This window comes from Scophthalmus maximus, chromosome 5, assembly GCF_022379125.1.
Source record: "Scophthalmus maximus strain ysfricsl-2021 chromosome 5, ASM2237912v1, whole genome shotgun sequence".
Taxonomy (NCBI): domain Eukaryota; kingdom Metazoa; phylum Chordata; class Actinopteri; order Pleuronectiformes; family Scophthalmidae; genus Scophthalmus; species Scophthalmus maximus.
This window is the reverse complement of record NC_061519.1, coordinates 15,138,637-15,241,162: the sequence shown is the minus strand read 5'-3', so window position 1 is coordinate 15,241,162 and position 102,526 is coordinate 15,138,637. Positions and strand designations below refer to the sequence as shown.

The following is a 102,526-nucleotide window of genomic DNA, read 5'->3' as shown; positions in this document are numbered from 1 at the left end:
AGGGCGTGAACAGATGTTGAGGACTCCTCCAGGATTTAAAAAAAAAAATAGTCTTGATACTTTTAGAAAATAAGTGCCAAGAGGACACAGGACCAAAATGTTTTTTAGGATTGTACAGCGTACCTTCACTGCACAAAACTGTGGCGGTCCATGTTTGTGTCCTGTCCCTTGCACCTCTAAATGAACAAAACTTAAATGCAGAAATCAAAAGGTTCTCTGCGACAAAAATGTTGCCCTGTGACAGGTGTATGGTACAGTTGCCCAAATTAGCCTTTGGGGCCATGAACCCATGTACAAGCACTGATGAGGTCATTGTTGAGGGCATACGTAAGGGTAAGTTCACATTTGTATGGACCTAGAATGCAAACCTGTTCCTGTTTCTATTCTTTGATTATAGTATTGAACACTTCACACCCTCGTGCTCCCTCTGCGTGGCCACTAGGGCGCGCTACACACCAACCGAGGGTGACACCAATTCAGGAAGGTTGTCATTGAGAACACCTTCTAATCCACATGACATCATGTGGATTGTCGTTCAAACGTGCTTAATGGACTTTTGATATTAATATGCACCGTGTTTGACATCCACGTTCAGCTTCTTATTCCACGACACTTTTTTTTTGGATAAAGCTGCTTGAGGCAATTAAAGCGGGAGGTCGTGGTCGGGAGGCCTCAGGTGGACATTTGGCAGCATAAGACGACAGTTCGATATTTGACGCAATGAATGTATCAGTCAGTTTGACTTTTCTCTGACAGGATGACTGTGGTGAAAGTAGAAGCCAGCGCAGTTTGCAAAGAAGTCACGTCCACCCCTCCCTCTGCCCCCCCCTCTCCTTTCTCCCTCCCTCTATCTCCCTCTCTCCATCGCCCCTCTAAATCGGATTGGTTTCCTTCAAAGATAATTGGAGGAACAATGTAATGTGCTTAATGTCGCGGACAGGAGAGACGTTTCACCGGCGTCTGCTGCCACCATGAAAAGGACGGCGGTGGGTGGCAGTGGCTGCAGCAGCCGCGTCAGCGCACCCAAGGCTGTCGTTTCCAAATGCACAAGAAGCAACAGCAGCCACAACTGTCTGGACTCCGGCTCCTCCGGCTCCTCCGGCTCCTCCGGCTCCTCCGGCGCACGGAGCGGTGAGCAGCCCGGCGTGGCGAGCAACGTCGTGATGGACGAGACGGATGACGGAGAAGAGGAGTCCAAGTTTCAGCATCCGCGGTTGCGCCGAGCCGGCGGCGGTGGCGGAAGTGGAGGAGGAGGAGGAGGAGGAGGAGGAGGAGGCAGTATCAGGATGAAGAACTTTACGCCAGGAGGGGGAGCCGCGTCCTCGGCTTCCAGGAGGAACTCCAACAAGGAGCCCTGCCTTACGCACACAGAGGACGCTCCCGCCGCCCCACGGCCCTCCGCTGCCTCCAGAGCCACCGACACCCAGACACCCTGTCCGGGCGATGCTGCCCTACGCGGCGAGGCCAGCCAAGCATCTGGGGAGGAGGCGTCCGAATCAGCGGTCGCGCTAGAGGTTTTAAACGTGCCAGCGGGTGATGCTCGCAGCAGCGTCGCTCCAATTTCCAGCATGAAATGCAACAAAAACGGAGAATGCAGGAGGGACTCGGGTACCGGGAGCCTGCGCTCAATCATCTCCAAGCAGGAGAAGCAGACAGGGGGGTCGGGGAGGGCCGAGGACGGAGGGAGCGCCAAGCGCGGAGCCTGTAACTCGACCACCGGCAGCATGGACGGCTCGGTCACACCAGGCGGGTCCCTGGCCGGCGGGCACGCAGGGGAGAGCGGCGCCCCCGAGAAAAAGGACTCCAGGGTGTCCTTCTCCAACGCGCCAAGCCGGAAAGCCTCGTCCTCGCTGCACGGCCCGACCCAGACCCAGCAGCCCAGGAACTCTGTCACTTTCCAGAAGCCGGAGGATGGACCGCCGATTGTGCCCGCCGAGGACGCGGAACCCCAGGGCAGCCAGGCCAGCTTCATGCAGCGGCAGTTCAGCAGTATGCTGCAGCCGGGAGTTAACAAATTCTCCTTACGCATGTACGGGAGTCAAAAGGCGGTGGAGCGAGAGCAGGAGAGGGTCAAGTCAGCTGGGAACTGGATTATACACCCGTACAGCGATTTCAGGTAAGAGCGTGTCGCCGCCGTCGGCTGCACGTTGAAAGTCACGAGGGGCCCGTGTGGGTCCCCCGTGTCCCCTGCAACTTGTAGTGAGTAAACCGCTGCGAGTCCACGGGAACACATGCGCCGCTATTGTTCGAGGCTGGTGGTTTTTCACCCGGTCCCCTTTGATTCACTCTGCAGAGAAACATTGAATCAGTGCATCACAACTCGCTGCTATTAATCCCCGAAACAACCTGTTGTCAGGAGCATTGATTTTCGAAAGGTTGTCCTTTCGGTGTCGTAAACAGTACGCGGAGCAGCGTGCCCCGGGATGCTCAACGAGCCCGGCCTGCTAACACACTCTTTCACACAAAGAGCTATGTCGCCAACTCGAGCTCCTTTTAAAATGCCATGGTTTTTAAAATAACCACCTAATGTTCGCTGTATAGTATGAACTGAGCTCATGCCACTATGGAGCCACGCTGACAGGATGTAGGCTAGGTGTGTGTGTGTGTGTGTGTGTGTGTGTGTGTGTGTGTGTGTGTGGTGCACTCAGTAATGGAATGTCACCTTGAGCCAAGTGTGCGAGAACCTCCAGCATGCCCACTGGAGACGTGTCCGCCGGCTCGACTCTCCGGATCCTGCATTCTAACGACGGATGACCCAGTCGGACACCCAGCTGCGATTCTGTCATACGACACATTTGGTTCTCTTTATTGAGGGAAATCCACGAGCCGAGGAGGCTCCTCCCGACTCGTGGGCTCGGTGTGATGAGCATGTTAAAGGCTTTTCATTCGACACGTATCAGCCGCCGAGCTGCGAACGGGCCGGGGTTTCCCTCTCGGAGGCGCGGCGTGGTTTCAGCACCACACGGAGCGGACAGCTCCCCGGCAGCGTTCACATCTGGACCGTGTGTGTGTGTGTGTGTGTGTGTGTGTGTCACACAACGCCGACTCAGTAGACGACTGAAGGCTCAACTTGAGAGATGTCTTCGACTGCAGAGGTGAACAATGACAGCGGGCCGCGCTGCAGACTGCTCCTCGATAGCACGCAGACTCCCAATGAAAACATAGTCAAAGTTGCCTCAGACATCGTCGTCGTCGTCGTCGTCGTCATCATCATCATCATCATCATCTTCGGGGCGGTGTATTGTCGTTACCGTTGAGTGGAGGAGTCAGAGGTTGTTGCATAAGTCGCAGTGTAATGACTCAGCGCTGCACCTGTCCTGCAGAGATGCCTCTGACGGGCGCAGACCTCGCTACTTTTACTCCGTGTGCCCCACTCTCCCCAAACTGCCACATCACTGCGGCCACAGCCTCCTCCGCTTCCATGTGCACTGCAAGGTCAACGTGAGCCCCAAACGCTGCTGCAAGTTAACCCTGTGCTGTCATCTGCCCTCCTTAAATGACACACATAAAATTGTCTTACCACCTTAATTAATATTCCATGAGAATTACTGAACCTAATCCAAATTTAACAAACTTGCTCATGGGTCAGCATCAAAGAGACTCTGGCGAACATGCATGGTTGAATACAATGAATAAGGCTTCACATTTGGGGTTGGTGTTGACAATACCGAGATTTTTTTGTTTCTATTTTATTCCTTATTCCTGGAATTTTCTTTTTCTAAATAGGTGTAATTTGTTCAACAAAAAAAAAAGAAGTCAAATCACAATGAAAAAAACATAGCCTGTACATTTCTTTGTCAGCAAATACATTTTTTGGCAAAAAAAAGCAGAATTCATTTATGGCTCATGCAAACCCCATATATTATACAAAACATGAACATTTTATGGTCATTTCAGTATTTGGTTTGCTCCATCCTACGTCAGAGCAAACAGCGGGTGACCATACACACGTGTCTGCATACTGGGTTTTAATAAGGTCTGAAGAAAAGGGAAAAAAATGATACATTGTAAGTGAAGACGGTATCAACCATACAAAAGGGATGAGAGGGAAGGATGAAACCATCCTTTTAAACCACTCACATCAGTGGTGACAATCACTGCATTCATTTTGTTGCATATGACAATTTGAAATGCATAGTGAAACAGCTTATAAAAAATGTTTGTAGAATATGTCTTGGAAAAAGTGAGCTTTTTCTCATTACCCTCTGCATGTTCAGGCAGGCCATGGCAGCCCCTGCACTTCAGTTTACACTTTTTCCATCTTGAGTTAGGAAGTCTCTTGTGCCTATCGGCTTTCCACAGCAACTCCACTTTCTTATCTGACTCTATTTTTGTCTTTGTTCCTTCCCCTGTTTCCCCCCTCCTGTGTTCCACACACTCCCATGTATACACACTATCATGTACACTCCACACACACACTCGCACACACACACACACACACACACACACACAAACCCGCTAGGTTCTACTGGGATTTCACAATGCTGCTGTTCATGGTGGGCAACCTGATCATCATCCCCGTTGGCATCACTTTCTTCAAGGACGAGACCACTACGCCCTGGATCATCTTTAACGTGGTCTCTGACACTTTCTTCCTCATGGACCTGGTGCTCAACTTTCGCACTGGAATCATCATTGAGGACAACTCAGACATCATTTTGGACCCTAAAACCATTAAGAAGAAGTACCTAAAGACTTGGTTCATTGTGGACTTTGTATCCTCCATCCCAGTGGATTACATATTCCTCATAGTGGAGAAGGGAATCGACTCGGAGGTGTACAAGACCGCCCGGGCCCTGAGGATCGTCCGCTTCACCAAGATCCTAAGTCTTCTGAGGCTACTGAGGCTCTCCAGATTAATACGATATATTCACCAATGGGAGGAGGTAAGCGCACGCATGCATTTTTTCACGACAGTCCCTGAGTATATGTTATGTTAACTCTAATCACACAACCCTTAGCAATAGAGGAAGAAATACCCAATCTAGTCAATGATTTGACACCAATATGCTGATGTTGGCCGGTGACCAAACAATCTGCCTCTCTGCCTGACCTTCCACCTGGTGAGAAATGTATGATGTCAGCAGGATGTTTAAGCTTCAGCAAACTTTGTAAGTACTGCCAGACAACTCCTCTGTTTCCTTGTCTGACCTGCAGGTCCCACAGGCAGCATCAGGCAGTTTAATAAGCAGCCTGTTACAAGGCCAAACACAGTTAATCAATTAAGGCGCCAGAGGAAGAGCAGGTGGGGTAGAGGGTGATGATAATATGCAGCACTCGGTGGTCGCTTACTGTGATCACATGTAACTAACTGATCATTTTAAGCATTTAGAGAGGTTAGGTAAGCTGTCTTGGATGTGAAGATGGGTACTGTTGCCAAGTAGAGTCCCCGGACTGAACTCCAAGTCGCAGCCATGCCCACCCTGGCCACTCAGCTTTCATTTACTCTGTGAGGATGCACTTTGTCGGGAGCCTGCTCCTGTCTTTCCTCGGACTGCTTCCTCAAATGGAGGCGAGCAGCCTGGGAGACAGGCGGACCAAAGATGTCATGAGATAACTCGACTTTAAGTTTATGCCAGTATCGGCAGCATGGTGTGGCATTTTGCAGTGGTGAGCAGAGCAGTGGGGCTCGGGTTCTCACCTGACCTTTGGATAATTGGATTTCTGAAGATATGATGGGATATGCACACATACACACATAGTGGTGCATGATGGGAAATGATACTTGGCACGCATGGAGAATGAGAGCAGATATTCGGCGGAGAGCGAGACACTGACACAGGCAATGCCCATTTTTCAAATGCCCGTCTCTCTGATGTTATCATTTAATTTTGAAATTCCACAAATCCCAACTACTGTTGGTTCCTGTGACTGTAGCTGTCCGTGGTGCTGAGCGCATATTCATCCATCAACACAACTGTGAGTTTTTCTCATCCGTCCTCAGTGAAAACGATTTGAGAAATTGTCAGTAGCTGACCCCATAAAGGTTAAAGCGACATTTAGAAAGATCAGCACATGTGATTCATGTCCAGTCTCATTCTTCATCACTGAGTATCACTTCTCCTTCAACTGCACTGAGTAACAAACTGCCCATTTGTCATTCCTTCAAAGACTTTATCAGACAACGTCGGATGTTCTTACTATGAAAAATACTGCAACATCTACAGATTTCAACCGTGTAGACACAATTTAAGTATTTAAGCAGCCTAAACCTGAGCTGCAATAGGGAGGGGTTGGTTGAAGTCAGCGAGGTGATAGATGATTGGCCTCAGTGACTGTCCGGTGACTCAGAATGATTGATGGGTGAGGCAGCATGGACTATCAGTTGTTAAGGATCATGATGGTCCCTGTCCATCATCCTGTGTGTTTGAATGTGTGTATTTGTACAAATTGGCATGTCTGTGTTGTTCTTAGTCTCTCTTTGTGCCGCAGGCTTCCGTGAGAATTTTGTGTGTGACTGGACACTGTGTGCGTGTTTCAGCCTCTGATTGATGTCATGTGTCTCTATTTAACAAATGTCTTACCTGCTCCCGCTGTGTCTGATTTGGGACTGATGGGAGCCTGTCTTCCCCACTCATCCATCAAACTTGTTATAATCCAGAGGGGACTTTGGAGCTGAGTGGGTAGCCAGTGCTGCCACAGAAATATGAATTGAAGTATTTGACAAATTCCATAGACAAGTTACAAATACAGTGTGAAATAGCCTTAATCGTTCTCTCCTTAAATCCAGCATTTTCTCAGTCTCTCTCCTCTCTCAGTCCAGATTCAACTCCCCTTCCTGTCTCACTGTCTCGCTCCAGATCTTCCATATGACCTATGACCTGGCTAGTGCGGTGATGCGAATCTTTAACCTGATTGGTATGATGCTGCTACTGTGTCACTGGGACGGCTGCCTACAGTTCCTGGTTCCAATGCTGCAGGACTTCCCCTCAGACTGCTGGGTGTCTCTCAACAAGATGGAGGTATGTGTCAGGGAATCATGTCTGCGCATACAAAGTTGCACATATCACCCCGGATCTGGATTTGCATCTTTTATTCTGAGCCGAGTGGGAAACTGCTGATCGTGGTCACAGATTATTGATTGAACTGTCTGACTGTAATCAGAAAATATTGGCTGAATGTTAATCAATATGTTGTGGTCACGATAAACTCTTTCTTGTCCTTTACAGAAACAGAAACAGAATCCTCAAATCTTTGTATGAACGTTTGCGTTTAGATGAGCTTTATTTTAAAGACCAGAAAATGGGTTCATGTTCCTCGCAACACAACTTTTGCTGCAATAAAATTGAATGGTAATTTAATCTTCTGCAGTACTGGCACAGCATGGGTCATGCTCCCCTTGAAAGGGTAAGTAGTAATAAACATAGGTCCACATCAGTGAAACAGCACCAGGAGTCTACAGCCACATTAGTGGATCTGCAAGTTTATTCTTAGACACACTTTGAAGTAAACACCAAAATCAGCATGCCGACGGGCTCACAGTGACAAAGTCAATTATGTTCATATATTGCTCATAATGTTCAACCTCATAGTTTAGTGTGTGAGCATGTGAAATTAAACTGCTAATTTGCAATAAACACAAAGTTCAGCTGAGGTTGATGAGATGGTCATTAGTTTGGCAGGTATTTGGTCATGAACTAAAGCATTAGCCACTTTAAAATTTGGCCTGATGATGGTGTTAATGAAGAGTTAAGGGAAACACCGAAGTCAATAGGATTTATTGACTGAAAACCACAAAGGGCTGTAGAAGATTTATTGCCAAAACACAGTAGCTGTTGATATATTTTAGAGGAAAAAAATAACATCATGGTGGTGTTGGAAAGAGTTGGACAGACAATTCAATCACGGGAGCCATGCTGCTAGCGTGTCTAAAAACTATTAGCCCAAGTTAATGTCTGTTGCAATTATACTATTAGTGGTTCAGGAGGACAAGTCAGACAGAAAACAACCCGAGGACAGCAACAGAGAAGCAGTTGGAAAAAAGAGAAAGAAAGCAGAGAGATTTGAGCGCACCTCTACATCCCTCCATGCCTCCTCTCCAGCATAGTGGGGTGATGACAGGGAAGATAAAAGGGGGGGAAACAGAGGGATTGGGGGGGTGTATGACCAGGCAGCTGGGCTCTTTGTTGCCACGTCTCTCTCAGGGAGATAAAAGCTGGTTGTTTATAGGTCTGTCTGTCAGCCTTTTTACTGAGCAAGGGGAGACCACACTACTCCAGACACAGGGAACCGATCCAAACGGGCTTCGAACAGATTGGTTCTCGCTCCCCGACATCGCCAGTGACTACTCGTAAATTTCAGATCTGAAGTATTTCCAGTGTTACAGCAGTTTCTATTGCTGTACAAAAACAATCTAAGATTAAACAAGTTGATGTGACAATGAGAATGAATAGCCTCTCTTTCATGTTGCTGTTTTATGTGCCAGACGGGGACATGCTGCACTTCTCTGCTGGTGGTGCTGTTGAGTATTGGTCGACAACACTGACAAAATCATGTATTACAATATTGACACAAGATCTGAGCATCAATAATGTGGGGATATTTGGGGTCTGAAGAATGGTGCTGTCATACAATATCTAATTCAAATATTGGCAAAGTAATTTGGGAAAAAGAAAAGAAGGAGGAAAAAAACTACTATTATTTACTATGGTGGTAAAAGACATCATTAAAACGATTAACTATGTTCAGATAGTAATTTCACATTTATGCGGGATAACCATTGGATCATAAAAAGAGAACATTTGAACCACATATACCTCACTGTTGCAACCAGAATGTATTTGGACATTTGGAGACTTCATTCAGAGAAGGTGTGTCCGCTGTCCCCGAGGCGGACACTCGACCACGTCCAAACCAAGTCTTTGATGTTGTAGAAAAGACTCCATCCTGCTTTGCCTTTGACTGCGAGCGCTCACCCTCTGCTGCAGAAAACACATTTCAATCAACTCCCACAGTAACAAAGAAACGATCCATTACAGAATCCTTGTATCCACGTCTCCTTGTAGTTCAAAAATATACAAACAATATTGTAAAGCTGAAATATTTTGATGTGAATCGAACTGAAATGAAACTTGATAGCAACTGTTTTGATAATCGATGAATTCTTTCAGTCAATTTTTTCAAAAATAATCTTCACAAATTCCAGCTCTTCCACTCTGATAGTTTTCTCTGTTTGGACAAAACAAGCATTTTAAAGAAATACTGTAGTTTTGGAAATTCTGATTATCTTTATTTCCCACACTTTTTTGAAGTATTAATCGAGAGAAGAATTGGCAGATAAGTAAATAACGAAAATAATAGTTTGTTGTCTCTCAACATGGCCTTTCTTTTATCTTATGTATCCAAAAAATGTACATCAACAGTGCCGACCTTCCCCATAAATTACTGCAAGTACAGCAGCCTCAAGTTGAAGTATGCTTAAACATTTCCGCTGTTAAAAACTTGCAGGACGTGCGAGAGGACAACCGTGCGGTGTGTACAGAGTCTGAAGTCCAGGATGATGAAGTTTAGGGCTGTCAGGCCACCGACTCCTCCGCTGCTCTCCCCCTCTGTATAATCAAAGACAGTCAGTCTCCAGAGAGCCGTCACTCTCAGAGTAAAGGGCCGGCCTGGCAGGGTACAGGCTGCCTACAGCCACCTGAGACTGACCCCCTATTGAGTGGATGACAATGTGCAACATTAGCCATTGTGTAGCAGCCAGGCCATCCATCAAGCCTCTCACCCCACAGTGGCTCTGGTGGTGTGGGGCCAACAGGCAGGACCCACAGAGGGCGTTGATAACTCTGCGTAACTCTGGATGACATCCACCGACCAGTCATTAGAGTTAGTGGAACTTGTAAAGGATTTTTTTGGTGTGCATTGCGTACAAACTTCTATTCATTCATTTCATTTAGTTTATATTCAGCATTAGCTTTTTCGCAGATTTGTCAGACAGTAAGTACATTTCCATTGTTTGGTAGCAGAGCCTCGCCGTGTCAGCGGAACACAGAGGCAACTGGGTAATGATAGCGACAGCACCTCGACCAGTCAGGGAGTCGAGTATTGTTTCCACTCTGTAATTACAACTGTGTATGTAGTGTAATCTCTTTATATGGTGTTGAATATCTTTATTTAGTTACATTCCAAATAGTGTTGTAGGTCTGCTGCTGGAAGTTGCGGATTCGATTTGAAACTACTTACTAGGCCTGAAGCAGCATATAAATATGAAAAGTGAAAGCTGCCGTCCAACCTCGGTAAATGGATAAGACACTGGACGATGTTTGTTTCCTGGGCGAGGAGAGAAATGGATGTGATTATCTCATTCCCACAGGAACTCGGGTGTTTTTGTTCCAAAAAAATGTCATTGTGCGGGGTACAGGAAGTGCTACAGTTTCCTACTAAGGCAAGAAGCAATTAAACATTACACAAGCAGCTGTGACATTTTTTATTCAAGCTCACATGTAAAATGTTTTGAGGATCAAGCAACAGTTTTTGTATATGGTTATATTATCCCAAAATGTTAAACCTTTCAAATTAGCTGTTAAATGAATTAAGCCAAACCACGTCCAGACAGCCGTCACATGTTTGTTCAGGTTTATGGATTAAATACTCCATGCCACTTTTCTTTTGACCTTACAATAAAACTCCCATGGGACAGACGAGGCCTCGGTTTACACATTCAGCAAAAACCTTTTTAACTGTCCACACCACAGATTATTAAGAGACCGCACACACACACACACACAGACACTCAGTGAGGCTGAAGGAAGAAAGAGGCGGAGAGCAAGAGAGGAAGCAGGAGACAGAGGTGTCTGCAGAATAAACTCCGATAAGCCATTGTAATTTAAACTGGTGGGCCGGGCCAGAGGCCTTGTTACACGTGCGTCAATTATCTTTTGATATTTGTCTGGCTTATCGTCTGTCGGACACACAAAGAGATTGGTCATTCACTGGGTTGTAACTCCATTTTCCATTATCTGCTTATGCCCGTCTCTGTCATTTCACCCACAACTGCACCAACAGAGAGACTCGGTCCATCAGCCCTCGGTGCAGGGAGGTGTGATCTGATGAGTTGTAACAGGGCAGAAGTTCATCTCTTGTGCAGGTCATTTTTAGACATGCTAGTGCTGTGGGGAATGGTGATATTAGGTCAGTCCAGCACTGCGGTTCTGACCCAAATAGCTCAAATGTATTTGATGGATTACCATAAAATTTTGTCTGGAAAAGTTCCGTCTCCCGAGGATGAATCACAATGATTTTGATTATCCCAAGATTCATTCAATCAAGCCTCACCGGCAAGTTGACATCCGGGGTTAAGACTAAATTTGTCAACAGCTATTGGAGGCATTACCCGACAACTTGATGCTCCCTTCTGCTGTACTTCGTGCTTTGTGCAAATGTTAGCGCCAAACTAAGGTGGTAACATAAGTCAACACTGATGAAAATGCTGATTATTTCAAACATAAATTCTTTGTCTTATATCCATCTAGCCCACTCAACACTATATAATAAAATGTCACCAGTGACTTGACCTGATGACCTCTCTGCACACACCATCCACTGCCACACATGTGTTGACGCTTTCATACTCACAGCGTGATGCATGATGAGCAGGATTTCTGATATGTTGCAAGAGGAGAACAGTTTCTTTCCCCGGGCCATTAGAGGGCTAATCTATACCAATTCATAAACATGATATATTAACAAAATTATTCACGTCACGTGTTTTTGTCTGATTTTAATCTTGTTTTTCCAAATATTTCTCAAATATATTATTTTCCATAGTTTTCAGAGGTAGCACCTTTAATTTAGTTGTACTACTTTTCTTGTACAATGACAAAGGATTTTTATTTTTATTTCTGATGCTAATACCGCCCTCTTTTCATGTTTGAGAATATACATACATAGGCCTACGTTTGACGCAGCATATATAAGTAAATATTTCCAGACACTGGAAGATCAATTTTAAGCTGCTGCAGTATCAGTCAACTTCACACAGGCTATCTGCTGCTAATGGAAGCGGTGATTGCCAACAAAGCATTGTATGCTTCCCAAACTGAAACCCGTCATTGAGACTATGGAGTCGAATCTCTCTCTCCCTCTCCGTTGCCCTGTGCTATTTCAGAATCAAAGTGCTCATCATTCATCTATTATTCAATGTGTTTCACTCCACTGTTTTCTTTCTGTTTTCACATACACCATTTAGTCTCAGCCCACTTGGTGGAGCTATATTTATTTTTGGAGTCCACATGTTCTGTGTTTGTGATGGAGCAGGGCCTCTAACACTGCCCGGCTCTTCAATGTTGATAACACATCTGTACAGATACACATGCTATTATGTTGTGCCTTTGATTCTTCCCTTTTACAATCAACTGATGATTTTTGTCATTATTGATTCGTCTGTTATAATTCAAATTACAAATCATCAGAAAATGCCTGTCTGCGGAGGGGAGTTTTTTTTAGGCTCAAAGACACAGTGATGTTTCTGTAAGTTACAGTCCGAGGTGTATCCCTTCATAAATCTCCATACAGGCAGCGGTGTGCCCGTTGCCCAGCTGTCACCACCTGTACTACATCTCTATTCACACAGCTCTGAAAGGACATATTTAATAACTCCTCATAATCGATTCCACACCGCCTCTACTTTACTGATTAGGCCCTGAAGGATTCCCCCAATGTTGTTTCCACTTCCTTCCTTTTGCAACTCTCTGCCTCGAGTTCTCATTTGTGTTAGTGCTATTCTGTGACCCTGCTTCCCCCAAAGCCTTTCTTCTGGCCCCCTTGTCCCTGCCAACGGTCACCCTCAAAACACGTCTTTGATGTAACCTTGATGTCACCTAAACTGTTTGTTTATCTCACCCTTATTTTTCCCCATCTCTCCACAGAATGATACGTGGTCAGAGCTGTACTCCTTCGCTGTATTCAAGGCAATGAGCCACATGCTGTGCATCGGTTATGGTCGGCAGGCCCCGGAAAGTCTATCAGATATCTGGCTCACCATGCTGAGCATGATTGTAGGAGCTACATGCTATGCTGTTTTTATTGGCCATGCGACAGCTCTCATCCAGTCCCTGGACTCCTCCAGACGGCAGTATCAGGAAAAGGTGAGATCTTCTAATCAATTTTTTTCTTTGCTTTATCCTGTCAAAACCAATTAGCATCCAGTTTTCACGTGTTCTACTCAAAAGTACATTTTCAAGGCATCTTTTGCATCATTTTATGTACATTTTTTACCGGAAATTTGAGGACATATTTGGTATTTTCTGGAAACTTTGTGTCTTTGGGATCTGCGGTTTGATATGTTAGTTTTTTTTGCTGATATTTACCTTATTAAGTGAATCTGAGATCAGCCAGATATGATAAGCCCCATCAACACTATAATACACAGAGATTTCCATTATTTTCCAGTTACCTGCCGTTAGTTGTTAAGTGGAAGCTTTGACCGTAACATAATAATAATAATAAAAATAATACATTTCATTTAAACATGCATGGTTCGCAAATGTTAGCAAATCTTAACTTCATGTAGTCTTAGATTTTGTTTTTGAGAATTTGCATTGAAGATTTTAAGATTCTTATACACGTTACAAGCTAAATTAATGAAGAAGAGAAGCTCAGAAAACAAGAACTGTATAATAATAACAGTTATTTCTTCTTAATGAAGAGCTTTTAACAACTGGCACAAGGGTAGAAAGTTGTTGGTGTATGTATCTACTTACAGTTAAGCACTAATGTAAAACAATGATTCTACTCAGTTCCATAACTGCAGTTTTACAGATTTTAAATTTGGTGTTGGAATCAGTATCGAAGAAAACGCTGGATCATTTTCACTATTTGTGGCTTCACAGTGCAAGTTTTGTACTGACTGTCCCACTGCGGGGGAGGACAGGGGGGTTAAAGAGCTCCTTCAATGTTTTAAAATGTCCTAGCAGATCAAAACAATCGTACGGTTCATTAACAAACGTATATTTTTTACATGCATTATTAAGTATCTTCTGCTGCTGATGGGAATTTAGCGTAGCCTCGTGTCTTCATTTAAACTTCAATTTCTATAGAGTGAATAGGAATTTTTCAAAAGTGTAACATTTTGTTTATAACGAGCTGTCCTGTGGTGCAGCAGCACCAAGTCACACCAACACACTTTCTTTTTGCGCATCATCAGGCCCTGTGAAATCACTAGAACACGTGTTGTCATTGGGCTGTGCCTTTCTTTGACTATATGAGACGCCTCTTGAAGCGATGATGGAGATCAGAGCAATGCTGAGCCGTGCTGCAGCAGTGGTCTGTGGTGGGTACAGCGCAGCCTCCCTGTTTCCAAGCAGAGTCTTGCTGGCTGGGGAGCAGTGGGAGTGTTGCTGGCTTTCAGCAGCCAATCAGAGGCTGCGGGTGAGTTTGGCCAGGTAGAGCCACGTCGCCAGGGGCTGGGCGTATGCATGTGTTTGAGAGTGAGATAGAGAGAGAGAGAGAAAGAGAGAGTGTGTGTGTGTGTGTGTGTGTGTGTGTGTGTGTGTGTGTGTGTGTGTGTGTGTGTGTGTGTGTGTGTGCCTGTGTGTGATATGATGTCCCCTTCGGCAGCAGTGGAATTGATGAGGCAGCAGACCTGTGTGTCCTGCCAATGTCATCCTGAAGGTGACGTAAGCAACAATGGCTGCCGCTGTCTTTCTCTCTCTCTCTCTCTCTCTCTCTCTCTCTCTCTCTTTGATCACTCACTCACTGGCTCTCATTCTACCTGCACTCTGCATCATCTCGTGTGCATTTTTAACTGTCCCTCTTTACGTTGTCTCATCCCCTCTTTTCTTTGTTCTTCCCCTTCACATCTTAAATATCTCCCCCCTGGTTATCTCCCCCTGTGTCTCCTTCCCCCCTGCTCTCAGTGTATCTTTCCCTCCTATTCCCCTCTCTCCATCCCCTCCGATGGGGGTGTCCTTGAGAGGTACCTTGCTACTGCTAGCGAGCTGCTACAGGGAGCAAAGCGAGGGGGAGGGGAAACCTGTGGGAGACAGAAGGGCCCGGCTCACTGCGAGATGTTTGAACACTGTCTTTTTCACACCGTGCAGAGTGTTTTTGTCTGGCTAGTGTTGTGTGAAACTTTTCATAGGGTTTTACCAGCCATGCTGATGGAGGTTTGGGTGTAAGTCATATCCACTAAATGGTTTAGAAGATGGCGATTCAGCAAGATGAGTGCTGACTGACGATTTCTTCTTTACTCGGTGTCCTGGAATGCAAGTTAAAAGGCTCGAGGGAAATCCACTGTCTTTTATCTGTGAACAATGTTTTTTTGCTAACAAAATAAAATGAACCATAATGTTAACATAAAGATAGAAATACAAAATCATGCAAAAAGCAAATAAATAAATAATAATAAGAGAGCAGCTCATAGGTCACAGGTAGAAGTAATCTGTTCTGGTATGTAGAATACAAATGAGATATTCCAAAGGAACCAGCTGAAACACAATGTCACTCAGTCCAAAAAATGAAATTCCCTCCTCATCTTTTTTCCCCCTCAGTTTTGAAAATCCTGTTAAATTTGCTCTATGTCTGAGCTCTGCCGTAAGTCCCACATATTTAGGAGCTTTGATAAGTTCAATTTGTATAATCCTCAAACAACCTGTATTTTCATTCAGATTATGGATAAATTAAGGAATTAAGTAACCGTTACTCTTGCACAACTGAATTTTGCTCATAATGCTGTGTCTATGCATTTAGACCTTTTCTAAGAGCGTCATTTTTTTCTGCTGAGGGCAGGAAAGTGCATATCCCCAGAACCAGTATTCTGACCAGTTGTCAGTTTCCTTTTTTTTTCTCCCTGCTGCTCTGTCAGGATTAGTGTTTGAGCTGAGGATGGTATATATTTAAAATAATAATAATGAAAATAAAAACACAAACGGAGCAGAAAAGTGCCAGTCATGCTAGTGGGGCTGATGCTAATGCTGCTGGGTGAATTTACCACACCTCCACAAAGGACTGCGAGTGGCACTTTTTCCCCCATTATATTTGAAGGTGTTAGTAAAACAAGTCTGCCGGCAGTCTGTGTTACGACCCCAGTGAGGCCCGAGCTGGCATTGGGTGGAGGATCTGTGACGTCAGACTCTGAGTCCATGCAGGTCGGATTTTGGGAGAATTAGGCTTGGTGGCTTTGGTGCAGAGACCGGTGAGTTATTTATAAGCGATGGTGCAAAGTGACACATACAGTAGCAGAGAAAGGAGCAGCGTCACTTGTGTCCCATTTTGCCACTTTCAATGTACCAATGCAAATAATACATTCAGTCATGTTTTGCTGGTGATCACAAAGTTTGACAGTGGGCAGTTTGAAATCCGAAGTTCAGAATTCATGTTTGTTGATATCGGCCAACCTGCACGTCTGGCCAAGAAACACGTCTTCACGCCCATGGCCCACCCACACGGGTGTGCTCCCTTTTTCTCGCCTGATGAGACTTGATCTCGTTCTGCCTTCATGCAGCAGAATGAGAAGAGCAGGATTTCATTTAGATGCAGTGACGGTGGCTTTGCAGACATTTCCCCAGCAGTCCGGTGACAACTGAGTGGTTAGACGTGTCTTGGCTGTCAGACATGGGGCGGGGGGGGGGGGGGGTTGACGTGAACATTTCTGGCTCAGCATTTGGTAATTATGGCCTAACAGCATGACGTGAATGTGAAATGTACAGTAGTGCTGTGCTTGACTGACATCCGTGTGACTGACGTCCCTGTTTACAACACCTGTCTACTTTGCAGCACTTGTTAAGCAGGGGTATAGGTGGCCAGTGCGCCGCTGTACGTAGTTTCACAAACACGCTAGTCTGCGTCACGACAGCCGTTTGTCTATCATTCGGCAGCTGCTTCGAAACATGTGACACCACCTGCTGTGAAGTGTGAATCAAACTTGTTGGGAACATTTCACATGCTATTTAGAGGCCTTTCTTTCTCACAGCAGACATTTTGAATTATCACAGCAGGAAAAGCACATGGGTCACTGATAATATTCAGCTGTATTAAACTTTTTTTATTTTATTTTTCTTGGTGTGACATGTCGAAAATGTCTTCAGTGTAACAGAGCCATTTATTTTGTCCATTTGGTTATTTCCTCTTTTTGACAATGTGAATTAGATAAATATTCACATCAGTTGCAAGTATGAGTTGTAGTTGAAAGCTATTACTTATTTAAGAAAACCTCTTCTAGCATCAGATATACCACATACTTACTGTAAACTGAAAAAAGGAATATTACTTCACTTGGTAACTTCATCTACTGAATTAGGTTTGTCCGACTTAAAGTTAACAAGTTAAGAAGTGAAAATGTTAACACAATTTATAACTTTAATTTGAATGAAAATATATTAGTGTGAGGTAACTCGTAAGCATTTCTTTCAGTGTATTATCAGTCTTTGGTTTTAGTTCCTGTGTTGCTGTGCTGTGCTCATTTAAAGCTGTGAATCTTTCTGATAAACTTAACAATTCTGTGATTCTCCGTGCGTTGCAAATATCTCCAACATTTAAGGTTAAATAAACAATTTGAAAACCCAGTGGACCATCTGAAAAAATGCTTTTTTCATGAAACTGAAAATTGTCGGTTTTCAATTTTGGGAAAACGAAAGATCGCAACTCTTTGTGTTTGATTTCCGGCCTTCCCTTCAGATCACGAGTTGTTCCTCTAAGACAGTATAACTCAATACACCTTCTGCATCCATAATCGGCTGTTAATGGCCTTGCAGGGAGTTTTGCACTGAATCAGCTCCTCTTAATCTCAGTCAGCGAGACGGAGAGCAGACGGCAGTCTGAGCTCTCTGCCATGATGTGGCACTGCACAGGATGCAGCACTGTTTTCTACCTTCTCCCCCTCCTCCTCCTCTCTGTCTTCGTGCTGCTGACACCATCAACAACGGTGATCTGTCTTCTCTTAGCCAGACCGCTTGACACTGATCGCTCCAATTATCCAGGAGCAGGCTGACTTTGCAAAGACAGTGGCCAAAGAGATTCCTGTACACCAGTGCCTACAATAAAAACAGTGTCCCTTTGGCTGTGGCAAATGATATTCACTCGTGTTGAAAGTATGTCTAACGTACAAACCCTTATCAGCCAGTCTCCTTGGTTGTCGTTCCCTTTGACTGAATTATAGTTTTTGATTGTTTCCTTAGAAGCCTCATTTCATTGAATGTCTTTGTACTGTGTGAGACCCCACAGTGTGTTGTTCCTCCCTCTGTACACATCCTCCAATTGAAGACAGCGATGACAAGCTCTGACTTGCCGCTATCTGATTTTCTTCTCTTTGGTGAATGTGCTTCATAATGTAATGAGGTGATTTAGCCAGGAATGAAGTGAATGAATTATACATCTTCATGGCCGTTTGGGATGAATCCGAATTAGAATTTCCAATGGAGAGAAGATGCGGGATGAATGAGCAGGAGAAGAGAGGAGAGGAGAGGGGAGGAGAGGAAAGGAGAGGAGAGGAAAAGAGAGGAGAGAAGAGGAGAGGAGGGACGAGGAAAGAAAAGGAAGGATGAAAAAGTGGGACAGAATAAAAATATGGGGAAGGAAAGAAGAGAGTAAAGGCTAAGTATAGGAATGGGAAGAAAAGAAGAAAGGGTAAAGGAAATTAAAAAGAAGGTGACAAAGGAATTAAGAGACTGAAGAATGAAATTATTGGAAAGCAAATGAAGAGAAAGCAAAAGTAAAGATGGGTACAGGAGAGACAGAGGGAGAAGGGGTTCATAAGAAGCTGCTAGCTGTGTTGGGTCATAGGCCTAAAAGTGAAGAAAAAAAAAATCAAATTTGAAAAACCAAAAACACCATGAATTTGTCTCTGAATGACAAGAATGCTAAAGTTCCCCAAACCAGTAGTTTAGGTGACAAAATGACACAGAACACACTCATCAAAGTGACGCAGAGAGTGGCCGTCATTTTCACTCTCATTTGGGTGTTTGTCAGTTTGCTCTGAAGCACCGGCCGCACGCATGCGCCCTCTCCTCCCTGACACCGGAGAGTCTCCGGGTCGGCCAGGTGATAATCGATGCAGCCGACTGGGAAGTGGTCTCTCTAAGTCGAGTCATTCAATGCCACCAAGTTCAGTCAGGCCTCTGCCGCCTCATTCATTCAGACTTAGCCGAGCCACGATCGGGGTTGCGATGAGTTTCTTGTCTGACCACAGCTGCTCAGTCACTGCATCTCTGCGGGGAGTATGAGGTTTTCCCCACACCTCGGCCTTGCTCACAATCAGCACTCCTATAAGAGAGGCACAGCAGCTGCAGCGTTCAGACACGTCGGGTAAAGAGTTGTGACACAGGGTCATTTCTCCAGGCCACTCTCCATCTGCAGATGTCAGGGAGCAGAGTTACTCATGCAGGTGAGACTTTGTGTTGCATCAACCGATCACAAGCGTTGTCCCCCCAGCCCAGGAGCCTTTTCCTCACATATAGATGCTGACTAATTCAAAGGTTGCATGTTGGGTCTGCTTATGTTTATGCTATACAGCATACATTTTAAAGTATTTATTGGTTGTTTCTTTTGTGGGATTTTTTAAACTTAAAAAAAAAAATTGCACTGTTTTCAGTCAGTCAATCACCTCTAATTGTATTGTACCGCTTTTCTCTTGTGCAATGGCAATATGGGCTTTCTTCTACCTTCTTCCAGAAGGATTCAGAGTGGAAGTCATTCGATGTGGATCTACTCACCTATAAATTAAAAATAAAGAGTCAGCTTTAACCTGAAGCAGAGATGCAACAATGTAACTACATGTTTTGTCAAAATAGTTTGTGACTGCAGCGTAAACACCATCAATAAAACTGTACCGGTGAAGTTAAGTCAGGGAATAAGAAAAGTGAAGATTTCATTGACTTATGCTGCAAGGATTTTAGACAAGGATGCTCTTTAGGTGCAAATACATTCAGTTCTGTACAACTCTTTGTCTCTTCTGGAAACAAATAGGCAGTTTGTCTGTTTCTGATAATAAACGATTTCTGATGCCCTAATTTGTCCGATGCGTCTGAGGATCCAGAGCTTGTAATGTGAAGGTGGACCTTCGAGATGTGTCACAGTTTTTAAACCTTTTCTCTACCTACCGAGGCCGCTGGCAGTTTTCCTGGCTTCCATTCACCGCACAACAGAGTTGTAGGTGAGTGAGTGGGACAACTGGGATGTGTGGGACGGATTCCTCAGTCCATGGAGTTTGTGAGCAGCCAACATGCGAGCTGAGCTGTCGCACCACCACTCAAAATTGTGTCTTGGACTGCTTCATACAGGTGCAGGGATGAGCTGTGGTCTTATCGAGCTTTCCCATTTGACGGCAAAGTAAAAGCGGAAATCTCCCTACTCTCAACTGTTTGGTGTCCGTGCTGTTCACCGCCACGTCTGTCGGCTCCCCTTCTCTGCAGCCGGGCCACACGCGCTCCTCAGTTTGTCAGCGGTCACTGTGGAGGGACTGTGATTAGCATATCTCAACAATAGAAGCTGATTGTTTGTGTTGTCGCCGCGTCGGATCCTTCACTTTTTATGGATCCAGCATTGATTAACTTCTCGGTGGCGCTGATCAAAGAGCGGGCGTGTTCATCTCAGTTGACAGCTGAAGGGCGTGAGCTCACACTGCTCTGTGTGGCTGTTTGCTTTGCCTTTGTTTACCTGCACGCTGGTGGAAATACGAGAGAAATGAGTGTTGCATCAGATCAAATAGGATATACGACGTGTCATTGATGAGTTTTGTCCCTGTTTGAGGCTGTAGTTTGTGGTGTCGTTGGATTGTATTGTGTTGAATAAAATATAAGACTCTCAAATAATTGCCTCCAAAAAGTTTTTCTTTAAACTGAACAACCTTCATGAAGGGGGCGTGTCTTGGACCGGCAGCTGACTTTAAAGGCATTAGTGTATTAAGAAAAAACTTCTCCATACTGTGCCATTCTTACTGTATATATACAGTAGACAGTGATGTGTTGTTGGACCCACATGATCTCATCCCACGTGCTCTGAAACCTGTGTAACAAATTATTCATGTCTGTATGTCTGTGTTTTCATTTGTAAAGGATATGGCTGTCAGTATTCTAAATATTTCTGTTTGTGTCAGCAAACACACAAAAGGGCAAAGACAACCACGCATTAGCCCGTCTGTGTGTCTGTCTGTGTGTCTGTCTGTGTGTCTGTCTGCAGCTCTCCCATTTGTTCCTTGATGTAGAAAGTGTCCATAAACAGGTGGTGGCACTGAGGTTCTTAGCGAACATCACTCAAATTTGAGTCACCTGCTTTTAGTGGGGACTATTTTCAACTGCGGACAATTACATGTTTTGTGTCTCTAGTAAGTTTTTTTTTTGACTGAAAATAGGACAGTTTTTATGGGATTGACCCAAAATAAGCCACATGTTCCTTTATTACGACGAACCCAATGGAGGGACATGTCGCCCATTACAATGATGTGGTTTAATTAAGTGTTATTAATCATTTTTGGACAAAGATGCACAGGGGTATGGGTTACATCAAGTCTGCGCTCTAAAAATGATTATTTTCTGTGTGCAAAAATATAAAATATCACCACCCCCTATGGTTGGTTAGTTTAATATAATGCAACAGTTAGCATTACTGTGGGTTTGTTAAAATTTGAATGTAAAAAAAAAATAATCAATGTATGCACTGCATTAACACAACAATTATCTCTTTCCATCTTACTCCCTCGCAGTACAAACAAGTGGAGCAGTATATGTCCTTCCACAAGCTGCCTGCCGACTTCCGACAGAAGATCCATGACTATTATGAGCACAGATACCAGGGCAAGATGTTTGATGAGGAGAGCATCCTGGGAGAACTCAGTGAGCCTCTCAGAGAGGTAAACACGCAACAAGACGCACTGCTTCAACATATAATCATCAAATTGTAATTTTGTCATGGTGAGAAACTATTTATTTATTTGCTCTGTTGGACATTGATATATCTTTCTGTTCTCGCATGTGCCAAACAACGTGCCCTTTCTTAGGAAATTGTCAACTTCAACTGTCGTAAGCTGGTGGCGTCCATGCCGCTGTTTGCCAATGCGGAGCCTAACTTCGTGACAGCCATGTTGACCAAGCTGCGTTTTGAGGTGTTCCAGCCTCATGATTACATAATAAGAGAGGGCACAATAGGAAAGAAAATGTACTTCATCCAGCATGGAGTCTGCAGCGTTATCACCAAAGGCACCCTTGCAATGAAACTCTCTGACGGCTCTTATTTTGGAGGTAGGAAATGGTTTGTAGCTTCAAGTGTGTGTGTTTTTTTCTGTGTTTTCAAAAACTTTTTTCAGCTGCTGCACTTTCTCTTCCCTCGTTTCAGAGATCTGTTTATTGACGAGGGGTCGTCGAACAGCCAGCGTGCGGGCGGAGACATACTGTCGTCTCTACTCTCTGTCTGTTGACCACTTTAATGAGGTGCTGGAAGAATACCCCATGATGAGACGAGCCTTTGAGACTGTTGCCATCGACCGTCTAGACCGCATAGGTAAAAAAAACAAAAAAAAACATAAATATGATTCTTGGCAGATAACGTAGAAAATTCTCCAGGCTGCATTTATGCTGTCAAACATGTGACCAGCAAAATACTGTAAAAGCATGTTTCATCTGAATAGGAGCATTGAAAGCAAGTATGATTCTCTGCATATTACTCAAAAATGTTTTTGTTAAAAAAGGCACAGGAATAACTGAAATGAATCCCATGCACAGAACACAAAATGATATTGAAATGTTTCCAAAATATTAAGCTGTGCTGTTCCCTCAGAGTGGCACAGGACACTGTAACACTAGATGAGAGTACAGGGTGACACGTCCATTCCTCTGGGTTTGTTCTGCTGGAGGATGTACCTGGCCTGAAGGACATCACATGCTATATCTACTCACTGTTCTCCCTATTCCAAAAACCCCCTTCTTTTCACTTAGTTGTTCTGCTTTTTGTCCTCACTGTCCTGTCCTTTCTCATTTCTGCTCGCAAGTTCTTTATTAATCAACTCTTGTTTCTGCAGGTAAAAAGAACTCCACCCTGATGCACAAGGTTCAGCATGATCTCAACTCTGGCGTCTTCAACAACCGGGAGAATGAGATGATACAGGAGATTGTGAAGTACGACCGTGAGATGGTGAAGCTGGTGGACCTGCAGCGGCCGCGAGCCATGTCCATGACCCCTTCCATTGGTGGTATCTTTGCTCCCCCTGGACAGCCACAGACGGGCTCTGCTATTGCCACCCTCCAGCAGGCTGTGGCCATGAGCTTCTGTCCTCAGATGGCAAGTCCGTTGGTGGGTCCAGGCACCCTTCAGTCTCCCCGTATGGTGCGAAGGTTTCAGGTGATGCAGAATATGTCCAGCCCAGTGTCCATGTCGCCACTTCAGTCTCAACCACCTCAGACGTTCGGAGGGGCGTTTGGATCTGCAATCTCCAGCCCTCCTGTCCAAAGTCCACTCGCAGCTTCAGGACGGACTTTCCAGTACATGGCGAGCGCAGGACCCTCTGGGTCCCAGTTGTCCCTAGTACAGCACCATGCACCCAGCCCCACACAGACCCAGCACAGGCCTGCCTCACACAAAAGCACCCACTCCCTTCATACAGGCAGCTTGAGCCAGGATAGCCGGGCCCTGTCTGCCTCCCAGCTTTCACTCCCCCAGGAGGGAACAACACAAGCTGTCTCTGCAGCCCCCAGCCCGTCGCCCTCTACCCGCACCTCCAACACCTCCATCGGCCCCCCTCAGCCCCCTCATCCTGGCCTGCCCGGGTCCTCAGGGGTGGGGAGACCGGCAGGAGCTCAATCGAGGGTTGCTTTTGCCTCCACACCGCCTCCTGGTGGACCTGCTGGGATGGGGGCAGTAGCAGCAGCTCCTGGATCAGGACCTCCAGACTCTGGAGTTCCCAAGAAAGATTCAATCGTCAGCCTACCAGAGCTAGACTCTGCCAGATCCCGGCTGTCTTCCAACTTGTGACCCTGGTAGAGTTCAGGAAAGAGGCCTTTTTTGTAGGAGAATCTGTTTGTTTTAGGTCAGTCCAGCTGATCTGTCAGCCGGCTAAATGACCAATCAGCTACCGCGCCTGCCACCAGTCATTTGACCTGGATGCACTGTGTGGCGGTGTCAGCAGAAGGAAAATTGTCAAAGTCTCGAGGCACTTTGGCTATGAGGAGTCTATACGATTAAACATGTATAACTTAAGGTTGAACTGGTCTAGTCTACTGTGCCAGCACCTATAGTCTTAGTATCACCCCTTACACTCTGCTTCCAAACACCTACTGTATATTGCTGTCTTTACTGTAAAGATATGAAGAAACATATGATTAATGTAACTATTGCATACTGTGTAGAATTCATGCAATGCAATCTAGCAGGAGCTGGACTTAAAAATGAAAATCAGGGACTTGAAGTCAAACGACAATGACATTTTAAGCGTTCAAGTGTTTTGAGTGTAATTTTTCTGTACAAGCTGTCGTAGCAAAAGAACGCATTGCTCTTCATATTGTTTCAAATAGTAGTGAAAATAGTGTTTTAGACCGCTGGTCGATCTTACATCGATGTGTAAATAGTTGATGAAAAAAGTACGGACGGATATTATATTCATTGTATCTACCCAAACCAAAGTTGAGCTCGAACACAAAGTCTGGTTGTGTCTGTATCAACTAAAAAAGAAACATAGAAGAAAATGCCATTTATTTAACTGCCTTGATTCAACGTTAGAAGCCATATATTTGGTTTGTGTGTATGTATATATGTGGGTGTAAGTGTGTGTGCGTGAGTTTGTCGGTACGTTTTGGTTCTATTTTCGGAGAATGGACTCACATACTCTCTACACTGCTTCGTCAAGCGTGATTGGTTTGACGTGCCGACAGTGGCACTGGTCCCGTTCTCATGAAACATCCGGGAAGTGGCTGGCTGCTTGGTCGGCATTCTGATTGTAACCCTGAATGCTAAGGTGGTTAAATAATCTGAGCTTTATTGAAAGGAAACATTTGTGAACAACCCATACTGTATACTTGCTTGTTTTTTGTTTAGGTTTATCGATTAACACATGCAATATAATTCTGCAATACTCTACCCCGCCTATATATAAATATATAAATTAATATAAATAACTATACATATTCTGTACAGGAAAGTGAACTTCTTTCTTCTTCCTTTTGTTTTTCTTTTTAATGTGAACTCTAAAAGAATCCAGCAGCTGTTGTGGCTTCACTCGAGCTATTGTAATCCAGTGACCATGTTGTTATCTTAACCAAAAACGTTTGAAGGAATGAGAGGACACGCAGTATCATTTTTGTTTAAACAGACAGGACAAAAGATTGGTTTAAAGCCACAGGAAGAATCCACACTTTGAGTTCAGCAAGTCAGAGCCTCAAAAATGTCACTTTAAAGCCCATTTGAAGATATTCAGTTGTGAGATGAAGAGGGGGATTTGAGCTTGGCAATATGGGGCTAGAATGCCTCACTTGTAAAAAGTCATTGCCCCATATCCAATCTCTTTGTGCCCCACGTCATCCAAAATATCTCAACATTTAGATCCACAGCAATCCTACAGTTAGAATTTTGGAATTGGGTTGAGGCTTTAGTTATATTAATTCTAAATATTCTGATCCTGTTGAAGCTAAAAGCCTTCTCTTGCTGAATGTATGCCATACGAGAAGGAAGACAGCTAATCAGATATAAACTGCCATGTAAATAAAGGGACCGAGATTTAAAGAAGCCTTTTACGATGCAAGTGGGTTGCAGGCATTGCTGTATGTGTTGCTGAGTGTGATCTCTTTAAGTTCGATGATGCTTCTCTGGGTTGAACGTTGCTGTATTTACCCTGTATGCTACCCCCATTTCGCCCATCCCCACATCCAACCTGAGAGGATACATCTTTCTTTCTTTTCAGTTCATTATGTAAGTGAGAGTGCACGGAAGCGAGTCGAAACCACTTTGAACTCCTCGGTCTATAGCGAACACTGAGGACATCCATTTAAGCACCTTGTGTTGCACTACGACCTTGTAATCAAATTGAAAATCAATGCTCTGTTCGCTCAAAACAGTTGCAGTACTTTTCCGGGAGCCATTATCCGGTTAAACTTCAAAGGATGAGAAGTGAATCCAACTGTGATAGAAAAGAGGCAGCGGATTCAATGTGTTAAACAAACACCACATCCAACTTTTTTCAGCTCTGAGCATCGATCCAGAGCCAAAATGTAAAATCGATGCAATGGACATTTCACTCAGGTTTGCTACCTTTCCGGAGAGATGTATTGATCGCTGCAGCGCTTCTTATTGATTTATGTAGACTCGTCTACCCCTCCCATAATCAACTTGTTGATTTAACCATGCTGAGAGATTCCCCTTGAATTTTGATTGGCTGAAAAAACAAGTAGGAGCCAGTGGAGTCATAACCCTTTGATTATAATTAGCACGACTCGCTGCCATTTTGTCTTGATCACTTTTCCTGAGAGCTGTTAAAATCTTGGAACATGGTGTTGTTTTGATTGTTTTCATCCAAGGGCTTCATTATATCGCTTGTAATCCCTTGCTCATTGTTACTGTAGAGCAGCCACCGTTTCACTTTCTGTTTGATCAATAGCGTGCACTAAACCTTGTTCTTTGTCATACATTGGTCACATTGCTGGGACCCGCTTCATCAGCAAAACAGTAGCTTTGTATTGCGTTTTTCCTATGGGAAAGGTACATGCCAAAATGCCAATATGATTGTGAATGAAGTCCATTTGAGTCAATAGCTGTTGTGTGCTTCAATACTGTTCCAGTGCAATCCATTGGTCCTCCTCCCTATTCCTTTGTGCTAAAACCAGAGTTTGCCCTATTAAGCTGCTATCAGGACTGTGCTGATATTATTTGAATGCGTCCACAGTCAGTGAGAGCAAGATGGAAGGTGAGTTAAAGAGCTAATGTTTCAGGCAATATCAGGCACTGTTTCACTGCATCCATCCAACAAGATACTGTAGTGTGCAATTCACCCCCACTCAAAGGGACGGCATCCTCGACACTTTGATCAGCACTGCTCTGTTTGAACCCTCAGCTATGAGGCTGATACAGCCCCGGCCAAGCACATACTTCTGTCAGTTATCTGTTCCGTGTCCGTGTCACAAGTGTGTTCCAGTCAGTTGGCTTCCCGCCACCGTCGACATGCTGTGTGCGATGTGGTGCTGTATTCGCCCGATGACAGGGGGTTCAAAGTGCGATTGTTTGATGGTTCTTCTTCTGGACCTCGCTGTGAAGTGGGATTGAAATCCTTCGTACATGTTTGACACTGACTGACAATTATTGAGAGCATCTGAGTTTCAAACCTCTCATTCTTGCTGTACCAGATATAAAGGGTACTGAATGCCTTTGTGTTGACATGTTAGCAAATCAGGGTATTATTTTTGTTTGTAAAAGTGTCTTTGATTTATCAGTATATTCTGTTTGATTATTGTTTTTACAATGTGCCCCATGCACATGGACTGTATAGACCTTGTGCCTAGTATATCTAGTTTCCACATAGTCTATTTTTGTGGTATGTATGTGCCTGTAAAAATGCAAATATGTGTTTTTATTTTCAACTTGCAATATATGTAAACAAAAACAACAACAAAAAAACAATAGAAGAAGACTAGTATTGCTGAATTAAAATGACAATGTCAGTATATATAATTTTCCCTGATTTGGGAAACACAAAATTGCACATTTTTGTTGGTTTGAGCCTTCCAACACCATGCGCGCTGTACTCTGTACTTTTCATGTTCTGTACATATGGTATACACAGAGATGTGGGGCACATTGTTGTGTTTTTACCACAACCTGCTGTATAAGAAACATTTTCTACAGTGAGTGGGTGAGCTCTGACAGGCTTCTGGTGGATATCGGCAGTCTAGACGTTAGCTTAGATGACCTGCTTGCTGCACAGAGCCAAAAATCACAAAGAAAATGACGACTTAAACTGTGGAGGTGCCTGCACAATAACGATACAGGAACAAAACTGGGTTGTGCACATGGAAAATCTTTCTCAAACTACATTATTGCACAGTTCTTTAAACTCTGATGCTGGTTGCATACTGATCTGGTGTTTGCCATAAAAAGAAAAGAAAAAAATCTCTTCAAGGCTGAATGTGGCTCACGAGCCACTGCAGCTTGACTCCTGGTTGAGTTACCTTGACGGATTATAGCAGAGTGCATGCTTGTATTTTTCTCATCTAAGCAAAATTCTGTGTACGATTCTTAGTGGGACCTTCAAATCTAGACATTGTCGTGTACCAGCTACTGTACAATGATTTTATTTAGTCTTACAGTTAAACCTTTGTGTCGTAGCTACTGTAGCCTGCTTAACTTACCTAAGCCTTCTCTCTGCTTCAGGACTCTGTGTACTGTGTGCTTGAGTTTGTGTGTGCGTGTGTGTTCCTGTGCCTTTCCTTCAACAATAATGTTGGTCCCACTTGAGAATATGATGCCATTTAGGGGTTTGAAATCCATGTGAAGCTAAGAGAGATGCCAGCACGAGCTGGAAAGTGGCACAACTAAAATATAAAAAAATAATAATAATTGTAAAAAAAACACTCTAATGCTCCTAGAAATTACTCTGGCACATCCCTAGACTTAGTAGCATTCCACAGCCTGCACAAGCAGCTCAGTGTGGGCATCCAGATACACTTTACCAGCACCATGTAGACAACAGCACAGATATCTGACACAGCATGTGTTCTCTCTCTCTCTCTCTCTCTCTCTCTCTCTCTCTCTCTCTGGAGGCCAGTCTGCAACCACTTCAGGCTGTGCTTGGCTTCTGCTCTTAACAAAAAGGTTCAAGTATGTCAGACCTCCAGCTCTGTCTAAGTTGATGTCTACAATCCAGGGACAAATCCGCTCCGAGCCCGAGCTGCAGCTCTTCCAAAAATCGATCTCAAAAAATCAGGTGGATCCTTGGGATGCCCGTGATATTCGTCACCGTACGGTCCTTTCGGAATGAGATGCACAGCTGGCGGCGAGGGCGCGGGGCTGATTTGAACCTGTGTCCAAAAGGCTGTCTTGTCCACCACCTCTGCTGGCCGAGAACACAGAGCCACACCCTGGTCTCTCTCAATAAGCTGGTCTGTCAGTCAGTGGCAATGTTGTTTAAGCGTTCGTAAACAGACGATACATTGTTGTGCAATAAAAAGATGAGCGCATTGGCATACTTATCATAATTATCTCTGTGTGGACTTTTTATTCACCGCTATGTCTTCGTTGGTCGGTATGCTGTGATAAATACCGTGTATGAGTGTGTGTGTGTGTCTCAACCTTTAACATACCTCCTGGTGTTATATTGGTAGCTACAAACACTTGTGCACAAACACACACCTCAGCCTTGTAAATGAGCAACCCCTCCACCCTCGTCCAACACCAGATCTCTCTCCATCCCTCCATCCATCCCCCTCTCTCTCTCTCTCTCTCTCTCTATCTCTCCCTCCCTCCTTCTCTCTCTCTCTCTCTCTCTCTCTGCAGACAGGGGCTCTGCTGCATCCCTGATGAGCTGTCTGAGCTCAATCTAAGCTTTCCGCTTGTGTGTGTGCGTGTGCGCGCGTGTGTGTGAACGCACACAGCAAAGCAGCAGTGCTTTTGTATTTGTCCGATGTGGAGAGAGAGTAAACGAACCAGTGGCAGGAGTGTGTGCACGCCTGCACGCGCCCGTGTGTGTGTGACAGGGTGGCTGGGTGTGTGCGTCAGAGACGAGGGCAGTCCAAGGACACACTCCCCTGGCAGCCTGGGAGCAGCACCCACCCGCTCACTCTCTTTCTATTTCCTTTCCTTTCCAAACACACACACACACACACACACACACACTTTCTGCAGTCTGGATCCTCGGTGATTATGCATGGCACACTGAGATAGAAAGATTAAAATGACATGCAAGGTGAGCTTTCGACAAAGAGCTTTACACAACTCATGTTTGCTCCTCAGATCTACATGCAGCTATTACAAATGTGGGTGAGGCCATCTGCACTGCGTGTACATCGTTTTACCTTGACTTGCCATAATGTCCTCTCTCTCTCTCTCTACCGCCCTATTGACACACACAACCCCCCCCCCCCCCTCTCTCTCTCTCTCTCTCTCTCTCTCTCTCTTTCTCTCCATTTCATTGTAATTCAAGAGGAAGCAATGTACTGATAGTGGCTGCAGGCGGACACTACACCAAGTTGTGAAGCTATATGTAGTCTGAGTATATAGTTTCCTCCTGTAGATTGTCCTCTACCTCTTTTCCTCTGCAGTGCTGGTCCTCTACTGTGTCCCTGGCTGTCCTACTTCAATTAATCATATCAGCATGTCCCGCACTACCCCCCGGGCTGTTTACCTCCAGAGGGCAATTTGCTTATTTAGCTGCTTACTGGTATCCCCATCCCCATATCTATCCATCTCCTGCAGTTTTCTTCGCAGAGCTTGGCACAACACACACACACAAACACACACACACACATAGGCACAAAGGCTTGCGTCTTCCTGCCCAAATGTTTGCTCTCTCCTGAAACTGCTTCAGCCATGTCTCTCTGCTCTGGTGAACATCCAAAGAACACAGCCCAGATCTGAATGCCAGGATTAGCATTTGGTCCAAACTCTCCAGTCCATGAATGAGTCAGTGAGTAAGACAGAGAGAGAGAGAGAGAGAGAGAAATACGGTAAATCATCTCACAGCCACAGGCAGCCTCAGTAACATTACAGTTTTCTGGACTGTGGACCGGGGGGGAAGGGAGAAGTGCGTCAATCTGAAGTGATCAAGACAAAACACACTGTAAGACTCGGAATGGAAGGGTCACGCAGTCTCCTACAAGTAGGCCAACTTGAAAGATAAATAATGAATATAATCTGATTAGTTGGTCTACTTTACTGTGGTCTGTGAAGCGGGATTGCTTGTCTTTTGACAAAAAGATGTTTTCCTCCACACAGGTCAAGGCCGTCTTCATCCAAGGACACGTGGCAAACGAATCAAGTGACCCTGACAGACCTGTACATACTCGCCATTCAGTGGCATGCTTACTGCACGCATGCTTCCAAAGACAGAAAATGGCAGAGATATTTTTCATTACTACTGTTCCTGTCCAGCGATCCAATAATTTATGCGTCGCATGTTTGCCAGTACACATCCTCTGCTATAATTGGGGTTTTAAACTATCTTTTAACCAACATACATATGAATCAAACTCTAAGATGATAGTTTTGTCTCGTGAATTTGATTTCTTATGCATAAAATAAAAACGTCATTTATGATTTCTCTTTACAGAAAAGAAAAATGAAGGAAAGAAAAGCCACAGACGAGATGAACAGGTTGGTTGCTGGGTTCTCTGTGAGCAGCTGGCCTGAGCAGCAGACTGTGCATCTGCTCTGCTAAACACTTCCCATTACAGACGACCCAGAAATGTCCATGAAGCCCCTGGCCAAAGGAACAGGAGAAAAATGGAGGCTATGAAGAAGAAGAAAAAGGGGGCGGGGGGGTGATGCCGAGAGCAAAGCAGCGATATACTAGAAATATGGAGCAACAGGAAATATGATTCATGGAGAAATAAGGAACAAAAATCTCCGGGCAGTTACTGTTAACTTTTTTTCCCTCTCCCCCAGTCGCTTTGTTTTATTAGCAAAACATTTAATCTCCTTGGGTTTTTCAGCTGTGATTGTTTTGTGACAGGAAACGAAGGCTCACACTCATATCATCCACTTCCACCGATAATATTTGCGCGGGCCCCCAGCTGAAGTGATGAAAGCCGGGACAATGCTTTGGCTTTGAATCATCTCATCTGTTCTGCTCCATCAAGGTCTGTACTCAGTGACACTGTGGCTATTCGTCAGAGCAGACACAACTCACATTCACACACTGTCACACACGTGCTCACACACACACACACACACAGGCACACATGCTTTATGAAAAATATTCATGTTCCATGTTAACATTAACTAATAAGACAGCACAAACTAAAAATACAACCCAACCTCTGTGTATTAGTAGAACTATCATTACAGACAGTTAAACTGTTAAATTTAACAGTGTTCCGGATTTTCTTGACCGCTTACAGTGGGACATTGGGTCACGGGCCACACTGGTTAATGTGGGTTTTGTTGCATGAACACGTGTGTGACACGATACACAATGGTTTCACACTGATCACACTATTTCTCCAGGTGGCGTGTCGAGAAACAAAGGCAGCAAGTAAACACGAATGTGAACAATTCCCGGTTTCAAAATGCTCCAAGGACAGCTGTGACAGTGAAGTAATGTCTATTTAATCCCCAAATCACAAAGGACACGTGGGCTTTACAGTATACGAGAAGATCTGATGTTGTACTTTAAATGTCAATACCAGTGTTTTTCAGCCTTGTTCTTATTCTCATAATTGTAGTTATAGGTCGTACTTGTCCTTGCCACTTCTTGTTAAGCAGGGTAATGTCAAGGCTGGATTACCAATTACCAAGAAACAAAGCATACAATATGCATGCCAAATATGCATGATTCATTTGTGCGTTTCTACAACCGAACGTATGTGGATATCAGTCTCCTGGATTCACTAATGTGACTAACTACATTGAGATCTAATTCTGTCCAATTACTGGCTACTGACAAACCTATCTGCCTGAATAATTAAAGTCAAATTGAAGTTTATCTTTTGAGCCATCGGAGACCCGCCCAGATGATTACGGGCATTTCATAAATCTCTGCAGTGCAGGTGAAGCACGTGGTGCAGTTCTTTGAGGAGAAGAGTTTCCTCGGAAACCACGGATTCTTCATTTTATTGATTTTGCTATGTGTATGAGTTTTTCTCTGCATATGAACTGCGATATTTTGTAACATGGATCTTATATTGCTTAAAATGTTACCTATACTACTCTTAACATAACACAGACAGTAACTAATTTAATTCATCTAGCTTGTATGGGTAAATCAACTACAGTGCTAAAACTGCTTTGTGCAAATCACAAGGAGATCTTTTTTGTTAGTCCTGTGTCTGAGCCTCTACAGATTCCGCCGAAAGCCATTAACTAACTGCTCAGGTGATGGGAGGGTGAGGAGGCAGAGAGGAGGTGACAGGAAACCGAGGAAAACTATAAACAAGATAAACTGTTTGTTGCTGTGACCCTTTAACAGAGACATTTAATTCTGACGCCGAGCATTAGCCGAGGGGGCCTGTGTGTTTGGCTGTTCTGTCACTGTGTTTGGCTATGTGACCGTACTCACCAATGTGCTGCGGTGGGGTCCTGCATTTTCTAGTGGAATTCAGCGCCCTGTGCAGAAACATAATCTCTAGTAGTGGTTTTAAGTGGCCTAAGACAAGATTGATGACTTTGAGCTGAGGCATCTCGAGCAGGCCATCGTTTTAGGGTGAGGGGGAGAACGGCAGTGATGGTTTAATTGTCAGGAGGATAGAGAATCCCCACGGCATCCATCACCTTCACGCAGAGCACCCCTGGGTCCTCACAGTGCCCTTGTCTCTTTCTCTCACCGGTGAACTGCTAAGACAAATAAAAGCAATCAAAATGTACCAGAGGTTCTAGTCTGGGTGCCATATCGCTGAGTTGTTTCTTTCTCACCACAACATGACATATTTATCATAATTCGTATCAGGGAAGCATTGCTATTTTTTAACAGTTTATATACAGTACCCACGTGATTTTAAATGTGGGACTAATCTCTAATCTCCCGATATGCATACATGATGATTTGATATCTGTTAAGTCAGCAATACTAAAAATAAGCATAGGAGGAGGAGGTGGAGGCTGTGGTGGAGGCAGGAAACAGGATAGAGATGAGTGAACCAGCAGTGTGACAGTGAGCGCTATCAGATCACAGAGGATGTGCTGTGAGGATGCATGAATATGACCGGACATTAGCTGGAGAATGAGCCAGTGGTGTTTATATGAAGCAGCTAATGCCCAACAGATAGAAGGAGTATGACATCACAGTCCTGTCATTGGACATTTTGCTTGGTTACACGTGTACTCGGACAACTGCTGTTCAATCGACCAATGAATCCTGTTTGAACTTCTGCCGTTCATAAATACTACTTTGCTTCCAGGTTCCCGCCGTATTCTATGGATGACCCATATCTTTCTTTTATCACTTATTGACATGATGACAGTTGTTCCTAGATTCACTTTTTAGTTGATCGTTGCATCTTATAGCTTGTGTTGTGTCTGACAAAGGTGTATGACTGAAACGCTGCCTTTTCAATAAACTACTCACAGTGTGGATGAGTTCACCTTGTTTTGCATGACTCCTGTCTCCTGTTCACTCAGTATGCATTAAACACTGTAAAGTGTTATGAGGTGGCTTTAATTGGAAAAAAAAGGAAACCAAAGATGAGTCAAAATAACTGTTTCGTTTTGTGTTTTAATGATGTGAGCGCTAATTGTTATTTTACTGTATTTGGCTTCAATAAAATGGACAGGATTTCTTTAAGAATAAATTGCATGTAATCCAATATAATATACTGTGCCTACAAGAGAATGACATTTGATTGATTTAAAATAATTCACTATCGACTCATGGATGCAAAATTCACTTGATTGATATGATTTTAATGGCACTTTATGCTATCAGTGAAAATATTTCTGCTATAAGAATACGACTGACCCTGCACATAACATTAGTCATGGTGTGAAATTCATTCTTTCACAACAGCGACTGTAAACTAATAGATGCATTTGAGAAACAATGTGAAGAACAGTAACACTAACAACCGTGTACTGAGTAACATCATTAGAACGCAGTTTTAACTCGTTACCTGAGAGCATTCTGGGAAAATCCGCTCAGAAACTCTGAAAAACAAGTATATATTATTAAATGAAATAAGTATGGAAACACAAGGTACAGAAATCTCAGAGTAAACAAGTGCAATTAAAATGAATAGAAATAATTTACAGTGAATAGTCCCTCATCCACATGTGAAATCTAACACGTTCAGTGATCACGTGAGGAGATCACATTTGTGTTCAAAAATGTTTTTGTGTGTATGCTCACTCCAGGTTTCCGTCCATGTAAACTGAATTTGTAATTCTATAATTGTTAATGATATTCATGTTCATCTGAAAGACTGTGACCTGCATCATTGAGGGGGTGAGCGGAATAAATTGCAACTAAAAAGAAACAACAAACCTCACTAATTATCTACAGTGTCAGGGAGAAAGAAAAACATCTTCTAACAACTAAGGGGACATGAGCAGAAAAAGGCCACACAGTTTTTTGTTTGTTTGTTTTTTCAACTTTTGGTGACGCCGCTGATTAAACAAAATGGCTAAAACTTCACTGCAGCAAGTATTTCAGTGTGAAAATATACAGTGAGCACATAAAATGACTCAGCCAGTGGCAGCGCCTGTCAAACTGTCAATCATTTTCAATCAATTTACTGCAAACAAATGACAGGATGTTACAACGGCTGCTGAGAGAGCTACCAAAGATATTTCAAAGAGAAGAAGCATGAGCAGATGGGGAATGGGGCAAAACGGTTCAGTTTAAGTCACATTGTTTTGTTGTAGTTGCCTCTTAAAGTTCATGTCCAGAAAAATTTTCCATTAATGGCAGCCTTGATGACCACGTTCAGTTTACAGAATCTGAATCTACTTTATTCATCACAGTGTGCAACCCATGTCATCTTCTGCATCATATCTGACCCTCATTTGACAAGTTAAACCAATATAGATAACAGTGATGAGTAAGCAGTGGGAGTGAGGCTCGCGCACAGTTGAGTTTTGAGGAAAAAGTCAAACCAGTCACGTTGACACTCTGTTCAGTCTGACGTGGCCAATGTGAAGATCCCACTGACTTTGGACTGATGGTGAGAGACATCAAGAAGCTGTGTGGGGGTGAGCCCGACTTACTGGTGCTTGACAGGATGTATTCAGTTGCTCCAGAAATCTGAATCCCCGTCTACCTCTCTGATTCAAACAGCTCTGATGTTGGGCTCATAGATGCTGTTGGAAAAACAACAGAGCCCGTCAGAGTTTTGTAGGTCGGATTAAGAATTGAGGACGTAAAAAAACAAAAACAAAAAAGAAGAACAAAAGAATGTGCAGGATAATATACAGCAGTTGTAACAGGTGTTAGACCTGCGAGTGGCATGGCTTTCAATGTCGGTCCGCTGGTTGATCCAACACTTTGGTTGGGCCTTGCCTTGCACTCCCGTTTCCCGGAGCAGCCTTGACATTGAAGGAGGTTGAGTTGCTTTTGTCAATTTGGCTGCTACACCATTTGCCATTTCCACCCTTGGAGAAAGATACCAGGAGAACACCATTCTCTTGCTTGTTTCAGTTATGCAATGGGTGATGATGCAGTTCCCTTTTGCCGCAAAATGGAGCCGTCAACTTTCTGCATCCCTGTGGCCAAGAGAATAACATGGTGAAAGCGAGGCTTATAGGAGACCAAAATTGTCACTGCTGACTTTTATATTTTATATATTTTTTATTTGTGTCATGCATTTTATATCCATGACACGTGTTCTTGCATCAGGCTACAAAGTGTCCAGTGTCCCCTAGTTCTTAGCAGACTCATCCTAATCTAATAGAGATGATATGGAAGCTCATTTCCTTTCCATTCCTCCTTCTGTCTTCTGTCAGACCACCAGCGATTCAACCACCTCATGGCTGTGAAACACACACGCAGACACACACACACAAACGCACACACACACACGTTTAGTGCATCACCCGGTGCATGCTCATGCTCCCCATTGTCTCTGCTGGAATTAATTCTCCACCCCACCATGCTGGAGAGACAGTGTTATCTAGGATGGCAGAATACCCAGGGCCTCTCCCTTCTCCTCCTCTCCTCAGATATCCCAGTCTATTTCTGTCCCTGCGTCTCTCTGCTTTCAGCAAAGTGCCTCTGACGTCTTTCTCTGCACTAAACAGATGAGGGCTGTCAGTGATGGGTATTCAGCTGAAGGTCCCATCGCAAACCAACAGAATTTAAATAATGCCTTCTCTCTTTTTTTTGTTATTCTTTCCCCAGATTATGTTTCCCACCTCAATCTCCTTTCTAGAGCAGACACGACAATGGACAATGCATGTGTGATGATGAGTGCTCAAATTTGCTTTTTCTCTGATTGAGAGTCATTACAGTGATGAGATGCTATTTTTATGGGCAAAAGTAATTAAGTAATGAGACATGAATGATCACTGGGAGTGAGCAGGGAAGAGAGGGGTGATGGAGTGTCAAAAGGACATAGGGGATAAGGAGCAAAAGGAGCAGAAATGAGAAGAAGGGATTATTTACAAAAATTCATCTCTGAAATTGCTGAGTCACTGGAAGGGTAAAGCTTCAGACCTGTTCTCTTTCCCCGACTCTTTCTTCCTTGTCCACAAGCTCCACGCCAAGACATGCAGCTTGTCCCCACCCCTGCCACCGTCACCAAACACACACACCTACACACAAGCACAGAATGACGAGTGCAGGAAACAGGACGGGTCACACTACCATGTGGTTTCGTTATCGGTTGTGCTTTTGCATGAGGACTCATTAAAAGAAAACACATCACAGACAAAAGGATAGAAGATAAAAAAACAAAAAAACAAAAGGAACTGATGTGAGGCTTTGCGGGCGGATGATGTGTTTCTGTGAAAAATATATCACCACAAATGTTATTCACTTTGCTGCAGGTTCCAATGATTATTCCCTCTGAAGAAGCAGGTTGAAGATTTAATGCCATTTTAATAGTCACAGCCTCTGGTCACAGATGGCATTTTGTGGATTGGACAACATTTCCATTGCATGCATCTTCATTTTGTTTCTGCGGTATGTGCATCATTCTGGGGACATTTGCCCTGATCGACATATCTTTCCAAGTCACATACTGGAAAGCCGTGGCCCTCCCAAGCAGAAATGAGTGTGTAGAAATCGGTGATTGGCAAAGCTTGATAATCCCGTCTATTACACTGCTCAGTGGGCAGAGAGCATGGACTTGAATGGTCAGGATGGATTATATTCATAGTAGTACTTACTGTATCAGCGGTGATCATAAAACAACAGCAGCAAGTTGGGAAGAAAATATACCAGAAGGGGGTCTAAAGTACCATGGCCTGCCAACAAACTAAAATATATATTTGCATGAGAACCAGTGATTAAAGTAGCTTCACCTGCACCAGTTACAACATTAAAACGGTGCTTACGAAATAATTAACCCGTAATGATAATCAATAAATGAATATACATGTAGTTGAGACAGGCGTTACTTTTAAATCTTTTCCTAGATTTTACTTTTTAAAATGCAGGACTTTAACTTGATTACATTTCATTTCATTTATTTTCATTTCATTTCTGTTAAAAAATATCAGTTCACTGCTGCAGCTCTCATTTGCTCTTTGTAGATGTTGTGATTATTTTGTAATCAAACACAATATATATTTTGCATTACATTAGAAATATTTGGTGATGATATGAATGAACTCAAATTTTGAGGAGAGGAGAGGAGAGGAGTCTGATGTGATACAGTATGACTCAGGGCTATGAAGTCAGAGTGGGTTTATGGAGAAATTAAAGGATTAAAGAACAAGGAAGAGAAAGCGTGGGCAGACAGATTGAGTCCACTAAGAGTCGAGTGGTCTGCTGGAAAGAACACAGAGAGTAACATAGTACCGACCAAAATAAACCGTAATCAACATTGGATGTAAGAGCACCTCTGGAGGATATTCAATGTAGTACAGCACTGTTCATTTCTCAGTGGGGCGATGTAAAGCTCCAATGGATTCTCAGCATATGAGGAACATGTCTGTGTCCACTGAGGTGGCTGCCCCGTGGTGAATGAGGCTGTCCCGTAAACAGACAGTGTCAAATGACATCTTCCCCACAGCGAATCCTGTTGAAGTGTCCTTGAGCAAGAGGCTGAACCCCCCATATACTTCAGTCACTGGGGGAGGGAACAAAGGGCAAATGGACCTTTGAAAAAGCAATGTTTTGTGTTGGGTTTTTTTTTTGCAATGTGACCCGCATTTATATTAAAATATTTCCAAACTTTACAACATGTAAGTAATCAAAATGAAAAACATATTAAATTGAGAAAAGTGTTCACTGTGGAGCACCGTGTCATTAAAACCAGCGATTGTATAGGCAACCCCAGAGGATACTTATGTGGTTACAATCAATATTTGATATTAACACTGGGTCACATGAATACTGGTAAGTGAAAAGGGTACGGAATTATCACCCTTCTCTCCCCCGACCGTTCAGGTTGGTTCCCTCGTGCTGCTCTCTCATCACCATTGTTTTTAGACTCAGCAGGCAGCTGTTTACAGCAAAAACCCAACTGTACATCGCATGTCCAGCAGGAAACAATTGGCAGACACATGTGATTAACTAACAAACATAGTGGCAGATATTTCCCTCAGGAGGTCACAAAGGAGTGATAAATAAATGATAAATGAGTGATAATGCCGCTCCATAACTGCATGGGTGTGTAAATTGGCTACTGTCTGCTCACAGGCGCTCCATGTCAACTCCAAAGATAACAAATGTGAGTTTTGCTTTCACAACTTGTGTTTGCTGCAGCCAAAGAATCAGTTATGGGATGTTTGCGGCTGATTGCACAGGACACGTTCCCATCAACCTGACTCAGCTTTATCACTTGTAAACCGAGTGGTGTGTGAGAGCACTTGAAAACAATTTAACAAGCGAGACAAAGTGTGTACATGGTGGACTGCAAGCGATATATGAATGGCCGACACGTAAGCCTCACCGACAAAGTGTCAGTATGGAACAAATGCAAACCTGAACAAGTCCACTGAGAAATAGAAAATACACACAGGTGCAGTCACAGATCTACTAATTTTACACAGAAACAACTCTGATATGAAGCATAGTTCTGTCTCCAGAAGGTCTGGTCTGGTTGATTGAGGTCAAGAGATCCAATGTCACCAACAAGAGAAGAGTGCAAGAACACACACACACACAGACACACACGCGACTGATGTTAATTAGCGTTGTGCATAAATGAAGGCAAATGTATTCCACCTCAGTCTTGGGGTCAATTAGCTGCGACAGCAAAAGCTGCACAATGAGACTCAATTAATGAGAAGATTTACTTATTATCACACCAACTGGATATAATTACATTGACACATTTAGTGTTATGGTTAAGGGCTGCATGGAAGATGCCTCGATCACCGTTAGCTACCGTTGTTAATAGTGAAGTCATTTTCGGAGGCACATTATTCCGACTTTGTGGCATTCGTCTGTTATTTGAGATAGACAGACGGATATATATATATATATATATATATATATATATATATTTATTTATACATAAATAGATAGATAGATAGATCAAAAAAAGAAAAAAAAAGCCAAAATGTTGTCAAGGACCTTACCACTGTCAGTCAGACCAGAAAAGTCACCAGTATGTTCCATGCGGAGGATGGAAACAAGACCCACTTCTATCCACAGTACGTGCACGGCCCAGTAAACCTAGTCAGCTCACAAGTTCATATGTTGACTGAGGATAAGTCCTGACTCCCCCAGGGGAGTTCCCAAACTGTCAACCTGACGACACAGCACTTCATCATCACTTACACCAAGACATTCAATTATACAGAGCGTCCAGGGGTGATTCATTCTCTCACTTGAATGGGTGAATTTTGGACTTTAGGGATTTAAATTCATTAGACTGATTATATAAAAATGGGTTACTGGAAGCCAAAGACAAAGGTGTGAACCTCACTCCTCACTGTGAAAACATCTACAAGAAAACCCATTTTCACACTTCTATTAGGAGGACGTTTCACTTGTGATCGACTGACTATATCAAACATGTAAAAGAGTCTCGGCAGTGAAGAGGTATTAGCTTTCATCTAAACATGAAAGAAAACACAGGATTAGCCTGCAGCCGGCCAATCACTCATGTTGTTCTGCATCTGGTGGCCTTATACAACGTCTGGAAACTCTTTCTGTTACCGAACAACATTATATTGTGTTATAAACCATTTGCTTAATGTTAATATACTGTTTAAAGATGCTGTTGCCTTAATAATAATACTCAAGAAATTGTGACTTCATGTTTGGTCTTGACTTGGCAAACAGGGTTTTGTCAAATGCGTTCATATTTGCCATTTCATTCCCAGAACCATAATCAAAGTTACTGAAAACACACAAACACACACACACACACACTCTGATTTTAGCCATGACACACCATCCCTTTAAAGATTCCATAGTTCAGGTTGCATAGTAGTGTGTTGCTGATAACAGGGATATTTGATCAATGTACAAACGCACACACACACACATACACATGCCAGCCTTGGTTTGACTTTCAAACTCTGCTATGCAATCTCCCTGAAATAGTTGACAAATAACATCTACAGCATTTCTCAGCAGGGTGCAGATCGTTCTTCTGCAGGAGTGTGTGAGCGATCTTTGAGTGTGTGTGCTCTATCCAGTAAAGCAAACTGAAGCGACTGATATCTGGAAGAGCAGGTTGGAAGGAGACCTCTATTTTTAGAGACGGTACTCTCATGGTGTCCCAGGGGAGAGGGCCGCTGTGGGCTCCCCATCCTCAGATGGCAGCACTGGAGAAACCTGCAGGAGAAGAAGCAGCAAAGGTTGTCAGTCAGAAAGACAAGTAAAAATAAGGATTCCTATTCCAGGGCCTTGCAACTGACAAACAGTTACTTAATAAAGATTGTTTTGGGAACGTGCTGAGTTGCACCCTCACTCAACAATTTTATTTATCCTGAAAACTGAGGGACCTCCACTAATTCACTGAGAGCCTGCTGTAAAGATTATTGGGAAAAAACATAAAAACAAAAAGAAGCAGGCCCGTTCCTCCGACATCCAGGCCTTTCCTGTTGCTGTGACAACAACAAGGACAAGAGGAGACAACCTTGGACGCCGGACAGCTTTGTATCGATACAATACTGGCTTTTTCACGAAGGCTGTCAGTCTTACAGCGCACCAACACTGACTCACTCCTTACAACAATTCAATCTGTGGTGAGCAGATCTGAAATCAGTGTGGTCAGACTGTTTTAATCCAGAATGTTAATTGCATTTTCAAACAGAGTGAACTGAGGCTGTTACCACTCAAACCGCCATAGCTGCTAATGAAAGGGAGACATTATGTATCTTGGGGTAAACCTACGGTCTCTAACTAATGGATTGAGATGAGACTGTTTCTGAAAGACAGTGGAATTTGGACCCGCAGTGACCCTGATTGAAGATATATTCAAGGAGCATAAGTGATGTCAACTAAAATTTAAAAAAACATAAATATAACACAAAATGTTTGCAGGGAACACCACCCAAATTTTGGGGTAGGCATGTGTCCATATTGATCATTGCTGTAGCGATACAATACTAATACAAATAAATTATTTGGGTTTATCACATTTTATTCCATCTTATGTGTTCAGTTTCTGCAAATTTTATACCCTAATTTAAAAAGTATAAAAGTTCTGTTTTAGTCCAAAGTTTTCAGGTTGAATTTCAATATGTGTAAAGGGACTAAATCATTCTATGAAATACTCACTGAATATCTATTTCAATTTGAACCGAAACTGCTAGAAAAAAAAAATGAAGGACATGACCTCAGTGACCTCAGTGGTAGATGTGGGCACAATCCTGATGATTATGATGATGAGTATTGAAAACATCCCCACTGGTTGTTTCTCCTGCTTTTTGACAGGTTTGCCATCTAAATTATGTTGTTAGATTTTATGTTGTTTTTCAAAAAAATGATTTTTCTAAAAAAATGTGTATCATAAATGACAAATGGATATTTCTGTGTGTGGCAGTGCCGGCATTTTACACTAAATGAGAGTCAAACACAAATAAGTCATTGGACAATAGGTTTGTGTCAAACAAAGGAACGTTAAAGAAACATTGACAATAGGAATATGGCCATAATCTTTATTTTATGTGTACAATGATTGCCATCAACAGAAGGTGAAGGTTTATGTGTCCTTTCTAATCTCCACATCATAGGTGAGTCATAAACGTACAGGTGATTCGGCACAAGATAAAACAAAGAGAGCTTTCACCCTGAAAAGCTGTCAGACAGGCCCCCAAGGGTACTGCATCATTCACTCTGCACACTGGTCAGTCCATCATCCGAAGTCTCTTAAAAGAGCCGGTGGCAGAGAGTTTGTGTTTAGTCTGACATCTTGTGGTATAAAAGAGCATTTCAGCTACAAAACAGACTGGTGTCGCCTCTATGTTTAATGAAAGTACACAGTTGATATAAAATACACATGATAGCACTTTTTGTAAAATGTATCGTCTATTTTAGGGTTGCACATATCTAATCGTCATATAAAACGATAACACAATGAGTTCTCATGCAAAATTATTTTGGGAATGAAAGGATCAGTTTTGTATCTCATGCAACGCGCAGATTACAGAAGATATTTGAACTCAACATAATAGAGTATAGGGCCAAACTATCTAGCAAGCATTTGAAATAAATCAATAAATACATACGTTTAAAAAGAATATCTTTTATTATATTTCACTCTAATCTACAACCATTCAGAAAGTCTGGTCATACCTATTGCTAAAACACAAGTGAAACGGATTGTGTGTTTTAGGCAGGTAAAAAAACAAACAAGCAAACAACAACAACAACAACAACCATAATACAAATGATGAACACAAATATAACAATACATACATTGGGCATATAATATTAAATTCCAAATGTATTTTGTTTCAAAACAATGTGATTTGAATACAAATGCCAGCCTCAGAAACTCTTTGTTCATTCATAACTTGTAGTCGCCCCTCACTGGGCGGGGCGGCGTGGAGGGGAAAATGTGGACATTTGCAGCAGTCGACGACTGGAAGGAAAACGCGCAATTAATCTACAGAGAATGATGGGAAACGTAGTTTCGAGACTTCCGCTGCTCCACTATATTGAATAAACCTCACATGGGATATAATGTGAATAATATCAACGTGGAACCGGTGCAAAAATACAGAAAACCCCAAAACCATGTTAAGTATCATGTAAGTTATGAGCGACTGAAGTTACCTGAAAGAAGGCGAATGAAGTCGACTACAGATCCCAGAGTGCTTTGCGGGCCGCGCGCAGCCTTCTGGGAGTTGCAGTGCACACAGCAGAGTCGTTTCCGTGTACCTTGCCTACGTTCTGTTGGAATCTGCTCCTGCAAAGACGAACACATGTGAAATTATTGATCAGGTAACAGCTCGTCGCGACGCCTCCCGCCGATCGAACCCGTCGACCACACTCGACATATACGTTCGTTTTCTAATGGTCGGTCCTCGTGTTTTTTCCCCGTAGAATCCAGTAGCTACAACCAAGATGCCAAATCAGCGCTTCCATGGCGATGCGTTTCCTTTTGTTCGGCCAGCGTATGTCTTGAAATGCACAGGACACATTCGTAGAAACTGTCTTGTCGTGTGTGTCGAACAGTGACCGGGGGCGAAAGGGCTCGTTAGCATCGGCCACTACCTGTTTCCGATTGTGGCCGCACCGTGGACATTTCCGTCGGCGTGTCCACACGTCGACAGCTCCACAGACAGCCCGTGTGAAGTAACGTGTTCATGATCCGTGTAGTTCGCTGTGTAAACACATCGGACCTGGACTGTGTACCAGCGCCGAGCTACCCGAGCTAGCATTAGCATGGGCTCGTCGCAGTTGCATTGTTTACATCCGGTACTGCGGCTTGATTTGCATGTCGTCGGTCGACTGAGCCGAGGACAGAGGACCTGCCGGCGGACGCGAGTCCGTCCGTTGGCTTCCAGATGACAAATGACCTTGTTTGTATCTGTCGGGTCGGCTGGCCTCGCCACGCTCACTAACCCTCCTGTGTTGTGTCCCACAGGGTTGTGTGAATTTATGGAAACATGTCAAAGAAGCGGGGCAGGTAGGTCCAGACGACACTCAGCTCTCATGTTGTGTCACTGCCTTTGACGACATCTCTTTATTATGCAGCCGGAGGGACACACCAGGAAGTGCTCACACACGCCTCAGTTCAAATCAACCTCTGTATACAACTTCAATCCCTGTGTTCCTCCCACATTCAGTTCCAGCCTAGTGGCTTCAAACTGTCTGACGTCTTTTATATTCTATATGTGCCTCAGATTATACTATATGGTTTTTCTTTTTGTATGCATTATTATAATGTTGTGATTTTGGTAGAAACGAGTTCTCGCTGTCAGGGCCAACTGTATGAGTTTGGCATCATAGATGTTTGGTTGATTACCAGTTCATTTCATATCTGAAAAACATCGGTCAAATCAAATACCCCCAAATTCTCATTGATTTAATAGCTAAAAAATGAGCACCATGCTTCAATCCGCAACTAATATGTCAATCCACTGTCGCTGCCTCCCTCCACGTTCACAGGAAGCGCAGCAGTGGAGAGCTCAGCGAGAGCTCGGCGTCGACCCTGAGCCCGGACCCCGACAACCTGCTCGGCCGCAGAATCCAGCACACCTGGAGGGAGAAGGGCAACGTGACCAAGTGGAAGGGCACCGTGCTGGAGCGCCTGACCGTCAACAGCTCCCTCTACATGATCAAATATGACGGCTTCGACTGCGTCTACGGCATCGAGCTGTTCAAAGACAACCGGGTGTCCAACCTGCAGGTGTTGTCAGAGAAAGTCGGTGAGTTTGATGACGCGTGTAACTCCAGTCATGGACGTATTTTGGCATTGCTTCAATGTGCGTGTTGGAAACATTAATGCACTGAGGGTTGGGGATTTTTTTATCTCGCTTGTTTTGGCCACAACTCTGGTCGCTCATGATCATTTCTGCATTGTGTTTCTCAGAACTTAAGTTTGAACGTGGCCTCTTTCTTGGGAATTTTCTGTTAAAACTTGAGTTGGTATTTTTCTGTGCGTCAGTTCTGTGTGGTGAGTAGTTCCCAGTTCTTCTGTCTACTGCAGACACACAGCTATTGTTTCTGCCTCAAATGGAAAAAAACTTGAGTGAACTGAGTGTTGAATCACATTCTATTCAATTGATTAAATACAGATTGCAACAGAACAGAAAGTAATGTAAAAATCTGATGGCTTATTACTTCAAATATTAACTTGACAGTGTGAACACTTTAAGCCCAATTAATGTTATATTAAGTTATTTGATAATGGTCTATTAATTCCTTACTGTCATGGGGCTGATGTAAAGATAATATTAGTCACATCTTTTGGTCCTTTGTCAGCATTATAATCATACGTTAATGTCCTAGTTTATGGTTTCATCAGAGATATATATTTATAAAGTTTCCCTGTTAAAAAGCTCATCAGTGTCTTGTCCTTCCTTCAGTGAATAATAAGATCAAGGTGCCTCCCGGGGCCGAGGAGCTGGTGGGCCGAGCCGTGGAGCATCTGTTCGAGAAGGAGGACGGTGAGAAAAATGAGTGGCGAGGCATGGTGCTGTCCAAAGCCCCCATTATGACCCACTGGTATTACATCACCTATGAGAAGGACCCAGTACTGTACATGTACCAGCTGTGGGACGACTACAAGGACGGAGATCTACGCGTCCTACCGGAATCAGGTACAGTAACAAGAGCTTCGTCGTTGATGTGCACGGAACTGCTGATGTTTAATTTTTTCAGATTCTCCGAGAAAGGTGGGTGGAGTGGAACAGGACAAATTTACATAGTTATGGTGCATTACGAAACACTTCCTTTATTTTTGGAACATTTAGTGCAGAGTCTCTTCTTGAGTCAAGGGTAAGATATTCCATTGTTATCATGAACAGACAATACAATCCAGGAGGAATTTGGCATAGACAGGGCCAGACATAAACAAACTGGGTCAAGCCTTTTTTTGTAGGGGGGCCCTGGTTCTATTTCAAGCTGCAGATAATTTACTTTCTTAACCTTGCAGTTTTTTTCTACAAATGCTTAAACTCTGTCCGTCTCATTTTAACTTACCTGCCTTTTGTTTGATTTCCCATCACCCAGAGAACAAACACCTGCTGCCAGCAGACAGGAAGCCTGGTGAGGAGCCAGAGAGCCTTGTGGGTAAACAGGTGGAGTATGTCACAGATAACGGCGTGAAGAGGACAGGATTGGTCATCTACCAGGTCCCAGCAAAGCCCACGGTATATTACATCAAATATGACGATGACGTTCACATCCATGTCTACGATCTGGTGAAGACCACCTAGTACTGACTGTCCGGGCTCAACTTCAGCTGATGGCTCATCTTTGTCTGACCAGTCGTTACCTGTTAAAGTGTTAGAGATCCCGTTCTCCTGCGGTGGGAGGCAATGTGCCGAAGATCTTTTAATTTTTTTTCTTCACTCTTACATTAAGAAACATCTTGGTTTTTTGATTCTCGGTTTAAGTTGACTAAACGGCCCTCAGTGCAAATATAACAGGTCTGAGACCAGTTGGCCCAACAGTTGACATGGAGTTAAAACGTTAGATTTGGTTTAATCACAGTCATTTAGTGCAACTTTCAAAACTCCAAATTCATGCTTTTTTTAAACAACCAGCTTTCTTACCTGGTGTTATATTCATACTTGATTTCAGTTTTTTTATGCCTGTGCTATTTATTTCATCTTCAATACCTGGCAACGTTTGGGCAAAACACGTCCGGTGTGCTTCTTGTGTGTCACTAGGGAGGCCTCAGTTTTCGCGGACTATAGAAGTAATAGTCATTTGACCAGTGTGCTAATTTTACCACCACCAGATTTCAGCTGAAGTCTATAGGAACTGAAGAGACGCTCACATCATAGGACATAAAATGTATCATGTATCATATTTCTGTTCAGTTTTTTACATTACGATAATATATGAAAAATACCAATGTTGATGTCAAGTTGTTTCCGCGGTGTTTGTGCTACACACTATTTATGTAGTTCAAATTGGCCACCAATATTGTTTAGTAGTTTGGACTGAAGCCTTTATGATTTGCCAAAAATTAATTATGATGTGATATGATATATTCAGGCCTCAAAATATTGTTCCCTGTGACCCTAAATATGTTTTGTTCTGTAAATATAATCATGAGACATTTTTATGAACGTTAAAAAAACAAACAAAGCTGCTTGAAAGTGATTTTCTCGCCTAGCCATTTGTTAAATGCTGTCGCAGTGGAAATGTTGTTCTTTCAGATCAGTGTGCTCAGTCATGGTTGCAAGAAGTACAGTACATTAATTTAATCAATCAATAAACACATTTTATTAGATTAGGTACATGAGCAGCTGCCTATGAATTGTTTATATGAAGCACTTAAAGAGATGGTGAAATTAATAAAAGTTGGTTTTTAATCTGTGAATTAAAGATAATGACGCATGTTTCTGCCCCTGTGATTGGGCGCTCTGGGGTGAACTCATAGGGTTTTGCATATTTGATGGCATGCTACATTTTATGATATATCCCACGTTCTGATATCATGACGTATTTTAAATGTCTTAAGCTGTATATTGCTGATACAGTGGCACAATTTAACTAAGAATGTGAAATTTTCCAGAATTTAACTGCGGGTCTCATGTTTTTTACCCATGTAACTGAATGTAAACTTAGCTGAGCGACGTTTCTCCTTGACCCTTGTGAATACAGTGAATATGACAGTGAACAGACTCGCATTCAGACTCTACACGCACTTTGTCAGAAATGTTTCTTTAATTCGTTCCATATAATTGTCAAAAAGGTTTCACACATATTAGAGCAAATATATGATGTAGATGCTGCTTCCGTTATACACAAAGCAGGATTTGAAAATGTGAGAGAGGAAGCTCACTAACATAAATCAGTCACCTCAGAAAGTTGAACATGTGACCATGCATGTGTAAAAACACGGTCGCACCTGAGTGAGGATCAGGGTCCATCATCTGGGAACGTTTGAATCCTTGTACAAATCTTCAAGGAAGATATTTCAGTCTGGACCAGACTTTCAGCTTAATGTTTGGAAAGTAAACCAGTGCGTCACTGGGCATTTAAAAGTCAAGTAACTCCAAGGGTAATGTTTCCCTCTAGTTCTGCTGCTTCACCTTTTTTATGCCAGTTTTACTCAAATTCCTGATTAACTTGTGTAGTTAAAGATCAGAATCATCTAAATGTCTGTTGATCCTACAGCAGCAGATACTCTGAGTAAGCTCAACATTATCAAGATTTATTCTGTATTATTTGTGCCTCATGAAGAGGGTCATCAAAATGCTGCAGCTACACTGACCGTGGTGCAGCCGTCATTTGTCCTACAGTCACTGGCGTTACTTAAAGGGAACATCACATAATTACTCGTGACTGCTCGTCATTTCATCACTACGAGTCATTTTGTGGTTTATTTCATGTTCTAAATTACCGGGCACAAACAAAATGGTGTTAGAGTTGACCCCGCTCAGATATTTGTCTCATGATTTCATGCCAATCACAATCTGCAATGAGGTGCAGCTTCTCTCTGACAACAAGGTTGATCTGTGTCTGTTTCATCAAATGTCAGCCCTTGCTTTGATGACGGGCAGACACCTTCTCTCCTGATGTCCTGCTCCTCTTTGCCACACATGTCACCACATGCTGTCTGCCTCTCCCGCCCCCAGAGTCCCTCCCGAGGTGCCAGGGTGCTGGTGGTGATGGACATCGGGGAACAGTTGGCATACGATCACGCCAGGCTGGGCGCCCAGTTAGTAATAACGACGAGGAGCGAGGACATGCGTTACACGAGGCCTGTGGTCTCGAGGATGTGTGTGATGACATTTTTTGACACCTGATGTGCATTTCCTTCACTATCTTCTTACCATTTTCTTTCTTTGTGAAACCAGCTGCGTGGACTCTTGGCAACAGACAGAATGTATATAAATTCAGGTCATTTTGACTGTGAATCTCGTCACAAGGTCAGTATGTTTCAATTCAGCCAAACCAGGACAAATACTTTAGTCTGGGAACATAGGCTAAAAAGAAACAATAAATATAATAGAGTGAGTCTGTAGCATTAAACATTTGAGGTGAAAGTGCTACAATAATAACAGCTTATACATAAAAAAAACTTTGTTTAGTTGGACGACAGAAGATCACCATGTGGGCCTGGTTATGGCTGTGATGTGTGATTCTGTCCCCGTCCAGCGGGTGGCAGTCAGAAGTGCCAGGGGCGAACAGGTCTTTCTCCTCGCCCCCTGAAAGAGATCAATCTCTAACCCCTGTCTTAACAGAACAACATGTACAGTACAAATAAGCGTGATTATGCCAGCGTTAGAGCCAGACAGCACCACGAAGTGATCATATTCACTGCTGACCACCACATTCATTGTGCCACTTTCACACAAGAGAGAAGGAGATTTATTTGTAATTTGTATGTATGTAATTCTGTATGAGGCTGAAACAGGCAGCAGAAAATCAGCCACCAACAGGCTGAGAAGCTGTTTTATGAGAATGCAAGAGGGTGAGGTCTTAATTCAATATACTATGTATATGTCCCATGATGTATATAAGATATTGTTATCTGAGAATTTTTGCACCTGTTTTTTTTTCCCCCCAGTGTCTAATATCATTAAAGGACCTTCTCCAACAAACCTTGAAACTTTGTCTGCGTTCTTATTGGCCAATAAACAAATGCACTTGACTCTTTTGTGTTGCCTAGCAACACAAGTCAATCCCTGTTTTTTTATTTTATATATATATATATATATAAATACACACATATATATATATATATATATATATATATATATATATATATATATATATATATATATATATATATATATATATATATATATGAAAAACCAACATGCTGCCAATCTGGAGACTTACAGGTTGCAGTGTGAATGAGACCATCGATGCATTTTTAATTAAAACATTGCAAGCCTGACTGAAAAGGGGCTGTGCCATAGACTGCATATATAAAGGGCTGTGCACATTGTCTGTGATCATTATCAACAGGAGATGGCATGACATGATTGATTTTTTTTGCCTTTAGTGTCCAGTAGAGATAAAGATGATCCATCATCCTGATGTAACTTGCATGTTGGTTTCGTGTCAGCTTTAGATTTCAAAGACGGTAAAACAATCCTGACTTTACATTGGTCTAATTGGAATTTTATATTTTTAAAAAAGATACTTTGTTTCATTTGACATTGGCTTGATTTATTTTCTCTAAGCTCCCTGTTTGAGGTGCATAACAAGAATGGGACTCATGTCAGGTATCCTGGTAACTACAGAGAGAAAAAAAAGACAGAATGTGTAATTTTATTTTTTATATCGTCCATGACCTCAAACCTTTTGAGTCGATTTGTCTTTGCTGTGTATGTTGATTTTTGTGTACAGCTAGTGGAATTTGATGTAATCTGCTGCACCGATGTGGCATGATTTTATTTGTATTGTATGTCTGTGTCTGCGTCTATATCATTTTCTTCTTTGTCAATTAATCACCTATATGAACATGGCGGCAGCCGTTAAACCAGCAGCAGAGCAGACAACAGGATCAGACTTGTGTCTTCACTGATGTGTGAACACACCTCTGGGTTTCTGCAGTGACAGTAGATATCTTCTGTTTGCTCACGTCTGTTTACTCGTATTAATCAAAGCAAAATAAATGCGTCCGCCTCATGAGGAGACAAACTACTGGTCCTTATGGGACCCTGACACTGGGTCTAAGTTCACACCAAATGTTTCAAGGCAACATGCAGCTCAGCAACGTCCACATGTGAAAAGTCAGGTCAGACTCCCTGCACATGGGAGGTTGACACTCGGCCTTCATAGTTGGTTTTATGATGCTGTCATTATATTGTGTGCATTATAACACTTTGTTATGTTGACCTCTCCTGCTTACGCACACCAGAGCTGGGGAAATGGCTCCCCCTTTTTTATTCAGATTATTCAGAAATACTTTATTGATCCATGTCACACACTGAAAAAAAACCACAGCAGTGCCATCCACAGTCCATTAACAGTGATTGGGTCAGGGATTTGGACCTCTCTCACCGATGGATGACACGCATGTAGTCCTCAAAGGACTGAAAGTGTTGTACTGTAAAGCATTACGTTTTCTGGCTGCAGGTCATCTCATCGAGGAAGGCTGATATGTTTGAGAAGAATAGACAATGGTGAGGAGAGTGCCTTTTTTTCTCTCTCTGTTACCTTCTCTGCGTCCAGTGTGTGTTGTATGTGAACATTTCAGTTCTGACCGTCATGCGGATGTTGGCATTGATGTGAGAAGATGCAGATATTACACATGAGACGTTTACATTAAGAGGTTTTATTCCGAGGAAACAAAAGGCTTGAAAAACGGTGAGTTCCTATGCAGATTAATGAATGAACAATACACATTTAGAAATGAAAACAGTAACAATAGGTTATTTGAGTCTGTGCCGAACAAAGTGTGCTCCTGTGTGTCATTATTACAGCATCTCCCCAAGGTTTAGGGGCAGTTTTCATTGTGCGTGATTCACTTCAAAGAGTATGCCTGCTTAAATGATGCTTTTGATTGCAATTCTGAGAGTCATTAGCATTTCTAAACATTATGGCGTCACAGTGTCTCACCGGGGCTGCGTCTGAACGTTGTAATATCATTTTAAAGGGCAGGTTTCATATTGGGGGCCACTGACTAAACAGGAAAACAGTGTGAAAGTGAACAGATTCTGAACCTAAGATGCCTGCAGGTTAAAGCTGACGAGGACTGAAGAGCACTGCTTGTGCTGAGAGGCAGACTGGGACTTGTTGTTCTTTGATCAGCATCACAACAAAATCACTAGTCTTCCACTCAGCACCACCAACACTTCCCCTCTGCATCCCCTCCTTCTGGGTCCAGGTCCACTGCTTCAGTCTGTAATAACAGAAAAACAAAAAGGGACAAGCTTTTTAACACCACTGAACCTTGAAGTGCCAGTCTTCCCTCCACACTGGTGTCAGAAATGATGTGTTGATTCTGCAGTGTCACCTGTATGGACTTTGGAAGGAGGGAGCATTTCAGTATATATACATGTGTGACAGGTGTTGTAGAGCATCCGACCACGCTGATAGGTTGTGAACTTCAAATGTCGGAGATGGAGACACTTCCCGTCTCTGTGTTTCCCTCAACCCATTTCTCTCTGAAGCCTGGTGACATTCCTCCCTCCCTTTGTTGTTGTAATGCTAACCTTTCAGCTCCTCTCAAAAGAGGGGACAGGAGGAGGAGGAGGAGGAGGAGGAGATGAACAGAGAGAGAACGAGGATCAGCACCTAGAAAAACCCTGTTCACCAAATGCAATTAACAGAACCTCTGAAAACTGTGCACAGTTGAGGAAAAGCCAAGAGAACCGAAAGGCGAACGCAGAACAACGTCTCCGGGATTTGTGTTTTTTCTTTCCAATAAGTCACAAGTGGATTGAGAGAGCGAGAGAGAGAGAGAGAGAGAGAGAGAGGAGACAGACAGATTGTCCTGCATCTCTAGTATTTTCCTCTGAGCTGGTAGCTATGCAACAAGACTGGGAGTCAGTGGAAGAGGGGGATGGGAAGCTGGGGACAGTTTACTGAGAGGAAGGAAGAGAGGAAGGAAGCAAGGAGGGAAGGGGGGGGGGGGGTCATTGAGTGCAAACTGGAGAAAAGAGGAGTGCTGAGCAGGAGCAACAAGAGGAGACCCCTGAAACAGATGGCCAATAATGTTCAATAAAGTCATTTCAGTATTCCGCCGATTAAAAATCATGACTTCGTTTGCTTTTGCTCATGTGGACTGACATTCAGGCCTGTGCCACGTATCGACCGTCGGTTTAGTTTCCAAACAGCAGCCTCATTGAGCGGCTCGCGTTAATACTCAGCAGACATGTCGGCGTGATTAAAACAGAAATAAAACCCAGGAATGAGCTCGCGATGATTCCGTCCAGATGCCAGGGAGACGGGACTGGATGGTCCTCGACGTGGGAGCTGTCCAGTGTGTCGGTGCTGAATGACGCCCCGCTCCCCGCTCCCCGCTCCCCGCTCCCCGCTCCCCGTCCGTCTCCTCCTCCTCCTCCTCCTCCTCCTCCTCAGCATCTCGCCTCGATTTCGGCCCGCGAGAAAAAGAAGGAGAAGGAAAAAAGAAGAAAAACCACGGGCCACCTGTTGCTGCACCGAAGTTCCCTCCGAGGAGGACGTGGCGCCGACAACAGCCCTGACATGCGACACACGCCGTCTGTGGACACGCGGCTCCGGGTCTACAGCGAGCCCGGTTTCATTCTTCTTTTTTTCAAATCACGGCAACAACAACAACAAACAAAAAAAGAAGAAAAAAAAATGGCATGATAAACATCCCCCCTCCCACCACCACCTTCAGGCGAGGCAGGAAGAGGAGGCAGAGCCCGTCGTCTCATCTCCCTTTGACCAGCTCCTTCTTTTCTGGTTTAACGGTCGATGGCTTTTTGCATCATATCATATCTTTTTTTCTTTCTTTTTTTTGCAGAAGAAGAAAAAAAAAGGAAAAAAAGGCAGCATGAATGCACTGAAATCACATTTATCTCCTGCAACACACACACGGGCTGCAGGAATCCTCGGGGGCCAGAGGCGCCGGGGCCGGACTCACCGCTCATCGACGGGAACAACAGGTGATGCCCACGTCGCCGCTTCCCCCCGCGGGCCTCCGGGGGAGTTCGGCCACAGCCGGAGCCGGTGCGCGCTCCCATGCGCGCTGCGCGTAATGGTTGCGGCCGTGTTACCGGGTAGGCTGGAGGGGGACGGAGCAGTGTGGTTATATACGAGGAGGAGGCGGGTCGCTGCTGAGTGACGACTGCGAGGAGGAGGCCAATTGACGTGCTCCCCCCCCCCCCCCCTTCTTTTTCTACCCTAGACCTTGTTGAGGGTGCGGCCATAAGCTGCAGCTAAATTACATTATATGAAGGTTGAGGATGCATATGAATAAAACGTATGGCGGCCGAGGACGCGCGTCGGTGGAAAATACTTTGGTTTCTGCTGAACGGGTTCTGGCTGCAGGCTCGAATTCAGCTCTGAGGCGCGTAATCTTGATCTGGACAACCACAAAAAAAGAAAAAAAAATAGAAACAATGCTCAATTGAAGTCATGCGTCCCGAGAGCTCGGATGTGATTGAATTAAAGCTGAACCGTGACTTCAAGACTAGGCCTCCAATTAACTGGCACAGTGGAAACAACAGGAGTCAAATGTAACAAACCTCAGGTCTGTGGAAACTGCTCAGCCACAACTGTAAAACAAATGAAAGCAGTTGCTTTGAAAATACAACTGGCAATTTAGCCTCCTGTCAAATATATATTCACACGCTTTACATTGATACATATTCATTTGAAAAATGTTCCAAGATCCCCTCAAAAACGTCAGATGCAGTAAATACACTCACACAACAATTTAAACGTAATGCATTTAAAAAAGATGCATGGTGTGAATATTTAAAACAAACAGTCCCTTATGAAGCGTTGTCCTCAAAGCTGAAGTCATGTGTGAGTTGCATTTTTTTTATTCAATCTATCCTGGGAGTCCTGGCCAAGATAGCAGCTTACAAATGATGAATGCATGAAACAAACTATTCACATTAGACACACAGCAAACTACAAAGGGGACTTATTCAATGTTCAAAATAGGACAAATAACCCTTATTGCTATTCTTGAACTCTTCCGTGCTGATCAGAGAGTCCAGTTAAAAGGATCTCTGCAGCTCCCACCAAGAAGAAGACGTTGCAGAAACCTCAAAAGCGCTTACACCAAAGACATGTCGTCCAGATGCACAGAACAAACCAGAACTCCTCCAGGTAAGTTTGTGTCTATTGAGAGGAAGTTTCCGATGACTCGACAGAAGTCTCCTCTGCAGTTAAGGAGATAATAACCAGAACTCGTGTCTGTATCATTTTCTCACTCCGCCACATTAGACTGACTCGCTAGAACAACAATAATATCTAATGATGCTGTTACCTCCTTGACAGTCTGGCAGTGGTTGCAGAGTCCCAGAGAGTTATCAAAAATGTGCACTGATTTGAAGTTTGAAAATTTCGAGTTTTGGTTTGAAATCACTGTTGGACAGTTCTAGATTTATATTGAACCACAGTAACCGCATTATCACAGTCAATAGAGGTGACAAGGACGCTTCGGAAGCATTTCCCCCCTCTATACCATGAACCAAATAAAATGTGAAGATTTGACTTTTTATTATTCGTAGTAGTGATTGTTTTGCCTGAAAATCACTAATCACACAGTAGCAATGTTTAGTATTAAAAAATCACTGTCAAGAATTAGACAAAAAGGTGGTTTCTACCTTATGAAAGTATACGGCTACATTATATACATATGTATATATATAAATGTATACTCACTTAGAATATGACAAAAAAAAACTCACCATGCTGCCAATTATTACAAAACCAGAAATGTGTAGAAAAACATGAAAAATCTTTGATGTTAGTCTCATGTTGTCAAGTCTACATCCAGGGCTCCACATAACAACTAGTAACTAGAACACAAAGCCCACAGTGATGTTGGTTTTCAGTGTACAGGGAGATTCAGAGCAAAGGAAGCAACTGTTAATATTTGCAGAGCCGTGTAGAGTACTTTCACGTACTGATGCTGGAACCATGTTTTTTATTAATATATTAACCAATAGCAGTAATTACAGCAGGGGTTAATTAAAGGACCATCTCAATGTCATTTCCGTTCCCATAAAAAAAAAAGACAGAGGACGACTCCAGGACAAGGACATTTTGCCACAGCTTTCAGCGTCGTGTGTGACATTTCACCAAAAAATCTTCCAAGGCTCCGTGAAAATCCGCCACCACTAAAATGTTATGTTGTTCTGTGATCAGTTTTCCCCACTGAGTGAGCTATTTAAATCAGAGCATCTTCCCTGACACCTGCTAGACGACAGCTCCTTACAGTTTACAGGCTGTGGAAAAAACACCCCACTCATTTATGATTGCCACGGTGCTGCAGGGGTGAGTGACTATAGTGTCTGTTTGTCCATAAGGCACACGAGTGACCCTGTCTGTGCTCTGTTCCCTCCCAGGGAAATTACCCAATAGGAGCCTGGGTGGCTGCAACTATTACTTATCACAAAGGCCTTGTTCCTTTGATATCCCCGTAGGCTGGTTATCAATGCAACTCAAGAGTCTGGCTTAGCGAGAAACCTGGGGGAAGATCCACGCTCTCTGTGTTGTGAGGCTTTAGTTGTATAACGAACATCTCACTCTGTGCCTCTTGATAGAAACATCAGGAGGTGGGATTATGCATATTAGTGATCCCCCTCTGTTCTCCCCTCTCTTCTTTCAGGGCTTAATGTTAACATCTGCCCACCGAGAGCCACATATGAGCTGGAAGACTGTGCTGAATGTGTCTTCCATTCAAATGATTTATCTGATCACTATAATGGACCATGCATGTTATTTAGAAGGCGTTATAATGGAGTCTGAAGGGGAGAAAGGCTCGGGCTCTCTATGGTGATTGTAGAAGCTGAGTCATGTACGGTACCCGATCTTCATTAAAAAAAAAAAAAAGATTCATGATAAAGACCTCTAGTTTTTGAAGTCATGAAATTAACATTGGTATTCTTCATTTTTTCTTCTTTCCCTTGTGTGTTCCAGTTACAACTCCTCCAGCTGTTGTTTACACTGACAAAAATCCATTTGCTGTTTAAATGTGTAAGAGTGGGTTTGGAGAGGCCACGGGGCAGCAGCAGACGTGTGGGAGCTCTGGGAGGTTGGTGGACATTTGTTATTCTTCATGCTCTGGGTCAAAACCATGCATGCGTGGGATGGACTGGGAATATGATAAATATTTACAGACGGGATTGTTTTGTGGCTGTTGAATTTCTCTCGTTCTAACAAATATGATCTTTAACTAAAACCAGATGCCTTGTGGGGATGTTTGCCATCTGTTGGGATGTTTAACTTTCCTCATCGCCTGTTACATTGGCTACCAACATTGCTGGTGGGATAATCCTCCAGTGAGTTTTTAATCTGATTCTCACCTTTGAGGTAACATGCAAATGTTGATTACATAGGTGTTGTAGCAGGAGTGGGTTAGTTGAAACTGCTCGCAGGAGGGCTCCCCCTGGTGTTCACTTTGCATTTGTACAGCACAAGAAACCACATCGGCTGATTTCTCTTCTGAAAAGAAGAGAAAAATTTAAAGAAAAGCCCACATGATTCTGCACAATATGTGAACTATGCGAGTTATGTGACATACAATAGCTTTCAGGTCTCTTACAACACCAAAACATGACAAAATTATGGAAGAAAAAAGCTAAGATCTAATAGATCAATAGAAAAAGATAAGTTTTTAATTCATACATGACTTTTAACAAACCTTTTAAAAAATATATATAATTAGAAAAGACATTTTTGGGACTTTAGGGAATTATTTGGCCTGTTGGGATTTAAAAGCAAAATAAATAAATCAAAGTATACTGTATGTTTGTGAGCCATTGCTAAAGATTTACCTGAATGAACTGGACACGGGGTTGAGTACCGCGGACAGGGAAGTAAAGTATCGAGAGACAAACAACCAGATTTCAGTCTTTTTGTGGTTCATATCAGTGGACTGTTTTATAGGCATTTACTCTCTAGTAATGGGTCAATAAAACAGTGACGACATAACATACAAGATATGGTAATTTAATTGTTGATGATCTCTCAGTACAGAAATTTTTTTTTTTTTTCCTTTTTAACATTCTTTCTGTAATTCAAGTTGGCAGCATCGTCTTGATTTTGAAGTGGCATTAAAGTACATTTCCAGAGTTTAACAGTGAAACTGCCCATCGCCTTCCCTCAGATAACATTAGTAAACAAACATCCTCCTCTGTACAAGAACCTTTCACAGCACAAATAAATAGCATTCATTTAAATGTGGCACACTAGCTAACTCAAACATTCATACAGCGGGGGGAAAAAAAAATCCAAACTGGGAGAAAAGGCTATAGATGCTGATTTTTTGGGGGGGATTAAAAAAAAAATTAAATAATAAAAAAAAAAAGCAATAGCACAGCTTCTCAACACGGAAATGGTCTGAAGTAGCAAACTACAAGTGCCCCGAGCCTGAATGCAGCACAGAACAGCGATACGCTGTCTGGTTTCATTTGAAATGTCTTTTTACCGTGCACTTACAAACTACAATCAGAAACCAAAATGTTTTTGTCATAATTTTTCCTTGCCCCCTGATTTCCATTTAAGACAGCAGAGAAATAAGATAAGTGGAAAACCTCCACGCAAGTCACTTTAAAATCTCCTAATTTTCATCTGGATTATTTCTGTAAGCACCTGTGCTAAAGTACAGTGTTACCAAATAGTTGCTTTCTTGAGAAACGATGAAACTATACGGCTTCATATCATTAGAGTAAAATTAACTTAACGTCATTGATAAAAAAGGAGATCAGGCCCATTCGTCACACCATTATCATTTCTTGGGATGGCACAGTGTTAAGTAATCCGTTATCAGTGTACATGAGATATTATTGCCTGTCAGTAAAATACAAAAAGACAAGCGCAGATGTTTGTGTAAACCTGAACAAAGACTGACATTATCCACAGATCAGACCGAAAACTACTGTAGCTACTGAAACAAACACACTAGTAAGAATATGTGTTAAAATATGTTAAAAACAAAACAAAAACCAAACAAAACCTCAATAAAATAAATAGACAATCAAAAAGGACAAACTCAATATTTGGCAGGTATGCACGGCGTCAGTCTGTAAACAAAACATAACATTTCACACGGGGGAACAACGCCCAAAATTCTCCTCGTCCTCAGATCTCTGGTCCGTAGGAGGCGGCGGCGGTGGCTCCGCCATTATTCAGGAGGGGGTGGAATACTATGTGTATTGAATGCATGTCCTCTGCCCTAGACCTGCTGCTCACCTCTCCTGCTTCTCCAAAGTCCAGCGACACAACTTTGCTCAAAAAACTAAGGGCAATCGAGGGGAGGTCCTCTGTAGAATACTGAGGTGAAGACTCAAAGAAGGGGCCAACTTACAGCTCCAAACATGCAAAGTTAAATTCCCTTCCCGGCTTTATTCCCTCGTGGTACAGATGTCTTGCTTACTACCGGATCCTTGTAAAGAGGTTCAGCACCGATACAGATTCCTAAAAGACAGATAATAAAACTTTAATACACTTTGTAACAAATAACAAGCAGAGGAAAGTACAAAAAAAACAAAAGAACAAGACTTTAATATGAGAGAGAACAAAGAGAAAATACCTTAGTGGATCTCATCTTGCTGAAGACGTTCCAGAACCGAAGTGTTTCATCTCCAGCCCCCGTCACAATGGCCTCTCCGTCAGGTGACATGGCCTGCACACAACTCGGTATTATACATTTATATTTGTTTTAATACCATTCTTGTGTGGGTGGCTTTGCTGACACTTGCTCAGAGAAAAGGATGTTCCCATGGATGCTTGATAATTAAAAAAATTCTGACTTTTCATTGTCAAGAGTATATTCGATTTAAATTAACCTTCACATTTAAATAGATGAAAAATCTAAATACTCTCTCATTTTAGAGAGCACATGGTTATTTTTCTTATTTCCCATTTCTGTGTTATCCATCTTTTCCAGGTATATGACTTCAGTCTTAGTTTGTTGTTGTAACCCTGGGACAACGTCCTGCCGACAGAATAATATATAAACACAGAGTATTCAGTATACTGACCAGGTAGAGTACTCTGTAGGAATGTCCTGTAAGTTTGGCCACTTGAGTTAGAGAGGGATACTTCCACACCAAGATCTGGTTCTGGGAATAACCGTGTGTACTGACCTGCAAAAAAAATCATAAAATTATTTACTATATGAGATTCAGTCAAACATTATCAGTTTGGGACGTGCTTATTTTCTCTCAAATACGCTCAACAACAATCCCATCTTTCCTCAATTAGCAATGTGTATCAACTTCACGGCAGCACTGTCCTAATCAAAGATTTCAGGTGACTCACCAGTTCGTTCGTGTGCTTGGACCAGGCCAGGTTGCAGACTTGAGAGCCGGTGTCGGTGCACTGCAGCGGCTGGCCTGTTAGAGTGTTCCAGAAGCGGATGCAGCGGTCGGCGGTACCGCCTCCAGAGGCCAGCAGGCCGTGCTGGTGGGGAGACCAGGCGATGGCCTTCACCGCAGCCAAGTGCTCGGTGTACTGCTGCACCGGGAGGACGCTCGAGTGGTTCCACACGAGCAGCTGCAGACGAGCAGAATGAGCATAAAGAGTTAGCGGTCATTTAAAGCGGATCCTGGTTCAGATGTGCAGCTGAGAGAAGTACAGGTGAGATTCTCTGTCTGTGCACCTTGTTATCATTTCCCCCCGAGGCAAGCAGCTGGTGGTCAGTGCTCCACTTGAGCCCGCAGACTTCCTGTCTGTGTCCTTGGAGACGGCGCTCAGACTGAAGAGGCGGGGCTCTAATGTCCCGCTGCAGGATCACCCGATCGCGACTCCCCGATGACAGCTGGTCTGCATTCCACGCTAGCGCACCTGGCAGCGGAGAATGAAACACGGATCCAAGGGAAGATGATTCATTGACCATGAATGAGAGCTGTTGCTAAACAACGGCGTGAAAAACGTACGAAGGTAGTGATATTTCCACTCCTGCAACCATCTCCGCCCCCGTCTCTCCAGCCTCTCTCAACTCACCCACTCTGGCTGTGTGTCCCTCAAGTACAGACAGCTTCTTTCCCGCTGCAGCATCCCAGATCTGTACGTAGCCTTTATGAGTCCCCACTGCCACCAGGTTACCCTGAAGATAAACAGCACACTTTGAATATTGCACTGACATGTGAAGAGTCTCTGGTGACTTCAAACACAAAGAAGAGGAGTTTTTTAAAGGTTCAGACAGAGCACACAGAACAAAAATCCATTTGCATCTCAACATCAAGTGTGAGCCTTGTTCAGCCTTGAAAGTGGCTCATGGTTTTCCTGTACAGATTGAACTTCATACGCTGTTGGATTTATTTTGGATTAATTTAACATCGATGATAAAAGCTAACTGAAAAACTCACCCTCTCTGACCAGCCCACTGATGTTACTGAATCTCCTTCAACAGAAAGATCACATAGACGTGTTACCTACAGAAACGAAGAATAGAGGAAACAGAATTAACATGGACATCCAAGAGGCAGTTGGATAACATTCTAATACTCTTTTAGTTAATATGTAGGACACAGAGCCAGTAAAACCCTTTATTTACAGATACAGTGTGATTATAAACTTTATTTGGGAGAAAAATGTATACTCTTTGATTGCTGTAACAACAGTGAAGTCCTTCTTCAGCCTGCTTTGTCTCTTTGCTTTGCTCAGTGCCAACAGATTGACACACACACACACACACACACACACACACACACACACACACACACACACACACACACACACACACACACACACACACACACACACACACACACACACACACACACACACACACACACACACACACACACACACACACACACACACACACACACACACACACACACACACACACACACACACACACACACACACACACCTGGCTGGTGCAGGCGCTCCACAGGTACACACAGGTACCCAGTCCAACACTGAGCACATTCAGAGAGGACCAGTCCACTAGGTTGAGGTAGAAATCATCCTGTAGCTCTGGAGCATCCAGAACCTTGAAAGGAATTTTGGATATTTTGCGCGTAGGTTTCCTTGGTGACCGTAGAAGTTTCTGGCTGCAATGCACAACAGAAAATAGTGAGGAATGTTATGCTCTATTTCCCCTTAACTAATTACAACACTAACATTTGATGAGTAGCAGGGTAAATGTATTACCTGTTGCTACTGACGGGTGATAGAGAATAGGGCGAAACTGTGTTCCCATCCTCTTCTGGCATAGCTCTTTTTGCACTGACAGAGTACTACAAAACATAAACAGAGAATTACTGATGCAGGAAAAGCATTTCCCAACTAGTATAGTATACAAAGTTAAAACTATGTTTACTGTTCCTACACTAAAAAGGCTCCTCTTGGCAGGAGTGGATGGCTGCAGACGGCGATCTTCTGACTGAGGGTCCTGGACTTTCTCGATACCTGCTCCCAGCAGCTCGTTCTTCAGCAGAGCCGAGTAAGCCAGCCCATCCGCTGAAGGTGGAGGAAGTAACAAAGAAATCAAACCAGGCTGTTGAAATTATGAAGTTCAAACAATCTAATCCCTTTTGCAATTTCTTAGATAATCTCAAATCTCTAAAGATCAGGGAGAGTTTTTCCACTAAGCTTCATTTAGTTCTTATGTCCAAACACATATACCTGTCACAATGAGCTGAAAACTCCCACTAAATGTCCAGAGACAACAAAGAATAATAACGGTTCTTGGGACTCGGGAGGCACAGGGTAATTCATTATCACATGATCATTTCTGTATGTGAAGGAGTCATAATACAGGTGATTCCAAAAATACACAACATACCAGAAAGGCAACAACTCTACCATTTCACCATCACCACAGTGGCTGTGACACTTAACCTAAACATGCTGTGAATTAAATTACACTTATATTAAGAGCGTTTTCAACAAAGCAACTAACAGCCATGCATTTGCAAAAGCTGAACTGCCACAAAGATGAAGTTTAAAGTTCAAATGTCAGCAGTGACAGAAGGATGCACTGGCCTCTCAATAGCCAAGCAGAATATTTCATAATATTGGTGCCAGTGCGCTGATTACATTATGTGTCATATGATTTACCTTTGTTGCTGTCTGTCGTGCCATCTTTGGTTTTCCTATTTTGATTATGTGACTTTTCAATCTCCTGTCAAAAAAATGAGAACAAATTAATAATAATTTTAACCAAATTGAATCTATATAAGCAACTACAGACAAAATGAAGAAAAATGCTGGTACATAATGTTTCCTTGCAATAATCAGCACTACCATCCTGAGACCACTGTTCTTTTGGTAGGAAAAACAGCGAGTGGCCTGGGTGTTTCGCGGCAGACTCACATTGATGCGGTGAAAGTTGACACTCCAGTTGGCTCCGGCCCGGGAGGGAATGAAGCGATCGCCATGCTTGCTGGGGGAGGACAGGGGGGAGCTGGTGGGTGTCAGAGCTCGCACGGCTCCTGCAGCTTTCTACACAAGGGAGGAGAGAAGACAGCATTTTCTGACTGGAGGCCAAACACAAACAAGCCCAGTTCAGTGATTTGAAAACTTAATGACAAAACAGGAAGATAATTTAGGGGGCAGATGGTGCATTTGACGGAGGTGTTAACGACAGGAGGCAACATTCACATAACCCAGTCATTTGGCTGGTAAGGTCTTGTTTTCCCTCAACACTAGTAGTGACACCGTCAAATGAAAGAGACAGGCCTGTTAAAGTATTTATTCTGCCAACACATGGAGGGTTACACACTCTCCACCCATCCTAAGTCCTTTGCTACTTAACAATCCTCTTTGGGAGGGGCAATCATCAAGCTATAAGTCAAGACTGTATGCCTTGTCCCTGCAATTTATGTTATTTTTTTAAAGAACTATTGGTCCATAGGATATATGGTTTGTTAGTGTACACAGACGGGGACGTGATGGACTTACTATGGGGCTTGCATTCTCATTTTGGATGTTGATCTGCCTGAGCAGCCTGCACTCATAGTCCTGATCCATGATGCCTGAAAAACATGTTAGGTGTTCCAATCATACATACACAATCATAAAAGTATACGATGAATTGAGTTTCTGCCACGTCGATGGCTGATATTTGCTTCAAAGAAATCATGTGGCTATTTCCAAAAAAGATATTAAAATGATGATGGAGTAACATAACTTCTTTACTTCTTCTACATATCGGCAATGAACATTAACACTTCCCCATGACAAATTTTAAGCAAATTAAAATAATCCTTATTAGGAAAATAAAGAGTCAAAATGTCATAAAAAGTGAGTTTTTACTCATATAAAAGCAAAGAGCTGTGGCACTCAATATTTATTTTGAGTGACAAGATTCTTCATTCAGGTGCTGTAAACTTCTTGATTACTGTAAACATTTAGCAACAACTATTTACATGAATACATGTTGTACATTAACCTTAGGGTGTCTTGGATGTGCAGTACAAATGTCAACCCAATCCAGCGAAAAATAAGCAACTGGTAAGGCTTAGAATACACACAATCACAATCACAATTTGATGAAAAAGGCAAAACTTCTAAAAAGCATAACTAAAACAGTGTTGGGAGTAGAGCTATGGCGTTTTGAAAGGTCCCATGAATTTAATAGAAGTCTATACATGTATTATTTCAAGAAGATCCATGACGTGAGCTGGCAGGCCCTCGTTGAGTTGTCATAGAATGAGCCTTGCTTAAACAATGATTGGATCTGAACGGGTTTTGTTGTTAGTTTTCTTTAGTTTAAACCCATTGATTAATACGCAAATTGTTTCATCATTACAACACAGAATGATTTTGACATTTAAAAAAATAAATCGGGTATCTACTGCTTACTGAACTGACCGCTGACTGAGAGATGAGTGACAAGCCATATCATTTCATCATAGGACAAATGAGTATCACAGTAATCAGACGACGACCTAGAGATTGTCAGTCGTTCAGTTCACATCAAAGTGGACAATAAAAAAACAAACAAAAAAAACTTTACAGTCGCCTTCAGAAATGATGGAAATGGTCATGGGATGAATCCGATACACTATGTTTTGAGGTGGTGAATTAGACGGCGACTCTGTCTTTTACAAGTCTGTGGTGTAAAAAACACTACAAATAATGAAAATATACGATATTCACGGCTATGCTAATGCTAACGCTAGCTCAGCTGACTAACCCATCGCAAAATACGCTAGCTGTCCGGCTAGCACATTAGCGACATTGTTTGTCGCTAACGTATTAGCATCTACACTTGTATTAACACCATCTGTGCCGCGACAACCTCTTCCAGTCACGTACCGTGGATTTATCTTTCCTCGCCGCGTCGGTTCCAGTGGAAATGGTTTTGTTTAACGCCGTTTCTTTCTTTAAAAACAGAGCATATGAGGCATAAATGTTTTCTTTTGCCGACGGGATCGCTAAGCACCACGGGAAGGACGTGACGTCACGATTTTTGAATCGCACATTTTGCGTTGCTAAGGAAACGTGTCTCCTTTTCTCTCTCACACACACACACACTCTCTCTCTCTCTCTCTCTCTCTCTCTCTCACACACACACTCACTCACTCACACACACACACACACACACACACGCCATAGACTGTATATAAACAGGCGCGCGCACACACGAATAGTACACTCCCTTCAACCTTTGAAACAAGACTAACGAGTTTACTGAACTTAAAGCGAGCGTGTACGTGAGTGTATATAGAATAGAACTTTATTCATCCCTCGCCGATGAAAGTCACTCGTCACAGCAGCACAGTATCACAAAGGGAAGCAAAAATACAAGTAGATACTATAGGAAAAAAAACATTTTCAAAAGGCTAAGTACATATTTACAGAGTGCAACGTAATGTGCAGTGGGTTGAAATAATAAATATATATATACATATATTGCACGGGATGCCACAAATTTACATAGACGTGGTGGATGTAAAAAATATACTATACAGAAGATGGTAATGAAACATTACTGTCATTACATTATTGAGTGCTGAAGGAGCTCCCACAGCTCATAGAGGGGATGAGAGGGATTGTCCATGATGGACATCAGCTTGGCCAACATCCTCCTCTCACCCACCTCCTCAATCGTGTACAGGGGACAGTCCAGGACTGATACTGTATATCAACATCATAACTAATATGAACAGATGTGGTCCTGTTAAGACAAGAAAACCGTCAAAAAGGAACAGCTGTTCATATTTAATCATTTTAAGCACCAACTTTGATTAATTTTTCTTGTTCTATGCACAGATTAAGACTGACATGTTTCTTTCCAACAGTTAGACACAGTGTAGAGATCCATGGGTCTTCACATCACTGATGGTGTCTGTGACGTTCAACCTATGTGATGGACACAAGTTGCAGACATTTAAAAACCTACAATTGTCATCGGTTGGATATTATTATCAAACTGTCCATGACTAAATACAACATCTTAAAGTAAAATTTTGGTGTTTGGTTAACAGATTTCACACTGTAGGTATTTGGAAATAGCTTTCAAATTACTTTATTAGTTAAAAAAAAGAGATAAAGAAACAAATACAGTCTAATGAAGTAAAAAGAGAATAAACACATTCCATGTGCAAAAGGTTTTAAAACTGGAGACACATTCAATGACATATCCTGATTGTGGTCAGACTCCTGACTGCTGACGTACATATTTCACCAATTTGCATGATACAGCAATGGCCTATGGTGAAATGTGGTTGAGAGCTAAATTAGAACTCACTCAGCTAGTGTAATATTTTAAAAATCATGTCAAGAGCCTCATTTCCCAAGATGGTCCAACAGCTTATCGAAAGGAATCAAAGTGCCACAGAAAAGTTACAGTAGGTTCAAGTACATTATTGAAATTCTAATAAAAAAATAAAACCCTCAAAACCCAGTAAAGAAATATGTGCAAAAGTATAGTTTTTAAAACGAAATATTCTACATGCGCTGGTTAATAAATACATACTGGGAAAACTAAAACATATTCTTTCCCCACAAGAATAACATAATAAAATGTGTGGCTCAACTGGGCAGATCCAATGGCTCATGCAGTTCAAATAAAGACAGTAAATACTGCCAAAGATTTTCTTAATTGGCCACTTCAACAGTGTGCACTTAATTGATTAACATCAGTTTCCATTAAATGTCTTTGATTCTCAGCCATGGTCATATTACTAATAGTCCTTGAAAGAAATTCCAAGCCCCATCTCTATGAAACAAGAACAATCAGAGGCCCTCAAAGTGACATTGTCTGAATGTTTAGCTTGTCCAGTGGAAAACACAGTATAAAAGACACTTTTTACAGACAACTGATTAACTAAGGCGGAGGTCTGAAAATGAAATGGCATTTTAATCCTTTAAAGCAAAAATAACAGTGTTGATTCTTCCAAAGCCCCTCATTACCTGTAATGACTGACAATGACAGAAGAGAAGTAGTCCGTTATCACTTTGGATGGCTTCAGATACCCTGCTGTAACATCTACATAAGTCTTGAGCATCCCTATATATATTCAAGGCAGTGGAAATCTAAAAGTCTTGTGTGTGAACGGGGAGGCCATGGCTTTCAAACAAATGATGAGTGAATTTTGGAATGGCAGGACGGTGATCTACAGGGAAGAGGTAGCACTGGGCGCAAGTTGCAGCCCATTGCTGACCTGGAAGCGTGTCTCATCAGAGATACCATACTGCTCCAAGGGGTCCTGCAGAGAGAGCAGTTGATTAGTAAAGACTGTAAGAAAACAAAAGTTTAGTGTGTGCAGAACAAATTCACTTTTGTTGAAACAGAATGTCACCAGAGATACAATTGTTAGTTCACTGAAATAAACACACAGGCACGGACAAAAAACATGCACAGTACATGAAACATACAGTAGTTTACAATTTACCCAAGGGGGTGTCTAGTCATGAATCAAAGTTCGGGTTTGATTCTGGGATGTTTTGGGATCTTAGGCACTTCTGCCTCCATCAAAATACAGGATACGGTTTGATGCACAAACCTAAATGTACATGCACATTCCCCCCAAAAAGAGTAAAATATTTGTACACATACAAGGACAAACAAACCGGAGGTGTTTTTTTCATTCTCATATATATTTATTTTCACAAATTTTTTTGTTTAATAAATTATTGAAATTTGGAGCCCTGCCCCTTGGGAGTCGCTTGATTGCCTTCGCATTTTGGAATTATTTCATTGACGGCACCAACGTCTTTTTAACAGACTTTTAATTTACAGTTTTGATTGATGTCTGTGGATCATTCTGATTCACCAGATTTCTGAAAAGATTTAGAGTAACTCATTTCCCTATTAATGCTTCGAGGTTGATTTACGTTCTGTGTATATCTCTACATACTGTAAACTGTACATCGGCGTTGTGCCCCAAGTCTCTGCAGGAGAACCTTACTCGACAAAATTTAAAATGCTGAATCTTTCTCAATTGCCTGCTAATGCATCCTATGCTGAAACTGAAATGTTACTGTGCAAGCATGGTGCAAGCATGGCACAAACGCTGCCAGTGAAATTCAGTGTGTGTGCAGAAAATAGAAGCTCCATCTGCGTGACACTTATTGCTGCTGTGAAGGGTCTTACCTTGCCAGTGAGCCGGTGGATTTCAGTTCGATAAAATATCAGATTCTTCCTCATGAACTCGTAGCTTCAGAAGTCGGGAAGTTTATTTGTTTGGTGGGGGGAAAAAAGTGTAAACTCAGTAAAAATGCAAATTAGCCTGTAACATTATTTGTGATCGGTACATCTCTATGGACATAATCAATATGATTTAATCATAAAAATTAAACAATTTACAACATTAGGTCTCTGGAAACAGCATTAGTAAAAGCTTTAAATTGCAGAAGATTTAAACATGCCAGTGTTTTTAAAGGTGGAAGAGAAAAGTCAGTCCTACCTGGCTTTGATAATGGAGTCCATCCACTCGCCACACTGTTCTTCCGAGTCACACTCAAACAAATACTTCCTCTCCGCTTCATCCAGGAATGCTGAAATCAGATAAAAGTAGAGTTGAATGGAAATCCATGATGTAAATGCATACAAATATAAAGCCAGAAATTCTGGACTTTGAGTCATTTCTCTATTGCAGCTCGGGGATAAATTGACAATGCAGTTTGAATAGAATCAGCCCGGATCATAGGCTCACTCGTGTCCTCTGTGAGTGCGTGAGAGAAAGTGTGTGTTAACTGAGGTGAAGTGAAACTGAAAGTAGACTGTTCGCTCACTGATGGAGAAGCTCTGGCTGTCCTCCCTCTCCACCCGGCACTGCTCCAGCAGCAGAGCCCCAATCGGCTGATAAATAAACAACGCCCCTGTTTAGGTACAACACTGAGATGTTTCAAAAAATGATGAAGGCGTTGTTCAAATATGACTCCAGCTCACCTCCTCCTCATCGGTCCGGAAGTAAAAGAGGAAGTTGACGACGAGCTTCACCAGCCTCTTCTTCACAACTGGTTTGAAAACAAAAGGGAACTTGAGGTGAAACTTCACAACAGTTAGAGTAAAACTCACGTCTAATGCTACAATTAGCTGCTAATCTTCGTTAGTGACGTAATCCATGAATCCATGCGATAAAGTGTTACCGTCTCCTTTCTTGGGTCCTCTCATCCCGAGCTCAGCTGCCATCTCTGACGGCTGGCGGCTCAGAGAAACCAGCTCCTTCTCGTTGAAACGCATCACGGCCACTGACGCAGAGACACACACCGTCTGTAGTGGGACGGGCACAGACGGACACACTGGGACTACAGACGGGACATGTCCCCGACCGAGACGGCGACGACGGAGCTGGCCAACGGCGGCACGAAGCGACGGTCGCGCTGGTCAAACCGTGTGGTTGGTTATCCGGTGACCTCGAAATGTGACGGAGTACGTTGGGTCATATCTGAGCGCGGTGGTGACGGAGCTGTCCTTCATGCTACACGTACCGGACACACACTCCTCTCGCTTTCTACTCCACCGACACGCCTCACTGCCTAGGTAGCACGGCGGCCGGTGAGGGCCAAACTAAGCGAACGGCGAGTCTATTGTAATGCTTTTCTTAATACACTTTATTTATATCAACATATTACAAACACAAGTACAAGGACAAGGTGACTGAAAACACTGTATGAAATTCAAGAGAACGATGAGATTCACAAAAAAACTGTGGAGTAAACCCAATTGTTCTGCATAGTCATTATAACTATGTATTTAATATATTAGGTAACACAAAAGGTCAGTTTGGGCTACACCAGAGAAAGTATTTGTTTATTTGGGCACATGGGGATTACCGTTCAGCAGTGTAACAAAGGAAGGCAGTGAAATAAAACAATGTTATGTATGTGAAATATAGCTAATACGGTTCAATAAAAGCCTCAGGTGGGCTCAGGTATGAAACCGAAATCTATTTGACATATTAAATAGAACCTTATTGAGATTTTAAGTATATTTGTATATCATAATAACGTTTGGGCATGTGCCCCAATCCAGCAGGTGGCGGTAATGCACCCAAAACTCCGCAGATGTAGAGGTAGTCAGTTGGGCATGCGCAGTAGAGGAAGTCAGTTGGGCATGCGCAGTAGAGGAAGGCAGTTGGGCATGCGCAGTAGAGGAAGTCAGTTGGGCATGCGCATTAGAGGAAGTCAGTTGGGCATGCGCAGTAGAGGACTACGTTGGCGTGATTCTAACGTTGTGGATTTGGTGAGTGTTTTTGACAAAGCGATCTGTTTTTAATATCTCCTCGTGTATACTTCTTGTTTTGTCGCGTAATCAATCAGCTAATTATCCCATACACGAAGCTTTCTACGGTTTACTCGTATTTCGATTTGTCACATTTGTTAAAAAACATGAATTCCCTGTCTGGTAGCACCATTAGCTTAGCGTTAGCATTATCATAATGCATCAGCTAACAACATGCAGCTGAGTTTGTAGAACTTGGTTCAATAGAATGCTTTATGTTGCGGCATTATGTAGCGAAATTATCCCAGAAATACTTCAGAATCATTTTAAAATTAAGTGTACTTTGCTGGAGTCTTTTGCTTTACTTTCTAGGAGTTAGACCGGCCCCTTGGTAGCTAGGTTAGCATGAAGAACTTGTACTGTGGTTTTCTTCATTTCCTTAACCGCATATTTGCACACAGTATATATACTTTAATTCAAATCACAGTTTGTTTTATTTACAGCAAAGTGAACGATCCGTACAGCTAATGCTGTAACTCTAATCAAGAATTATATTATTGTACATGCATGGCATCAGTGTCTGTTTTATGTTTCTCCAGTTAATCAGGAAAGATCTACTTGAAGTACCTGTCCAGTTGTGACTGGAGACTCGGGTGTGTCGGTGTGTTTGATTCCATCCCCTTGCAAAGATGGACTTCCAGCATCGAGCTGGAGGGAAGACGGGGAGTGGTGGCGTGGCGTCTTCCTCCGAGAGTAACCGTGACAGACGGGAGCGGTTACGTCAGCTGGCCCTGGAGACCATTGACATCAACAAAGATCCCTATTTTATGAAGAATCATTTAGGGTCGTACGAGTGCAAGCTTTGCCTGACACTTCACAACAATGAGGTGAGGAGACACAGACATATAATGAAACTCCCCCAATTATCTTTCTTTAGCATTTTGAAAATTACAAACCACTCTCCTCTGCATTACAGGGAAGCTATTTGGCCCACACACAAGGAAAGAAGCATCAGACCAACTTGTAAGTCCACATCTTGTTTTTACCCTAACATGTCCCACATAGAAATGCTTTGTCTCTTGGGTTTTGGTTCTGTTTACGTGGTGTTTTCAGGTGTTTGACACAGCTGTGTGGTGAGGTAAGAGTAATTGCTCTGTCAAAACTGGAGCTGCTTTCAGACAAGTCCAAGTCCATAAAAATGTTGCTCTAGCCAACCCCCTCATATATTTTCCTGAAGATATGCGACTGAGCCCATGTGATACTACACCAGGAAAATCCCCATGAGATTTACAGCCAGTGAGTGGGTGCTATACCTGTTGCCACCCCTCGCCTGGAAGCTTTGGAAATGTCCTTCCTTTGTGAATGACTTCGACAATCTCTTGCTGTAACTTTTCATATGTGAATGGCAAAATCTGGAAAATATCTGGTCCCAATTTTCTGGACATTTTCCAGAGTTCATGTCTGACAACACCGCAAGTGTGCCATACATCACTACAACACTTCAGTTAATGTTAAGTGTTTGCATGCTTATGTTGTATTTACTTTGATATCTCACTTGCCTACGACTTCGAAACCAAACAAACCTAAGGTTTCCACTGAGTTGAACAACAGCAAAGAAAACATTTGTTTGTTGTTTCAGAGCGCGGAGAGCAGCCAAAGAGGCAAAAGACGCCCCTGCCCAACCTGCTCCAGCCAAGGTCAAAGTTGAGGTCAAGAAGTTTGTCAAAATTGGTCGACCAGGTTACAAAGGTAAACTGGCTGCTTTGGTATTTATCAGTGCCGTCATTATTTAGTGTATCTGAATGGTGATTTCACTGCATATACATTGTATTTTAATAGAATCTCTGCATTCCTCTCTTCTTTATAGTCACCAAACAGAGAGACCCTGAGACTGGACAGCAGTCTTTACTTTTCCAGGTTTGTGTTCAGTGGGAATCTCCATGCAAAATCTGTTGATTTGAAAGGGTGTTTGTCGTTTTGAGAACATTCTTAAAGTGCCACTTTACTTTGGCTTTTGCATGTAGCCCGCAGGAGAAAAACTTATTATTGCTGCTTTCTTTTCTCTGTCTGTCAGATTGACTACCCAGAGATTGCTGAAGGAATCGGACCCAGGCACCGTTTCATGTCTGCTTATGAACAGCGCATTGAGCCCCCAGATCGTCGCTGGCAGTACCTGCTGCTTGCTGCTGAGCCATACGAGACTATTGCCTTCAAGGTGAGGGGGGAGATGCACATGTGTTCCTCTGCTTTTATAATATTTTATTCTTTCTGCCGTAACATCAACATTCTTTTCTCTTTTAGGTCCCCAGTAGAGAAATTGATAAAGCAGAAAACCGCTTCTGGACCCACTGGAACAGAGAAACTAAACAGGTACTAATAATCTGATTCTTTACCACAAAGCCAACCTAGGTATTTTATTTAAAATGGGAAATATGTGATTTTACACAACTTTTAATGTTATTTGTTTTGTCCTCCCAGTTCTTCCTGCAGTTTCACTTCAAAATGGAGAAAGCTATACCCCAGTCCACTGGTCCAGCACCCCCTGTAGGTGTGAAACGCCCCCCTCCTCTCATGAGTGGACATCGCCCAATGAATGATTCTATGCCCCCACCCCCGCCAGGAGGGATGCCCCCTCTCCCACCTGGGGCACCAGGTGCCCCCCAGATGCCCATGCCTCCCATGCCAATGAGACCGCCGCCCCCTGACAGCCTTTCAATGTCTAATAATTGATCTTCTACCAGTGGATCATGGATGCTTTCTTTCATGGTCCGCAGGCAAACCTCCCTGCCTGTCTCGTGTCCACCACACTCTAGATACTGCAGGTACATTCAATTTGATTATTTCTTCAGTTTATGCTCAAAGTCCACATTTAGTAGGTTTTATACATTTGTTTGGTATATGTAAATGTGGTGGGCCGTCTGTTATTGCAACAGTATAATAATGACATTATACTGTTTTGTATAAATGCTTGGATTCCGATATCTTTTAAGAGTCTGTTTTTGTAATTAAATGCTATGGAGAAAAACATTATCATTTCTTTTAAGACTTGCTTTTTCATCAAACACAAAGATTTATTCATATATCAGTGATTGTATGTGTGGGTGATGGCAGAAGAAAACACAAAAAGAGCAACATCCCAGAGCTCTCCTGCCGGCCCCCTGGTACAATACCTGGAGGATGTCTGAGTGAGCCCATGTGAGAATACAGCAGCCCATGTGAGAATACAGCAGGAGAATCTCCGGAGAATTCACAGCGAGTGAGCCTCCTGCTACTCTACCCAAACGCCACAGAATGTTCTACCGATTGTACGGGTCTGACTTGGGTAATTCCCTGCTGCCTTCATCATATGTGAACGGCAAAATTCCGGAGAATGTCGGGTGGCCGGTCTGCTGAGATTGTCTGGATTTCATGTCTGAAAACAGCTGTAGAGAGTTCTGGCTTCATACTTTCAACAGCTTAGTTACGGGAACCCTTGATAGGCGTAAGACTTAAGAAGTCCTAATTTATCCTACTGCTAAAAAGAGGGTTATCAAATGATAATATGAACATTTCAAATGAAGCAGCATTTCCAATTCCACAAAAAGGCAAATTTCCCCACTGGATTTTCAAAGCTCCATCACAGAATCGTCAATCAAGCAAAGCAACAAAATTATGTAACAGTTTATTTGTGTTCAGCAGTATTACTAGAAGCACAGATTACTTTTGAGTCTTAATTGTGCGCATTTGAAAGATTCACATTAATAAGCCTAGCATCAATGTTGCTTCCTCTTATAGATGATCAAATCAATGTAGGTGAATTAGAAAAGGAATTGGTGTCTGATGGAAAAATAACAATCAACTCATTACTTGTGAGTCTTTTTCTTCTCTTTCTTTCCCTCTGACTTCTCATTCTTCTCGGGTGCTGTCTCCCTATAACTTTGATCTTCATCTTCTTCACCTGCTGCCTCTTCATGTTGCTTGTTTTTATCTCGTTCTTTCTTATCTTTGGTTTCTTCATCCCTGGCTTTCTTGGCCCTCCTCTCCTTTAATTTGCCATGTCTCTGCCTCATGAGTTTTTTGTCTGGCAGTGGCTTGTTTCGGAGACCTCTCGATGTCCGTGCCATCGCACCTGTCTTTGACCTCCCCATTTTGACTTCCCCATCGTCGTCCTCTTCCTCCTCATCCTCATCCTCTTCATCATCCAGGTCTGGCAGCCACCAAAACATGACTTCCCACATAGATGTCTCAGGCTGGAAGGGGGAGAGCGTGAAGTGGTGGTAACAATATAAACTGTAAATGTTTGGTTTTTTTACCTCAAGATTGAATAACAACGCAATAGTAATTTACTTCTGATGGTTGCCCTCTGTGACGTAATGTGCCTGACCGTGTCACTGCCAGTCCGACTACTTCTTCCTCCTCACCATGCAAAGTCCCCTGACCACGCAAGGTTTCTGTGTTTTTAAAGAAACAATCATTTACAGCCGGTATGCCATTTTTGTGTGACATGTTTTACTTTTGCCTGTTTTGTTCTTAGCAGTTTACTTACCTTGAAGCCTCTGAAAGCCTGAGGTGAGCACGAGGATGGTAATGGCTACAAACAGACATCGGTTCAGAGTGACGTTCTCCCAAGGTGTTTCAATCTGGTTCAGGTTTTGGATGGACATGGTTTCATGCAAGGATGCTGAAGGAAGAAAGAAGGATGGTGTCAAAAATATATGAAAAGGTACGTATGCTGAAGCTGTAGCTAGCAGTCGGTTGGCTATTGGCATAAAGACCAGATGCATGGGGAAACAGTTTGTCTGGCTTTGTCCAAAGTAACAAAATCCTCACTAATTAAGTTCAGACAAAACCCGAAGTGCAATAGCAACAATTTGCAATTGTACAGAGGGTTATGTGCCAGACTACTCGTTGGAACGAATTGATTGTGACACCTTTTGTATGGATTAAGTCCAAAGGTGGCAACTCAAACTGTCTGTCTCCTTCCACACAAACTTCTAAGTGCGCTTGGCAAGAAAATAAATCCACACATTTCCCCAAAATGTTGAAGATGAGGGTCGCAGAGAAGAATGGGGGTGGCTCACCTTTTCTGGGGAAGCTGGTTTCTCTCTGTAAAGCTTTGGGTTCTGCTCTTGGTTGATGAAAAACTGGAGCCATTTCCTGTTGGAGAACAACATGTAGCTTTGAACAAAAGAGACAGGGATGTGAACACTGGAATAATTGTTCATGTTGGTTCTTGTCCAACTAACCTCTCTGATTTTTCTCGTAGCATACATTTCTGAAACAGACAGACGGAGATTTACCGATCTTAAACATCAAACAATCATGTCCTCAATCTGGAATTTATCTGTCCACATATATTTAATGGCTAGTCAGAAATTTGTGTTGGCTAAACATTATGACATGTTCTATTTTATTAACCAATGTCCACTGAGCAAAAGTATATTCAGATAGTGTACCACTAGCTCTGTGAGGCTGTTTATTTAGGGATCCTTATTGCTTTCTAAATGCCAACGTTTGCATGCTAATCCCAGGCTATATTGTTTAGCAGGTAATGTTTACCATGTTTAGTATGTAAGCATGCCAACATTTGATAATTAGCACCAATTAATATTGCATTGGATAAATTTAAAACTCCACCTGATGAGAAGTGAGGGGATCACCAGAGTCCTAAGGACACAACTTCTGAGGACCATGAACATTTTTCATTTCTGTCTGGATCTGGCTTATTGTACCTTTTACGAGCTGTATATCAAAAGAAGGAGTGTGTGTCTGTTTAGATGGACTAAACCATCCACTCAACACGGCCGAGGTGCATTATCACCGTGTTCCCTTTGACCAGGAGTCATGTTACAGAGTCTGACTGTGCTCATGCTCCCAAGTATTTATAGAGTTGGACAACATACGTGTGTTCAATGGATGATGGCTTTTATGTGCAGGCTGTGTGTGTGTGTGTGTGTGTCGCCACCTGGTCTGCGGATCTGTCGAACAGGCTTCTGTGGAGGAGGATCTGCTCTTGATGGCCCTAACTCCTCCTCAAATGTCTCATAGCTTTCTTCCATCCGTTCCCTGAGAGAAAGCGAGAGAGAGAGAGGAAAATAGAAGGTCAAAACTAAGTTTGTTTTAATGACTTTAAAACTAAGTTTGTTTTAAAGTTATTTAGCAACATGTACATATAACAGACGGCTGTAGTCAAAGGTCAGTTCAGCTTCAAGTTTTTTTTTAGAAATGCTTTGCGTGCCTTCCAAGATGATTTAGTGGGTCACAGTGTGACAGCCATTGTTCTCATCAGTGCTCTTTACTCTTTACTAGAGAAAAAATCTGTCTCATCAGTGTTTTATTTTGGCCGCCCAAAACAATACAAGTTAAAGGTCAACTCCAGTTTATGATAAAGCTGGGGCAGCATCTTGACCTTCACATTTACAGATGAAAACAGTGAGGCCCTTATGTCCTACATGACATTTTCTAAACGGACATCGAGGTAATGTACTAGCAGCTATAAATAGATGAAGCAATGCCACCGGAGAGACAGGTGGATACACACTGCATATAAATATGCAAAAAAAGAAGGAGAAAAAAAGCCTGACGCTGCTAGTACACTTCTGACTTTAGGCTCTGCCTTGATGAAACATTTTACTTCGACCCTGATTGAAATAAGGACCTACCTGCCTCCACATTTAGGCTCCCCGGGGCAGCGTCTGGGAACTTTTGTCACCGGGTCCGTTGTTCCTCTTTTGAGATGGCAGCACAGTCAACTGTCTGACAGCCAAGCACAGGTGCTGGAGGATGAAAAAACAAAAAGCACTGTCAGTCAGACGTGGCGACTGAGGCAGGGCTGACATTACCATGCACCATACAGCTGTCACATCCCCGGAGATGGCTGCGAGGGGATCAGAAGACCACAGGTTGTACCAAATTTGTGGTAATCTGTTAGCCGCGTTGGGAAAAAAACTGATTCAAATTTGATCTTATTTGTTATCAAAGGAGTTACAACGAATCAATCCTTCAGATTTCAAGCAGCTAGACACCCCTATAGCCTAAATAAAGACTGCAAATCGTTTTATTATTCTGCATAAAAACCCAAGGGACCAAAAAATGCCACAAATGTAAAATTGTCATTTTAGACGCTTTGGATAGTCTCCTTCTGTTTCATAGTTCACCAGCAGAGAGCGCCACTGTATTTGTGAGATGGAGTGTAAAGCTTTGCTTCATAGAAGGACATCTGAAGTGTGACAGACTTGACATCACGCAGATTAACAGAGGCGTTGACACATTTTCTTTTCATGAGCTGAACGTCAGCTGCACCTTCTATATCAAGCAGTTTAGATACACATGGACAATTTGTCAATTATTTAATTTCAACAGATTGTATTTGTGTCAATGTTTTATGGCGTATTTCCTCAGCATTTATTGTTCATTGGAAGAGGCAAGAAGGCATCGCAATGCTGCACGTGTGTGTTTAATGTGTGTCTTTGAGGCAAGCTCACCATTAACAAGAAGCTGCGCAAATAAAAAAAAATAGTAAAGATGATTGGGTTATGTCAGGGTGAGATGGTTGCAGGGCACCATTATGCGGGAGGCGAGAGGACGTGTTGTTAAACAGACTGGTGCAATGTTGGAATGTTGATGACTCATACCTTTGCTGTGACCACCCAATTCTCGCTGAATCACACAACACTGTACCCATCAGTAACTGCTCTGAATGGGACATAAGCTCTGTAACCTTTGTTGTGGGTAGGCTGACCATAAGGCAGGGTGTCAAATAGGTACTGCCACCTGCACGATGTGATGCATATTATATTCCTATGACATCGTGTACAAAATCTGACACAGACAACCATGTCAGTGGTGGTGCTTTCACCATGTCATAAAACTCTAAATGTCTTTATTTAGGGGAAAATGTTGTAGAAAAGCATTTTTTTATAAAGTCTTGTTTGCAAAAGACAATATTTATTCTCATGCCATTCGCTGGTTTAAGATATCATTTGTGTTATTGAAATTGGCAATGACTGTAGAGCATTTGATTTTGATACATTAATTCTTCCAAATTACCATAGTCTACCACTATCTGAGTCTGCAACTCATGCTGAGGTTAAAATGAAACACTGCCAATTTCGGTCCAAAGTCTTAGAGAATGTTTCAAGGTCGTTTCGACACAAGCCCCCTGTGGACACACTGTGTCCAATAAAGTGAGCAAACATTGCTGGCGGATATCTACTGTCCAAATTCAGACACTGGAGAGAACCGAGCTTGGCTTTGTGTCCCCTTCGTCCTTTGGTAATGGGGGCGGTGCTCGGAGGACATCCTGACTGCTCAGCACCAAGTGGGAGCTGCTCTATGACCTTCCTCACCAAAGAATAAAGTGAAGCATGAAACAACATTAACTTTAGTCTGTTTGGATCCTAAAAGCTTCAGTGACTCATGGGGACTATTTTGGGTTCGGTTTGCTGTCATTGTGAAAGAAAAGCTGCTGTTTCTTTAAAAAAAAGCTAAGATTTAAAGATGATGCTTCCGGAGCAGGAGACTTCCTGAGTCAGACTTAAGCCTCAAATATCACTGACAATATGACAGTTTTGCATTTTTTCACAAAATAACTGGTTGTGTGTGCAGAGGTAAGACAGCATGGGGGATTTGAAAGTTTCTTTCGAGCTCTCCTTTTTCACTCATCACACAGTTTCTTATGTCACAACATGTGCAATACCATGAAAGCTCTTAGGGTTGAAAGTGTGCCGTCTGTTTATCTCCCTTTTGTTTACGTCATCGCCCCTCCCCATGAAAGAAGTTTGATCATGAGCAGTGGAAAGAGCCAGAACTGAGTTTGGTCTGTGGATGAATAGATGCTGGTGGAGGCAAATGAAGCCACCAGGCTGCTTCATCTTTCATGAAAAACTATTTATTTTAAAGAAATCTTTTTTTTTTTCTTTAAATGTTACAGTCACACTGTTCCTTTCAGCTTTCAGTGCTTAGCTTTATCCTTAAACCCTCTATGACGTTGATTGAAATTATTTGGATACAGAGGACAGACATATATGCCTGAATATTCAAATGAGGAATATGGAATAGATTGTAGTAATGGTAATGGTGTAAATAATAGTTTCTTTACACCACAGTGTTTCTGCATAATTGGTTGGTAAAAATGTTTTTGCATAGAATATGTTATCGCTTGTTTGTGAGTGTAATGATGATACATCATACACACAAGGACAAGTGTTCTGTGCTCTTTATGTAATTGACCCAGCAGCACAACTCGCCTTAGAGACTTTACACTTTATGTGAAGTGAAGAAGATAGTGAACCCATATATATCTTTAATGTCTCCTACATAACAGACTTTAATCTGATTTACTCTAATTTTAATCTATTTTGGAATTTTACTGCTTCATTAACTTTGTCTCTATGTTTCATTAAGAAATTAAAAGTAGGATCATTAAGATTATTATGCACAAAACAAGTAGCCCTGCCAGTCTGAGCGTAAATCAGTGGAACTGCACCAACGGCCGTCATTTGCCAGACAGCCTCAGAGGATCTGCCTGCGAGTTAAACATCCTCCCTCTCAGATGTGCTGACAGTGTAAAACCTGTGCTTGAAGAGGAATGACACTGGACCCACAAGGATTCAGTCATATGCCTCGGTGCTGATTGCCTTTCACTTTGAATCTTAAACCAAAGCCTTCATGTTCTTTTCGGGGCCACTGTGGGCCACTCGTGTGTTTCTCTGCCGCTCTCTATCTATTCAGGCAGCTCACTCAGCCTTTGATCTCTCAGAGCCCACAACATGTAACTGATCGGATGGCGAGCGCAAGTCCTGCTGGGCTCACGAGGGAGAGCACCCCGCTGTAATCCGGACTGTGCCCTCAGGCTGATAATGTCCCGGCAATTTAATTATCTGTCCCTCACCTTCCCAGTTGCAGGAGGAGCAAATAGGGGTGTAACGTCCAGAGAGATATGTCTCTGAAAGGAGCTGGAATGAGATGCCGACCCAGAGGAATGCTGGGACACGCCGGTGGATGACTCTGGCAGGGGGTATGGGAAGATCCGCGAAGAAAGAAAGTGAAAGATGTTCATCAGGGCTGTGTTTCCTCCCATTGATCTTTTCCCCCCAAAATATCTAGAAGCCATGTTTCATCATTATGGGATGAGTCCACACAGGAGATCTAGGGAAGATGAGAGAACTGAGAAGCAAAGATGAGAGAATAGAGTAATTGGTTGGAGATATTGGATTTCTTAAAAGGCAATGAAAATCCAATTGTGCGTGTTCGATTGTGAATATTAAGTTCAACTTCATCATCCCCCTGCTACAGAGTCCATTTTAAGGTTACTTTGATTCTGAGATGTTAAGCTACTGATATGTTCTGGTTTAGTATGCTACACCTCATCTTTCCTTATCTCTGGTTTAACCTTTCATTCCAATTCTCACCTTTTAAAATAAGTTCAACATTTATTTTTGTATGTTGTTTTTATTTTAGTGACAGGCTCCTTGTCCAGGAATAAATCACCTCACTTTCACAGTCACACCAGAGTGACTTGGCCTTAATGTGTACAGGTTTGCCCCCCCCCCCACGCTCTGCCCCCCGTCTCCCATTGTATCTGCAGGCCACTTTATGGACAGAGTAATTTGCCCTGAGATTGTACTGCAGTCTCCCGGGTGCTATGTGTATTAATTACCATCTATTCATCTGAGGCTGTTCAGCCTTTCAGCGTGCTCCAGATCAGCAGTTACAGGCCAATGCTTCACAGTTTCTGTCATGGCCCTAATGCTCCTGCAGAATGGTGTGCGCCTGTGGGAGGCGAGCAATGTGAAACCTCATTCGCCGAGGATAAACTGAGATTTATTACTGCTGCCAAGCACTGACCACTTTGTCAGCATCTTGAAGGGACACCGCACACCGATTTTGAGCTTTGACAACATGATGAGTGCACTGCAAGATGCTTTTTGTCTTCATTGGGGTCTTCACCCTTGCTCCACCCCCGTAGTTGAACATGTTTGTTCACGCTACAGGCCAATAATCAATAACTCGTTCCAGTGTTTTAAACTCATTATAAATTTGTGAAACTGCAAATGAATTTCAGAGAAAGCTTTTGTGCGTACACTGTGGGAATGAGAGGGGAAGATGGATGTGTGAAGGGAGGGGTGAAGACACGAAACACATACAGTGTTACTGTTGCTATTAAGTTATTTTCATAATTCATTGAAATTAAATCTCACATTTCAAATATGTATGAACAGTGGCAAAATGAATTTCAAGGTCCTTTTAGTAGCTGTTGTAGAGTTTTCGATCGTAGTAAATATTCTTTATCAGTACATGCAGTTTTCCCCGTTGTCGTGGATTTGTATTCTTTAAATGGCCGCACATCCCTGAAAACGGCACCAGAGTGTGTGATCAGCAGTGTCATAATGTCTAGATGATGAGTAAGACAGCAGCTAGATATATAATGTAGACATTTAGACAAGATTTCAAGAAGGTGTGGTGTACATTTGTGAATAAACATGAAGGCCTGGAGATTTTATACTTATAATCATTAAAAATTTCAGGTTGCAAAAAAGAGCTTCAGTCAAAGACACATCCACAAAAGGTGTTTATTTTCATTTTATTTATTGTATCTTTATTGTATTTATTTATTGTATCTATTTCTAGTGGGGGTCTTTTTATTGTTTGTGTCTTTCATGCTGAAACACTTTATGACAGCTAGATAGCTGCTATATAAACAAAAATAGATACTTGAAGAGAGAAACAAGATTTTGTAGGAAACAGACGGCTGAAGAGACAATAGCCACTTCTGTTGCCATTTTCTACTCTGATGATTTACTCATCATTTGTGATCTCAACGGTTACATGTTTTTCCACATGCTTCTTTTGCCTGATTTTGAATGGAGCATCGCTGCCATGTTTCTTTTCTTTCCCTGAGATTTTATCATCTGCGCCCCCTGAAGCCTCGCTCCGTACGCTGTATGTGTGCGAGCAGCCTTTCAGCCGGTCTCTGGCTGTCAACTGATTGTAGATAATTACAGCTATTTGACTGCAGCTTTCAAAGCCAGTCCTTTCTGGAGGCACTTACAGAGGAAGAACATGCCAAGCGGGGGCCCTTCACTGCCTCTGCAGATAGCAGACACAACGGCACAGTGAGTATGATGGAATATAAATCATATATTTGTCTGATGCTGGTGCTATCAGATATTCATGCATAAAACTGTCCTTTATCGATAAATCTTGATGTAAACTGCAGAATTTGCGTTGATTTATCATCTTAAGCACCAAATTATCTCCCTCAACACCTGGTGCTGCAATTCAGTACTGCAGCAAATTATTAAGTCATGGCATCTTTTTCAACATCCAGACATTTTTGTCAAAAATTACATAAAATGTTCTTTAAAGTCTTTAAATGGCAAGTAAATATAGTTGCACTTGACATGATTGACACACATTGACTTGTTGCACTAAACTTTCACATTAACAAGGATGTTGCCAATAGTTGTAGGTAAAGAATTTCATACAGATATTAATAACATTAGTGAACTGTGCTACAATTGTTTGCTTTAAACTAGTCAAAATAAGAAATATATTAAATGCTGGCTTCCTATTTAATAGTTTTTTACACATTTGTATAGCTTTTAGTTGCATATTCATTTACAAAAGTGTTTTTTTCCAGTGGGATCCACTTGATCTCATATTGATGAGGAAGACTATCAGAAAATGGCGGTCACTCCGTCCAGTGTGGTCTCAACCTCCCAAAAACATTGATGTGACCACCACAACACCAGGTACCCAAAGCTCTGTAAGTACATCCGATAACCGCGCATCATGGCAAAGGTCAACATGCAATGTCTGTCAAATTGTTAGCATGTAGGGCCCCCCTGGTCCCTTCGACCTGGCGGGCCCCTGTTCCCAGCTATGCTGGGTAACTAGACATTACTTGGTGGCAGTCTTGGAGGAAATTGAGTTCTTTCTCTGCCCAGTTTTGTGGATACTGACCCGCTCTCACACATTATGAGCCTAATCCTGGTTGAAAGACTGTTATTGTTCTTGAGCTGTCATACATTAGCTACATGCCTCTCAGCTCAGTGCTATTTCCAGAACAGTAGGAATGAGTCAGAGTCTTTATGATGGCAGCTCTCCCCATTTTTCTCTGTCTCCCTCTCTTTCTCTCACTGCCTGTCTGACACTTTTTTCCGTTCCCCTTCTTTTTCGTCTCTGCTCGTTGCCTTCTGCACCCTTCGCCCATTGCTCCTTCGTCATCTCCTGCTTACATAAGTTCCGTTGTGTGCAGTGACAGCAGAGACTTGAGGACCCGTCTTAGCCGTCACTCAGCAGGAACCCCCTCCTTCTGTCTGTCTCCTTGTTTCCCGGGGAGCCATGACAGCTACACGCTTGACCGCAAGCAAAAGTGGATAATAGCATTGGAGATTAAAGCAGAAAAACACCACAGACACATGCACTTTCTCTTTCCATCTTCCTCCATCTGTTCACTACATTGGCCTTCCCTTCTACGGCTCACATGGCAGCTCATAATTCTTCGATGTTTTTCTTAATGCAGTTCTCACATATGTACAATGAAATAGCTATTGTTGTAGCTAATGCAACTCCAGTGCAACAACTCTTCTTAGAGCGAAGGCATAATTACAACCTACACTATTTTAGTGTAGATTAGGGCATCTGAGAATTGTTTTAAGACAGGCTTATCACTGACACTGAAAAATTGTTCTTATATTAACTTTTTTTATGTGAGTAATAAAAAAACAACTTGCTATTGCACAATCACTATGCCAGACATTTAGTTGTTAAGCAACATTATGATAGGCTAACAAGAATATTAAATAGCCACTGGACTCAGTTTGTGTTTATGGGCGGTGAAATGAGGCAGACAGAAAAAGCAGGAGATGGAAAAAAGTATGAAGGGAAAAAATGGTAGTAAATGTATGGTTATTGAACTGAAATATACCCCAGGTCTCCTCCAGGCTTGTATTGGAAGGTGGCGATTCAGATGAACACACACACACACAGATAAATGGGCATCCTTGCTTTTTGTTTATCTCACCGCTGCAGGCACTCGGACAAACCCCTCTGATTTCTCATGCAGGCTCGTATGTGACTGCTTCGCTCAGTACCGTCTGCTGCTGGCATCTGACGACAGATTTGTCATTACCTGTTTGTTGAGTGTTTGTGTGTTCACGTTGTAATTTCCACTGCGCATTTGTATGCAGCGATGAGAATTCTCTCTAAAACAAGAATCTGCAGTAATTGTTGAACATTCGGGCGAAACAGACGCTTCGATCCACATTTTATTCCCAGTGCAGCTGAGTGTTGTGTGTGAAGGATTTGCTGTCACATCCTTTGATCCCCCTCCCCCCCCCACCCCATGTGATGACATAGATCATCACAGATCATCTAGAAATGATGGTGATTATTATTATTAATTTATTTTTTCATGTGGTCTTAGTGCTCCAGAGTTACAGTTACAATAATCCAGAGAGCAAGATATACAGCCCAGTTAAAAACAGAACAGCAATGAAAAATAACAATCAATACTCAGATCAATACAGAGGTTGAGGAGGTAATGGTGCTGTATGTATATGGAACGTCTACTTAATTGTGTATTTGTGTGTCTGTGTATGTGTGTACCTGCAGCCGCTGGTGATGAGGGTGATCAATGTAAGCCTCGTAGTAATAGTCCAAGTGTTTCCATTTCCATTTCTGTACAGTCCCACGCCAGGTGTCAAAATGAAATAGGATTACCATTTATTTTTTCCCAATGCAGTCAGAGTGCAGTAATTAAAGCAAACCTGAGCCTCATTTATCAATGTTTTCCTTTCTCTATGCATGGAATGGTGTGATACTTGACTAAGTGCTTGTAAATTTGTTAATATATCACGAGGTAATATGTGCCTCCTGTGAATGTAAACAGAGCTCAAACCTGCTAACCTTTCCTCAAATATGATGAATTGTGAAGCAAAAGCACTCTGTTTTTTTTCTTTTCTGCAATCACTTTGCCGAGACTTGTGCCGAGGCAATGATCCACTGTGAATGTGCTCAATATAACAATGAGGTCTGTATCAGCTGTGGCTCGCTGTGCTGCAGTGGCCCTGGTCTCAGGTGTTTAGGTGGCCATGCCAGGCCAAAAAGCAGTCCCGCCTGCATCAGCCCACATCATCTATCCCCTTCAGTCTCATTCTCCGCCGAGAGAGAGAGCTCTCATCACTCACCGGTCTCCATCAGCCCCGGTGATTGGCTTATTATCAGATGTCCTGCACTGAGGAGGAACGGGCCATGCATCACTGCACACAATGCTGCCTTCACACATTAACACTTATGAAAGCGCCTGTGCACACACGCACTGACTACTCAAACATACACATCGAGGAACCTGAAAGGATAACACCTGTGAATACATACTGGTGCACAAACTGCAGAAGGAGAGAGAAGAATCTCAAATACACTGGTCACTAACATGCAGATGATTACCCCCCCCCCCCCCCCAACAACTCCTTATTATAAATACAGAAGTAACCTTGATGCTAAATGACAACAATTAAACACAGACTGTGAAATAGTCAAGGGTTACAACTGCTCAGCATGTGAAAACCATCAAGTAATAATCCTAAAGATGTCATAATGATGACATCAGGGTTACGTCAACACATCTTGGAAATGTCAGACATCTAACAGGGAGCCTGCATCACAAACTGAGCCGTTGAATTCCGAAGACATAGCGGGGCCAGATATAGACAAATACCGAGTTGCATTGTGGGTAGTGTGTGCGTGCGTTGTGAGTGCTATAAATGAACTCCAAATCTCCCCATAATGTGCACCGTGTTGTTATGGAAGCTGTACATACCATGGCTGTGTACTGCACGGCTGCAGCAGGCTATTTAAAGTGCATAGAAAATATTATGCCACATTACATCATGTCACTGAGTTCACAGTGCAGTCAGACACACAGGATGCCAGCTGTTAGTACCTGTCTATGTTCATGGAAAGGTTTGCTAGCTTTAGCTTTAATGGGTCTTTACTTGGCCAAAGGGCCCCAGACATGGGATTAGTCTAATCTAGAATATTGATATGAAATCATTACCAACTGGGAAACAACAATGAGCTAAGTGGCAATGTGTCGGTCGTGCTCTTAGCTGGATGCGTCTGCAGCAGAGCATGGCTCGAGTGTAACAAACTGCACTGTGCTGGAATAATCTCTCCGTGTTTCAGGCCTGATTTGACTTCAGCTATAGAGTGAAGACAGAGATAGACAAAGACAGGGAGAGAAAGTGTGGTGGCACGGGCTCCACGTTGGAGTCGAGAGGTCAGCGGATCAGCATCCTACTCCTGTGTTTAAGAGTGTGTATGAGACAGAGCGTGGGTGTGTGGCTTTGCCTATAGCAGAGGATTTATTTTTTTGTCTTGAGGTGAACGGAGGTAACAGCCAAAAGCCGCAACAATCTCCCACCTTCCTTCTCCTTTATCGTCTTTGCACAATCCTTTCACTCTCTGGCCTCCTCGCCACCATGTCTCCATTTGCACGCTAATTCTGCAACCAATTTAATGCTATATTTCTGCTAAAGCCTCCATTTTCCCTTCACTTCTACCCACTCACTTGTCAATCTTCCTCTACTTCAAGATTGATATTTTTTTCAGTTAGATCTCCCTTTTCAGGATCTGTTCCTCTCTCTGTGTTCCATGCCTCCATGCCCTTCTCCCTGTCCTCATCCAATCGGGCTCCAAGCATTCCTCCTTTAAACCATGTGAAATGCCCCAAGTGCTTAAACAGCATGGAACTGCACCGCTTCTCTGAGGGGAGAGCTTGAAGGTAAGCAGGGTTCAGTGTCTTTGTGTGCGTGTGCGTGTGCGTGCGTGCGTGCGTGCGTGCGTGCGTGTGTTTTTTAGAGACTGTCTGGGGAGTTGTAAGTAGTACCAGTGGTGATTAATGTGCCTTCTTCTTTTCTCCCCTCACGCAGATCGGACATCCTCGGAGGGCAAAGGCAGCACAAGGACAGGAAGTGGGGCAGCGGGAAAGATGAAGTAAGTCAATGAGAGAATTTGTTTTTTCTTATTTTAGAGGAGATGTGCCAGTATGTCCATGTCAGATAGAACACAACCTAGTTACATTCAGTGGTTGTGGGTTTTTTTTTGGTTTTTTTCTTTTTATAGCAGAAAAGGTTAACCTCATGGTCCTAAAGTTAATGTGGGGCAGCAGTGGAGGTCTAAAGGTCTAAAGGTCTAAAGGTCTAAAGGTGAGCAGAGGTCTGGAAAGTGTGGGTGGCAGAGATGAATAAAGAAATCTTCTCACTCTTCCAGCACTTTCTAATGGGGTGCCCTTGAGAAAAGTTGTTGGAGGTCTATACCAGTGGTTTCAAACATTTTAAGCCTGCCAACTACAAAATGCATTTATCTTCCTATCCTTCCAAACAGCTGCTGGCTTCCACTCATTTAACAAAAATCAGAAAATTGACTGGCGAAATACTCAACACTCGAGACGGTGTTGGTGATTCAGCCCATTAGCCCTCAGAATTACGTCCATATTAGATGGTTCTGCACCTCATAATATGCATCCAATGTCAGCGTCCGCAGCACATGAAGTAATGTGCCTTAATGTAGCGAGACAGGAGAGTAAAGATGCGATTGTGAGTTGTGAGTTCATTTCTTGTTACCGGCCTGTGATTAACGTTATTGTGTTTATTAACCATTACCAACTGTTTGAGTTAAGGGACTTGGAAAATGGTTTCTTGTAATGGTAGCTTGTAATTTAAAATGTTCCTGATTCAACTTAATTGTTTAAAATAAATGGTCTGTCATAACAAACTAATGCAGTCATCAGAGATGTGCAGGTCTAAATGGGAAATGTTGGCACAATGGATAATGCTGTGGTGTGAATATGTTTATTTGCGGAAGTTTAAGCCGAGGGGCTGATGAAAAGGACTGTGTGCACAGCCCATCTTTCCTGGATGAATTCTTCAAAAGAGAGAACTTGGGTGGATGGATGTGGTTATGAGGTGTGATAAGGGCTTTGAAAGAATAATTGCAGCTCTCCCACGGAGGCTTGGGCTTGACTCCAGGTTACGTTCTGCTTGCTAGAGCTGTAGAGCAGGTGGACTGAGGGTGATATAGACAAGGAAATTAATTAAAATCCCCCCTCACCTCCTCTTCTCTTTTTATGCAAACATAGCCACTCACTGCTCACGACCACAGGGTTGAGCGTCGCAAAACTGAAGGGAGAGTAGAGAATGAAAGGTTGGAGTGGGGAGAGAGATATACTGAAACAGAGGGTGGCAACAGAGTGCGGAAGGTGAAAGATTAATAATCGCCTGGTCCATTCCGAGGGACGACTAACTGAATGGGGTGTGTCCTCTGCTTCTACTCTACATCCATGTGTGACACCGAGCCTTTTTTAAATTGAGAAACATCAGCTGCAGTTTTTAACAGTGGATTAAGTGTCCTATATTAAATTGAATGGCCCTGAAAGCACGTGTTTGTCAATCAGCTTTTTACTGTGCATAATGAGGTGTCATGTTAACACACTCACACACACCATGCCACATACTCCTGATGCAGCACCACTTTGAGAGACTTTTTGAGAATGCCCCCCCCCCAGAAATTTTAACTGTTCCATATTGTCACATGATAAAACCTTTTAGTGGCCATGGTAACAAAACATGTTCTCTCAACAAATCTTTCACGAATGCTGTTTGTTCCCTGTTTCCTTCTGATTCGGTTTCTTGTAACCATGACCACAATCGTTCCTTGTTACATTACTGTAACCATGACAGCAGGGCTCCTCAAACACTGACAAAGTCATTTTAACCCAAGCCTCACCGTTTCCATAGACCTAACACAGTCATCTTTGTGCTTAACCCCAACCAAACCTTAAGCACAGCTCTATCGCCTCAGAAAACCAAATGATTTGACTATTCAACTTCTAACAGTGAATTTTAAATATTTGATGACACAGATCAATATTGTCCAGCTTCTATTTGGTTCAGATCGGACCAAGCTTGTAACTGTTATAGACATGTTGAATCTCCACATTTCTTATCTTTATTAGAAGTGTAAATAATCAAAATAATTATAGTAAGTTTTTTTAACCAATTGCTAACAAGCATCGGTCAATACTGAAGCCACTTTTTCAAACCTCCTCAGTCTGCATCACTAACATGTACCTTGGCCAAGCAATTAATCTCATCTCCAAAACTCACTCAAATCAACTCAACACATGTTACATGTCTCAAAAGCGGCGTGTTCGACAACAATTCTAACTCAGAAAGCAAACACAGTTAGTCACCATACACTGACTCAAAAAACACTAACAACAGAGAGCATCACATAAAGGATAAACTTATCTTTGAGGTTTGGATGATTTTGAGTCAGTATTTCATCATAGAGTAAGAAAAACACATCTAATAATGTATTTCTACAAGTATTTAAGAAGAACAAGCCAGATATTGCTTCAATATCTTTTATTTATTCTACATCCTTGCATATATTAATTTACTTGTGCAAAACAAAAGGTTGAAACAAAAAAAGTATGTAATGTGTTAGTAAAAGTGAAAATGTGCTGCGAATATATAGTTTTGCAGTTCGTGCAGTATGAATGAGAAAAGAGTTCATGGATTGTGGAGAATGTGGCGAATGCGTTTTGTGTGAAAGCAATGAAAAATGATTGACAACTTGGTCCAGGTAGACTTCTGTTTCACTGACTGTGTGAAGAGTTTTGACTTGTGGACGTGACTTCAGTGTTGACCAATGCAAAAAAACACCTGTCATGCTGAATCTCATACGTCATTGCAGGAATAATTTTCTGTAAAAACATATGGGACCTTTTAAATATAGCTTCTAAATGAAACTTTTATACATTGCTTTAAATACGGCAATGTGTCTTGTTTTCTGGAGCCACAGAGATTGTCCCAGCTTCTTTGCGATTCGCAACAGCAACAGCACAGCATGTGCTAATGTGTCTCTGTGTTCCCCGTCACAGTGTGAAATTGGACCTTATTCTTGTTTTGACATCCTCAGTGATGGTTCTTGGTACATTACAGTAAATCTATTATTTTAGCTGAACACACCCACACATCTGATTACACTTTAATGTCTTGTGATATGTTTTTCTGTGCAAACTAATGTGCTTTTGACCTCTGCTTTTATGAACAAACTAAAGTTAATGTGTGTAATTTGGGGCAGAGAGATTGTATTTTCCGAGTTGTGTGTGTGTGTGTGTGTGTGTGTGTGTGTGTGTGTGTGTGTGTGTGTGTGTGTGTGTGTGTGTGTGTGTGTGTGTGTGTGTGTGTGTATGTGAGTGTGTGTGCGTGCGTGCGTGCGTGCGTGCGTGTGTGCGTGTGTGTATTTGAGTGTTTTCATTGAGTTTTTAATCAGGGCGTCACGCTCTCAGTTCCGATTAGGCACAGAAGGTACGGCTCTCTGCAGCCGGGTGCTTTTGAACAACAACACCCTCTAAAAAGCAGATAATGCTTTGACTCTCACAGACTCAAAGAAAATCAACAGCTCTCCTCCATCTCTCTCTCTTTCTCCGCCATATCTTCGATCCAAATCAGATCGATGCTGCGAGAAAATGAAACCCCACATTACAAGAAGGTGAGAGCAGCCTCAGGTGGGGGGGGGGGGGGGGGGGGGGGGGGAACAGTAGAATCTAATATGAGGAGCAATCAGTGTGATTCAGTGTTTTGCCCTCCGGCTTTTCACATGCCACGAAACATTTTCAGTCTAACACATCCATAGTAACTGTGTTTTTGTGTTTGCTCGTCTGCAGTGACAATATGCGATGCTCACACTTCATCCCACATGTCACAAGACATTATTCTTGTTGCTTCCAATTAATTGACTCATCTTTTTTTCATTTCATCTCTACCCGGCAAGGACAAGGACTCCTCCAGGCTTTGCTCCCATCTATTGCAGACGTTACGAGCAGCAGAAAATGGAAAGAAATGAAGAGGAACATGTGCATAAACAATTGTGTTTCCTGAATTACTTTTAAAAAGAGAAAAGTTAGGTTTAAAGTAGAAGAAAAAAATACCAAAAGATTGTTACTGTGGGCTAGCACGGTTTCATCCAAGTTGGTATCATGAAATATGAAAATAGCTCCTATAACAGAGGAGAGAGGGCAACTTTGCAACATTTGCCACTTTTGTCTTTCCATGGCAATGATATTCATAAATACAGTTCATCACCAGGCCCAATAGATGCATTGCGCACCTAGACACCCACACAGTATCACACAGCACAGTGAAATCTATTGTGAAATAAGCCAAAAATACAAGGAGTGACAGTAGATTGTAATGACACACTGGTTAAAAATGCACTGGCAAACTTCTTTGTTCCTTTTTCCAAAAAAGTTAAAATTACACAGTAAGTTATTCTCTCTAAGTTTTTGGCAGCTCACTATTGGTCTGTTATCATTCATCTTCAAGATTTTGTATCTATAAATATACCTTTTTTAATATCTCTTTTTATTATGACTCTCAAATAGGATTTTTTGTATATACTGTTATAATTCTATTTAACTATTAACTATTTTCTATTTAGCTCTAATAAACTGGATATGAACAAAACCATGATCTTTCCTTGAACCTAACCAATCGTTACTGTACATAAACCTAACCAAACCATGACTATGTCACAATCTTAACCTCATCTACATCTTTGACAAGAAAATTCCTTTACGCCTGCTGCTATAGAGGTGCAATTTGAGGAGATGCTCGATGGAGAGGGTGTAACCACCTACCGAAGTATTCAATTTTTCACACATTATTAGAATTAGAATTATCCTTTTTACCCACCAATCTACACTCAATAACCCGTATTTGCATTATGACAGATTGTCTTTTCTTTTTTCAAATGTATAAAAAAAATCTAAAACCGAAACGTGTTAATTGAATTTAGAAAAGTATTCAGACCCTTAATCCAGTAATTTGTTAAAGCCACTTTGTCAGTTTCAAGTGCACCTGAATTTGGACAGTTTTCTCCCTGACAGATCTTTTAAATTCCATCACTTTGGATGGGAGGTGTCTGTGTGCTGATATCTTCTGCCAACTCTAGGTAGAGTCCCCGTGGAACCACTATTGTTCCATTTCACAATTATTGAATCCAGTTTGCTCCTGGGAACACTGAAATCTTTACCCTTATATGATACCTTTGCTCTGATCTATGCCTCAACTCAATTTTATCACAGAGGTCTACAGAGAGTTCCTTGGACCTCATAGCTTGTTTTTTACATGTCAATAATAACTGAAGTAAAACAGATGTACCTGACCACAGTCTGGCGCACCACAATAAAGAGTCTGAATACAGTACTTTCATATAGGGTGACATCAATGTCCAAACTACACTTCATGGTAATTCATCTGATTGTTCTTGAGACATTTCAGCCCAAATCACAAATTTGAACCTTTTTGACTATAGCAAAAGTAACCTACATCATTAGTCGTCACATTAGTTCACATTAATTAATGGTGAACTCCACACAAAGATTTCACATATGGGATGCTGTGGTACGTCCTCAGCACCATTAGTTATTTTTCAATCCAAACACAGAAAGACAACATACTGTAATAAAATGGTTGGTTAGATACCCCAGAATTTGCCTATAACCCATATGTTCTGCAATGACTATGTGATGGAATATTACATGGCCAAAATGTGACAGATGTCCTGTCAATGTCCTGAATGGAGACTGTCGCTTCACAGGGAGGATGCCTTCTGTTTATTCCGCCGTACTTTTGGTAACAATATTACATCACCATGTGATGGTGAGAGGTAGGGAATCAGCCCCTGTCCCACCACCACTCACTTTATCCCATGCCCCACAGAGTTTTTTGCAGTCAATGAGATATGACATATTCCAAGCTGAAAAATGGAAAATGTGAAAGGTGAGACACTTGTCACCGGCTCCTCATGTGTCTTACAGTAAACACTTGTCAGATAGCTCTGTGCTCCTCTCCTCTCTGCAGTGCCCTCAAGTGAATTTTAAATTTAAAAGTGAAGTTTTAATTATTTTATAATAGGCCTCAGTGGGTCTGCTGGCTGTCTCCATTTTCAAGCTGCTATTTCAGTGTGCGGGCCCTCAGGGCCCTGCAGTGTTCCTGACCATTAGAGTCGACATGCAGATTAAGAAGTAACCAAGGTTTTCTTCTTTATTCTGAAACTAACAAAGCCTCTAAATCTCTTGCAGTATGAGAGGCAAAATGACCTCCTCAGAAGACATCGCTCAAAAAGAGTATACCAGCTCTATTCATTCAGCCCCTAATGGCTGTTCAGTGGATGAAGCAGAGAAACAGAAGCAAAAGCAAAAGGCAAATATTTCTGAGGATATAGCTCAATATTTGTATACAAGAAAATATTTTGTGGTTTACTGATGTTGGTTTCACACAGAAAATGTGTGAAGTCATCTGTGAAGGAAGGACCAAGTCCAGGTATCTGGGATCTTTCAGATTACAGTAATGCCATCCTGAAGGTCTTGCACCCCAGTAAAAAATATGCGAAAGCCCAAATGTCTTGACAATTATTGGATAGACTTTCATAACTATTTGATACTTGGATTAATGTTCGCACTAGACCACCAGGGTAGTTTCCAACTGAGTGTGAAGTGGTTGAGATGAGAATCAGCACCTCCAATTTTGAGGCCATGATTCTCTGCTGGAAAATGGTGGATTGCTCTCTGGGTTGGGGGTGAGTTGCCGCTCCAAGTGAAGGAGTTTCAGTGTCTTAGGGTCTTGTTCATGAGTGAGTGGAGGATGGAGTGGGAGATGGACAGGCATATCGGTGGTGCGTCAGCAGTGATGCAAGCTTGTTCCGGACCATCGTGGTGAAGTGGAAACTGAGCCAAAGGCAAAGCTTTCAATTGAAAAGTACATCTATAAACCGACCCTCACCTATGGTCATGACTGAGATCTGGGTTGTGACCAAAAGAATGAGATCACAAATACAAGTGGCTGGGCTCAGTCTGAGAGGAGGGTGAGGAGTTCAGACCTCAGGAGGGAGCTTGGAGTAGAGCTGCTGCCCATTCATGTCGAAAGGGGCCTATGGAGGTGGTTCAGACATCTTGTCAGGATGTGCCTTCCATTGGAGGTTAATGGGCACACCCAACTGGGAGGACAGAACTCGCTAGAGGGACTACATATCTGGCCTGGAGCCTCGAGATGCCCCAGGACGAGCTAGAGAGTGGCCAAGGAGAGGGATGTCTGGACCACCCTGACTAGCCAGCTGCCTCCTTGACCCGATCTTGGATAAGCAGAAGGAAATGGATAAAGGGAAAGATTCATGTTCGACTCAGGAAAAAAAATGTAAATGCTTTTGTGAGCATCAGCTTCAGCTGTAGGCTACTTTGTAATGTTCTCTTGCTAACGTGCTAAGCTAAGAAGGTGAACATGGTATATATGATACCTGCTGAAAACCAGCACGTTAGCATGTGATTGTGAGCAGGTTAATACCTTTAAGCTCTGAGACCAGCAATTGATCGTTTGATTTACCCAAAACGGAAAAGTTGCTCATGTTGAACCGCGACCGAGTCAGCAGGAATTTCCGCAAGGACTTGCCGAGATGAGGCTGCTCTCAGCTGGCACCGAGAGCGATGACCGCCCGGTCATCTGGATGGTCGACAAGGCCGCTTATCAACTCCGAAAACGTCGGAGCAAATGTTTTAATAGGCTCTAACTTGATAAATCGACCATATATATATAAAGTCAAAACAACTATATTCTCGCCTCAAAACATCTTTAAAGTACATTTCGGGACACAACAACGGATTTATTTCAAAAGTTCTAACTTACGGCTGAGACTTTTCTCCTTCCCCTTGCTGCCATTTGTTGTTGCGAAATGCATTCTGGGATGCTTGGCTCTCCCAAGAACACACAAGTCTCCTCAGATGCATCCTCGGTAAAGGGGGCGCGGCGAGAACAACATCCGGGCATGTGGACCGTTCTTGGCTCGATGCATTCTTTGTATTGGAACAGTCCTTTGGCCAAGACTGATGACGTTTCACGAGAACACGAGAACGCAAGTACAGAGAAAAACGCACATTGCGAAACGGCCATGGTATATATTATACCTGCTGAAAATCAGCACGTTAGCATGTCATTGTGAGCAGGTTTGCATGATGACCATAGCATTTAACTTAAAGCACCGCGGTGCCCAATGTTAGCCTGACAGAACAGCTATCATATAGATTGTTGTTGATTGAAGTTAAAAGTGATTCGTGCTCATATCCTGCATTGACTGCAGACACTGATAGTGTTGTGTTTGAGACCAAATCAGAAGAAAAAGAAGAAAAATCACATTTGAAGCAAAGACATTGGACAAGGTGGAAGCGACAGGCACATGGCGGAACTCACTAAGTGGTGATATGTCCAGAAAAAAGATCACACCTAAACTCACCAATCATGAATCACAAACCATAGAACCATGGGTCTATGTGGCTGTTACAGCCTGATGCCAACAAACATCTCTCTGTGCCTGCTGTGAATCTGTCGCACTGCAGACTGTGCTCAGGACAAACGCTCGGCTGATGATCAATAATCTCACTTGGTGGACTGAGAGACTGGAGACAGGTGGGGTACCTGGTATTTAGGCCACCCAAGGCCCAGTTTAGCCCCTGTGTGAGGGTGAAACAGATGTAAATGAGCTTTTAAGCTGTAGCTAGTGAAACAGCATTCTCTGAGGCTACCTCATTTATCTCCCCTCATCCTCCCCTAAGCTGGGGATCCAGACAGACGTTGAAGGCTGAGTTTTTAGTGTGGGAGTCATTTGGGACATTGACCCAGATGCCCTGATCTTCTGTCCGTAATGCCTCTGTTTGAGGCCTGAAATATGTTCATCTCCAAGAAGCTTAGCCCATCCGCTGTCTTGGCTCCCAGGAATTTTCTGACTAAGAGCCCTGTGGTCTGCAGTGACATGATAACAATAGCATCTCCTCCCTGCTAAGGCTGCAGGCTCTTCTCTCCTCTCATGGTGAAAAAAATAACACCAGGCATGGATTATTAAAGATGGATTTTTTTTTCTTCTGTAATTGCACTGTCACACCTGTTTCGTGTCTATGTGGAGGTAGTGGCTGTTGTGTTACAGTTTCCATGGTTTCTTCTTTTTTGATCATTCTTATATAATGCTATTGGTGGCTGGTTGCTGTGAAAAATGAACATGGATATGCGCAGTCTCACAGTATCTGTCAGTAAATGTTGCTAACCACCCCCACATCCTTGTCCTTCCTCGAAGAGAGCAGCCTGAGGACAAACAACAGTTCCTCTCCCATCGTCTTTCTCTCTCTCAGATTCATCACACCTTCTCTCTCTCTCCCTCTCTCTCTCTATCCCTCTCTCTCTCTATCCCTCTCTTGCCCCTTCTCTTCTTTGCCCTTCTTTCAGCCTCATTGTCACAGTTCTCACTCCTCCCCTGCCCCAATTCTCCCTCAATCCACTTTATCCCTCTCCAGTCACAGGCATATTGATTTTTGCATGGCCTCTCCTATCATATCTCCATATCTCTTAATTCACACACTCACTCCATCTCTCTCAGGCTTGTTACCATTTTCACATACACAATCTCTCCCTCCCTCTCTATCAATTTGCTATCACCAGCTAACTCTGTCAGACACACACTCTGTCTTTCCCTTCCAGATACGATTATTCTTGATGTCTTTTGTCTGCATTTCTATTGTATCAATCTCCAGTACTCAATATGAGAAATGTACAGTATCTGCACCTCCACCCCCACCCCCAAAAAACAAACAACCTGTGTCCGACTTCCATTTTTCAAAGATTTTAGACTTCTTTTCATCACCCCTCTCCTTGTATACATTGATTTCTTTATTGGGTACAGAGCTGTAACATTTAAAATTTTGCTTTGGATAAAAACTACACTACAGGATAAGTTAGTGCCTGCAACAGAGGAACACTTTGGCTGACCTAAAGCGGCAATATTTCTATATTAACAACAGAAAGAATGAAGATCATCATTTGGTAGAATTATCTCCTGATTCTGTAGTTTCCCCAAAACGCTGCAGAGCTTTTAAGGACCTCCAACAACAAGTCCTTCAACCTGTAGATTAGTGATCAGTCGTCATGGTTATAAATAACGATAACGATAATGATGGTGTTTTATGCTTTGTTTTTGTTCACCCAAACCTCTTCCTCCTTTCTTTGTTTTTCATTTTGTTATGTTGATGTTCTCAGACTTCAGACTTCCACAACCTGCCCAGCACCAAAGACAAAGACATTATAGACAGAACATCATAATCCACAATTTAAAGAAAATCTGTATTTTTATCCGTCTGTGCTTTGTGTAGTGGAAATGGAGATGGGTTTTTTTTACACTGATAATTTGACAGACTAATAAAATAAGAAAAATATATCAAGAGCTTGGAAGCAAATGGGGAGAAATATCGGACATAGCTTCAGAGTCTCTGATGATTTAATTTCACACAATGTTTGTCAGAACACACGGGACACGGGAGTCTATCAAAAACCTAATTTCAGAAGTCTCTCCTCATCTGCCCGGTCCAACATATAACCTATTAGGCATCTTGTCCAACTCTAACCAACTGTTGTTCTATTCTTCCACCCAGTCCCTCCCTCTGCGACCCCCACATAGACACATTTTCCACCCGGATCACGTCCCATCTGCTCCCCGTTTCCCTCCCACTCCCTCTTCTACTTTTTTGTCTTTCATCTATCAGCTCTCATCGTTCACAACGCATTATCCCATTCCGATATCCTCCATGTGTCTATCGTCCATCTCCCCGTCTCTGCCTGTTTGCAGGCTCCCCATTTCTTTTCTTATCCTTCAATTTCACTGTTACCCCCCCAACACACACACACACACACACACACACACACACCCTCCTCCTGCTCGCCACCCTGCTCACGTCCAGGTCTGTTTCCACTGATAAGACTCTCAGTAACACCCAAACCATCACACACACACACACACACACACACACACACACACACACACATTCAGAAGAGGAGATAACGACACTGAAATTGCATAGTTAGCATCACAGCTAACTGCTATTCCTCCCTTCCCTAGTATAGTTGCCAATGAATGTGTCATTAGTGATATTTCTTTCTAAGGCAAATGGGAGCAGTACGTAGACAGGAAAGATGGAGAGAGGGAGAAGGTGAACAACGAAAAAACGTAGTTATTACCTGACCTGTCAGGTAGTGAGAGCGCTAAATGAGCTGTGCTATCTGCGACCACAGGCTGAGCTACAGGGCGGTCAGTTTATTATGGTGCAGACACTGATAAAGAGTTTCTGTCTGATCCACACAAACAGAGGCTTTTCTCAATCAACCACTAATTCACACAAGCATCAATTAATATCAGATGGTATTAAAGGGACTCTGGAGCAGTGACAAAAACATATATACATATATTTTTTATCATCTAACTGCAATATAAAGCAAAGATTTAGCTTAAATTGAAGTTTAGAAAACTCACTAATATACTGAACAGGTAATCCACCCTTACACTGCACGAAGACACCTGTCACATTATTTTTGATTGGAAAAAAAAATGTAATCAAAACATAATTAAAAAGAGAGAGTTAGGCAGATCTAGCGTGTCCTCCAAAGTAAGTTTTTTTTGTACAAATTGCACCATGATGATCACGTCATAATGTTGTCATTTTATGTGGACTTGAACAATCTGGGCCTATCCTTTAATCCATTTGAGGACAGAATGTGAATTTGAGCACTTAGTTACACGTGTATATATTTCATATGTAACAGCTTTATGTCGTGGAGTGTCATTAAGACTCTGGCATCCCCAGTATAGAGTTACTTGATGGGAAATAGTTCAGGTCACATGAGAAGTGTGTGGGTTTTTTTGAGAGTGTGACCACATCAAAGTCCTGTCATTCCACTTGGCTCTGGACTGTCTCCCTTTTCAACAGGCTGAAATGCAGAGAAGTTGCCAAACACAACAGTAATGAACAAGGCTGTGATTAGTTTCCCGACTGAGCTGCTGATAGAGAGCGTGTGGGCTGGAACAAAAACAAAAGAAAAAGAGGACAGCCATAATGTATGCATGTTCAAAGTGAAATTTCTTGTGTCATCGCTGAGAAATTGCTGTTATTATTGAATCAATTTGCATACCTTGTGAGCATGAGGTGACAACGAAAGGTAAGTGTGAACATGAATCATTCCCACAAGTGTATTAAAACCTTGCAGGGTTTGAAGATAATGGAGAAAAAAAGACCTGGTAACTACATTAATCTTATAAACTTCCTTTCATTTGCCTCTGTAATGATTGTGAATGCAACTATTCAGGAGTTTTAGTCATCTCTCTTAAACAGTAGTAAGTTGCCTACAGTTCTTGCTATATTCCATCCAATCGATCTGATGCATTTATGTCTGACCCAACTTCCCACATGCACTCACAACTCAAATGTCATCCTATTCTGTCCTAAATGTCAGTGCAAATGAAAGTCATCCCAAAAGGGGGGCTTGGAGACAGGAGACTGTCACTTGGCTGCCGTTTTGTATAAAATTCTTACATTTGCAGCCATAATCTTCTCACTCAGCATCCACTGTGACAACATCTTGTGCATCTAGTCACTACCCCCACAAGGATATCTTTGCTGTCGTTCAAGGAAGAGCCATGGAACAAATAGCAGAATTGCCGGTGGAGCTGACCACAGAAATTATGACCTTGAAGCAGACGGTGCGGTTCCAGAGTAGTGGGATTTCTACAGGCAGTCGGCAGATCCACAACAATATGTTGGTATAAACAAATGCAATATTGTGATTAAAGTAGTGTTCAAAGCTGAGACAATAGGTCATTTTTGAATTGGTAAATATGGTGTGCCAAGCAAATTGTACAAATATCTTCTTAGTTTTCTAGGATAACTCATTCAATCCTTTGTACATTGCAAAGGTTGCTCATAAAATACACATAAGTGGATAAACACCACCCGCTTCCCTGGTGTTTCAGTCAATTTATATAACACCTAATTTCTCAAAATGAAACTGAATGTAAGGAAAACAAAGCTTTTCTTTGAAACCTTTCCCCTCTTTAAACAGGAGTGTGCACAGCCACAAACAAGTGCTCCAGATATGCATCACTCATTTGAATTACAATGGTCTCACTGTCATCAGATAAGACTAACCCCAAACTGACTCCGTCACCACAGTCACTGCTGTAGTGGATTTAGATAAAGCACCTCTAATGCACAGGGATCTGGTCATGTGCCTCTGGTTGGATGTGTTCAATGGACAGAGTAGAGGTGAAGCTCACCTCTCATTAGCTATACTAGGGCAGTTTTTTGTCTTGGGTATTGCTGGGACAGCTTCTCAAACACGCCCAAGTTGCGGCTACATGCGGTCAGAAACGCTGGTCACAGTCACTCTTGTTCACAGGGAAAAAAACACCAGGGTTTAACTTTAGCATTTGATAAGTTAAGTAAATGGCTGCGGGCCCTTATTTAAAAAAAAATCCATCGCAAATTGGATGGATACTGCACTTCCTTATGCCCTTATCAATACACATGTCAAGTGTGAAGCCGCGAACATGAACGGTTCTTGAGATATGCAGACAGACAGAGATTTCTTGCTTTATAGTAATATGTTGTGTATTCCTATAGCTAACATGCTAATGTAAACCACTGACCTACATCCTATATCCATAAGTCAGTTAACCACTAAGTGCTAACGTGAAACTAGCTGTTAATGGTTTGTCCAGTGAATGGCTCAACTCTGTTTTCAACCACGTCTCATTTTCTGTTCCTTTACTTTACATGTGCTAAATTTCAAAAGAATTGCCTGATGGATGTGCAGCTTAAATGAACCATTAATGCAACAAATTACTTCTGCTGCTGAGTGATTAGTGAAGTAATCCGTCCTACATCAATGACAAGAAGACTTATGTTGGTGTGCACTTGGTACTTCTGCCCTGTCAGCGTGTACCACTCCACATTTTATCCTTTGGTATAAAACACCGGTTACTGACTACATTTAGCTCGGAGGTTGGAGTGCTGGGTGTCTGCTGGACTTGACCTCCACCAAGCGTCATGACATTCCTGACCCCTGACCTCTGGGTCGCAGGCACTTCTTTTCTCCTTTCCTGCAATGAGCTGCTAACTGACCTTTGGGGCACTGAGACTAGAAGTGTGTGTTTCTCTGTGTGTTTTCCGCTTTGTGTGTGTGTGTGTTTGAACCTTGGTATCGTGTGATCTGATTTACCCTGACAAGGCAACAAGACGAAACAATAAAAATATCTATTTTCTCCCTCTCTCTCTCTCTCTCTCTCTCATTCGCTTTCTCTCTCTCTGCATACTTCAGGCAAAACGGGGGAGGTGATTAGATAGAGCAATCCCACTGGAAGATTGACATTCCCAAAGAGTAATTTTCGGAGCCTAAATTCTCCTTTTCATATGTCATAATAATAAATGAGGAACATTTTTCTGCTACTTGGGTTATAATGCTGCAGAGAAATTATTCACAAGGCCCAACAGATGAATACATACAAGCAAAGTGTTAGCATCCATACACTGCCTTTTCATACTAGAGCAGATTTTAAGATCTTGATGATTACCTTGAAGGCGTCTTTTTTGACATTTGACATTCGGATTTGAATTATATCTAGGGTCAACGCTGAAAAAC

The 102,526-nt window shown here is 42.6% G+C and overlaps 6 protein-coding genes and 2 long non-coding RNA genes across 10 annotated transcripts; 4 read left to right on the top strand and 4 right to left on the bottom strand.

The window, feature by feature from the left end:
- The first annotated feature begins 933 nt into the window (after nt 1-933).
- On the top strand, nt 934-29,096 carry LOC118311346 (potassium/sodium hyperpolarization-activated cyclic nucleotide-gated channel 2-like). The gene is made up of 8 exons (XM_035635125.2): nt 934-2,116; nt 4,463-4,886; nt 6,801-6,962; nt 12,864-13,082; nt 21,632-21,778; nt 21,926-22,166; nt 22,261-22,425; nt 22,943-29,096. Exons 1-8 carry the CDS (start codon nt 972-974, stop codon nt 23,890-23,892), a joined length of 3,453 nt encoding a protein of 1,150 aa, XP_035491018.2. The 5' UTR covers nt 934-971; the 3' UTR covers nt 23,893-29,096.
- Nucleotides 29,097-43,336: 14,240 nt separating this feature from the next.
- LOC118311167 lies at nt 43,337-44,765 on the bottom strand. The gene is made up of 3 exons (XR_004793917.2): nt 44,327-44,765; nt 43,886-44,018; nt 43,337-43,691 (listed from the first exon to the last, which is right to left on the bottom strand). It is a non-coding gene; the product is annotated as an uncharacterized LOC118311167 (long non-coding RNA).
- On the top strand, nt 43,936-48,410 carry LOC118311166 (spindlin-Z). Its single transcript, XM_035634766.2, has 5 exons — nt 43,936-44,053; nt 44,700-44,741; nt 45,224-45,483; nt 46,144-46,377; nt 46,790-48,410. Exons 2-5 carry the CDS (start codon nt 44,722-44,724, stop codon nt 46,993-46,995), a joined length of 720 nt encoding a protein of 239 aa, XP_035490659.1. The 5' UTR covers nt 43,936-44,053; nt 44,700-44,721; the 3' UTR covers nt 46,996-48,410.
- An 8,450-nt stretch (nt 48,411-56,860) lies between these two features.
- Nucleotides 56,861-58,165, top strand: LOC118311305. Its single transcript, XR_004793962.2, has 3 exons — nt 56,861-56,891; nt 57,006-57,194; nt 57,317-58,165. It is a non-coding gene; the product is annotated as an uncharacterized LOC118311305 (long non-coding RNA).
- A 167-nt stretch (nt 58,166-58,332) lies between these two features.
- LOC118311304 (fizzy-related protein homolog) lies at nt 58,333-65,772 on the bottom strand. The gene is made up of 14 exons (XM_035635052.2): nt 65,615-65,772; nt 64,256-64,329; nt 63,668-63,796; nt 63,413-63,476; nt 62,682-62,812; nt 62,504-62,589; nt 62,220-62,403; nt 61,711-61,776; nt 61,346-61,448; nt 61,002-61,186; nt 60,662-60,895; nt 60,382-60,486; nt 59,931-60,023; nt 58,333-59,815 (listed from the first exon to the last, which is right to left on the bottom strand). The coding sequence occupies exons 2-14, from the start codon at nt 64,322-64,324 to the stop codon at nt 59,774-59,776; spliced, it is 1,491 nt and encodes a 496-aa protein (XP_035490945.1). The 5' UTR covers nt 64,325-64,329; nt 65,615-65,772; the 3' UTR covers nt 58,333-59,773.
- A 1,039-nt stretch (nt 65,773-66,811) lies between these two features.
- On the bottom strand, nt 66,812-70,285 carry plekhj1 (pleckstrin homology domain containing, family J member 1). The gene is made up of 6 exons (XM_035633698.2): nt 69,896-70,285; nt 69,696-69,763; nt 69,539-69,605; nt 69,211-69,301; nt 68,898-68,961; nt 66,812-68,010 (listed from the first exon to the last, which is right to left on the bottom strand). Exons 1-6 carry the CDS (start codon nt 69,987-69,989, stop codon nt 67,918-67,920), a joined length of 477 nt encoding a protein of 158 aa, XP_035489591.1. The 5' UTR covers nt 69,990-70,285; the 3' UTR covers nt 66,812-67,917.
- A 551-nt stretch (nt 70,286-70,836) lies between these two features.
- sf3a2 (splicing factor 3a, subunit 2) lies at nt 70,837-74,000 on the top strand. Its single transcript, XM_035633695.2, has 8 exons — nt 70,837-70,991; nt 71,570-71,857; nt 71,947-71,993; nt 72,610-72,719; nt 72,838-72,887; nt 73,045-73,185; nt 73,272-73,340; nt 73,449-74,000. The coding sequence occupies exons 2-8, from the start codon at nt 71,660-71,662 to the stop codon at nt 73,698-73,700; spliced, it is 867 nt and encodes a 288-aa protein (XP_035489588.1). The 5' UTR covers nt 70,837-70,991; nt 71,570-71,659; the 3' UTR covers nt 73,701-74,000.
- Nucleotides 74,001-74,615: 615 nt separating this feature from the next.
- Nucleotides 74,616-77,740, bottom strand: LOC118310611 (junctional sarcoplasmic reticulum protein 1). Of its 3 annotated transcripts, none has more exons than XM_035633697.2 (7): nt 77,612-77,740; nt 76,915-77,015; nt 76,196-76,224; nt 76,031-76,106; nt 75,496-75,630; nt 75,297-75,400; nt 74,616-75,199 (listed from the first exon to the last, which is right to left on the bottom strand). In XM_035633697.2, the coding sequence occupies exons 2-7, from the start codon at nt 77,006-77,008 to the stop codon at nt 74,813-74,815; spliced, it is 825 nt and encodes a 274-aa protein (XP_035489590.1). In that variant the 5' UTR covers nt 77,009-77,015; nt 77,612-77,740; the 3' UTR covers nt 74,616-74,812. The 3 variants fall into 3 exon arrangements, with proteins under 3 accessions (XP_035489590.1, XP_035489589.1, XP_047188058.1); XM_035633696.2 differs by having other exon boundaries at nt 77,616-77,717; XM_047332102.1 differs by having other exon boundaries at nt 75,334-75,400; nt 77,616-77,717.
- Between the last annotated feature and the right edge of the window lie 24,786 nt (nt 77,741-102,526).

Bases quoted from the DNA above. Each gene is read 5' to 3' on its own strand.
- LOC118311346 (XM_035635125.2), top strand. From the start codon at position 972: ATGAAAAGGACGGCGGTGGGTGGCAGTGGCTGCAGCAGCCGCGTCAGC. The intron at 2,117-4,462 runs GTAAGAGCGTGT...CAAACCCGCTAG, and splicing joins CACCCGTACAGCGATTTCAG to GTTCTACTGGGATTTCACAA. The intron at 21,779-21,925 runs GTAAACACGCAA...GCCCTTTCTTAG, and splicing joins TCAGTGAGCCTCTCAGAGAG to GAAATTGTCAACTTCAACTG.
- LOC118311166 (XM_035634766.2), top strand. From the start codon at position 44,722: ATGTCAAAGAAGCGGGGCAG. The intron at 44,742-45,223 runs GTAGGTCCAGAC...CCACGTTCACAG, and splicing joins ATGTCAAAGAAGCGGGGCAG to GAAGCGCAGCAGTGGAGAGC. The intron at 45,484-46,143 runs GTGAGTTTGATG...TCCTTCCTTCAG, and splicing joins GGTGTTGTCAGAGAAAGTCG to TGAATAATAAGATCAAGGTG.
- LOC118311304 (XM_035635052.2), bottom strand. From the start codon at position 64,324: ATGGATCAGGACTATGAGTGCAGGCTGCTCAGGCAGATCAACATCCAA. The intron at 63,797-64,255 runs GTAAGTCCATCA...TCCCTTGTGTAG, and splicing joins ATGAGAATGCAAGCCCCATA to AAAGCTGCAGGAGCCGTGCG. The intron at 62,404-62,503 runs GTAATACATTTA...TGTGCATTGCAG, and splicing joins TCACCCGTCAGTAGCAACAG to CCAGAAACTTCTACGGTCAC.
- plekhj1 (XM_035633698.2), bottom strand. From the start codon at position 69,989: ATGCGTTTCAACGAGAAGGAGCTGGTTTCTCTGAGCCGCCAGCCGTCA. The intron at 68,962-69,210 runs GTAGGACTGACT...CGACTTCTGAAG, and splicing joins GACTCCATTATCAAAGCCAG to CTACGAGTTCATGAGGAAGA. The intron at 68,011-68,897 runs GTAAGACCCTTC...CTCTCTCTGCAG, and splicing joins TCCACCGGCTCACTGGCAAG to GACCCCTTGGAGCAGTATGG.
- sf3a2 (XM_035633695.2), top strand. From the start codon at position 71,660: ATGGACTTCCAGCATCGAGCTGGAGGGAAGACGGGGAGTGGTGGCGTG. The intron at 71,858-71,946 runs GTGAGGAGACAC...TCTGCATTACAG, and splicing joins TGACACTTCACAACAATGAG to GGAAGCTATTTGGCCCACAC. The intron at 72,720-72,837 runs GTAAACTGGCTG...TCTTCTTTATAG, and splicing joins TGGTCGACCAGGTTACAAAG to TCACCAAACAGAGAGACCCT.
- LOC118310611 (XM_035633696.2), bottom strand. The intron at 76,107-76,195 runs GTTAGTTGGACA...GTTCTCCAACAG, and splicing joins CTACGAGAAAAATCAGAGAG to GAAATGGCTCCAGTTTTTCA. The intron at 75,200-75,296 runs GTAAATTACTAT...TCCCCCTTCCAG, and splicing joins ACAGAGGGCAACCATCAGAA to CCTGAGACATCTATGTGGGA.